We start from the raw sequence: 129,388 nt of genomic DNA, 5'->3' as shown, positions 1-129,388 counted from the left end.
AGTTATTTTCTCTCTCAGTTATCAATGCTACTCTGAACATTGCTCTCTGCTTTTTCACAAGCTATAAATATACCATGCTACAAGCTCACGTTGCTCCCCCAAATCTCTGAAAAGTGATTATCTCATTAATTATCTCAGTACTTTTGCTGAATGTAAGTCATGTGAAGACAAGCCAACGAAACACTCTCCTGCAAACAACAGATTTTCGGAAACCCAGCCATGATGTTCCCTTAACGCACTTCTTATCTTCCTGTTTTTTTTAAACTTCAGCAGTTAAAATTGAATATTTCCTGCTGCTATTGGAATACAAAAAGAATCTCTCAACTCAAACACACACAAAAATCTTTCTTGATACAAAAATATGCTTGTAGTGTATTCTGATCCATCTTGTACAGATCTTTTACAGATCCTTTCTCATCCCAGAAAAGACCTGAAAACTCATAAAAAGGTAGAAAGCAAAACCCATCACAAATAGCCTTTGCAGACGTTCAGGGGCAGAATTTTTCTGAACTTTTTGTCCCCAATGTATTAATGACTTGTACAGTTTAATTTGCAAAAGTCACTATTAGTTAATTGACTTCCAGTTTGAGAAAACCCCTTTGTTTAAACCAACTCATTTACTGGCTTTCAAAAAGCAAAAAAAAAGTTTTGTTTTTCCGAATCTCTAGATGTAAAACTATATGCAGGGGAATCCTGTTAAGCCGGACACGTCGGGGACTTTCGTTGTGTCCGATTTAAGAGGCGACCGAGGTTAACCAAAGTACCATTCCTGCCCCGAGGAGGAGCACCAGCGACGCTGTACAAAAATATGCAACAATGTTGTTTCACTTGAAGCAATGTTAACTAACCAAACAGTATTTTACCCTAGGAGTTAAAGTTAAAATCCTTTACTCTCGCAGAATTCAGTAAAATGTATTCATGTTTGTTTGGCTGCAAAATACCAATCAGACGAGGCAGCGCTTCCTCCCGCCCATTGCCATTTCCATTGGACAGGAAGGGGGCCAATTAGCAATGGCGCTGAGGTGATTGATAACATGAAGTCACTTGGTGATGGATCGGCACCTATTCACAAGCAGCTCAGATGTCAATCAATCGTGATTTGACGAGCACTGCTCTGCCCAGTTCCTCTGCCCTCACTGATTAACAGCCCAACTCCAGCTGCTTGTGAATGGCTGGAGTCCACTGTCAATCAATCTTAGACTTCTCCCACCTCTATCCCGGAGTCCCTCTTGGCTGAATGGAGCCACTCGACACACAGAAGGCCCGAGTGAGTACATTTAGCAGCAACCAGTGCAGCATTTGGCCCGGATTACCCGGAATTTTCTCCAACTCAACCGGCATATTTAAAACAGGTAAGAATGCAAAGGATTCGGGGGCGGGATGTTTTGTTTCAGCTTTCTCGGTGTCTGCCTAAAGCAGATCCCATTGTGTTTGCTACAAATTCATTCTTTCCTTCAATTTTAACAGGAAGTTTATGACTCGATATTTGAACCAATTTCAGAATACAACAATTACCAACTCTCACCAAAGAAACCTACAACAAGCGGGGATCAAGAGGCAAGTCACTTGCGCAGTCACAAAAGCAAAAGTCACATGAATATAGGAATATATTTTCATGGTTTGAGAGCTGCAAGTTTTTCAGTTTCCAAAGAACGAAACATGGAAATAGAAAGAACTATTCGGCTCACGAATACCCTTATCTTCGATCTCAAACTAAGCATTCTTTTACCAATGCAAACCCATATTTGCATTGAACAGTTTTAAACCTAGAGACTTTTTCAAAAACTTAGCACAGCCCTTCATTAAAGAAGCAACAAAGTATAACTAACAGATTCTACAGTTAACATAACACGAGGTGAATCAAATATTTATTGCAATTACTGATTTTGTTTTTGTTTCTTAAAGGAACCGATTTATCAAAATGCAGACGCTTTCTTTCCAAATTATGATTTGGTACCTACCTCCCCAGCAACTGGGAAGATGAAAAAGCGATTCTCAAGTATTTTCAGAAAACCAAAGCAGGTAAGTTACACTATCCAAATCTTATCTCTATTTGGGATCACAGTATTGGAATACGTTCGATTGACACGTAGCAATTAAACATTTTAGGACTATTGCTGTTCTCTTTGACACCAATTTCTGGGTGAACCATAAATGTCTGATGATCAACATTGATAATATGAGGCAAAACATGACAAATGTTTTGTCTCAGATTATTTTATGTGCCATGGATATTCACCCCATTAGTATCGTTTGTTTGTTGTATCTGTCATATCAGAACATGAGAATTCGGTAAAGAGAAGATTCATCAAGTCCATCCAGACATGCCACCTACTCTAATCCCAGTTCCTTATCGTCTTGCCATGTATTTTTATTTTTCTACTGCCCATGTGGCTATTCAATTCCTTCTTGAATCCTTCAATCAGTTCCATATTTATGACTTTCAGCTGCAGCACATTTCAAAATCATATTACTCTGGGAGAAGAAATTCACTCAAGCATCAATTCCAACCAGTTTAACCTTCATTTTAAGAGTATTATATTTAGCAGTTGATTGTCTGAAAATGATAAAATACCATTCTCCTCATCTCAGAATCAAAATCATTCTTGTTTTAAATTACACTTGAATAAAATTACACTTTATTCAAGAATGTAATAAAACAATATTTTCAGTCTCTAGTTGATGAGTTACTGTTCCTCAAATTATTATAGAAGTGTACAGTAGCCTTTGAACATAAGAACATAAGAATTAGGAGCAGGGGTAGGCCATTCAGCCCCTCGAGCCTGCCCGCCATTCAATAAGATCATGGCTGATCTATTCTAACTCCACTTACCCGCCTTATCCCCATATCCCTTTATCCACAAGAAATCTATCAATCTCAGTCTTAAATATGTTCAAGGACTGAGCATCTACAGCCCTATTGGGGTAGAGAATTCCATAAATTCACTACCCTCTGAGTGAAGAAGTTGATCCTCAACTTAGTGCGAAAGGGCTTACCCCTAATTTTAAGACTGTGACCCCTGGTTATAGTTTCTCCAACCAGGAGAAGAAGTCTCCCACTATCTGTTCTGTCGTGTCCCTTAATTAGATGCACATCTGTAAATGTTGAATTAATGGCTCACGAGTAAAGCCTTAATCTTAATCAATGTCAATAATATTTATATTATATATTATATAAATAATCAATTGATGTGATAAGGCACTATATCAAATGCACTTATTATTAATATTGTATTTTAATATTTTTTATCAGTAAGATTTCTTCAACATCAACACAGACCCTGATACAATCAACAAAATTGATGAAAAAGAGAAATACGAAAAGGCTTTACCCAGTTTTACTGTCCAGCTGGGATGACTGTATTCTTCGAGGTACTAACATAGAGATTCCTTATTTTCCTACAGGAATTGGTTTATGAAGCACCTGACATTTTGTCCGACTATGACAACTGGGATCTTATGCGTCAACAGGACCGTCATCCAGAGGCAAATAATGAGGAGGAAACAACAGATGTTCTTCAAAATCTAGAGGATGTGTTTGAGGTAAGATCCATATTCCACAAAGCACCAGTCACACACTGATCATTCATAACATCCAGGCTTCACTATACAAACTCCTTGTTTGTCGGCCGCCCCAACTCTTTCCTCCATAGGCTGCAAATCATCCAGACCTCTGCAGCCCATGTCTTCTGTCGCACCAGGCTCCATGACCCTATCATCCCCACCTTCGCCCGATTCCACTGGCTTCCCATCGCACTGAGGATACAGTTCAAGATCCTGGTTCTCACCGTCAAAGCCCTCCAGGGCCTTGCTCTCCCTACCTCTGCAACCTCCTAACCCCTGCCAACCTGCCCGCTCCCTCTGCTCAGTGGGCACTGGCCTGCTTCACATACCCCGCCTCGCCCGCCCCACCATTGGCAGGCAGGGCTTTAGCCACTCTGGCCCCCACCCTATGGAACTCCATCCCCCAGTCCCTCCGTCTCGCCCCTTCCCTTGCCTCCTTCAGGACCCTTCTCAAGAACCTCCTCCTCGACCGCGCCTTCAATCACCCTCCTTCCTCCCCTGCCCTCCAACCTCCCCGATCCTGACCCAGCTCTCGTCCGAAACACTGATTGTCCAGCACGTTGGGAGGTCCTCCCAATGTGAAAGTCGCTATACAAATGTAATTTTGTTTCTGTTGCTCAGAAAAGTACAGACGTTTACCCCAAACTGCTATGTTTCTTAGTTTGTGGAGTAATTTTGCACACATTTTAAACCATTCAGTCAATAATTTAAAATGTGACAAAGGGAGAAGCATTGAGGTGGGCGTGCATCAGGAGTCCTTGCTCGTACGCTTCCTGTGCCTACATACAAACCAAATACAGTGCATATTTGTGGAAGGACGATGTCAGATGAGCTAAAGACTTGACATGAGCCTCTCTTGCAAAGTTGCAGTTACTCTCTCAGAACTATCATACCCAGTAGATTTTGAGAGCATGCATATAAACATGATTGTATTTAATTTAAGGGCAGACATGGGGATTTTGTAAATGGTTCCATTCTTTAGAGTCTGTAGTTGCCAACAGATAATGCTTTAAGTTTAATTTTCTCAGTCACACTAAACACGTGTGGAAAACAGTGTGAGCTCCAGAAATCTATAAATCAATGAGATTTTAATGATCTTTCATAGGTTTAATTAGCAGCTAACATCTCTTACATTCGGTGGCTCAATTTATTCCTTTCATGTATTACCATCCTTGATCTCACTTACTCAAATCTTCACATTTTCATTGCCATGGCTAAATCCAGGAAGTTTTGATTTTGCTCTCTTCCCTTTTCATTATTGTCTTGCGCACATTTTAAACCAGTGAGTCAATAATTTGCAAATATAACAGATTTACAATTCTAACTGCAAGAAATTTAATTTAAGTCATTCTGCTAATTTACTTGTTGCTTCTGTTTTTGTAGGAATCAATTTATGAGCCAATATATGACCCTTTTTCAGAATATGATAACTTCCAGCTTTCACCAAAGAAAGTTAGGATTTCCAAAAATCGACAGGTAAGATCCATTTGGCAAGTCTCAAAAAACAAAATTGCATTATGAATACATAATTAGTGGTCCATTTTTCAATTTCAAAAGAACATAAGAGAACATGTGCTTTGCTATATTTTTTTCCTGCATTAACATTCTTAAGACTGATTATTCTTGCTCCTCTTGGTTTCATCTTGTTAGCTACAACCATGGTATGACTTAAACTCAATCCATCATTGTAATTAACAGACAATGAAACACATTCACATCAGTGGGAACATAACTCTTGATGGGATGACTATTTAATTTAGATACTAACTTTGCCTATGCCTCGGTTCTCTAAGGCATCGCCATATGAGCAAATCCAAGATTCTGCAGAAGCCCGAACTGTAGACCAGATTTTAAAAACAAGAAAACTTCCAGAACCTCCAAAGCCGAGAAATATTTTTTCAGGCACTTTCAGAAGAAAGGTAAGGTTCAGGCGACAAGTCACAAATCAGAACTGTCCCATGGTATTTTCTCAACATGAAACATCAATCATTATTATTTTATATTTTTGCATCAAAATGTAGAAATATAGTAAACGCCTGATTACTCGACCCTGGCTTAACTTGTCACTATCGCTTAAGTCGCCGTGCTGTCAAAATCCCAGCCACTCACCGTGTAAAATGTTAATAAGGGACTCCCATTTTACTTGTCACTCTGCTTAACACACAATCAATTGCATTCTAGAAATTCTTGCAAGTACCTACAATGTAAAATTAATCAGGGAACTTGTCCTATCAGAAAGCTTTGTGCCTCGCAGAGGCCTCCCGCTATATTCTGTGATTGGTGTGGGGCCCAACATGGAGGTTCGGTGCTCATGCTCAGATGTGACGCAGAGGCTTCTGGTCTGTCAGAGGGCCTCCAGCTCCAACTCCTACTCTATATTGTCACAGCTTCCAGTTTCACGATCCCTCAGGATAGGGCTGGAGGCCACGGCACAGAAGAACAATTTGTCAGAGGCCTCTGCGATGCATCTGAGCATGTGCACTCAACCTATGCCAAATGCCTGCACCAGTCACAGTGCCTACCATTGTGCCCTGGGAGGACCTATGCTTAACTCGCCACTGTGAATAACTCGTGGCTGATAAGTAATTAGAGTAATGAGTTATTCAGAAGGTGGTAAGTTATCCAGAGTTTCCTGTATACTCACAGAGGCAGAGCTACTGCACAGCTTTCAGTTTCACTTTCCCTCACGTGATGGCAGCTTGAATAAAGCCGCAAAGTTCAGAAATCACACTCCTGTTCAATGTTGATAGATTTCAGAACATGTTTCAAACACGTAACACAACCTTGCTTGCTTCCTTGTAGGATCCAATCTACGATCAAACAGAACCAATTTATGAAGCATCACACCTACCTTCAGGATCTGGAAGACAAAATGTAAGGGCAATTTGGCAAGTTACGAAAACTCATACTAATGAGAGAAATTTATCTTTTTGTGAGTGCAGACCTATTGTTCAATTCCATAAGATTATAAGAAAGCAGAGATAGAGAAAAAAACTATTTGCTTTATTTTCTTGCCTCATCTTTCATGTCTGATAATAATTACTTTAGTGACAGTCAATGGTCAAATGAATTATAAATAGCTTTATTTAATAGAAATAAACTTATTGAACCAACCAAGGTTGATTTAATCCAACACTTCCAGTCCTCAACCAAAAGCATTCCAATAAGAAACAAAGAAGAACTAAACACACAATATGATTTCTTGATCTCATTCCAAACTTCACAAAATTAACCTTCGCTTTTGTTCTTGAAGGAGCCGATTTATCAACAACCACCTGACTCTGTTCCATACGTAAAACCAAAAAAGAAATTTAGAAACCCATTCAAAAAATCAAAGGAGGTAAGATCCAACTGCTAGGTTACATTAATAAGATAGTTCTCATTAAACTATCAAATATTTTCATTTTGCATCAATGAAGAGTAAAAATATATTCACAAAAACGGAAATATTGCATAGCTTTACATTTCCTCGTGTGTTGGTTGCTTACATTTAGCCTCAGTAATATTATAAATAATGACATGTTTTAGAACACATTTCTTCAACTAATGCACCTTGGTATAATCCATCATCGTCTCAAAGCAATAAACGTTCAAAGAATTGAAATGAAAAGTACAACTTAAAGTACTTTGCCTTGACTTCTCTGTCAATATAATTACTGAATATATTTCGACTACTAAATTAGCGTTTCCTTTTCTTGTAGGAACCGATTTATGAACGTCCAATAAGCCAGTTTTATGAACAGCCTTCGGAACAACTAACAGATAGTTTCGACAGTTCCGAGTTTTCACAAATGTCCGATGTGCAAGTGGTAAGATCCATGTGGCATACAGCGAAAATAAAAGTTGCATCCTCATGAAAGATTCAAATGGACTCATTTAAGCATGTATCGACACTGTATTGGGAAGATCGTAATCACAATCAATAGTAATAATAATCCTTGCATTTGGTACAGCGCTTTATCATGGCCGAATCAAGTCTCAAACTATTTACTGTGAAACGGAGCAACTGTATTTATAAACAAACATGGCAGCACAATTGCACACAAAGTGCAGGTATTTTAGGTATTCTGGAATGATGAGATTGAATGGGCTGAAGAGTCTTCTTCTTCAGGTGAATCTGTCTTGTGATTTTGTGAATGCCTAGTATAATCTATCAAGTTGTCTTACTTAAACCAAAAACAAATTCAAGGGAGGAAGTATGACCTTGATTTCACTCTGAGCTTAGTTAACTTAGCATTTGCTTTTGACCTTCAAGGAACCAATTTATGAGAGTATCGCTCCAGAAAAGCCGAAAAGTAAATTATCTCGATTTTTCAAAAAGTCAAAGCCGGTAAGTCCAGATGACAAGTAACAAAACTGAATGCATTGCTTTTTAATTTGTTTGATTTTATATGTTGCATCAGCTAACTGACTAACTAATTTGAGAAACATTTAATGGGGAAGTGGGGAGAAGATGTTTTGTTGCCGGAAAAGGTGGTGGAAGTAGATTTGGTAATAGTTTTCAAAAGAGCTTTCAAAGGATAGGCACTTAAAAATGAAAAAATTGCAGAGATACAGGGTAAGAGCAGGGGAGTGGAACTAGTTGGTAGTTCTTTCAAAGAGCCGGCAGCATGATGGGCTGAGATTCTATGATTCTATAAGAGAATGGGTCAGAAGCATCATTCTTGATATGATGATAGATATCTGAAGTGCAAGTATTTGACTTATGTGCTTCTGGTCTTCTGTGTTTCTTTTAGGCTGAAGAGTTGTCCCACATACAAAATATGTTTCATTAGGCTTCTATCGTTTACAATTGCAAGCCAGTAACATCTTGTCAGTGATCTTAAGTGACACTGGATATATAATGTAAAGGACATCTTCAACATTAACCAAATAAAATCAGTGTCCGTTTTAAATTATGTTTATCCCAGGTGTGCAATGAAACTATCAGAGTTGCAATATTCATGGTACAGTAGGTCAATTACTATGACTCAGGTTATAGATGTGAGCTCCACATTAAGCTTTTCGTGTAGGATGAGGAGACATCTTGTGCAAAGATGTAACACATACGAATGATTTCCAATTCTAGTTCTCAATTGTATATATCAATTTTAAACCCAGGAAGTTTGTTCAACCCAAATTAGCCCTTATTACAATCCATCAACATTCGAAACCAACACAGATTTAGATCAAAAGAAAAATTATTACTAAAACTTGTTTCCCTGAACTCACAACTCAGGAATGGGAGAACTAAATTGACTTAAATTACTAATTTAACATTCACTTATTTTCCTGTAGGTAACATTTGGTGATCGCCCACCGGAACCGATTTATCAGAGCGTATCGGATCTAAATTCTGAGGGACCTATTAATTTACCAAAGAAAATGTCACGATCCAGTAAGAAATAGGTAAGGACCTGAGATCCTGTCTTCCTGCCCTTAGGTGGATATTAAAGTTGAGAGAACATGATGCAAGTAAAACTATTGCAGTGACTAATACAGCCTTTTCATCAGTTCTTGAAGGTAGCAATATATGAAAATATAGAAAATGCTACTGCAAGACATGGCAGACTCCTACATTCATCAGAAAAGAAACCACCATCAACTTCAAAGTCAAATTAGAAGAGCAGTTTCAAAAAATTAAAGGAGGTACAACAATTACAACAACAACTTACATTTGTACAGTATGTATCACTTCGCGAGGGTATCCCAAGGCAGTGGACAGTCAGGGATTTGCACCCGAGCCGGGGGTTGGGATGAGGAGGGGTGGAGGGCAAGAAAGACCGAGATAAGCTCCCCATTTGCTTTGGTATGAAGCATTATGATACCATGGGGACACTTTTTTCAATGGGTTTAAGTAGTTTTTAATCTGAGACATTTGCTTGAATCATCCCCAGTGAAACCGTCCGAAACTAAACAAAAAGAATTAAAAATAAAAATGGAAAGATGTGGCTAATAGCTTTTCCTTACTAGCATATGCAACATAAGTTATATTGGATAATTATATTTATTTCAGCTACTTATTTCAAATTTCCTTCCTTTATTGCAGAAACATTTTCATAGTCCTCTTGAAGATTACATCTTTGTTGAATATTCATTAGAAAATAAACCTCAATCACCTGTAAGGCATTAAGGAAATATTCCAGATGTTCGTAAAAGTTCATAAAAGGTCCATTACATGAAGCAAGACACAAAAATCTCCAATCTAAAAAATAACTTAAGACAGTGATACTCCTAACCCTTCTCAATTTTCCTCCTACAAACATTAAACTAAAACAATGATGTTAACTAAACAAGTCTTATTGACTCATTTCTTCTATTACTCCTTTTCAACCTAAGTGATATGCTGTCCTTCACCTTAGTTTCTCAATAAAAGAAATCTGAAAGAATGGAGTATTGCATGATATCCTGTCATTTTTGAATATAACCCAGCACTCTCAGGACCTGTACTGTTCTTTCAGGTCAAGAATTTTACATTTCCATCCCGGTAGACACAAAACTTCAATGACATTTTGGAACTTTAGCTAATAGTGTGAGATATTTTGATTTCTCTGTGCAAGTCAATAACTTTGGAGCCAATGGTTGTCATTGTAAACCTTATTTCTCAGATAATATTCCTAGTTGGTTTGTGGAGCCTGTAGTGTGTTGTTTAGAGCACCCTTCTCACAAGCGAGAGAACCTGGGTTCGATTCCCGGAGAGGGCTAAACCTAGGCGAATTTCCTTATTCCACATGCCTCTGTTTATCCAGCAGTAAGTAGGAACCTGCTTGTTAGTTGATTGGAGAATCACTTTTCCGGGAGTAATAATCCCTTAAAAAAAGAATCAATAATAATTTGGTCACTCAATCCACGATTGTTTGTGGGACCCTGCTGTGCGCAATTGGCTGCTGCATTTTGCCCATAAAATATAGTCAATTCACTTTAGAGTATATTCTGTGAAGCCCTTTGAAGCATCTCGAAGACTTATGTCATGATAAGCCACTATATCAAATGCAAGGATTGTGATTTTTATTTGATAATATTGAACCAAGGAAGTTTTTTTTTCAACCCGATTGACCGCCTAATACAACCTTTCAAAACAAAAACAAAGTATAGCTGAAAGTCCTTTCCTTGAAAAGTCATTGTGGATGGGATGAAATTTATTTCATGTATAACCTATTCTTTGTTCATGAAGGAACCAACTTTTAAGGACAAGCCTCCAGTTTATGCCGATTTGCCAATTTCACCAGAAAAGAAACATCATCAATCAGCTGTAGAGGCACGCCAGAGAAGCAGTTTCAAAAAATCAAAGGAGGTAAGACTGATGACAAAAAACAGAATACAACAATATTTCCAACAATACTCTGCTTTTCCTGATCTTACTCTGAGCGCAAGTCAGGGATGATGATAATGGATATTAATATCACCTTTCCCTCTGTTCTTGAAGGAAATAATTTCTCAACAATTACAAAATTCCACCGCAAGCTCTATCAGTTTCCCACTTTCACCGGGAAAGAAATCGCTGACGAAAGCTACCCGGCACAGGAGTTTCGTAATATCGAAGGAGGTAAGGTTCAGCTGGGAAGTAATGATACAAGGATAAATCATTTGACAAATAAATGGCATCCTTCCAAAAAACATGCAAGTCAAGTGCATACCTAAACTCAGCAGGAGCAAATTAAAAGTGATATGAATCTTTTAGGGAGAAGGGAGAACTATTATACTGAGTAAAAGACGATAGAGAAGATTAAATGAAACATTAGGGGAACCAAGAGAGAACTGGGAAAGGACATACTAACAGATACACAACAGAATTTGGCTTCAAATGGGGGCAGAATTTGTACAATCTCAGGCTTTTCTGAAGAAATGTGTAAGGATTCCTTCTGAGGCAACAAACCACGCCAGTAATGGCTTCAAACAAATAATTTTTTTACCGAGAATAATTGTAAACAAACATACGACTGAATATTCAATATTATGACAACATCATATATTATGATAACAATATTATGATAACATAATAAAGTAGCAATATTTTCTTAATGAGGAGAAATTAAGAACTGTGGAGGAGCAAAGAGATTTGGGTGTCCATGTCCACAAATCACTAAAAACTAGTTTCCAGGTGCAAAAAGTAACGAAAAAGGTGAACGGAATGTTGACACGAGGGGCCTGAAATACAAAGGGGAAGAAATTATGCTTCAGCTGTATAGAGCGTTAGTCAGACCCCACCTGGAGACTGCGTTCAGTTTTGGGCACCACACCTCAGGAAAGATATATTGGCCCTGGAGGGGGTGCAATGCAGGTTCACCAGAATGTTACCAGGCCTAAAAGGGTTAAGTTATGAGAAAAAGCTGCATGAACTTGGATTGTATTCCCTTGAGTTTAGAAGGTTGGGGGGTGATTTGATTGAGCTATTTAAGATGATAAAGGGATTTGATAGGGTAGATACAGAGAAGCTTTTTCTTTTGGTGGGAGAATCAAAAAAAAACCTTAGGATTTTGCCTTACCAGCTAAACCATAGATGAGAAGACTGTTCTGGTACTAAATTTTCTTAATTTCTTGATGTAAATCTTTTGTCTGCCTATGAAATACAGTCATTACACTTTACAGCAAATCCTGTGAAGTGCTTTGAAATTCTCCCCATGTGAAAGGAGCTTACTGAAGTGCAAGGATTACTTCAGCTATTTTTTTTAATCAGCATATAGAAAATACCATTGCCAATTTCACTAGTTTTCCACCTTCGCCAGGAACAAAATCTTCTTCATTCGTAAAAGCAATTAAGAAAAGCAGTTTCAAAAAGGACAAAGGAGAGAAAAATGCAAATGACAAATAGCTAAAAGGAACAGTCTGCAATTCTTGTCTTCACCTCACTATGCGCAGAACTGTAAATGGAATGACTATTTCAAGTACTATATTTTTCTTCTTCTAGGGTTTGACCTTAGAGCAAACAAAAGACTCTTTTCCAATCCACAAAAACTCTCCTTCGACAGCACAAGCTAACTCGCCACCACAAGTACAAAGACACTCTGCCGACCACCTTCCGCTTTCACCAACTCAAAAACCTGTAACATTCTCAAATGAAGAGAAAAAGACAGGTGTTCTACAAAACAAAACAAAGAGAGTTTCTGAGGTAAGACCCACATGACAAATCACAAAACACAGCAGTCACACATTGCTTTCTTTCTTTAAAGAATACATCATTTCTCTTGAGAGCAGACTGGTGGTTTTACCACTTGTCACACTCAATTTATTTTCTACCTTGTTTGAGGCCCCCAACCCAATTCTGCACATCTCTAAGATGAAGGAGAAAGTTTGACTGCGAAAGATAGCAATATAGCAATTGGAATTCTGTTGCTATAAATGACAATTGAAACAAATAGACACTTCAAAGCCAGGGGCAATGTTTCATTTCCTTCTAGGTACTATAAATTGTGCACTCAGGGTTTCAAAGAGATGTATTTTCAAATTGATTACTACTTTGAATGTGTGTGTGTCTCTGGGTGTATGCGTGTGTGTGTCTCTGGTTGTGTGTGTGTCTCGGTGCGTGTGTCTCTGGGTATGTGCATGTGTGTCGCTGGGTGTGTGTGCGTGTGTCTCTTGGGGGGGCGTGTGTGTGTCGGTCTGCGTGTGTGTGTCTGGGTGTGTGTGTGTGTATGTGTGTCTCTGGGGGTGTGTGTGTTTGTGTACCTTGTGGAGTCCTTCAGCTCAGTGGTTAGAGCACTCGCCTCACAAGCGAGAGACCTGGGTTCAGTTCCCGCCAGGGCGAAACCTTGGGCAAGTTTCCTTACTCCACACGCCTGATAATAACCAGAAAAAAAACACAATAATAATTTGGTCACTCAATCCACGACTGTTTGTGGGACACTGCGGTGTGCAATTGGCTGCCGCGTTTTGCCCACAAATATACAGTCAATTCACTTTATAGTATATTCTGTGAAGCGCTTTGAGACGTCTAGAAGACGTGAAAAGCGCAATATCAAATGCAAGGATTATTATTATATTTTACGGCAAATGCATAGCTATACTTTTAGAATAGCACTTTTACTGGTGCCATAAAACAAATCTGAGATCCTTATTGGAGATTCCGAATGTTGCAGTTGGGACATTGTGCTTTTAACCTTAGATTTTGGTTTGAACCTAGCCAAATTGGTGATACTTCAAAGTAAAACTAAGCTGAATGCTAGCAATGACCCATGTCTTCAGAGGAGAGAAAAGTGGAAGGAAGAGAACTAAAATAGTACAAAAAGGAAGAGGATTAGCAGCATTATTCTTGTTGTTTGTAACATCTGAACTCTGGAATATTCATGTTCGCTTACAAAATACACAGGCATTATACCTTGCAATAAAATCCTGTGAAACGCTTTGAGATGTCAAATTATCAAAAGATAGAATGCAAGGAAATAAGGACTATTACTATCATTATCATTATTATTATCACTTCCATCAACATGGACAAAAAGCATAAAACCTTTGACTGAAGTTGTGCCACTTTTCACGGTGGTTCACTATTCCCAAGCAAAATGTTTTCTTGTCAGTGGTCTTCAGCAGGCAGAACACAGACAGCAGCAGTAACCCATTAACTCAATGGTGTTCAGAATATAAAAGGAAATGCCTAACTCAAGAAAAAATCATCCTGGGTAACAAAACGTAATTGATGTGCATAATAAAACAACTGTTGACTGTAATGACTTAGGCTACAGCTAGTAACTACTCTACCTGAAGTTGTAGGTTGACCTCCACACCAGCCTTTATGTGAGGTATTATGATGACACACCTTGTACATATCTGTAACCCTCAATAAGTTAATGGGTTAACTGGTATAACCCTCAATTTCAGTCAATGTTACTATTAAACACATCTGGACCAAAGCTGATTTCCTCTTCCCAATAAGTTTGTCACCGGATGTGGGAAATTGGAAGCCTAATGTGGAAATTGTAGTCTTCTGGACACGCATCTAGGTTTGACTATCAATAAGAATGGATGGCGCATTCAACTTTATGAGGGGAAGACTCGGTTCATGGGGAAGACTTGGTGAATGGGTAAGTACTGCTAATCGGAGGAGCTTAACTTTCAACAAGCTCCAGAGCTTTGAGATAATTTTGTCTATTCACAGTATAGTATACATTATGCCATCCATTTTGATCAGCTGAGAATGGAGCAGGTGTGTCCACAGGACTTGAGCACATAGTCCTGTTAGGGATAGTAAAATGTATGGTTAAATATTCCATTTATATCAACCTGTGGAGTTGTCATCTTCCTAATGTGGCAACTAGTGGATCATCAGAATCCTATTTATGTTTCTTAAAGGAATGTGTAAGAACCACAGCCCTGGTGCAACCTCTCATTGTTAGAAAGAAAAATGTATTTGAAGAAGCTACAAGCGGGTATGAGTGAACGAATGTCGTCTGATCTCAAATATGGGCACTGTTCTAAATGGGAACTTATTGAATTTTTTTTAAAGCAACAAAATATCTTTTGCTTATGTTGTTAAAGTTAGGATATTATGAAGAGGAGTGTGAGACAGATGACGAAGAGGGAACATTTGATGAATACGGAAACACAAGAGCCTGCATTTCTTGTCTAACTCCAGAACAGGTGAAGAAAAATGATAAAAGAAACTTTGTTGTCAAGGAGATCATAACCAAAGAGCGAGAATACCTCAAAAACTTGAAGGACATTTATGAGGTAAGGATCGCTGGTCAGGTTAGGAAACACATACTTGTGCATTCCTGTTACATTTCTAATAAAATTTACTTTTGAATATCAATTACTTTTCCTTATTTTATATTTTAGACGCTTGAAATGTGATAATATTTTCACAACCAGTCACTTCACAGCTTTTTTTAAGGTCACACTCCCTTCCACAAGAATGGCATGAGCTCTACTCACACTTTCATCATCTACATTTTTGACAGGCGCTGCTGCCTTCTTGCCCTCGACTTCAAAAATCCTTATATTTACTGTTGAATCTTTCCATACCCTACCCTATTCATCTCACGTCACTTTACAGCCCTATTCCCCATCCCGTTCCACAAACATGGCCTGTAGCATATCCCTCACCCCCATCAGTGGTCCAGATTTGTCATTAACCCCACACTCCACATCCTGTCAAATTCCTCTGCCTCACCCACTTTCTGTCTGTCTTCAAAATACTTTTTTGAAAAAATCTTAACTTTTCTGGACTTCCCCTTTTTTCCACCTTGATTGGTGTTCCACAGCACCGAAGTGCTTTGAGATATTCTCCTATGATGGAAGTTGTTGTTCCATTTATTATTTTATGTGTTCAACAGCAATCAATCCATTACATTTAATATGTGCGGCTATTCTCCAGTAAACAACAACATTATAATTTACTATAGTCCGTATGTTAAGGAAACCCACTTGAACCATGTTGTAAATATTACCCTTTCTTCACCCCAGGGTTTCTACAAACCATGCCAGAAAAAGACAAACATGTTCACTCCAGACCAGATATACACAATCTTCGCAAATCTTGACGAGATTTACAGATTCCAAAAGAAATTTGTCAAAGCTCTGGAGAAGAAGTACAAATGTGAACAACCTTACCTGAGTGAGCTTGGATCTACTTTCCTTGATTTTGTGAGTAGTCAGTCACATGCCTTGTTAGGTACAGCTCAGCATTTATTTGAAGACAGTTTTATTGTTCAAAAAAAACTTCACTAATAGAAACCTGCAGCAGTTTTTGGAAGTGTAACGGAGCTTTAGATCATGGGGCTCAAGGATCTGAGAAAGATGTTCAAAGATGTTTGTGTGTTGTATGGAATGCAACTCTCTGATGACCATCAGTTTGATATCAAACTCAAAGAATCCAGTGCAGATAAGTAATGATCCTTGCATTTGATATAGCATCTTTCACATCAGGAGGACATCTTAAATTGCTTTATAGTAAAGTGCATTTTGTAGGCGAGATCCAAGATTTGACAGAAAAGCTAATCAAACATCTTGTACAAACACTGGCTGGAGTCTTGGAATGCTCTCTGGTGAATACATATAGAACATATTTCATCTTATTTAAAAGTATTCCTTCATAATTAATACAGTTTAATAATTTAATAAATAGTATGCATTAATATTAGGGGAATAGATAAGTTGGACGAGGCTGGGTGAGGGGAGAGATTAAAATTGGTGAAAGCTCCTCTGAGGCATAGACTAATTGGGCTGGAAATTCTGTTTTGGTGCTGCAGATTCTATGTAATTCTATATGTATGTAATTCTTAACTTCAATGTCACTGTGAACTTTATTCTTATTTACCTTTGTGGTTTGGATACATGAAACATGTTTTAATATTATAATGCTCATCATCTTATATTATCTTGTAGCTGAAGCTAACCACGAGCCATAACGGCTAGAGCACTGGGCTCACAAGCGAGAAACCTGGGTTCGATTCCCAGCAGGGCAAAACCTTGGGAAAGTTTCCTTACTCCACATGCCCTGATAATAATCCCTCAAGAAAAAAAAACAATAATAAAATTGGTCACTTCAATCCACGACTTTTTAATGGGACACTGCTGTGGGCAATTGGTTGCCACACATCACCTACAAATATACAGTTCACTTTACAATATATTCTGTGAAGTGCTTTGAGACATCCAGACAACATGAAAAGTGCTATATCAAATGCAAGGATTATTATTATCTTATTCTAGTACACATTTAATATCCCCTTTAAAATTTAAAACATGTTCTCAGATATCATCGTGTTTCCCCTGTAAGGTTTTCTTTTATGTTTTTTCCTTATTTATTCCCATCTTAATTGATTTATTCATATGTTTTAGAGAACGACTGTTCATTTTATTTATTATTTCTGAAATTTTTTTTATAACTAAGATTATATTAATGTATACTCAGCCACTGCTAAAGTGCTCTGAGATCTACCACGTGAAGGGCACAATATAAAGGCAAGTTATTGTTGTATGAAAACTAATCATATCGGCAGTGAAGAAGCTTTGATGTATCTCACGTCATGTTTATTTCACTTCATGTATATCAATAATAATACTTGCATTTGATATAGCGCTTTTCACATCTTCTAGACGTCTCAAAGCTCTTCACAGAATATGCTGTAAAGTGAATTGACTGTATAATTGTGGGCAAAATAAATAACAATAACAACAAATAATAATAAATAATAACAGTGAAATAAAGAAGTTTCATCTAATCAACTATTTCCTCTATCATGTCAATATTTCTTTGCCTTTGTAATTGCAGAAAAAACAGTTCTTGATCTACTCTGAATACTGCATCAATGGCAACAGTGCAACTGACGAAGTACAACGACTCCTTAAAATCGAAGAATACGCATTCTTTTTTGAGACGTGTCGACTGTACCAGAATATGATGAGTCTTCCTCTAACCGGGTTTCTAATCGTTCCAATCCAGAAGATTTGCAAATATCCATTACAGCTAGCCGAGTTGTTAAAGGCCACTTGCCCTAACCATAGGTATGCAGCAAATTGATATGGGGCTCAGAATTCGCATGCTTTTTGGCATAAGATCATTCTCTTAAAATTTGAGACCATGCAGAACTTTGGAAACTTCTCAGAAGCAGTTCTGACTCGGGAAACATTTTTGCAGTTCTTGCAAATGACACAAGAGATCAATTTGGATTTAAAAAAAAACTGAATGTTTATTTTTGATATATGGTATATTAACATTTTCTTCTTCAATCACTGAGGGACTATCGAGACGTGGAGGCTGCTCTGAAAGGCATGAAGGAAATGGCTAATGTGATTAATGAGCGCAAAAGACGGATGGACAACCTTGATAAAATCCCTCAATGGCAGCAATCAATTGCGAACTGGATGGTATGAATTAGGATAATTTAATTATGCCTTTGTCTACTCTTTCTAGTGCCTCCCACTAAAATGAATTGGCTTCTCATCTCATTATTATTTATGTGATAACCCTGCGCAAATTGCTCACTGCAAATTGGCTCGTGCGACAAGATTCATTTTCATTTCAAATCAATTATTTTGAAAAGTTTCAGATCATTTATGTTTCATGAAAATCACTGTATAAATGAAAGATACTATTATACTTTGAAGATTTCAAACATAACCTACAAAAATGAGTAATATTCTATCAGTGCAGCTATGTACAAATCAACAATTTTACTTGATGCCTTTTTCATTAAACGCATTCACTGTTTCCCATCTTGCTGTTTCTGCCTTTATAAACTGTCAAATCTTATGTTACACAAACAATGCATAGAAACAATCCAATTCACTTATGGCCTATAAAAACAAGAACATTTCTGCCATAAGCAAATCTCTCAGATTCCTAATTTATCCCAGTTCTGAGGTTGATATGATCCTATTCAGGGTGTCAGACCTAGTCATATTGTTCTATTTTCATCCACAGAACGAGAGAAATGGTCAACACTCTAGGCCATTTGGCCCAACTTTTCATGTTGGTGCTTTCATCTTCCAAGAAGCCATTTGACACTACTTTAGCTGCCATCCGTGGCAAATCATTCCATACTCAGATAATTCACTGGGAGAAGATGTTATACTTACTCTATCCTTTTTGTCTCCAAGTCACAATCTTGATTTGATGTCCTCTGGTCACAAATTTCCTACTAGCAGAAGGTTTTTCATGATTAATTGTTTAAAAGCTTTTCATTATCTCGAACAATACTATCATATCACTCAACAACCTTTTCTGCTCCCAACACAAAAAGTCCTAACCTCTCTGGACTCTCGTAGTAATATCCTTACCCCTCTGTTTCACTTTATATACTTTCATACTTCTATTTCAGAAACCACACATGTTTAATTGGTTAAAAGATACCTCTCATTCACCGCCCATTCCTTAAGTCAGATGTTGGAGAAAAATATAAGAATACATTCTTTATAAAAACCTTCCATCTTTTGTCAGGGTGAAGATCTCTTGATTCGAAGTTCGCACAAAATTATGTGTGGTGAGTTAATTGTGGTCATGAAGCCAGAGGCCAAGAGCAAGCAAATTAATCTCACCCTCTTTGATCATCAGGCCATAATATCCAAGAAGGTAAAAGCATAGCCAGAGTTGCAAGGTTTTAGTCTCGCCTCTTATTTTTGGAAAATTATTTTCTCTTAAATTGATGGGGATCTTTTTTAAGACAAATTTCACACTATTGCCAAGGCTGCAGTAATGAAAGCACCACTGGCCTAAAATTTGCATTTAATAAGATCATTTTGTCATATGAATTTCGAACATTCTTATATTTATTCTTAATTAGAAGTGGGTTTTCCAGAGTTCTTAAAAAATTCCTAATTTAAGAATTTTTCACTATTCAATGCAATCTTAGATTTGAATACAAAATGGTTTTCTTATAGGCCAAGAAGAGATGAATATTTGGTCAATGATCATTTTGTTATTTGAGGCAAACAGTTTAAATAATAATAGCTTATAGAAATTCTTGTGTCGTTTCATACATTTCACAGGACCTTCTACGTAGGGACACCTCGTACTATAAAGGCAGGATAGACATGGACAGTGTTACCGTGATAGATCTTGAGGATGGAAAGGACTGTGAATTTAACCTCAAAGTCAAGAATGGTTTCAAGCTTCAGAACAAGTTCATTGATGATGAGGTGCAGTTGTTCTGTACAAAGAAACGATCAGAGAAACAGATGTGGCTTACTGCATTTGACGATGAGAGAAACGTGGTTAAAGCTGATGAAGAGTCAGGTAAAAGATCTGTCTATTGGACAGAAAAAAAAGAATTTTACTTGTTTGTTGAATTTCCACTAGCATTCTTAATATAATCCCTACATTTGATAAAAGCACCTTTCAAGTCGAGAGCACATCTGAAAGTACTTTACAGAATATACTGTAAAGTGTCCACCTGATCAGGCAAATAGAACCTTGGTTTAACATCTCTTATCCGGAGATTGGAACCTACAACAATATTGCACACTCTTAGTACTGAGCTTAAGTGTCAACCTAGACTACATGAGTTCAAAGCCCCAATGTGGGGCATGATTCCACAACCTTCCAACTTAGAGGCAATAATGCAACCAACTGAACAGGCTGACGTACAATAATGAAACTTAGATTTGCTTTGATATTTTTACTCTGTATTAGTACTAATAAGTTTCTCATTCATTCATTTATTCATTCAATGTAGCTTCTATTTCCAGATTTAACAAGTGGAAACACAAGGCATCTTTTGGTATACACGAACCATTATTGTATTGAAAACCAAATCTGTTTAAATGATTTAGAGTTAGCTGCTAATTTACAATTATGTTTCACTAATCATGGCTTTTCTTGCTACATTTCAAGGGTTTGTCATCACAGAACGCCAAAAGAACAGGGCCAGGGAAGTGTTACACAAGCGGCAGAAAGGTGATAATTCTTGCAAAAACGATGTTAAGAAGCTCAGGGCAAACTTGAAATAAAGTAAAGGGCATTCATCAGGAATTTTAATCTCCATTGTTCCAATTTGAAAATATTGATATGAAAGGCAATATATACTTTTTAAAATTTTCCCAAATATAACAAATTCGAAGGGCAAAGGTTATGTCCTCTAATGAGATTTTATTCATCACTAAAACTAATATATACAAGAAGACAAGCTTAAAAACTGCTGTTTTCAGATTTTGCTCCCCAGAAGCTTTGGCCCCATGGTCACAAAGACTGCAATTTTTCATGGTAGCTTTTGAATACAACCTAAATGAAATGAGCAAAACCTTCGGAGTAAAGATTGTGGGCAATGGTTATTTTTTTTGCAGTTCACAGTCCAGGATTGCATTTTGTTCTAAAGTTTTATTTTAGGTCTGATTATGCATTCGGTGTATTCCTGATCTCAGATAAATTGTTATGGAGTGTGCTGAACAGCAGCAAGGCAGTTCCTCATGAGTTGAACTGGGGAGAGAGATATCACTGAGAGCCATTTTGTTCATAATAATCAATATCAATTTCTCTGAAGCTTTGTTCAATATACGAGAGCAGATGAGATAGTGATAGGGGTGGGTGTAAGTGGGGGTGAAATGTAACTAAAAGCAGAGTATACTATTTTTCAAAAAGAGTGAAATTAGGGAACCGGGAACAAATGTAATCATTTGGAAGTACCTCCATTTCAAATGTTTGCTTGACATAAGAAAGAATGCCCTAGTTATGGCAACTGTAGAGGATCTGTCTAAACTTTATTCCACCTAAGATATGGTTACAAGCCTTTTTTAAAAAAAATCCTTGACGTGAAAATTCTAAGTAATGAAATCAGAAATAATTATAGCACTGCAGCAAAGAAAATGCATTTCAGGTGTGAAGAGTATTTTAGCTCTGAGTAATAAGGATTTAAATAATTGTTACATTTAATAAGTGCTTGAAATGGTTCAAAGATATTCACACAAGTTGCTTTGAGGGAAAGTAATTGTTATAGAAACAGAATTTTTCAGTACAGAAAGTCCATTTGGTTTATCATACCACACAATACAAATGTCCCAAAGCTTTTAACATTGCTGGTTGGGTATCTGAGCTGAGAGTGGAGAATATAACTGAAAGAGGATATCATAAAATATAAGGGGATAAGAGGCCCGACAGAGAAAATGTCTCAAGGCAGATCATGTCTAACCATTTCTATATCAACTTTATAATTTGTCATTTTCCAGTTCTGTCCCCTCAACCCTAAATAGTTTTATTGTTTGGTCTTTTGAACAATTCTAGTTATCCAGCTTCAATAGCCACTTTGGTAACAATTTCCAAATTCTTGCATCCCTCTGAATGAAGACATTGCTCCTAATCTCTCCACTAATTTCTTTTAATAACCCTGAGATGATATTCCTTATATGACTGATTCCCTAATTAAAGGAAATAGATTTTCCCTATCTATCCTGAAGCGCCCTTCAAGATCTTAAATACCATTTTAATTTACTCTCTCAATATTCACTGCTCCAGTAGAAAAATAATAACAATAATAATCCTTGCATTTGATATAGCGCTTTTCACATCTTCTCGACGTCTCAAGGTGCTTCACAGAATAAACTGTAAAGTGAATTGACCGTATATTTGTGGCCGAAACGTGGCAGCCAATTGTGCACAGCAGTGTCCCACAAACAGTCGTGGATTGAAAATGACAATTTTTTATTATTGTTTTTTTTTTGAGGGATTATTATTAGGTGTGTGGAGTAAGGAAACTTGCCCAAGGTTTCGCCCTGCCTGGAATTGAACCCAGGTGTCTCGCTTCCAAGGCAAGTGCTCTAACCACTGAGCTACAGAACTCTACAAATCTCAAGTGTAGTCAATTTCTCTTCATACACATGGACAAATACATCAGATAATCTGTACCATCTTGTCCTGTGGGAAAATGAGATGAATGGCTAATTTATCATGGAGTCAATCCTGGAGGATAGTGAAGTAAAGGGCAAGGGAGAAAATAGGAAAATGAAGAATTAAGAGTGGGGTTAAAGATGGTAGACAGAGATAGACAAGTTTATGTCTTCAGTGTCTCTTGGAAAGGGTGGAGCCACGCTTTCATACTTGAGATATGCCAACTCCTTTTAGCAGGATCTTGTAGAGTCTTCGCCTGGTAGCTTATATCAATATTTCCCAATACAACAACAACAACAACAAGATTCCATTTATAAAGCGCCTTTCACGTCAGGAGGACGTCCCAAGGCGCTGCACAGTTGGGTCAGAACCCGAGCATTGGGGAAATGGTCAGGGTGAGGGGAGGGGGGAAATGGTGAGGGGAGGGAAGGGAGGGAGCGAGGAGGGGGGAAATGGTCAGGGTGAGGGGAGGGAAAGGAGGGGGAAGAGAGTCGAGAGGGGAGCTGAAGGCTCGGTCAAAGAGAAAGGTTTTGAGACCGGCCTTGAAAGAGGAGAGGAAGAGGCGAAGGCACTGGGGGATGGAGTTCCAGAGCCTCGGGGCTGAGAGGCTGAAGGCCCGACCACCGATGGTAGGGCGATTGGGGCGGGGGACGTGGAGCAGACCGGAGCCGGAGGAACGGAGGGTACGGGCAGGTAGGTAGGGGGATAGTAGGTCAGAGAGGTAGGAGGGAGCAAGGCCGTGGATGGCCTTATAGGTGAGGATGAGGATCTTGAAATCAATCCTCTGGGGGATGGGGAGCCAGTGGAGGCGAGCGAGGGTGGGAGTGATGTGGTCCGAAGCCTGGTGCGGGACAGTACACGAGCTGCAGAGTTCTGAATGACCTGCAGCTTGTGGAGGGAGGTGGCGGGAAGGCCGGCGAGGAGAGAGTTCCCATAGTCCAGCCTTGAGGTGACGAAGGCGTGGACCAGGGTTTCAGCAGCGTGAGGGGTGAGGTAGTGCCGTAGTCTGGCGATGTTCCGGAGGTGATGGAAGGCGGTGCCAGTTGTGGCGCGGATGTGGGGAAGAAAGGACAGCTCAGGGTCGAACAGAACCCCGAGGTTCCTGACTGGCTTTGAGAGGTGGAGAGTGCAGCCTTGGATGCTGATGCTGTCAGCGCCTGAGGTGTGGAGGCGCTGACGTGAGCCAATCAGGAGGGCCTCGGTTTTTCGCACGTTGAGCTGAAGAAAGTTGTCTCTCGTCCAAGACTCGATGTCGGACAGGCAGGATGTCAGGACATCGGTGGTCGTGGAGTTGAGAGTAGAGGAGGAAAGGTAGAGTTGGGTGTCATCCGCATACATGTGGAAGTTAACTCCATGTCTGCGGATGATGTCACCAAGGGGGAGCATATAGAGGGTGAAGAGGAGGGGACCGAGGACAGAGCCCTGAGGGACACCACATGAGACAGTGCGGGGGGTAGAGGAGAAGCCATTTGTTGAGACAAAGTGAAGACGGTGAGAAAGGTACGACCTAAACCACTCAATGACAGTGCCTTGAAGGTTGAGGTGGGAGGACAAGCGGTGGAGTAGGAGAGCATGGTCGACCGTATCGAATGCTGCCGATAGGTCGAGGAGGACGAGGAGGCAGAGGGAGCCCTGGTCACAGATGGTCAGGATATCGTTGGTGACCTTGACCAGGGCAGTTTCTGTGCTATGGGCAGCACGGAAACCTGACTGAAGGGGTTCGAAAAGTGAATGGGTGGAAAGGAAAGAGCGCAGTTGGGAGGCGACAACTCTTTCCAGGACCTTGGAGAGAAAGGGGAGGTTGGAGATGGGCCGGTAGCTTGATAGCTGCGACGCATCAAGGGAGGGTTTTTTCAGGGTGGGCGTGATGGTGGCAGTTTTTAAGGGAATGGGGACAGAGCCAGAGGAGAGGGACAGGTTGACGATGTCGGTGATATGTGGGGCAAGAAAGTGGAGCTGGGATATAAGGAGTGGAGTGGGGATGGGGTCAAGGGAGCAGGTGGTTGGTTTCAGGGATAGGATGAGTATTGTCAACAGTCCATCTCCTTCCGCATCACAATCAATATCACAGCCCTTTTAATAACAGCAATCATTTCGATCTTCTTGAGGTTCTTTGATAGCAATACTCGCCCGCACTTTCTCATCTCACGAGTGTAAAGTGCAGCAGTGAGGAGGCAAGAAGTAAACTCTATGGTGAATGTTAATATGAAAAGTCCAGCATCACAGCACTGAAAGCCACCTCTTCAAGAGTCACCATTAAAGTATCTGCTGGTTTACATTTGTCCTTTGTCAGATAGAAACTAAGTTTTCTGTAAATATACTAAAGAAGACTGTACATCATACTTATATACCATATTTTACAATGGGAGCAGACACAACCAAACAGACTGCAACTCATTTAAGTTAAAGCTACTTGCTTAATATCAAATTCTCCTTGTGCTTGATGTCAAATGGGGAAAAACATAAGTAGGGAAAAAAACAGAACCAGTCTGAGTAACATCACAAACAGGAAGGGCGAGAAAAGCAATGGAGAAAGATGACCAGTAGCTGAGGAAATGGGGACTTACAGGAAATGGTGGAAGAGTGAGAAGATAAGCAAAAAGAACTGGAACAGAAACCAGCAGCAACAATGAGAAACAAATAAGTAATCTAAATTCAAAACCTAGTAACCTTGCACCAGAGTATTTATACGTCGTCAATTTCTCTTCACTGAAGCTCCAATTAAATGGCCCACTGTCTTACTCATCAAAATTCCTCCTTTCTTGCTTAACATGCTGTGCTGAACAAAAATATTCTTAAAACACAAGCAGATTTTTCACTTGGTGTGAAACTTGTGTTGCTAACACTCCTGAGAACAGAGAAAACGACTGAAAAATGCCAGACCGCTCTTCCCAGCACAGCAATTTGTTCTGTAGGTATTTAATGGTTCGAGGGTTGTGAATAGTAATGCACAACGATTCCAAGTAGATGGGCACTCTCATGTCTCACGAGGGTAACTGTGCAAAACTCCAGTTTATAATTGAAACACTATTCACCACATCTAATATATTACCATTTCTTTGATGACATTTCAAAATGAGCACTTCCAAACTCATTCTTCCCTACCTGCTCAATCAGCTCCCTTTTAATTGTATACATATAATTTTCAATTAGCTTTTGGAGCATGCACATCAAGTTATTCTACATTTTGCTCACAGGATAACTGCAGGGAAACAACTGATCTGTTGAATTTGTTAAATCTTGTTGCAGAGACACCGTCCATTTACATAAATGTAAGTTGTTGTTGATGACTTAGTTGTCACTATACATTGAGCAGACCAGTACATTTTCTGTGGTCTTGGGAAAGCGTGTGAAAGTTGTGATATTATGTCTTTCCAAATTCACTTACAGATAGCATTATTGTTAGCAAGGTTGGGATCAGGTTTCCAGGCGAAGTTGTGTTATTGTGTTGAGATGAAGATGGTTCAGATTGCCTAGTAGTTTTCAAATATTTGCTAGTTCCCAGAGAAATCATTTGCTTTTAACAAATAATGGACCAAAGCTGGGGTAAGATGGCATCTTCTTTCTGTCAATAGCAGGAATTCTGTATGTTTGGGAGGCCTGGACTAAATAGTGAAGATGGAAGAATGGAAGAATATCGATAGGCTTTCAAGAATAACTTTAGGGTGTTTCTGCAGAAATCTGCCTAAGATGAAATGAGCAGAACATAGCCTGTTTTTGGATAAATTGCTCATTGTGTGTAGGAAAAGCAGGTGTCATAAATCAAGTGGTCTTTTTTGTTGGGTTGGATGCTTAGATAGTCAGAGAGTGCTTAGATAAATTAGGATAAAACAGATCCCAAAGTAAAAGAGGCACAAGAGACCCCCAAGGAAAATTGCCAAAGTTCTATATTCCAAATTTGAGCCTTAGGATCATTAATTCACAACTCATAGGATACTTTTCTCAACCCAATGTACAGGGCCAGAAAGACCATTTCAATCCAACTGCACCAAAGTAAGAAAAAATCCTGCACTGTCTTCAATACAAGTCAATTTTTTTGCCAAATATCTAATTTCTTCTTGAATTTTCTGACACAATCTGCATTTACCACCTTCCTGTTTAGGGATACAGTGAACTCCCAATAACTCGACCCTGGCTTAACTTGTCACGACCACTTAAGTGGCCGTGCTGTCACTTTTCCCTGCAAAATGTTAAGGGATTCTGCTTTACTTGTCATTCTACTTAGCATGCAACTAGTCGCATTCCAGAAATTCTTGTAAGTACTTGCAATGTAAAATTGATTGGATACCTAGTGCTATAAGATGGTAACTGGCATTGCAAATGTCTTCCACCCTATCCTGTGACTGGTGCAGGCGCTCAGTGGAGATTGGTTGCACAGATGCTCACAGAGGCTTCTGCTCTATTTGGAGGCCACACCATGGCCTCCAGCCCCACCTCCCACCCTATCCTGTGGCTCAGGAGGACCTATGTCTAATAGAAACTCCTGGTAAACAGTCCCTGAGACCTTTTTCCTTGGAGTGACAAGTTATCAGTTTACTGTACCACGTACAGTGGAATACTCATCCTAACGTCCTTTTTTACAGCACAGATTCAATTATAGCATGATCGGGGTGTGGATCCTGACATTTACTTACCCCAACAAAATCTAAAATGCACACACCAGGTCTTCACCACTTCCATAAAACAACCGCGAAACCAAACTGTCTGACTTGGGTGTCATTTGGTTACCACTTCTGCAGTGTTCTGGTGGAGCCGGCCATCTTTTTGTGTGCATGCCTAGTGAACACAGCATGGATGACAGGCAAACCCACCCCAATACCCGGCTGATTGGGATTTTATGGTCCCCAAAAATAACACATCGAAATGGGTCTTTACTCTATTCAATGCTCTCTGAAGTTGAATTGTTAATAAACCTTAATTTTTTCCAATTTGAGTCCATTTCCTCTTGTTGCAGATTTTTGGCCACGTTAAATATTCTTAGTAGTTATCGTACATTTGAGAATTTTGATTAGTTGAATAAAATTTCCCAACACCTTTCCACGAGAAAGCATTATTACACTCTAAAATATTGTTTGAAAGCAGTAGGGGAGGTGTAATGGAAAAAAGCAACATATTTTCTTTGGAATTTTATGATTCTTAATAAATTGTATGTTCTGCCCCCATTTTTCTTTTCATCTCACCATATCTTTGCACAAGTCTCTATTTCCGCAATCTCCCACCCCCGCCCCTGAAGCCCCATTTTTGCTGCCCCACTCTTTGAAACTCATTCTTATTCTTTTGCCACAGAAATAAGGGGTATATGTTTCAGAATGTTTTATGTCAGTCTATCTCTTGCATGTCCACTTTAAACTGAGACTGGCTTCCGAATTAATAGATATTTACCTTTAGACTGTGTCAAAAGCTTTGCTAAGCAAGTAAACCTTCACAACTTGACCATTCAAACATTTATCGTAAGCATTTGTCAAAGATGAATTCGGTAAAGAGGAACTTGTAGTGCTATTTAAATCTAGTAATGGTACATTTTAATTGCTTACTTGCCAAATTGTCTGTCCAGTCGTCTTCACTGCAGTTTTACTTGTATTGAAAAGTTCAATGACTGAAATAATCAGACTCCACATCAGGTGATCTGCGTTGCGGAATTACAATCTCTGATAGCCACCAGGCTGCCACAGGTGCAATGATTTTACAAGATTGGATTGAATGAAAAAGGCTTGTTGCTAATAATCCTTGCATTCAATGCAGCATCCTTGAAGTCAGGAGGATGTCCCAAAACACGGTGTGGTGACTGTACTTTGTAGATGAACACAGCAGCCATTTTTGCACACAGCAATATCCCATAAACAGCCACAAAGTGAATGATCAATTTTATTTGGGGGACTGTTGGCCGAGGACATATGGAGAAACTCGAATTGATCTCATCATTCCAGAACATCAAGCGTTCTTTAAAGAAATGAGTCCAGTGTCCTGGCTTCAATCACCCTTCCTGTCAACCTCTTCAAGTTGTTAATTAACCTTTAGGTAAATACATCCTGATATCTGTCCTCAAATTGCTCTTTGCAACTCTAAACTTATACGCTTTTATTCGACTGACTTGGTGGATCTGAAAATATTGATCTGGGGTTGCTTGTTTAAACCCATTTAAAATATTATGCACTGCAGGTTGAATAAAATGCACTTCGGAAACTGTGACATCTTCAGTGTTCTGACTGCTACAAGCAAATAATGAACTGAGTTACAAAGATATCAAATCTTAATTTCCTCACAGCTATGGTTCTTACACTACTGTCAGATCACTGAGATGCCCAAGTAATCTTAATTTTTTTGATCATTCCTCATCCTTCTTATTCTCCCTCCATGTGGTCTCTAAACCTGCCTATATTCCAGTTACAGAATACATTTGTCACAAATTCTTCAGTCATTTTTATGTCATCCCATGGAGGCTTCCATCATTCATTTTTAGAGAACAATTTGCTATCAGGATTTTATTTTTAAACCGGGAAGCCTGTTCATATCACCCCTCAGGGAATAGGGCTGTTAAAACATCTGCTGCTTTGGATGTAACAAAAAAATTCCAATGGCACAAATTAGGTATACTGCAACTGTATCAGTGTGCTGTGATTCGATAAGTGACCTGTGAAAATTGATGAATGTGTGGAAAAAAAACAATTAAATAAAATGGCCTCCTTCTGAATTAAGCACTCACTTAATTTTACCTGGAAGTATCATACTTGTAATGTGTAACTCATCATGTCCTCTATATCCCAGACCTGAAAAAAAATTTAACCATTGCTGTAATAAACAATGTTAAAAAAAATTACGCAAGTTTAACCAGCTAAACTGCGACAAATTCAATCGTGGGTTAAAGGATTTTTTTCCTCAGAAATAGAAATCAATAAAATCGCCCCATTAAGCAGCATTAATTTTTGCACACTTTGTACTTTCTATGTAAAATTCATTCAGATAATTTCTCACAATGAATCTATCCCAGGCATTAAGCATGAAGGGAGAAAATCTGCAACTAAAGTAATTAATGAGGGGGAAAATAGACTAAATTATGCCAGTGATGATTTTACTTCAATTTTATCAGCATTAAATATGTGGAATTAACGATCATTTGAAATAGCATTTAATATCGTCTCTTTGTAAAATAAATGTTTGCTTGTATTTATAGGATAAGGCACATGGCTTATCTTCTCACTAAGCTCTTATGAACCCTGCAACCTAAAGGTAGTCTTAGCTGAACAAGCAGTGGGAGGCTTACCAGGTAGTGCTTTCAATGGCAAGCTATGCATTTTAACTGGTTAAATATCCAAGCGTACCCCAATTCACATTCTGGGATCCCCAAACCTTGGCTCTTACCAACCTGCAGCTAAAAACTCTGTGGAATTAGGTTAGCAGGGTACATGCTGGTGCATTCCATTCCAGACATGATCATTTCCATGTGGAGGTAACAAGCATGGAACTGTTTCTGGTTTGAATACTCTTAAGCACGATGATGGGCTTCCGCATGCGTTTGACTCCTAGCTGACCAACGAATGAAAAATATCTCAAAACAGATGTGTGTGTGCGTGTGTGCGCGTGAGTGTCTTTGTGTGTGTCATTAACTCTTCCTTTTGTGACTTTCAGGCAAATACAAAAAGATACCATTGTGCCAGGATACTGAATGTGAGAAACTCCCATATAAACCAAGTCGAATGACCAAAATTCTGAGGAGAATCCAAACGGCAAAATCTGCTTCCAGTTCCTCCAGCTCGACTTCATCCTCCAGTTCAGAATCAACATCATGTTCAGGAGAGACTTCAGGGACCGATTATTAGGTCGGGCATCGCCTCACACTGCATCGTAACGTGGTGAACTGAATCTTTGCCTCTCAGATGCAGATAAAAGTGGACATTGAACATTGTAAATGTGATGTGGCATGATCTGTAATGGGTATTATTTTAGGATTTATTTTTGCATTTGTATCATATTTAAATAATGAATAACACCAATCATGTGTAATATATATATATAAAAAAATTACCGTAATCAGAGAGTCGAGTGGGTATGCTCTCCTCCTTGCTCATCAGGTGGAGTGATGTGGCCACTGCACTTTCTGCTGCCGGATGGAGCTTTTGACTGATACAACTCCACCTTTGAGATTCTCACAAACATTTATTTTTGATCACTTTCACGCTTCCCAACCCTTTCAGCTTTCTGCACCCAATAGGTAATATGGGATTGATTACGCCCATCCGGATTAAACAAATCATGCAGCAACTGTGATAGGAAATCCCATTAGCAGCTCTTTTTCTCCCTGCCCTCCACCCTCCCTTACCCCAATCCCCCTTCCCTGCTCGGGTCCAAACCCGTGACTGTCCAGCTCCTTGAGATGTCCTCCCAACTTAAAAGGTGCTTTACAAATGTAATTTTGTATTGCATTATCACCAACGACAATGTATGTAACCCTGTACTGAATTTTTACCCAATAATTTCCACAAATTATTTTTTAAAAATCACAGCGGTAAATCTAGAGTGTTATCCTGTATTCCTTACATTAGCAGACATGTTCAGTTATGTCTTGTTGCCGTCGCATTTTAAGTTTTAGAGTATACTGATGTACTGATTAGGGAACAAACATCTTGCGTTGAACGCTCCTGAATGAGACATTTTGGATGTTCCACTCCCAGCAGAGCAGAGTGACCTTTCTGTTTTAACGATTCAAAGAATTTGTGAATTAGCAAATTAATCGTTTGTATTTTCTGACTTCATCAGGAATAGGGAGTGGCCCACAACTAATTGTACTCGAGTAACAAGGAATAGCAAAGCCCTGTACTGTGGACAGGCATTTCCTTTGGCACCATTTTGAGGTCTCAATCCTCAGAAACGAGGCATATGCCTTAGTGGGTTTTCAGATTATACTGTTACTTTGGCGAGATGCTACCAACAGAATTTGTGGCATCTGATTTGGTGCTGATAGTCATGTGACACTCACTGTTTAAGCTCACACGTACAAAACAGTCAACTGAGCCATCAGAGCCCGCTTTCCATGTTCATCTGTGCCTTCGGTCACCTTCTCTGCCCTCCACTCGTCCTGATCCCAACTCAGGTGCAAATCCTTGACTGCCCAGCTCCTTGGGACGTCCTCTCGACATGAAAAGAATTACAAATGTAATTTGTTGTTGTCGTTGCCCCAGCAAAGATTCAACACTTCAGAAGGGGAGAATATTGACAAAAGAGAAAATAAAGACTTTTGCAAAGTTTGTTTTAGAAGACAAATGGCGCCCAAATAAAACCAAATACTGGCTTACCTTTTATCCAGATCTTACAATGGGATAGTGTTAATGCTAAAGAAACTGTTCGTTTAATCAATAAATTATCCTCGTGTCCATCCTTGAAATGTCCAGACGCAAAGCTGAAAGGCATCCCAGTCTGCAATGGGCAGAACAGCTAATGTTCATCATCTATGACTAAGAATGGTAACCGAGGCTCTTTTCATGATGCCTATATGTGATGTCACCAAAGCTTGTCTCTCGAGTATGAGATGCCACACCACAAAATAGGCACAGCTCAAGGGTCAAGGGGCAAGGCATGGGGGAGAGAGGGTGTCATCATGAGGACATTTCCTGTGCTTTGTGGTGAGGTTCATATTCAGCTTTTACTGCTAAAGTCAGTAAATTAACATTTTCAAAGAATTTTCTCATTTCATCTGTTCTGGCAATAAGCTGTAAAAGCCCTGCAATATTGTGGTAAGAATGGTCAAACTATTTTAATAACAGTGCATAACGGCCATTATGATCCTAATGTGTTCCCATTGTGAAAGGAGCTCTACATAAAAGTGAACTGTATTACTGTATATTCAGCTAATTCAGCACCGAATGAAACCAACTGGTTTTATGGCCTGTTGCTGTCAATGGCAGAGCCTTAACACACTTGTAATGCCAGTGGTTGAAATTTACACAATAACAGTTTCTAAAGCATGGTGATAGTTTCCCATATGTGTCGGACACCCGGCTGACCCCAAAAAATCTAAAACAGTGATTTCGACTACGGAACATTGTGCATTCGACATTAATTACATGAAACTACATGCTGCACAGCAAACAGTTTGTAGTTGTTTGCTGACACCTGCAGATCTTTTTGTAGCACTGCAGCTACATAACTGAACCTCTGAAACCAAGGTTCATACTCTGTGTTTAAGATGTGTAAGGTTACAGCTCAGCCAGTGATGTAGATTTATTAATTATTAAAGTTAATTTATGAATTTTATGCATCAGTTTGGCCCAGTTTACAGCAGCCACATCCCTGAGATCGTTAGATTGTCAAGGTCTTTAAGATGGTCTAGATTGAGACTACAGTGCAGTGTTGGAGAAGTGTTGTACTATGTTATGCTATGCTTTGGAGGAAATGTTCAACTGAGATCCTGTGGGCCTGTTCAGATGGATGTTGAACAACCACAAAATCATAACATGTTGAAGAATCCTTGACATCAATCGAAAAATGAGTTTCTCCAGATTTCCTGTATACACTATATAAATTAAAGTTGTTGGATCCCAGTATTGATCATGAGTAACTGTGCCCATCACTTATGTGCTGATATTTTCACGCAGGCCTTGCAATGATTGGTGACCAAAGACTTTTATTTCACATGCCTTGAATGTATTCTGGAGTGTTATACAGCAATCGAGCCACAGAGTGGAGCTATCTGATTGCGTTAGTGTTACACTAGTATTATGTTGCCATCCACTGGCCAAAGGCATGTATTTACACGGGTTATATAGTGATTTAGCCAGAGTGGCGATGTCTGGTTGAGTTAGTGTTTGTTATGCCGCAACACGGTTATAGCCACGTATTAGTGATAATGATTATTCTTCCATTTGATATAGAGCCTTATCATGTCTTTGAGATGTCTCAAAGCGCTTTGGAGTATATACTGTAAAGTGGATTTACTGTATTTTGCGGGTGAAACGTGGCAGCCATTTGCGCGCAGCAGTGTCCCACAAACAGTCGTTGATTGAGTGACCAATTTTTTTTTCTTTTGAGGGATTATTACCCCCGGAAAAAAAGATCTGCCAATGTACTAACTACTGGGTTCCTACTTACTGCTAGTTAAACAGAGACGTGGGAGTAAATAAACTTGGATATGGTTTTGCTTTGCCGGGAATCGAACCCGGGTCCACTCGCTTGCAGGCGAGCGTGCTAACCACTACACTACAGAACAGCCTGATCACTGTATTTATTGCATGTGTTATACAGTGATCAGGCTGTTACGGAGAATGAATGTTGATTTCTACACGAGAGGCCTGTGAAATTGAGGAATGCACTGCCACAGAAGACTGTGTAGGAATAGGCAAATGAATATTTAAAAGGGAAATAGATAATGGGAAATAAGAACTTTAAATGAATATGAGGAAAAGATGCGGAAATAGGATTAAAAGATCTGACATGACCTGATATATGGGCAGGTCAGGCTCGATGGGTTAAATAGCCATCTCTTGTGTTTTTGTTATCAGTATTTCTGGCCTTTCTGAATTTTATTTCCCTCCTGGAAAATATGTATTGTGTAAGGTGAGCTCCTTCACTAGGAACAAAAGCACTAAACTTGCAGGTTCAGCTCAAGATGCCCTCAAAGAAAAAGTATAGAGCATATTAGGGACTTATAAAAGGATGTAATGCTCTCCTTTGATTCCAAGAACATACCTTCAGGACAAGCCCAGATTAATATGAATGAAAGTCTCTGGCCTCTATTATCTCCTGATGTGAAAGGTGCTATATCAAATGTAAGGATTAAATTATCTCTTCTAATCTCTGCTGAATTCTAAATAATAATAATCCTTACATTTGATATAGTGCCTTTTATGTCAGATAGACATCTCAAAGCACTTACAGGATATACCGTGAAACATAATGATTGTGGGTAAACCTGGCACCCAGTTTGCGCACAGTAATGTCCTGCAAACAGCCATGAAGTAAATGTTTCTGGTCCATTATAACCCAAGCATCAGCACTGAATGGGAAAATACCGCAGACTTATAGAACTTCAAACTGTAATTGTGAGGGGACAATCATAACGTACAATGGCTAAAAGAACGAGACAATGATGAATGAGGATGAGTTAATAGAAAAACAATATCCTGCCTAATGGACTAACAAAAACTCACATGCAAGAGAAACCACTTGTAGTCAGAGATGTATGAACTCCCTTGTGGTTACCCTTTAATGCTGCAGGCGATGGATCTGGCAGGAGAAAGCTTCAGCCCCAAAAGATTCTAAGAAGCTATTCAACTCTTCAAATATACATTGTTACACCAGGCATTGGTACGCAAAGTACAGTGCAGCTCAGAATAAACTTGCAGTCCCCACCCCTCACCGACAACCTTGTACTCATTTTTCTTGGCTTCCCTATTTGGCTGGGATGCCCGATGTCACTTGAACTGGAATCTGTCACTGATTCCAATCTTTTTCTTGGTACCCAGTTCAAGAAAACTAAGGGAATGTTACCAGGAGCAGAGCAAGTGAAAGGCTTGAAAAAAACTGAAAAATGCATTGGAATTATTGGTTCAGTAGCCTGTTCCTCTGTCCACTTGGCAAATTATCAGAGAAACATGATAAAAATCAGGAACTCACCTGGAAGGGAACTAGGACTGAAGACCCACATCACTTTGTTAGAGAATTCCTGAGAGAAATTACTCCTTGTGCACTTTACCCTTTATAATATGAGTGACACTGAACTACATCAAAGAGATTGAAACTTGCATATTATGTATTTATAGGATAATTTGTGTGGCTTTGGTAATCCATTATCCTAAAGTAATTATTTTCAATTCAACTATCACATGAACAGCGACTTGGGTAGCATATTGAGGTGCTAATTGCCCCATACCCATGGTGCCAAACCCCAATAAGACTTGGTATCTTCAGAAGCGAGCAGGTGAAATAAAGAGGAAATTGGAAAATTAAACATGTGTGTTAGCCTGCAACAGAAAACTAAAAAATATACACATTTTTAAAACGTTGTGAAACATTGCTGCTGTTGTTATTGTTTTCAATCAAACCAAAATTGTTTAGTCTCATTCTCATTTGAGTTGTTTCAAAGTCTCTCTTGAAAGAGGTAATAACAGCATCAAAATACAATTCAATACTAAGGCAACTTTCTTTCTGTATTTTGCATTATTTTCAAAACAAAGTATTTTTATTCGAACATAGAAGAAGGGGGCTGATTCAGAAGAGTTACTGATGTATCTGTAAGTAACAGATAATCCACATTATATCAAATATTGTGACTTGCAATATTCAACAAGGCAGGAAAGCCTGTGATCGTTGTACAATTCCGTTCAGAATAAAGAATAATAATGAATAAAGTCACAGTTTTGCTACTAGTGGAGTCCCGAAGCTCCGTGGTTAGATCACTTGCCTTGCAAGCGAGGGACATGGGTTCAATTCCCGGCAGGGAGAAATGTTGGGCGAGTTTTCTTACTCCACACGCTTCTGTTAACCTATCAGTAACAAGGAACCGGTTGTTAGCAGATTGGTGGATCGCTTTTCCAGGGGTAATAATTCCTTCAAAAAAAAAAAATAAATTGGTCACTTCAATCCACGACTGTTTGTGGGACATTCCTGTGTGCAATTGGCTGCCACATTTCACCCATAAAATATACAGTTAATTCACTTTACCGTATATTCTGTGAAGCGCTTTGAGACACCTCAAAGATGTGATAAGACACTATATCAAATGCAAGTATTATTATTATTTTTACTTTCTGATGATTCACACCTTTGTGGAAGCTGGAAAATAAAAAGAAACAGCGAAACGAGCGGATTCACAGAAGGAAAAGGTCGATGAACAGGAAGAGTGTGATCAGCACTCGGGGGTATTGCTTGCCTCAGGGAGGCAGCAGAGCAGGATGTGCTGTCTGTAAGGCGAAGCAACTCAGATTGTTGGCTGGAGGATAGAATCAGCAAAAAAAAGGAACATGATTGACTGACATTGATCGAGAGTCAGCAGAGGAGAGACGAGATCAAAGGGAGATTCATCACTTAACTACAGCGGAGATGCAGGCAGCAGAGTCTGAAAGAAAAGGAACAGAGTCTGAGTGCCAGGGAGCAGAGATCTGAGAAAATCTAAGTTCAGTGCCTTCTGACGCGATTTAAAGAAAATTGTGCACTTGATAGCTTAAAGACTCCCCATTACGCAGAGGGCAAAATAAATCAATAAACTATTTCATTCCTTTATCCTTCCTCGGAGAAGCGTTATAATCGTTTGTTCCAACCACTGACTCAGTGAGCGGAACATCCTTGATAAAATGAGCCACTAAAGTAATCTGCTTTCCACTTCCAGTTTGCAACAAGAATATAATCTTCATATTAAATGTACTCTACTGATGGCCTTATGGATGAAGGCACCTCATGGTGTAGCACTAAACCATTTAAATCCCTGTCTGTGCTGAGTGGCTGATTTCAGGGAGTCAGTGGAGCCTGGCAAGGACTGGCATGATGGAGGATGGAGTTTAGAGCAGGTGAGTATATGGGGATGATGGGGGGCAGAGTTGTGAATAAGTTAGATATTGTGGATAGTGGAGCTAGGGAGATCAGCGAGGTGGTGAATCACATCAATGGAGCTCCATTGTGGCCAAATACGTGTTAGCTAAAGGAAATCTGTACATAAGCAAAGAAAGCACCATAAAACCTCACCTTTCTTCTCCAATGTAAAGGCCGTATAAAACTCAGAGTGGTTTATGTTTAAACAGTTGTGTTTAAAATAGAAAAGAGCTTCTTCTGCAACTGTTCATTTCAAGGAGAATATTGGCGGTGATAATCAAGGAATCCTGCTGGAAAGTATTTGTGTGTGTAAGGACGCAGCAAGCTCGGATGTGATGCTCCCTGTAGTTGTGTAGCTCACTGATGCTAAATGTCAAGGCTAACGCAAAGAATGGCCACGAGACAAAGAGTCTGAAGGTAGGTAAACCGATGTCTGTGGAACATCCTCCATTTGGAGCAGTCAGGAGGGGAGAGTTTTTTTTTAAAAAACAGACTGTGTCCGTTTGGTTAATTGTAATGTAGAAAGTTGTACTTCAATTAGATATAAATACAACCCCCCACCCCCCACCCCACCTACAATTTTTAATTAAGCTACAAATCTAAGGTGGTGCAATGACTGACAATGTAATAACTGACGGATATTACTTTATCCAGCCTGCTTAGCACAGTAATGTAATAGTAATGAGTTCAGAGCCCCAAGAGGATTCAAACAAACCACTCTACCCTTGGATGTTCAAAGCAGAACTCGTCCGCCTCAAACTCTATGTAGGAGTTAGAGGTCATCGCCACCCCCTGCAGCACACTTACTGATAGATAAACCTCTGAGCTCACACTGGATCACAATAATTAATTGAACACTGCCATTTCAACCCTGATTTCTCTCCTCAAGCCTGGATTTCAGAGCAGTTCATGCTTGTAGCCTTCAGAAGTAAGAAATGACCCTAGTACTATCAAACTTAAGACACTAACACAACAAAAATAAGCAATTGCATTTCTGGAAACATTGACATTTTTTTTTCAAAATTACACCACAATTCCTATACAGTAGCACACAATGACTGATAGAAGTGCTACATGAGGCCATATCAGACCTCATAACCTGTGATGAAATGTTTATAAGTAGCTAACTTTTTTTTTGCCAGATTTTCCCTGCTCTTACAGACTGGAGGAGGAGGTTGAGGAAATGTTGGGAGTGTGCTTCACTATCACATGATGCTTTCATAATCTGTCCCAACAGCCATCCACACTAGTTCCTACCACATTCAACTTCAGGCAGCCCAGTACCATCCGTACCCATCAGTCACATAACCTGAGCATTATCTTTTTAAAAAACATTATCAATTGCACCCAGCCGGTAACTTGTATTTACCTATCTCTGCTTACTTTAATCCTCTCGTTGTCAGGCAGGAACACTCGCCCCAGTTGGTTTACCCAATCTTGTCAATTACGACTTGGGAAAGAAATGTTGAAACAAATTTCTTCAGCTGAACAGAGTTACAGGGGAACATCGCTTATCTGTGCCCAGATTATCTGTCTTGCAATTACCCACCAATAATCTTCTAGACAGATAACATGTGGGACAGTGGCAGTGCCTGCTGACCTGGTTAGAACGCAATTTTACAGCTCTCCATCCTCAAGCCCCTATGTGGACTCACACTCACACGTATTTAGAATTATGGACGTGACATATTCAAAGCCACGTGGCTTAACTAAAGAACTGCTAAAAATCTCCAAACAAGAACCAACATGCAGCATTCAGATGGCATAACTAGAGATTAGGAAAGGCACTCCCATTGAGAGATTACTAGTGTTGAATGTGAAACATCAATTTGAAGCAATCTTATATTGAGCAGGTTTTACACGAAAATCTCAGATAACAAGTTCCCAATGGCTAAATAATAATTACAGCACGTTTCCTCCTAACCTGACTGACAGGGAGAAGCAAGTAAAATGTAACTGAACAGAAACTGCAGCTTGCCAGTTGTTAATAATACGTTGACTTCGATAAGAACATTTCCAATACATTTCAAAATTGACAGAGACTTGGAAGTGTTGCAATTCACCAAGTACCTTGATTTATAGAAATCTGCAAAACTATGGCATCTAGAAACTATTGTGGCACACAGTCCCGCTGGAACGTTGGACATAATGTCAGTATCCATCAGATTTCCCATCTTCAAGACAGAAAATCAAGACCCCTTGGTATTTGTTGTTTATCAGTTACAACAGGAGTTCTGGCGAAGAGATGCCTCATTTCAATTTCATCCAAATACTAAAAGTCACTTCAGTTATTAATGACTAGATTGCTCTGTTTAATGACACTTGCTTCCTTAGAGTTTGTGAAATAAATCAGGATTGCTTGTGAAATAATGCATTATAATGTACACTAGGATCTGAGACAACTATGGACTTACCTGCACATTAGTTAGAATCTTTATATATTATCCAGATGGACTCAGCATTTAAAAAAATCTGTATGTTCTCGCAATCTTCCTTCATTTTGAATAAAAGTGAGGAAAATCTGGTTAAATGAAAAAAAATTGTCAGCCGGGTGTCTGACACATGCGGAAACCCATCACCATGCTTAAGAGTATCCAAGCCGAGCTAAGATTTCAATGCATCCCGTCTACACATTGAAATCCCAGAGACAGATTGTTGGAATGGAATGAACACTCTCTCCCTGGAGAGACGCATCCTGCTTATCTAATTCCGGAAAGTATTAGGCGCAGGTTGCCAAGAGCCAAAGTTGGGGACCCCAGAGTGTGCGTTGGGGTACTGCTGTAGCCTAACTCGCTAAAACCACATATCTTATAATAATCCTTGGATTTGATATAGCGCCTTAGCATGACTTCGAGATGTCTCAAAGCACTTCACAGAATATACTGTGAAGTGAATTGACCACATATTTTGTGGGCAAAACACGGCAGCCAATTGATATTGCTGTCTGGCAACTGTCCTGCTGCTTGTCCAGCTGGGACCGCTTTATCCGTTCAGGCTTTGGCTTGCAGGGATAATAGGAGTTGAGTGGGATGACTCCACACCCCCCCCCCCCCACACCCTCAGTGGTCTGCCTTTCCAGGTCCTGCCGATGAGCCAGGCTGGCTGTGCTGGAATACTGTGGACCCGCTTCACTCGAGGAACCAGTCTACTGAGATCACCACAGAGGGGTCTGGCTCGATTCTAACATTTCATTCTCACCCAAACCCACCCCCACAGTCAAACAGTCTGCTGACTCTCACTCACTGTCGATCAACCACACATGAAGAATGGCCGTAAGACAATGCACAGAAGCTGAGGACATCCATGGAACTGTCTGTCCTAGGATTGAAACAGTGGCTTCAGGAGAGGGGAGAAAATTAGAGGAAAGATACAAATCTAATTGACAGCAGCTACAACTTCAACAAATTTGAAAAAATACCCAAACCACGTGTCTCAAAACTTTCTCTTTATTTTTTTTAAAAGCTTTCAAATCAAACATGTAGTAAACAAGTGATTGTGTAACTTTTTTTGTTATTTTTAAGCAACAAAAAAAACACACAAAGAGACGCGACGACACTCAAGTTCCAAACCTTTTAGTCTCGGAAATTATCGAGAGCAAGTAGTCCAATAAAAGAATTTAACATTAAAATTAACGGGAGACCACCAGTTTGACATTTAATACATTCTTTGAATTAAAAAGGCATTGTATGACTCATGAGGGGCATTTTAGCTGCAGTTCACTCCATGAGGCGAGCTGGAGAGTCAGAGCATTGACTCAATGGTGGGGTGAGAGGGTGGGGGGAGACGAGACAGGAGGAAAAAAATTGGGAAAATTGTAATCCCTGACACCCAATGTTCATGTTGAATTGGTGACCCCACAAACAATGACAATACAATACTTGAAAAACCCCACAGTCCTAGGGTTACTGATTTCAAAGAGCGTTTGACAAATTGGTTTCAATTTGCTCGCCAAGCTGAGCCACATTGCATTGCACGATCATAAGGTCACATCATCATAGAAGAAATTCTGCTGCCCTCTTTACTGTTTTTCCTCCTTTCTCTCTCTTCCTCCTCTCTCCCCACCCATTAAAGATTCCCTCAACACTTTTGGTGCCTTTGAGTACTGGGGGTCAACAAGGTACAGAGCGAGGAGAGATGTTGACAATGGAGTGAGTCGAGATGTCTGATTCAGAAGCAGGAAGAAAAGAAAGACACGTTGGTTTCCAAAGCATTTCTGACCTGGTCAAGCTTCTTACTTCAACTCCCTTCTCCCTGTTGTGAATGGGAAGAATTGGGAATGGGGCACCCCACCCCTCCCTGTTCAAAGTGAGGATAGACCAACCACAAGGACCCAGTACAGCACATATACAAGGTTAGAGCTTGGATACAGTATGTTAAAGGTCACTCCTCTCCACAGCTAAGAAATGACCCACCCCCCCAACCCCCCAAAAAAGACAGAAAACACAGTCAAAAGGCTCCAATAAGTCACATGCTGCTTTTCTCAGAACGACCAAACAGTCACATCACTGTCAATTTGCGAGAATTTCCCTCCCTCCCCCCAACGCTCTTCAACAACATTTCTCAAAACTGACCACAAACAATGGAGGCATTGAACACCTCAGGAATAATCCGCCTCCCCCTGAAAAATCTGCCTTTTGAGGCTTATTCTCAGTGTATGTTTTCTCTCTTCCCCCACCAAAAACAAAATTAGTCTCTGAACAGGAAGGGCACTGAGCGCTAACAATACATCGGGTTACAGTGATCAACTAACAGGGAAAGGTGGGTGTTGGGAGAGGAACAAATTCATCTTATTTTTCATATTTTCAGAAGTACAGATTTGCTGTTGCTATGCCACATCTGTAAAACATTTGGTGAGAAATGAATATGTCCCGGATGTCCCGACAAAATATGTCCTAATATGTCCCAGTAGTGAGTCAGTTGATCTCAGGCAATGAAAACCCTCAATTTAGTGGTGAGGGATGATGGTGTGGTGGGAGAATACAGTTAGTTTCAGTTCCTACTTCTGATCTCTATCCATTGACTCCTGCTGGAAAGTTTGTCTATTTATGTGTGTCATGTGTGGATGTAAAAGTGAGGACAGATCAAGCTCAGCTGCAATGCTCCTCTTGTGGGTCCAATAAATGAAGATTCGGCAGCTGTAAGTTTGTACCTGTCAAGTGTCAGCATTTTCAAGATACGATGCAAATAAAAATGGGTGGAGGGGAAAAAAGAAACAAAAATTCTCCCTACCCTCAGCACTCATAGCTGCTGTGACCTGGAGAGAATGAAGATGATAGACAACTCCATTTGTGGCCTAGGGCTAACTGAAGACAAAGTGAGCTGGATTCACATCAGTTGTTCCAAACTGAAGTTGAAGACTCACAAGGTACTAAAGCAGGTCTCAATTGCTTGGATAGCTCATTGGAGCTGTGATCTGTCCATTTCTGAACATGTATCCAAGGGGAAACATGTTAACTGTGGGAGATAGATAGGGGACAAAACAACTTTCTTTTCCAAACTACTTAACTGTATACAACTGATTACTTTTATTAAATGTAGATATTCTCTAAATAGATTTGGGAGAATATTCACATTCCATAAAGTTGAAACACAGGGTGAGAGAAACAGAGACACACACACCAGATACATGCACAACCGAGATAGAAGTGGGCAGTCAAGATAGAGTGAATAACTAAAATGAAGAGAAAAGTGATTTAGTCGTCAAAACAGAGTGAGTGACAGAGAGAGACAAACAGAAAAAGTGAGTGAGCGAATTTAAAGGGGGAGGGGTGAAGTGGGTAAAGATGAGGAGAGGAAAAGGGTGAGAGCAAGAATGATTCAGTTTGTATACAAAGGTAGCTCTGAAATACCGAGACTGCTTACTGCTGCTGGGGATGTCCTCATTAATACTGCAGAGCAGAATCTCGGCAACACAGAAACAAGAGCATAATTGCACATGCACATACACAAAGGATTCACACCCAAGAAATTAAGACTATTTTCGGACTCTGAATTTCCTCTACTGCGTGGGTGAAAATTGGCATTGTTGGACTGCATCGGCGGGCTGAGAGCTCAAATGAAAGCTGTCAAAGATACAGGCAGCAACAGGAACTATTCAGAGAAAATCCTTATCTGGATGTTGTACTCTCAGACACAACATCACCAATGCAACACCTCTGTTGCACTCCTGCTGAACTCCCATTCATAGAAACAGCAGACGATGAAAGCAGTGGGAATGAGTCAAGGTTAAATGAAAAGTTTTACTCTCTGCATAACAACAGCAGGACTAATGCAACCTCCAGAAAATAGGTGAAAATAAGAGAGGATCAAATAGGGTAAAGTGTGGGAGAAGGAAAAGCACCAAAAAAAAGTTACGACAACAAGGCTAGGTTTCCAGCCCTCAAATCCAGTGTGGTCCCAAATATTATTTCTGTTAGAGGTTCAGACAGTGCAAGACATATTTAACATTTCTTTAAAAAATGAAACAAAAAAGTTTTAAAACAAACAATAACCAGATGCTTCACCATTACTTTATGGCTGTACATAGTAAAATGGGAACAGTTTTAATGCATCATTTATGGTTGGGTACATCAGAAAAGGTCTGACACCTGAATAACTGTATTGAATTCTTGACTAAGTCAGGTGAATTTAAAGGGTAAATCAAACAATGCCACAGTTCGTACATTAAATATACAGAGGCCTCTCCAGAGTTTGGAAGGTAAGAGAAGCCATGACCATCAATACTTCGAAACAATTATACGTCTGTCAGAACCTTCCGAGTTGCCCTTCTACACTTTCAGTACCTTCCGCTCTTTCCAATACCGTGCCAACACATCAATAAATCATGATTTGGTTAAAAAAAACAATCTCCTTCAAAATGAGAATTGTTGAGATTAACAGTTATTTTCTTTTACTTAATGTAGAACACGATAACAGTGGGCAACTAAGGAAGTACATGTTACGGTGGTGTTTTTTTAAAAAGGTTGAGACAAAACTGAACCTCTGAGTATGTCACCTAAAGGCGATTCCTCTAAAATGAGGTAAGATGGGCACAGTGGTATTGGCGTGAAGGTTAAATTGGACTCCAAGAGCCATCAGATCTCTCTTTAGGAACTAACTGATGTCTGGCTGGGCCATTGCTACCAATTGCGATACTTTATTAGGAATGCTTGATGCCTTATGTTATGAATGGGGGAGGGGCGGGAGTAGGGGATAAGGTGTGAAAGAGAGAAATAAAACGATTGAAGAAAACTAAAATCAAATTCTTTGAGGTATTTCTTTTTCTTTAAAAAAGGCTAGTATGAAATCAGAAAGGGAATGATAGAAGAGATATGAAATGGAGGTCAGTAAGCATTTTCTGCAGCTTAATTTTACATAAAAGTGTACCTTCCCCAGCCCCCCCCACCCCCCACTTAGCAGTAAAGTCCAAACACCAAACATCATCAAGCACAGGAATTATTTCTCACGGACAACATACCCAAGCTCAGGAAGGCTGGATGGCTGCACAGTAGTTTATTAATGCTCCCAGCCACAGCTTAGCTCCCCTTCATGAAAACACCTTGTTGAGCACACCACGTCATTCAAAATATTTTTATCCTCCCCCCAAAAAATTACAGCACTAAGGCACCCCTCACCTCCACAAATTCCTCAATCACACAATAGTTTGAGTGATGCCCTTGCTATAATCCACTACCATCTTTGAATGGCAGCCATGTTTTATTATGCAATAATGCTGCTTACATTTAATTTATGGCATGGAAAACTTACAATGGTAGTATTAGAACTGTGGGGTACTTCCCTCCCTCCATCTCCCCCCTCCACAGGCATATTTTTAGCACACGCACGACAGGCAAATGGAAGATTGAGAAATTAGACAGCATGAGGGTGTTCCACTCATCAGTCTCTTGTGTAGCCAAAAGCACTCGATAGATTTTTACTGGCTGCCTTCATGTCTGTCAGGTTGCTGGAAAGTACCTTCCTTCAGGCCAGCTTTCTGCATGTCTCAAATAAGAAAACGTACCTACAAACCTTTTACCTTTTGTTAATGGTCTCTTGGAAGTGCTTCTGTCCACGGGTCACTCACAAATGTCACCACAGAGATCACGAGAAAAATCTACTCTGCACCATCCAGGATGCCAGAATTAAACTAAACAAACATTTCAATAAAACATTTTCTTTTGTTTTAAAAGAGTGAATTTTATCGTCTGGGATACTTTTTTCAGAAACCTAGGTTCAAGGACTTCCAGATGAAGTGTGGTACTGATGAATGCAGAGATACATTCACTGTTCTGCTCTAATATTGTGAATCAATTCCGCCCCCCATAACCTCAGAAGACAGAAGTGTATCTCCCACGACACCAATGGGACATTTTCCATTTCCAAACCCAGCCAACCTGTGGACTATCTAAGTCAGTCAGGCTAATTTTGGGCCCAAGTGAGGGCAGTTTTGTAATGTGAGCCAAGTAGGTACTGTCGTTTAGGGTTACCAAACAGCCAAGAAAAACTTGCAACCTATCAACCTGGGCTCGATTCAAACCAAATCCCATCAGTGAACGATTAGTATTTAATTGACTGCATCATCTGGTCAGAATTTATTTAAATCAAAATGAATCTAGGTGAGGGTTGAAAGCCACCAATTGTTTCTCTCATACACCAAAAAGTTCACCAATCTCAGTCTCTATTATATTAGCAGTGGTATGCAGCTTTCATAGATACCATGAGCTTCCAACCCTGCAGTAAGTCAGAAGTTCAAGTGTGGAAAATTTGAAGCTGTCTAGTTTTTCCTCTTAAATAAATGCCTTATAAATGAGTAGATACATCATGAGATAGTAAGATATCAAATAGATAACCGTACCATTACATCATATTCCATAGGTTAAGACCATCGGAATGTTTCGTTTGGAAAAATATGGTTAAATACCCTGGAAAAATGACAGCGGATTGGTACTCTGTGATGATCTAATTATCAATGTATCAAGAATGTGCTTAACAAATAAAATCTCAATAAAAAAAAACTTGGCATCCCCATGCCATCAATGTGCTTATAGCATGGACTTATTTAGAATACATTAGCTGTGATTTTTAAAATTAACGTAGTAGGAAACTAAATTTCTTTATAACGCTCAATCCGCAGGAACCCCTAGCCCATTGGTAGGCCGTTGTGACTACGCTGTGTGTGGAAGAACAGGTATCTGAACAATTCAAGGTGTCACAACTGGCAAAATCAGGATCGAAGAATACAGACAAGAGGCACCTTAAAACCAAAGAGGGTCCCAGTGCACAAAAGATCCAAAGTAATCACCTCCAGCACCGCCAGAATTTACAAACAGCCAAATATTTGAATTTTTTTTTCTGCAAAGATAAACAAAACATTTGTCCATTTTTTGGCAAAGATTTCAGACCCCTTGCCATAGTCTCTCTCATCACCACAACTGGTGAAGAATTACCGCCAGAAATATTGCACAGCAAGAGCCACGGACAAGAGGTGGAAGAAGGTAGAATATAAGGAGAGGCTGATAGAGTTACTGGAGTTCTTCCCGATGGGCTTTGGTTTGGGGTACAAGAGCGGCTCGCTTGTGGCGGCATTGAAGGATCGTTTCCTGCTGCAAGCATTTTCTGAACAGCCGTCGCCACTCCCAGATCCGCTGCTGTCATCACCTGTTGAAGATTGTGGATCTCTTAAGAAAACAGCAGCACCATTCATAGCATTGAACTACAGCAGTATCTGGCGCTGCTTCATTAAATAGCACTAAAGAGTCGAAGGAAACTAAATTAATTTGGATTAAATTGCGATCCTAATTCATTCTTTCCCAAATAGGTTCAAAGGAGAAAGTAGGAAAGGGCAAAAGAAGAGGGAAGCAAATTATAAGAGAAGCATTGGACAACGGAACAAGGTGGAAGATAATTGGACAGAGAACAAAACAAAAGAGACAAAGGTTCAAGACAAGAGGAGGAGAAAGAAGAGGAAAAGGGGATAAAGGAGGAGTAAAGGAAAAAAGATAATGAAGAAAATGAAGAGACAAAAATCCTCAGTAACAAATCTGACCTGTACATTGACCCAAGGGCAGCATGACTGAATGAGACCCAGTAAAAGTCTTTGATTCCTCGACGCATGAAGTATCGGACCAGGATGAGAAAACACAGGAAAGGACCTAGCAGCAATACTCACTTGTATCCTGGAAGTCAATGTCATTGCCATGGTAAGCGTTCCGCAAGCGATTGGTCATTATTCTTAGCTGCATGATTTGCTGGCGAATTGTCATGTCCGGTTTGGTAATGTCAACTTCAACCTCTGGATTATTAATCTGGTTGGCTAGACCATCTGACATCACTTCTGGGAGATACCTGTAAAGGATAATAATAAATAGTGAGATTTCTTCAGCGCACTGTATTCATCTACCCAAAATTGGGTTTATTCCCCTTCACGGGTTACGAATAAAAAGCAGTTAATAGGCACTTTAATAAGGAAACTCAAAATTGTTGATGCAATTGCAACAGATGTGGGCCATAAAGCCAGCAGTGTACGGGAAATAGAATAATAGACCCAACACCGAGGGAATCTTACAGGATGAGTAACTTGAAGTTACTCATATCCGATTATAATTTTTCATTTGGCAACCTAATCACCCCTGATAATTCATAAACCAATACAAAATCAAGGGATGCAATCCAGGACACAATCAAAGTTGTCAACCATAGAGACATATCCCCCCTCCTCCCCTTTATATACAGTCCTTTCCCTGAAATTCCTCTTCTGACAACTGTGAGAGTGCTATTTACTGCAATGGTTACACAGTCAAGTGTGGTGTGCATTACATTTCCAAATGCCAGTTGCTACAGCAAGCCATGTACTATGTATTACAGTTCACAGTTGGGAAATTCAATCTATTTAGTTGGAATAAATACTACTAGTTTTGAGATATGGATTGAACAATTGAATCCAGCATTTCATAGCTCCAAGGTCTCAATTCTATACTTAAAAGCCTACTCCATTTGCAAGTCAGTCAAAAGCAGTTTTAATTACAAAACCAAATGATAATTTTCTATTTTAACAAAAAAACACATTCTCATTACTTAAAGCTGCAGTATTCTTTTGGGGGTATCTTTTCTACCCAATGATCAAATTAAAAAAAGCTGCCTTACGTTACCTCTAGTAGCAAAAAAAGTCTATTGTTTTATTTCCTAACAAGATTAGAGTTTGAAAGAAAATCTGACAGGCCCCAGGAGTGCCGTACATTGGATTCTGTCAGGTTGAATTTTGTTAACTAGACTTCATCCTGGTAATCATGATGAAACTTGTACATCTCTTAAAAACCTTTATAGTTTGTTCAAATGCAATGGAGAAAGGAAAAACAGCAGCATCTTTTTACCACTCACTGGTTCTATATTCACCAATTTCAAGGCAAGGCTGATAACTGCCTTTAGTGATATCAGTGAACCCCACAAGACAAATTGGATTCATTCAAGCAGCATTGCGGGAGGCACCAATTATACAAGGCGCACAAATCAAGTCATTATTCAAATTGAACCTTCAATGCTTTAAAGGTTAATCTGATTCTCTTCCAATTCTTCTACATGCCTTATGATTTACTTGTAGCTGGTTTTGAATGCATGTCAGTCAGTACTGAACTGTACTAAATTTATGGCAGCCACTGAGAAATTAATAACAAAAATCATACGTTATTTCTACTTGAATTACATGACTTGGGATTCTGATGCTGGTTGCTACGTACGTGAATTTGCTGAGCCCCACAATAACTAATACAGTGAGACCTGTTTTTGTCACTTCAATTAATATCTGCCACCTGGCATCATCATTTCCAAACCACCCCATCTAAAGGCTTGAGCATTTGGCTAAACATTTAGACTGAAAGCCCAAACACCTTACACGATTCAATCGTCACAGCACCACTTAAGAGCACGAGTTATTTGAAATGTCATTGATTAGGATATTGATTCTGGATTCCATTGAACCCTAACTGGTCTCTTGGCTGTGAAACACTTCCACAATAAAGCTGTCTGGCAACACACAACATTAACCTCAGTCACTGAAGAAGTTAAGTATTCCATAGACAAACCCCATATCTGCAAGGTTTCACCAACAAAGGTGAAATCAGGAATCTCATACTGAAAGAACTGGGCAACAATAGGACATTATTTTCATCCTGTGAGCAAAGAAGGATACATTTCACACATGTTGGGAAGCATTTCATTGTAGTCTCAAAATCTAGTCCTGCCTTTTTAGATTTCAAGTGCTCTTTGGTTGAATTGAGAGGTAAAGGTTTCCCTCATCCCATTATCTTACCTCCCTCTGTTCTGTCCATTCCAACATTCATCTTCATTGGCTGAGCCTGCAGTCACTCTCTCACGACACATCTCGCCCGGGAGATTAATCCAGAATTCTTTGACATCTCGGAGCTTCATTTTCACTTCAGTAACCTAACAGGACACAAACAACTCTTTAGCACTCCATATGAACTTAGAGGAACCTAATTTGCCATAAGCAAAATACTTAACCATAAGGAAAACTGCTTTGTTCAATGCCCTTTGATCAATCAAGCGTTATTGAACAAGGCGGTTTCCTTTACAAGTGCATCTCTTCAGGACGAAATGAAATGTCCGGAACTTTGCTTCTGCAGATTAAATGACAACTCGCAATGAAGCATATCATATAGTCTGTGACAGGAATGGGCGTGATGAGAGAAAAGGGCAATTTTCATACTGGTTGTTATATTAAGTCTGATATTGGCAGTATTTTTCCAGGCCTATTGATTCATACTTTATTGGAATACTATTCATTCAAACCAATAAGTTACTTGAATCAGGTGGTCTTCTCAGAATGTTTTGTGTGTACAATTACATTCAGAGATAATATAGTCCAGTTGTTTTCACATCATTGTGCCACTGAGCAAAGGCTAGAGTGAGGGAGGAAAATTTCAGCTGAAAGACTATTTATTCTGAATGAGGCATGCAGCACTTACCAGCCTGTCCATCTGAGGGGCAATTGAGCTGCCCATTTTGTCTTCTGCGTAATGTCGCTTTGAACGCCTTTTGGAGTTATCTCCAGGAGATCGATCGGCTGTGGATTTCAGATGCCCACAGCCTTGCTGAACCTAAAAAAAAATTCCCACAAGATGCAGATTTTTAGCTTAACAAACTGAGAGAATCTGATTTTACAAGTCTGGTCTATTTTTCTTTACGGGTCAGGTGTAAAGTAAAATTGGCATGAAATTAAAGTAATTTTTCACAGAGATAAACCTGAAAGTATTTGTGATGGAATTATCAATATATTAAACACCTCAAAAGATGTGGGGGGGAAATAAAATGCTTTTAAGGTTAAGTGATAGGGTAAGATCGACTGTCTTGCACGATCATTTAAATCACTGGAACTCAATGAGACTGATTGCTGGAAATGTCCGTCATGAATTGAGTATAGGAGCAAATTTAATAATCGTGCTCTGATTGATATGGTAATGGCAATTTAAACTGACATTGTCAGCTGCTTTTTTTGAAGTGGGACATAAATTCCCTGAATTAGCAGATTGTGTGTCCTTTGAGTATTGATCCCGTCATGGAAGTGTCCGAAGTGGAGACGGCTTTAATAACAAGACTAAAGTTCTGACCTCAGGTGGTATCTTTCCCACCGGGCCATCGGGGGAGTTTTGCTTGCTAACTTGTATGCCGTTTATACAGTGCTTTCACTGCAAATTACTGAAGCCCCACCCGATAATTTTAGGTCTCAGAGGCTTACAGAACAACAACCTGTGCAGGAATCAATGCATGTAGCATGAATCAATTTAGCCTCTGCTCAAAAACACATTGTGCAAGAGCTTTTGAGAATATTTTGCTCTTATTAAACAGTTGATAGCACTCCTAGCTCTTCAAAATAACTTTAATTGACAAAACTGTGCAAGTGCTCTTATTGTTCACTTGAGCAGAGCTGTCCTCAGTTCCAAGCAATTGGGGGAAGGAGGTATAAATCCTGTTTTGTTTTTCTGCTGGGAGCAAGATTAGATCACTTCAGGCAAAAGGAACCAGGCATTAGGCTGGATGCATATCAAAGCTCAAACATATTAATGTAAAACATACATTCAATCTCATCAATTTTTTTAGTGGAATCAGCTAAGACAATAATAACTTAACTGGGTAAACCAGCTTAGTAATTCTCCAAAACAAAATGAGGAAGCTGGAAGACATTGGCTGAAGTAAGACTGCAAGTTCATCATAAAGAAAAGAATATTTCCCAATGCATGTCCTCAAATTGCTCTCTGCAATCCTAAACCGGTGTCTTTTTATTCTGTTGTCTCACTGCTTTCGAAAGTATTATTCTTGGTTCACTTTATTAATCTCATTTTAACTTTTCTTTACCTCTATAAAGTCCTCTCTGAGATGTCTCCTTTCAAGACTGAATAGCCCAAGCATGTCTAATTGTAGTCGTTCATACCTGCAACATTGGGGATCTTTCTCATTGCTCTAATGAGTCAATGGCCTGGGCAGTGTTATTATGTCTCAATGACAAGAAGTGTAAACAGTGCTCCAGGTGTATCCTGACTACAGCATTAGAGAGCTTAAGTACAATTTCTGGGGATCTCAACTCAACTGATATAGCAAATCATCCCAGCATCCTATTTACCTTGTTTACTCCTGCCTCACACCGTTTTGCAATGGTGAGCAATGAGTCAACTAACACCCTGAGATCGCTTTCAGCTTCACCCTTGGCAAAGTGATCTCCACTACTGTGATATATTTAAAACAGCATCCTTCCCCCGTTCATATATCTAGGTGCATCAGGGCCTATACCTTATCTACAAACTAACTGCAACACAGATGGTTCCAACTATGTTAATGTTTACTGCAGTTTAATCTGCAGCTGTAAATTTCTATGATTCTAATCAACTGGTATCTCCTCTATCACATCGCGATTGATGTAACCATGTAACCACAGCTGATTCCTGCCTATTAATACTTGTTCCCTCCAACCTCCTTTATGGCACCTGCAGATTTTGTTCTAGCAAAAAACAGATGCTTAGACTTATCAAACGAGTCACTTAGAAACTGGAGCCACAGATTGAATACGCTGGATTGCTAGCATTGTGATATTCACCGGTTAATGATACACTGGAGGTTCCAGGTTTCTTCCCTCGTCAGCGGTGCTTGTTTAGGCAATCTAAGCTGGGGCCCAGAGAACCTGGGTGATGGGGGGGGAAAGAGGAAGGGGATGCGAAGAAGAGGAGAAAGACTCCTGAACTTCATCCAGTGCCTCTGCAGAAATGTGGGTGAACCACAAGTGAGGGCAGGAATTGCACCAGAGAAACTGGGAACTCATTTTATATAGGAACCTCACAGCCACCAGAAAGAGGAATTCCTCATTACCATCAGTCCCAATTCTAGAATTGAAGTTAAAACATTACATCTAACTGCATCATTTTAAAGATTTTAGACCACTGAAACCCAATTTGACTCGTACAAGGTCTTACCTTCGATAAGATATGCTCAAATCTATTTTCCATGTTTACTATTGCTTCTGAGATCTTCTGGTCAATGTCATCAACAAATGATTCCATATTTGATGGTCCATCAAATCTGTCAGCAACATGAATCATAGAATCTGGAAATCAAACAGAGTAATTAGAGTCAACATTCTCTGGGCAGAAATACTCTCAGTGTTGAATAATACATGTACTGTCCAATGTCTGCAATCATAGAGTCCCACATTCAATCTCTAGCATGTGTTGAGTTAGTCAGGAAAGTGGTACGAATGCTAAAATTGGTTTCAGCACCCCTGGGGTTGGGATGAAGGAAGAAAGTCAGTCAGGGTTAATGAGTTTGATAGCTACGCAATAGACCTTGCTGAAAGTCCTTTTGTGTGGGCATCAGGCAAGGATGGAGTTTGGCTTATTTTCAAACTCAAACATGTAAAAGAATTTTGATGTTAATATTTTTAAATACATTTTTCCACATCAATTCTACTCCCTCCTCAGGATCCACAAGCACCAGACGAGGTACACTCAGTACCTTCCGCAGATACCATTTTGTGTGATCTTTGATAGTGCTTATCAGCAGGCTATTCAACTATGAAGGAAAGCAAAATGTCAAGTCCAATCCCATCCTCACCAGATATCTACAAACAAGGGCCACCAGCTAAGTCAGTATGGAAACCTTAGCTAACTTTTTCTCAACGAGCCCAGACATTGGAAGTAATTGTTGTGCTCCATTTGTGAGTTGTTGTGAGATCAACTAACTTAATTTGCATTTATATAGCAGCACCTTTCATGCAAGGTAGTGTCTCGGAGCACTGAAAATAGCCCAAGTATCAAATGTGGATCCACACTGGCTCAGTAGCACAATGGATTTTGCAGGATAGTCATAGTTTGATGTTAAGAAAGGGAACTGATGGCAAAGAGATCCTTAAAATGCTGAAGCTTCAAATGTGACAGTTTTGAAACCATTTGGATTCTCTTCTTTCACCCAGTCTTGTAACTATTTTACTTTATTGCTGGGCGCAATTTTCTGCTGCATTTCGTCCACAAAATATACAGTCAATTCACTTTACAGTATATTTTGTGAAGTGCTTTGAGACGCCTCGAAGATGTGATGAGGCGCTATATCAAATGCAATGATTATTATTATTATGACTCCTACCGATTAGGTTTCTCCATTCGCTGTCCAGGTCAGCCTGGTTTGCCAGACAGCCCTTCATGATGTTGAGGCAGTAGTTATTGCATGGCTTGATGCTGGCCATGCTGCGGCAATGCGGACAGTACATCAACCTCATCATGGCTCGCATGCACTCTGGGCTTGCGGACACCTAAAGAAAAGAAGATTAGATCAATGGAAGACTCTGAAAGGAACCACCTCCACTGAACAATCACTCCACAATCCAATGATCATTCAAAGCTACCGTGATTAATCTGACTTTGGATTTTTCGAAGGACCTCAGTAATGGTAAACTGCAAGATAAATTTACAAACTTTGTGGCTTTGATTTGTTCCTCTTTTAACAGCTCTTTTGACCGAAAGACCCAAGCTCCGATTCCAGAAGCTATTCATCAGGACGCAAGCTGCTGATGTGAGCTGGGCTGGGACAGGGTACACATTCCCCTCATTTTTCCGTTTCTTATTCCATTACCCCAAAGGTTTTAGAGTAATCCATTAAAATAAAGGATAGAATAGTTAACACAAGCTTAAAGTACCTCTCAGTTAAATATGCATTCAGCAGGTTGCACAGTGAGCTATTGACATCTTGTCCAACGAGCCTGGACTTGTACCATTTGCAGAGTTTGTTCCCAAGTCAATATCTATTCTAATTGCCCGTTGTCACTGACATGCCTATGTTATTACCAGGATAATATTTGAACACAGGCTGAAAAACAAGAATTAGTATAGATGCATTGTGTTGTGCAATGCTAATTGCAGGCTTGCCAATGAGGCAATTATTGTTTTATGATTTTTTTATGATTCACTCAGTTTCAAGGACACTGTGAGTCCTCCAGTACCCCACCCAACTTTTCTTTGTAAGCCTAGCCATGAGTGCGGGTAAATTATTCAACCGCTAAGGAAATACTGTTCAACATCCACACAGGTATATTTTACACTGGAGTCACAGGTTAATGATCAGGAAATCTGTCCAATAAGTTTCCTAGAGCTCAAGGAACCAGAGTCCAACTGCCAGGAACTTTTCTTTTCCTTCATGAACCGATACAAACTTACAGTGAATTTCCTCAGTAACCAACTTAGAAATTGACACTTCCAGTTCGGTTATTGAATAAGGCAGAGATAGATTAATCCACATATGGATTCATTTAAAATTCACTCCCTACAGCTTCCATGAACTAGGGTGACTGAGCGCTGGGAGAATACATCTGCCACAATAGCCAGTCCTTCCCTCTCTTAAGCAGTGGTTTAAATTTGTGAAAAATGGCTGGCGTGTTTGCATACAAAATACAGTCATGACACCTTTACATGCCATTATACCCTGTGCAGTGCTTTGAGCCTTCCTCCCTATGTCAAAGACACTGTATCAAATATAAACATTATTATTGTATAATATAAAACAGTAGCTATTTTGCATCATAAGTGATGTCAATGCCTGCTTGGCAGTGATGCTGGGATAAGTGCACAGGGAAAATCTTCACACTTTGTTGCTGAAAGGTTCAGGTAAAACATAGACATTATGTCGAGTGCCTCTATCACTACGATTGGCTCCGATCTTTAGAATTTCCTTTTTTTCTGAGTCACTTCCCTCCACAACCTCTCCAGAAGATCAAACTCCTCCCTTTTTGTCTTCCCGCTATTGCTGGAAAACAGCAGCGAGGATTGTATCACCTCTATCCCCCAGAGTGCTTGGGCCTGGTACCTATCTCTGGACAACATCTGCCAACACATCTCTGACTTGCCACTACACTGCACACACACATAAAAGGGAGGTTAGCTAGCCTGATCACACAACCATCAACCAGATTTCTAATTTGCTTTTCACTTATTGATGTAGCAAAGTCAAACGTGAATGAATCTTGTCAAAAAGTTAATAAACAGCTTTTGTTGCAATGCCATTACAGTGAGTGACAGCTTCACAAAAAGATGTGGTTATTAATAAGATGAGCAATGCATTCCACAGTGAGCTCTGCTATCCCACAATTCAGTCTACTGTAACTGCTGCATGCATTGTAGTGAGCTTTGCCTCTCGTTTTGGTCTTTTTCTTAAAAAGAATGTGACTGTATCTGACAGTCGTGGTTTCACCTCAGATTGGGTAGATATGAAGTGGAATATATGAATGGTTTGCTTGGTCTCAACCATTACATCCAGATTCCTGACTCTCCGTACAACCAGGCAAACAAAGGGACAACAAACCCTTTCATAGCTTTCTCTCCCAAACCCAAAGGCAGCTTGGCTGATTAGGGAAGCATTGGTTAAGTACGTCATGGTTTCTGCTCCATTACTCAACAGACATCAGCGATAGAAAAAAAGCACTCTGATAACATGAGCAGACGGTTCCTTTCCATTTTCCTTCCATATGTAGTAATTTTATTTGACAGCCCTGTCTCCTCAATAACAGAGCATCTTTTGTTAGGTGATATGAAGTCCAAATGCAATAGTTTTATCTCATTTTCCAGGAATTTTCCCGACAGGCAATCAGAGGATCGTTTCAGTGCACAACCCTTCAGGCGGCAGAATTTGCTGCTTTAACACCTCATAATTAAAATGTGCCATTACACACTTTTGACAGACAGGTGCACAGACTCGATTGCCAACAGGGTCTTATCGCTCTGCATTGTTCAGATGATGAAAACAATATTGAACAAGTGGTGTGTTATGAACAAATACCCTAGAGCTCCTCAATCGCAAATGCCAACATAGAGCTTTTGTTTCTGTTCTCGAGGCTGACCCATGTGGCCCAAAGACTTGATTGTACAAAGCCACACTGAAAGGTACAGCTGTTTCCTCTCTGGTTGTGTGGACCTACATCACTATAGCTCAGTTGATAAGTAATCTTTATTTTTGCCATTTCTTCACTTCTGGAGGCGCTGCCACATACAGGGGTGTGGTTCACAGATGCTCTCTGGTAATGCCTTCCAGTGGTCATTCTTCAGTTGACCAGAGGCAGCAACACACTGTCAGCATGCAATTCAGGGGGAGGTGATTAATAGGAAGTAGGAACACCCTCACGTGACTTGTAAAATACCACTTGTGTCACCAAAGGATAATAAAGCCCTTTACATTATACAATACACTGCATTATAGGTTAATCAATACACCATATATTAAGGTTATAGAATACTCCTGTACTTACTACACCAATCTATAAACTGGCAATTTTACAACAGGAACAACTTGTATTTCTGGAGCACCCTAGGGTAATGTCATCAAGCGCTTCAAAGGGACAGAGCAGAAACCTGAATAAAGTGGAAAATTGAGGAGGAAAAAATAAACACCCTTGTTGTTTGTTACTGGGTTTAAATACTCAGAATATTCTGATGTAAACACTACAGTTGGATCAAACAGAAATGCACAATATCTGGAGCCTGAATTTGCATGTATTAAATACTGCTGGTAACTGGATGTGTGTCATGCTGACCCTCTGCAGCTCCGCACCAATGACATCAGCTTGTAAGTTACATTTGAGTAATGTTCTTGAGGGGTAGATTGATGAATATCCAGTTACCAGCACTATACAATTGTGATTTCTGCACAAATCCAAATAGTTAATATTAGTTTCTTTATTTTTTCACATTACGAATGCAATACGGTTTACATTCTGAACCTGGCTCAGGTGGTAGCACTTGCCTAAGAGTCAGAGGGCTGTGAGTTTAAGCACTAAGTCAGGACTTTGCGCTTCGAATGTTGTGCTGGGGGAGGATTGTTGGGAGTGGCTTCCTTGGGATCAGATATTAAACTGAGGTCCAGTCTGTCTGTTCAGGTAGACATTAAGAGTAACCCTGGCTGTGAATGGGCAAAACGCAGCATCTTCCCCTAATGCTGATCCTGCAGGAAAGTGCATATTTGTGGATGTGAGTTAAGGATACAATCAGCCTTGGCTATGACGGCCTCCACAATTGCATAGTTTGCTGATGAACACAGTGTAGTTTCACAAGTGAAGAATGGATGCTCCAATCAGCCATCAAACGGCAGCTAATGTCTTTGAGGCCTAATGCCAACGTGGATTGTGGCTTTCAGTAGAGACGATTGGGAAGAAAAAAATTGCATTCAGAAAGGATGATGATACATTAAATAATGATTTAATTGGATAAGTGAGGAAGATGGCCCTTTAGTTTGATCAGTCTCACCCACTCTACAGCACATTGGTGACATGTACCAATAATGTGCGAGACACACATATACACACACACATTATCTCACACAAGCGCTGAATTAACAAAAAAAGAATTTAAACCATGCTGGTGCTCATTCAGCATATGATTAACACCATTCTAAGTGAGGCAACACCCCAAGCTGTTTTACGATCTTTTAATGAGTTGAATTATTTAATTTCCTTCTTTAATCATCAATCAAAGCTTCACAGTGGAGTAACTTTAGTATCAGCGCCTTGGGACATTCTTCTGACGTGAAAGACGCTTTTTCAATGCAATTTGTTTTTGTAATCAGAAGTGTTTTTGGAATAATGTTCCCTTCTGCATCTGGCCTTTCTTCTGCTGAGTCCCAACGCTGAAACAGTGGGCAGCTGCCTCAATCTGCAATAGTAATTATCTGAAGCCACATTTCAAAAAATGTGGGAATTCATGTAGCCAAAAAGCATACTTTAACTATAACTCATGAATAAGTAATATGCCAATAAGGAGTACAATAGAACAACAGCAGCAAAATTACATTTGTAAAGCGCCTTTCACGTCAAGAGGATGTCTCAAGGCACTGGACAGACAGATATTGTTCAGTGAATAGAAGTAGATATTGGCACTTTAAACCTACCGCACTGAATAGAAGCAGATATTGGCACTTTAAGCCTACAGGCAACATGGCAAATCCATTGCTGAACATGCCCCATTAACACTCTAGCAAACCCTGGCTGGTCCGTGAAAGGGATTAGCAAGTAAGCAACATATATCACGCACTGAACAGTCACTTAATTCAACCAGTGTTCAAAATGTCTCCCAGCAGACTGAAATGCTGGTGCTGGAACCGCAGCCAAACTCATAGAGATTTGGCCAATTCTTTTCTCGTTAATTAAAATTACTAGGCTTATTAAGATCTTCATTTAAAGAGACGATCAATAACAAAACGATTTTGATTTCTGATGTAAAGCATGCCCCTCGCTTTGGTGGTCTCCAAGTGACTTGGTTATATTGTTCTGTCAACCAGAGTTGGTAAGTGTGTCATGTTAGGAAGGGGGTGGGGGAGCGCCATCTAGTCTGAGCAGTGAAACACACTCATGCTCAAACACACAGATTCTCTTCAACTGCAGCTCTTACACTCGTTTGTACTCAACTTCAACATAATCAGGGTCAGAAAGGTTGAAGAGAAATCTAGAAAGTACAAGTGTTTTAATGAGCCAGTCCTGCAGGAAACCCTAGCAATACTTTTATCCTATTACAGAGTATGTCTGCGGACTAGCTTCCCCAGAGATGCTCCAGTCTTACTACATGCATGTCTGACGAGCAAATGCTTATTAAATAAATGTGCAGCTCCTCTGTTGGCCTTCTGGGTTATGCTGAGTCTGGCAGACGAGGTACTTTTAGGGTTAATACATACTGCCTGAAAATGTGTCCTCAGTTGATATGGAGCAAGGCCAGGATTGGACTCAGACTTTAGACTTGCATGAAATATGAAATAGCCACTTCGACAAGGTATCACAGGATGTATCGCACATATCCTAGTAGCAGCTTCTTCAGAAGAAGGAAGACATTTGGGAGGAAAAAGCACTCACGTACTCGGAAATAACTGCAAGGTCACACAACACTGAATAACTTTAAGCCACTGCTGACAGATCATCAACCATACTGACTGAATAATCTACAATAATGAAGCTGGCATATCTATTCCTGGGATTTGTTATCCCCTTTCACAATCCCATTATCGTTTACACTGACATTCCAATACAGGGCTATGGAACCACTGCATCATCAGAAATTCTGTCCTTAGACAAAACGGTCATGGCTATCTATTCAGGTGGACGTTAAAGATTACATGGCACATTCAAGAAAAGTAGAGTTTCTCCCGGTGTCCTGGCCAACACTTCTCCTGATAAAATTGGTTATTCACTTAACGGCCGTTTGTCTCACTTACCCACTGCTGTGCACAAATCGGCTGCTGTATTCACCTACACACTTCACTACACTTCACAGAAATATTATGAAGTGCTTTGAGAGATTCTTGACATTACAGGTGCTATGTCAATTGCAAGGATTATTATTAATACTGTGATGCAATCATCTCTTGGAAATCACAGGAGAGGTGAATCTGCAGCCCTAGTTCTCTGGTAAATTTTCATTTACAATTCACAGCGGAGGAAAAGTAGATCCCTAGAATTCATCAGACATCAGTCCTCTGCTCACTATAAAGTGAGCTACAAAAATGCTAACTATCAAGAGAATATCAAGCATTCCCAAGACACTGACAATTACAAGGGGATCAGGTTCAAGGGTGTGCATTTACCTCAAACAGCAAAGACAACTTCCAAATAGGCTACTATCAATTTTTACAAATGTCTGAACATGATAGAACTGGATGCTTGTTCACACCTGTGCCTCCAGGGACTCCCCATCTCAAAAGTCATTCAATTGAATCACCAATAACAATGCTAGAGTAAAGCAATGCAAAATGGTCCAAAAATGGTCTGTATGAATGTGCTATCCAAGCATGTACTGCTCCTTGCAATCAAACTGCTTGGTTTTTGATTTGTTGCACGACTGTTGCTAATGTTAGTTATCTCCTACAGGGTAATGATAGACTGAGCGTCATCTCTCACTGCAATGGAATTAAATAAGGAATAAAGAGAGCAGGAGAGAGTAACCCCATCAGTAGCTCTAGCTTTTATTACGATACTGTTGTTCAATTGGTCTTGATTTCTCTTCTCTCTCCTCCTCTATACTAATTTTGCCATGATGTGAGAAATTTTATATCAACTTGATTGCTATCAGATTTGATGGAAACACTGTCAGTTTCTACACAAAAGAATCCTCACTCAAACAACTTGACTCCAAAAAATGCACCTTTATAATCCAACCGCACTGACTCACATACAGAATACAGTATGTTGCTATGTTCGACTTAGAGCTGTGTATGAATGTAGTAAAAGGCAAATTGTCACCTCTGGATATATCCTCCCCCTCCTGCTGCTCCTGAAAGTGCTGACATGTGTTACAGCTCGTTCAAGTGACCGTTCTTCAAGGCTGAGCTCAAACACTGAGTGGCAGCAGGCCATATAACTTTGGAAAGAATCATCCTTTGCCCAATGCTGTCCTCACCTGTCAGCAAGATATTTGAACTAGGGAGGGGGGAGGAGAGGGAGGAGCAGATGTTGGAAATAGCATGCAAGCTTAATCACCAGGCATCTTCACGTGAATTTTCCAATAGGGTTATCACAATTTTGTCATCGCAGAGATAAGCTAACTCAGCACAGTACAGGGATCAAACCTGGGACATCAATTTCCATAAGGCAGATTTCCATACTGGGCAATGAATGAACCACCAGGACCATCTGCAAAGCCAATTCAACAACAACAACAACAAGATTCCATTTATAAAGCGCCTTTCACGTCAGGAGGACGTCCCAAGGCGCTGCACAGTTGGGTCATGACCCGAGCAGGGGGAAATGGTCAGGGTGAGGGGAGGGAAGGGAGGGAGCGAGGAGGGGGGAAATGGTCAGGGTGAGGGGAGGGAAGGGAGGGAGCGAGGAGGGGAAGAGAGTCGAGAGGGGAGCTGAAGGCTCGGTCAAAGAGAAAGGTTTTGAGACCGGCCTTGAAGGAGGAAAGGGAGGAAGCAAGGCGAAGGCACTGGGGGATGGAGTTCCAGAGCCTGGGGGCTGAGAGGCTGAAGGCCCGACCACCGATGGTAGGGCGGTTTGGGCGGGGGACGTGGAGCAGACCGGAGCCAGAGGAACGGAGGGTACGGGCAGGTAGGTAGGGGGATAGTAGGTTGGAGAGGTAGGAGGGAGCAAGGCCGTGAATGGCCTTGTACATCTTATGTATAAAAAATATTGTCATGTATTGGGTTTAGCACCATAACACTTTTTTTAAATAAAGCCAAGACTTTGTTTTCCAAGTGTCACAACCATACAATAACAAATATGTATGCAAGAGATAGTTCACTGGGGATGATCCTTTCTTAAAGAATACACAAACATCTAACCACAGTTAGTGCACAGCCTGCAAGCTCTTGTGCTCTCTGGAGATGTGACTTAATTAGGAGTAGGTTTTTAATTCCCCTTAATATAAAAAACTGGACGTTTTAGCACTTTCAGTATCAGTAATAAATAACCACTGTTTCCTGGTAGAAGATGATTGAAGCTAAATGTCACTGGTTTGTGGTTAACAAACAAATTCAGCAGTTGAGTTTTTACAAAAAAAAATCTATGTTCTCAAAACACTGACAGTTCCATAATTTAATGCTAAATTGGCAGTCAAGGAGCCTGGCTTCAACGAGAGCACTCCACCGAGATTACCAAGACCCGACCCACATTGATGAAGCAATGTAAAGGGAGTTGTGCTTTAGCTGGATTCGAATCACTGTATGGGGAACTGAATAAAAAGATTTATGTTGCATTTAACCCATGCTGTGCCTCACCTGAGAGTGTTTGACGTTGACAATGGATGGAAAAAAACAGGTCAGAGATACATTCCTAGCACTGACGTCCCCTCACCTCGAACACTAAAGCACACAAGAGAAAAACCTGCAAAGAATGAGCTGTGGAACATGAAACATCCAAAAGCATTACTCAAACCCTGTAATTTATAAATAGAATGGAATGAATGTGATTCACTGGAAGGTCAGGAATTAAACTGTTCCTCTCAATTAGCACATGTATGTGGCTGTGTACCAGCAAGGCTAATTAGAGATGAGGAGCAGGGAGATAAGAAAGAAAGGCATATATGGTTTAAAACTAACACAGGGATTTTAGTAAATGGTAATGATGAGACTATGATATTTTCATACCATGTCCACTTTAACTGAAAAACACTGATGATGCAGTTAGAAATTTGTGCCAAGAATGGCATTTTGAGCTAGTGCCAATAGTTGTAGATCCATGTGTGTTGGTAATGATGGAAGCAATTTGAGTAATAAACTCAAGAGTTCCACACAGAAGCCCAGTGGCACAACTTTATTTTTGTGTTCTAATGGGCTCCATCGATCAAATATTCAAAATTGGGACAAGAGAAAAGTACTGAAGGTGAAAGTATGGAACATTCTTTACCAAATTTATAAATTATAGTCCCTTTAGCTGAAGTGGGTAGTTGGTGCCGATGACAGTTCTAGAAGGTATTCGCCATTTTCTATCGTTCACACTAAGGATTCTGAACAACTCTCCTTTTAGCGTAAACAGAAATCCTCATCAGCCAGAAAGCTAATCCGTTTTCTCATCCAAACAGCAATCCCAAACCTTTGATCCAGAATGAAAGCTCATTTCCCCAAAGAACTGGGTTTAGTGATGTCGTACTGGATTTTAAAAAAATTCCTAGAATTTAAAACGTTGTTCTGTAACGTATATGACCTTACAGATTGGATTCTCCTCACACTTTCTTTAAATGTATTTAGAAACATAAAGTTTACAAGCCATTAAGATTTTGAGACTTGGAAGGCGGCAAGGCAAAATAGCTTTGGAAGCACGTTTTCAGAGGGCTGGCGCATGAACTACCGCTGCTGAGAGTGGAGCAAAGAGAGCGGGGAGCAAGCAATAATCAGAGGCAAAGGAGTAGACAGTATTGGTTGGAATGTACATCTGGAGAAAACTACATAGGAGTGAGACCGCAAAGGGATTTGTAGATAAAGCGCTGAAATTGTATCAGATAATGGAACAGGTGTTTAAAGGTTCACGGCTTGACTGCTCTATGCTAATTGTTAAAGAATTACAATTTGGAATATTGTGCCATCTGCACTCAAGTGCTAACTTTACAAGTACTGTGAAAATTACTGATGCTTTGTTTTTGTGTCTTATAGTTTAATTTCTGTGAATAAAATGGATCGTTTTTTTCATCTAAACATCTGGTCTGTGTGATTATTTCCACCAGTTGAAGAGCAATTATTCATGAGCCTCTGTAAAAATCCAGTATGCAGAACATTTGGTAATAGGTAATCCCATGGGTATGTAATTCTGCCAGGGCAGTGCTATTAAAAGGCAGAGATTCCAGGTCTCAAGAGGGCAAAGAAGCAACTGCAGAAACTGCTGCTAGATCATTACAAGAGGTGACAGCACTGAAACAGCAACAGCTGTGGAACTGCACCCCCATCTTCAAGAGAGCAATAGCACACAGCGAACAAGAAATAATCCTTGCAAATAGGAATCAGTTTCATTACATTTTTAAAAATGTTTCAACAGAGTCTGATTTCAGACACAATCCTGGAATTTTCTCATTGAAGTTACTTCAGTTACCAATGTGCCACTGAACTGGACTCCCCAACACGACTAAATCACTTACTTTTGCACACAGTGCTTTTGCTTCTCAATTTTCAGTTCATACCGGATTAGCTTAAATGGCTGAATTTTAGTGCAGAGAAAAATGAACAAAGGATATGTATTTATTTCCTGCTGTTCAATATAATTTATTGCCCTCATGCTGTAACAAAGCTACATTTTTCCTCAACAAGTCTTTGAAGACTTCCTTGCTTTCTGTCTTCAGAGCCCTGGAGCTGAAGTGTGCAGTCTCCTCATCTTTCATAATCGGGTTACAAAATCCATCAGGAGCACGTTACATAAAACTTGCCCTGAATGCAATTCACACTCCGTTTATCCTTTGAAAGCTGAGCTCCTGACACTCTGCAGGTGGGAGCAGTTCCTCCAAGCCTTTCTCACGATCAATCGAATCAGCAGCCAGAACCTGTCCCAATATTTCTTGCTTCATTACTGCAGGTGTGGGCAGCTCGCAAAAAGAAGGATCCTTTCTGTTCAATTGTCCTTACGTGAACTGTGTTTGGTTTAAATAGTTTACAGTATGTTTGGTTTATTGTACATTATCATTATATCTTTGGAAATCTTGTGTCATTTAACATTGTGCCACACAGGTGTAATGGAAACCGGTTCAATGTAACAAAACTAGACACCAGATTGTAAGTTAGTTTGTCTCAGTAGATGGCAGTGTGGGCATTGGCTTCAGTGACCTGTGTGGTGGGGGGGGGGAGGGGTTTGAGAAAGCATCCAATGTCCCCCCCCACCCCAATTGTTATCCAGTTCCACTGCTGGAGAATACAGGTGTGGATGTCGGAAAAGAATGTGATTGGGCTTGTCTAAAATCCCTTCCCATGATAGAATAACCTTCTGGCATTAACAATCTGGGGGGGCACATAGGCAGAATGGCAGCTGAAGTAAAATACAGACAAGCACTTTGCACTTGCAAGGCAGCTCCTTCAGGAGAGCTCGGGAGAACATTTTCAGGGGAGGGGTGGAAATTTAACCAGCGGCTAATTCAGTTCAAAATTGTTAACCTGCCTTGTTTTTTCCCCAGTGAAAATCTACAATCTGGTAAATCATTCACCGCACTCAGTCCAAGCCGAAAGCTGTGAAATAACTCTCAGTCTCACAGACTAATGAAAAGACGTGCTGAAGTAATTTGTAATGGCTGTTGTCACCATCATGGCTCTGGCCTGAGATGTCGTTATTCTCATTCTCAGCTGTCAACATTCTGAGTTTCTGTCTGCGACATTTGCCTGGATTAAGGGATGTGTGGAACTTGAGGCCACAGTTTGACACTCTTCCACTGTGCAATGTTAAAAAATGCACTTCGCAAATCAGACAAGGGTTTAAGGTGGTTAATATTGATAAGCTATCTGTGTGATAAACTCCAAGGTAATCACCCACAGGCTTCCCAGGTAACAGTGTGGCTTCTCCCAGGTCTGACATTTTGATACATGGGCAGATTCCACTCCAGCCAGATTCATTGTTGAGGTCAATCTACTCTTAACCGATCACCAATGGGCACAAATAGTGCCCGAATCTGAAAGAAAAATAAAATCCACATACCTGAGACACTTTCTTGACCACGTCACTGCCAATACTGAGACCCTGCACGAAGGAGCGAGCCGCAATCAATACTCGGGTTAACTTAATCTTGAAGTACCGTGGTACATCGCCAAATGGCTTCATCTGCTCTGCCTGCTTAACCATGCACTCCAGGTAGTCGTCAGTAATCTGGTGCTGCGATTTGAGCTGCCTGTGCTGTCTGAAGAGGCGTTCCATCAACCGTGTCCAGAACTCATTCAGCGCTTCCTCCAGGTTGATGTTGGCCCCCTTGTAGTAGCGACGCAAATCATTGAACAGGTCCTTGAAGGTTTTAACATTGTCAGTGTAGAGTTGCCTGTGCATCTGCTGGATCTTCTTGTGGAGATTTTTCTCAGATTGGTCCAAGAGTTCGTGGAAGTAGCCTGCAAACAAGAAAAATAAATGGTCACCGTGGACAGACACTGAAGAACACAGAGTCACTGAAGCAAATGAACTGAACGTTGATAAGAAGTAACTTTTCTTTGGTTGTAAACAATCAGAACATTTTGCAAATGGTGAACCTCTTTTCCAGACCCCATAAATAAATGTATATGAGGGAGCGTCCCATCCTAGGCAAGGGAACACTGTATGACAATAAATTGGGAAACTGTGGTCCCACTCCTATATTTACATTGAATGCCTGCCCACTTTGAAAGGTGTTTGGATCCACTCAAGATTCACAGGCTGTGAAAGCCCAGTAAAGAGGGAAGATACTCGCTATTTTTGATGGCATGTTAGTTTGTCAGATCTACTCCATTACAGACAATTACAGAGCCCTGATTTTTTAGTACATATTGGTACATCGAAGACAAATGGTCCAAATCCAATCAAAGATTCTGAACAGAAACTTGGCCTCAGCTGTTCTTCCTTGGCTACATGTGTCCAATCCTTTGAACACATGTCTAGTGGCATTTCTGTTGCTGCAGATGTCCCGCAGAGCAAACCCAAATAATTACAGAGACTCAAATGAAATGAACTCTCTGTCGTGGCCACGAAAATGCCGATTAACAGTAAATCCACAACAAACAGTATCACACAGAGATTCCATTGAAAGCACCACAGGCTCAAATATAGGAATGTTTACAGCATGTTTTGTGGAAAAAAGAGTTTAAAAAGTACTTAAGCATATTTACATGCCAATTTTTTTATTCTGGATTATCAGAGGCTAGAGTAGCGCTCTATAATGTACCCTTCCTCCTACCTAACTTCTTCCTCACACTATTATATGAGACTGAATCCATCTGGTAAATGTAGCATTCTGATATCAGCATATGCTCTTTTTTTAACCGATTGTGCTGTGTTTGCTGGTGTATTTTGTTTCTTTTCCAAACTGTTTGATATATAAACGTTACAGCAAAATGATTCTTTCAGACTGTAAAGATTTCTTTGACAATCCAGTTTGCGAATTGCAAAAACTTACTAAGAAAATTAACATTTTGGGCTCAATCCAGGACTATGCTGAGTTAGGCTGGATGTAGAACCCACAGCCAGGAATCCTCATTCCCATTGCTATCCAGTGGAGTTTGCTGAAGAATGTATGTGTATGAACGCTGGCTGAAGACAGGATCATCATCAGTCAAGATTGCGCTAAGTGGTTATGAGTCTGACATATGCGGAATCCCATCACAGTGCTTAAAAGTATTGAAACCAGACAGACTCCATATATGTATACCACCTGCACATGGACATTTCCCTGTGTCTGGATTGGAATGCGCAATTTCTCCCCTGAGAGGCGCACCCTGTTTACCTAATTCCGGAAAGTATTAAGCACAGATTGGCAAGAGCCCAGGGTAATGTATTGGGATAATGTTCATTTAACCAGCTAAAACTGCCATTGTGAATATTGTCTGGTAAGTTTCCTACTGCCTGTCCAGCTAGGACCACCCTACCCTGTATAGCATGCCACTTTATATGAGATGCCTTAAATGTCAATCAAGAACTACTCTGCTCTTTCAAGACCAGGCTCAAATCCTGCAATTGATGAGCATTACCTGGATGATATCAAACCTAAATGTACTGGACCTTGCAAAATTTTACTGAGCTCCTTACCTTTAAAAACATTCTAACAGCAGTTCAATCAAAGCAGCACAGTTATAAAAATATAAAAGTTATTACAACCTAATAAAAGTTACTGTGCTGTGTCAGAGTTTAACTCCTGTTTCTAATCCACAGCCTGGAGACCAGTGAATTCTTCCAAAGGGTCTTAAAACTTCCATTCACTGTTTATCAAGTGATGCTTGCCTGATTCGATTCCTATCTCTCTCACCGTGTCTACTTTGTTGCCTCTAACGGTTTCTCCTCCAGCCCCCGCACTGTCAAGTCTGGCGAACCCCAGGGCTCTGTCCTTGGCCCTCTCCTCTTTAATATCTACATGCTTCCCCTTGGTGACATCATCCGCAGACATGGGGTCAACTTCCACATGTATGTGGATGACACCCAACTCTATCTTTCTGCCTCCACTCTCAACTCCAGGACCACTGCTGTCCTGACAGACTGCCTGTCGGACATCAAGTCTTGGATGAGGGCAAACTGCCTACAGTTGAATGTGAACAAGACTGAGGCCCTCCTGAATGGCTCGCGCCAGCCCCTCAGCATCTCAGGCCCTGGCAATATCAACCTCCATGGTTGCACACTGCAACTCACCAAGCCAATCAGGAACTTAGATGTCATCCTACCTCTGCGACCTCCTAACCCCCTACCGACCCACTCATTCCCTCCGCTCAGCCGGCTCTGGCCTGCTCCACGTCCCCCGACCCACCCGCCCCACCATTGGTGGGAGAGCCTTCACCCACTCTGCCCCCAACCTCTGGAATTCCATCCCCAGTCACTCCACCTCACCCCCTCCTTAGCCTCCTTCAAGTCCTGCCTCAAGACCCTCCTCTTCGACCATGCCATTGGCAACCCACCTTCCCCTACCCTCCCTTCCCCCCCAACCCCAGCTCGGGTATGAAATGCTGTACTCTGTTCAGCGCCTTGGGACGTCCTCCCAACGTGAAAGGCGCTATACAAATGTAATCTTGTTGTTGCTTTCCCTCCTGTGGTACAAACTCCAATTTTTCTAAAGCAGAAGGATCGCAAGTTTGCCAGCCAGGTTCCCTAACTGGAGTATTATTCAGTGAGCCTTGCATGCATGCGTGTCGGCAGCATGTGGTGCCATCATCGGGTTTGCCCATGTTGCTCCTTTTATTTGCAATCAATACTCGGGTTAGCTTAATCTTGAAGAACCACGGCACATCGCCAACTGGCTTTACCTGCCGATACTCACCGACTAAGCTTTTGCGAAAAATGGCCAGATAGTCAAGCTGTGGAATAGATTCCCAGCATGTTTCAGCAGAGGATGGAAAAGAATTAAAACAATTACCTTTCCCCCCGCCCAAGAAAAAAAATGACTACCTTGCAATATAAAATGTACAATTACTCCAACAAAGAAGGCTCTGCAAGTGAACAATGGTAAACTGGTTATAAGCTTTCCATCAGAAATGTTGAAAATTCGCTCATCTCTATCTCTTTCAGGGAGTACAAAACAGTCACAGTAATAAATACCAGTGTCTCTTCACAAGTTCTGATATGTTTCCAACTTGTTAACAGAAGCACCCTGTTGTGCTCTTGATTTGAGTGATTAAATTAAATCTGAAAACTGCTCGAAGACAATTTGCTTGTCAATGATAACACGCATGAGAAAAGAAGCAGCCACCATACAGGTTATTAATACTTTTTTACTTACTAAAGAATCCTAGTGCAATAAGGAGGTGCTGCCATTTGCAAAGTAAAGTAATGCCTGCTTCAAGCTGTTGGTCAATTTATGATGCCAGTACCTCAGATGTTGCTGGTCAGTCTAGTTTGAGGCACCCACAGCTATCTTGACCACTGACTGTCCAGCGCCTTGGAACGTCCTCCTGATATGAAAGGCACTCTATAAATGTAATTTTGTTGTTGTTGTTGTGCTGCCTAGTGCCTCTCTGGCAAAGCCATGTGTCCAACCACCACTGGATGGCATTCAGTGGCATTAATAATAATCCTTGCATTTGATATAGCACCTTATCATGTCTTTAAGACATCTCAAAGCGCTTCACAGAATATACTGTAAAGTGAATATGTCATGGGCGAGACTCGACAGCCAATTGTGCACAGCAGTGTCCCACAAACAGACATGGATTAAGTGACCAAATAATTATTTTAAAAAAACATTTTTTTGAAGAGATCATTACCCCCGGAAAAGCAATCCGCCAATCAACTAACAACCAGGTTCTTAACTTACAGCTAGGTAAACAGAGGCGTGTGGAGTAAGGTAAATTGTTCAATGCTCAGGCATCGAACCCAGGTTCTCTTGCTTGTGTGGCGAGTGCTCTAATCACCACGCTAAAGGGCTCCACAATAATGGACTCCAAGATAATGGACTGACCATGTGTTAACACTACAATGAACAACATCCCATGTTTCATATGTGGGACTCTGTTGGAGCAAGTACCATTGGTCCTGCACCAAAATAACAACACCAAAGGCCGGAAAACAACCCAGTAGTTAAATTATCAAACACTCACCATTGTTTAAATTAAAGACCTGGTCCACTTCAGTATTAGTAAATAGCATGACAATTAGAGCAGTACCTCTGGAGTAGGTGGAAAGGTGTGTGGGGGGAAGAGGGAGATATCAATCAGTCTCCTCTCCTGCTCAAACTTCAGTGAAAAATAATCCAGATCATGACACGGAATTGGCAAATAAAAATGTAAAGAAGACCCAACCGTCTTCTCTATGTATTAAGCATTTGTGAGTTCAGGTGCTCAGCGTTTTCTTCTAAAATTAGACATAAGTAAATGCATTATTAATAAACGTGCACAAAATCTTTGACGTGCTGCTATTCTATTATTCAGCTACCCAAACTGGTTTGTACAATTGGGAGCTGGAAACTGGGTCACGGTTACGACGACATTGCTCTTTCACCTGTGATCTCTGCACTGCTGCGGTTTTCCACTGTGTACGCCCAGAATTCAGAAGCAATTCAATCACTACAAATCACCTGGTCAAGGAAAGACGTGCAAGGGGAGGAAAGAGAAATTCTACATTTGCTTCGGGACATCCAGAATGATCACAAAGCAATATTGTGCAACCCAATCCCAAAATGATTTTTTCACATTTCACATCCTCTTCTTTCCTCTCTCTCTCTCTCTCTCTCCAACTCCCACCCCCCAAACTGGCCCGCCAATAGTGGGGCGAGCAAGGCGGGGGACGTGAAGCAGGCCAGAGCGATGCTGAGTGGAGGGAGCGAGCAGGATGGTAGGTGGTTAGGAGGTTGCAGAGGTAGGAGGGAGCAAGACCATGGAGGGCTTTGAAGTTGAGGACCAGGATCTTGAACTGTAGCCTCTGTTTGATGGGAAGCCAGTGGAGTTGGGTGAGGATGGAGGTGATAAGAGTTGCGGAGCCTAGTGCGGGAGAGGACACATTACACTTTACAGTAAATGCTCCAAATGTGAAAGGCGCTATAAAGTATACAGATTTTCTTCTTTTTTTTTAAATCAGAGTATAGGAATGTTTCCATCTTTTGGAGTGTTTTCTCAAATGCCTTTGGATATCAGCGAGTATCTTTTCAGGAGATGGAGTTAATGTGATCGTTAATGGGGGTGGTTAAACGTACTGTGGCAAGCTGGATGGGTTTTATATTGCATGATTTATGTTCTTGGATGTTCACAATGTGTAGCTCCCAAAACTTCCTCCTCCATATGGCATTAATCTCCTTTCAATGGTTCACATTTAAGTAGTGAGTAAAACAGCCAACATGAGAAGGAACAGGCCTGTGAATCCTGTAGCTTAGTGATTCAAGCACTCACCTCACAAGTGAGAGGATCTGGGTTTGATTCGCGGGCAAGGCGAAACATTAGGTGAATTTCCTTACTCCACAAGCCTGTTTACCTTGCTGCTGTGAGTAGGAACCTGGTTGTTAATCGATTGGCAGATTGCTTTTCCGGGGGTAATAATCCCTTCAAAAAAAATCGGTCACTCAATCCATGACTGTTTGTGGGAAACTGTTGGGTGCAATTGGCTGCCACGTCTCATCTTCAAAACACAGTCAATTAATTCCACAGTACATTCTATGAAGCTCTTTGAGACATGACAAGGCCTTGTATTAAATGCAAGGATTATTATTATTACAAGGCACACTTGTAATCACACTTCATAGAATTCCTTATCCCAGTCTGCTCAAATCTTCCTGCTCAAAAACCCTTTGTTGACAAACCAGCCATAGGTTTGCCATGACTCAATGGTACTGAATGGATCCTGAAGCGTTACACCCAATTTTGTCTTATAAAACACAAGAAAGATACAGTAGTTGCTGTAATACATAATAACTACCATATCAAAATATAGAGTTTGTTTTCATCCAACCTTTGTACCTATAAAATGTCGAAATGATACCACTATCCTTTTCATTTGTAAGCTGCATTTATCTTTGCTTACAGACCAGAAAAGCAAGACAGGGCTCACTTGACAAATACTGTACACTGCTTGATATATTATTTAGCACTACTGGTCACAATTGCTTTAGTCTGTACCATGTTGGCTGATCTCTCTGTTGCTACAGTTGGTTAGGGCCTGCTGGCTGAGAGATAATAAATAATCCTTGCATTTGATATAACACCTTATCCTTTTTTCGAATGTACTATAAAGTGAATTGACTGTATATTTTGTGGGCAAGAAGGATTGAGGACCAGAGAAGTCCAAGCAGGGAATGCACCACCAATCCCTATTTAAGACACGGATTCTGGTGAGCACAAGGAAAGAGAGGACGAAGGAGTCTTAACCCAGCAGCAAATGTCTCACCCAAAGGGCGACACCTGTAGTAATGCTATCCCAGGACTGCTCGAGATTACAAGCCTGAATTATGAGCTCAAGTAGTATTAGTCCATACCTTCTAACTCAACACCCAAAAATCCTAAACATTGTACCAATGCTCTATTTTTAACACACAATGTGTTTAAATCTACATTTTGAGGGGAAGGGAGAGCTGTGGAAGGAAAAACCCAGTTTTGCCACAAACTTGGATACAAACTGAGCACTAATCCATCCAGCATGATCACTAATTCAGTGTAACCAAAACAGTTTCATTGTTTCTCTCTAACATTTCTCAATATGACAAAATCACTGCAACAGCTCGGTTCTCATGGGATTAAAAGAACTATGTCACAAAAAGATCAGCTCCCAGTCACGATCAACATGTAATATTCTATTCACACAAACATGAGAAGGCAGACAAGCACACCGCACTAGCTGCAGGCAGCTGTCCTGCTTTTAAAATATCCGGGGGGGGGGTGGGGAGAAGAGATCATATGACCTTGAAAGCAGAAACAAAACTTGTAGAGAGGCAGAAAGCACAAGATTTGCACATTCCTCTATTGCTGGACAATTTCATAAGCACCACAATGCATTATGCACAGATTAAATTTCTGCCTTCCCCTTTGTCTCATACCACAACACAATTGAGAGCAATGTTATGGTGTATTTATATTGCAGGCCATTTCAAAACCAGTTCAAACAGAGCTTGGCTCTATAATATCCCGAGGTTGCCGATTCATTCCCAACCGTGCGAGGGGGGGAAAGAAGGGAAGCCAGGATTCCCACTTCTAAGCACTTCTTTCTTCCCCTTGATGTTGAGTTGCGATGCCCCTTTCTTCATGGTTCTATAGCCTCACCATCAAGGCTTCCACAGTAAGAATCTTCACTTAGTATCCCAGCATGAGTCAAGTATCTTAAAGTTTAAAAAAGAAAGGGACATGGAAGAGAGCGGTGTAATATAAAATAATATGAAATATGGCTTCTTTTCTTTTATGCTATATTGTATAAAACTTATTTAGACGAAGGTTAAACTAAGGAGTGCAGATAATTAATTTTCCACGCAACATATTTCGCCTTTTATAAATCTCAAACTGCCGATACTCTTTACTGCATAATGTGTAATGAAAAGTTAATTAGGAATTTTGCATGCTCGTCAGACACCCATGGTTAATTTACGATTCAGGAAAATGTAGCTGAATGCAGAACAACGCAATGTAAAATAAGTTTTTAAAAATTCAGCAATGCTCAAGACAGCAGAATCAAATTCCTCACTCAATACAACAGCAATTAATTTTAATATTTTATGACTTTGTTGCCCCTGAATTTCACTCAAGTCAAAGCCTGAGTGAATGCTTCTACCCATACACTCTCCGCACAGCTCTAATGGTCTCATCTATAACTTCACCTAAAAACAAAAGATCTCCTGAAATGTCAAATTTACTTTGCAAGTGCAAACAGACACTTCGATTTTGCTCATAATTAAACAATACGTCACCCGTCAGCCATTAAGCCATTAGCCAGATTATTCAATCCAACAAGAAACACAACACCCCATAAGCTAATGTTTGGGCTTTGAATCTCAGTGGGTGGACTCAACCCTTCATTCTTTCAAAATGAATATTACATCCATAAATCTCTGGGTGGAGTGGAAGAGGAGAAAGAGGTAAGTGGGTCCTGGGGCTGAAGACACCTGACAAAACTGGGCAGGTCTGCAATAAACACAAGGTGCTGCTGATGGTTGACTGGCCTGTTTGGTGCACAGTTGAAGCATGCAGGTGCAGGCACATAGAGGGTGATCCCGAAAGAACAAGTCCTGTGTTACTGATCACCATGGTTACAAACAATAAACAGACACCAATGATCTATCCCTAGGAAATTGCTTCTGAACCAGCTAAATTTGTTGCATTAATTGCTACTTGCGGTTTACAAAATATGCATAAAAAAGTCACCGAATTAGAACTCGGTAAAATGTAGAAAAATGATCATGATCAAAGTGACTCGCCATTCCCCATCAGCTTTCTACAAATCACCCTTTGCTGACTCGGGATTTGAGAATTTGGAAAACTAAAAGCTACATTTAATGCAATTAATGGAACAAATCTAGTTTGGAAAATAGATTCAACAGAAGCCTGGTTGCTTTACAAAAATGGCAAATGAATTTAGTCCAAACCTATTGTCAAAGTATCTATACTTAGAAAACTGTGCTCAGAGCTGAGGCTACGAGACAGGATGGTGTAATAGTTAGGAGACAACTGGATGCAATGAGGTGGATTGCCTGAGGGTGTCAGGGGAGTTGCTTCACTCCATGAGGAAAGGAGCATCAATCTAAAATATCTTGTGTACGTAACCACAATTTGAAAGTGGTTTGGGAGCAGACCGTCTGTCAACTGTGGAAATGATGCACGAAATGTGCAGTGAGGCAAGGGATTGGGGGGAGAAGACAGAAAGAGGAGAATAAAAGGAGTCAAAATGCATCAGAAAAAAATTGTCAAATCTAAAGAAAAGTTTAACAACCAGGGGACACAGACCAGAAAAGGCACAGCTTTCATACAATAAGGGACTCCAATCCACTTGAGAACATTGGTGCAGCCAATATCTAAGGAGGGATAAATCTGTACACACAAGGCTGAAAATGTAACAGCAGTGAAAAAACATCAGCATCAAATAGGCCAAAATTACAGTGATGAGTTTAGACATCGTACAGTCCAAAATATTTACCATCTGCCGCTATCAATTTTATGTTCCATTTATTTCAACTGATGTTACACAACTGACAGCTGGTGCGGAACAAGTCTAAGTAACCCTTTCCCTGCTCAATCCATAATCACAACTTGATTTTAAGCTACAGAAAAATACCTTGCCTTTTATGGTGCGTATATGAGAAACCAAAGCGATTCTCTGACTGCTGATGTAATGGCTTATGTGAACCTACGCTTAATGTGGCACTAAATTGGCAATTTCACTCAGAGGAACCATAGAATGGTTGGTGTGGGAAACAGAAAATGTTCTCTGCCGTTAGAGGCATTCTTTTGTTGTTAGTTGAGTCACATTGTCAGAGGAGCAGCAGAACTGCATCTCAACCTGCTAAACCTGGCCCGGGAATGCTCAAAGACAACAATGAGTACCGAAATAGAAGGTTTATTTCTTGGCACTACATCTCTCACTTTGATAAGCAAAAAAAGCTCATTTAAATGTATATGTAGTCTTTTTGATCGATTCAGCAATTAATCAGTTAAAATTCTCATGAATATGCAAAAAAATTGAGATTCTAGCAAGACTCCTGTAAAGCAGTGTATCCATTAGGCAGCTGTTAAATGGGCATTTACAGTGTTGTGCACAACTCCATTTTAAAACCGAGAATCAGAGAAATGCAGACAGTGCAGCTTCAATGAGGATATTCTGAAGACATCATTGTAGTTTCACCAACATCAGGTGAGGGTGGTGGGGGGAAAGGTACAAACAAGCTCAATGTATAGCATAACACTCTATATGATTGAGAAAAACTCACACATGAAGGAAACGCTTTCAGTACCACTCCTTTTACCATAACAGGATCTCCACGCATTACTCAGAAGATGAGATACGACTGAAAAGGCGCAAGGTCAATGTTTAGGCTATGATCTGGAATGGTGGATTTCCCCCTTCTTATGCTTTTGTTCATATAACTGCAGAATAAATTCTTAAACACTCACAAGGACTCCTAGTCTTGAATGGAAATCTGTTTTAGCACAGTAATGAACCTACATCTTAATGAGGGCAACTGAAATCAGTCCTATAGGTGATTGTTAGAGAGATTAACTTCAGTCTAACCTGGGTTAGTATTGCAAAAAAACTATCCTATCACAACCTCTAGACTTCTGAGTGTGAAGGATCACCAGTTATGAACAGGGAAAAAAAACAAGAGTACAGACTGGGGAAACTCCCAGGTTTAATCCCCAGTTTGTGCTGAGTTAGCTGATTTCAGCCAAGGTGGCGATGGGTTTCAGTGGCACAAAACTGGAAGTAGCAAATCAACCAGAGTTCTCACTCTGTTACTATCCTGTGTCTTTTATTGGCCTGGTGGACATGAGGCAAGGATAATTTAGGGCTTGGATACGATGCCTCCCATGGTTGAATAACTTGACAACGTTCGTAGTCTAAAGACAATAATAAACCTTGCATTTGATATAGCGCCTTATCACGTAGTTGAGATGCCTCAAAGCGCTGCACAGAATATATTGTAAAGTGAATTGACTGTATATTTTGTGGGCGAAACACGGCAGCCAATTGTACTCATAGTATAATAAAATAATAATAATCCTTGCATTTGATAGAGCGGTTTTCACGTCTTCTAGTCAAACAAACATGTTAGTGTCCCACAAACAGTCATGGATTGAGTAACCATAATGTACGAGACTCCACTATACCTCAACACAAAAGGGGAATGGAGGGAACAAAAAAAGGAAAACCTATGGTTATCAATATTGCCTTGCTTTTCAAGTTCTCTTAAGTGCTGTTCATCTAACTGCTTTTTTTTTTAAAAAGATAATTTCAGGACAATTTTTGGGAGGGATTTTTGGGAGGGATTTTCATTCAACTGTGCCCAGAGTCACAATCCCAAGTAGGGAATGAACTTTTTGGCTTTCTCATTGTGTGTTTGTACGCCTGAGAGCAGTGAACTAATCTGCAATTGACAGAGAGGAAGATCATATGTCGCTGCTTTGTCATGCAATTGTAATCTGTTCTTACAGGTCATGTGAGGTCCAGAGTACAGTTCCCACCATTCTGATCCAAATTATGTCCTTAGCCCCAACATCAAAAGGTTTGCTACTGAACATCACTCAATTGGCATTCCTCAAACAAGTCATCTTGTGACTTCTGACTGAACTGACAAATATAATGCTAATTTGTGCAAAAAACTATGTAGAGTTTTGGGGACTTGTGCCCAAAAAGGAACGAGGCTGGAGATCCTCCAACCTTACTGTCACAGAAACATTTACAATCAGTACAATCATCTATCAGTCTGCCTGGATTCAGACCGAGCTCCCAGAGCGAAAGGTCAGTGCTCCAACACAATACTCCAGCCATTGACCAGAGCATCTCTTTTTTTCCAGTGGTTATCACTCACTGTCATAAGTTTGACAGAAGTTGGAACTAATATCCCACTCTTCCCAGGTAAAAGCATTTGTACAAGAATCAACTTATACTAGAAAGGATTGAAAGGGTTGTTATTTGTTCTTCAGTACATTGCCCAGGTGAGCATCTGCACAGTTATTCCCAACAGACGATATCCAACCATTCGCACTTTCTAGGTGGAGATACTGGATAATGACCAGAAGCAGCAGAGGTTACATCCCTGAACCCAGAAGCACTAAGGTTAATTGTAGTGTTCATCTGCTGCTCTGACTAAAATCTGCTACCTAGGAATGCAAAGTAGCAAAACGAAATACAGCTTTTTCACTACACCTGGTGTCTTTCCATCATAATTGGTGGTCAGGGAGGGAGTGAGTGAGAGGCCCCCAAGGCATTACTGTACCAGCTGCAGAGGGTAGATAACGTCAGTGACTCAAATGGAAGAACGGAACGGAATAATATATTTTTTTAAAAAAGAAAACACCATCGTACATACCCTGGAGCAGGTTCCCCCAGAAACGGCTCCACGTCTGGGATCGACAAAGGTCTCAAGTTCATACTCTACCCGGTCATTGAAACATCATGTAATACAAATACTCAAAGCCCTTTTAACACAAAGTACTTATCAGTTTGCTCAGACTTGTTGTTGGAACAAATTACCCAGATCAGGAGTCCTTTTTTTAAAAAAAAGAGGGAATGACCCTAAGCCATTTGTCTTCAGGCACTAGGGGGTTTAATTACAGTATCTGGCTTGGCTTAGTGGCCACCCAGCTGCACCGGAATTAAGACAGGTATCAGGCAGAACACTGTTGCCAGCTGTTCACTGCAGGCAGCTGAGCTCAGGCTCTGAGAGTGACGGCTGGTACTATGGGAACAGATGGAGAGGCAGCCCGACCCTCTTGTCTGCCCGGGGCGAGGAGGTGTGGGCAGCCAATGAGTCAAAACAAGATGCCATGATCTGATGGGGATTAAACTACACCACAATGCTGCAAGGGCTTTTGGTAATCCTGATATGTGATATCTAAATACAGGAAGAAGCAGCCTATAGTGTTCTATCTCAGGTCTTGAATACTTGAATATTTTGGAGGTGTATTGCCCTGAACTATCCTTGGACCTTCTCCTGGACAAATAGACTCAGGATAGTTCCCACACATGTGTCGTTGTTGTTCTCTATTTCCCCTGACGTTTCAGTTGAAAAAGCTACTCCTTCTGTGAAACACCCATACATTTCACAAAGTCCCAGGTTCAATTCTTTATCTGTTCTGCACAAGTTGGTCTCTTCTGGGGCAGCAGTAAAGTAGCTAGAATTGACCGCACACCCTTCTACTTGGGGGGTTAGAGTTGGGGAGTGGGGAGATAAGTAATTTGAAGCACACTATATGTACCCGTGTCAGATAGGGAGAGAGACTGGGTGGCATAATAGTACCTTCTCTTTTTATTACCTAAACAAAACCTAATAAGTGAGAAAGGGTTATGGATACATGGATCACAATTAACACTGCCTGCTTAACTCACTCATGGTCTGAAATTCCGGTGTCTGTTAAGCATAGCCCCTTTTACGATGCAATTTTAATGCAGAACATTGCTTAAAGCGATGCACTCAAAGAGCTCAAAGGACAGCTGCATTGGGGTATGGAGCAGTTAACTGGTGTAAGAGGGAACAAATTCACATGCACTGAAATTTAGTAATTCCTTCTTTGCTGAGGACAGGTAAGCAAGATATGCCCCTCCGAGGAGAAAGTGTATATTCCAAAAACGAGAATTTCCAATTGTAGGTGGTATGCACGGAACTCTGTCTGGCTTGGATATTTTTAAGTATGATGATGGATTTTCGCATGCATCAGACACCTGGTTCTCAAAAAACAATAAAGAAGAACAAGTGGAGGTGCAGAGGAAGGACAGGAATTGCTGGCTGCCACACAGATAATAAAGGTGCTAAGTGTAAACTCACAGCAAACAGGTTTAATGTAAAAAGGTGCAAAGTTTTACAACCATCATCAGTAAGTAATATTTCCGTTAACGTTGACACCAAGTGAACATGCAAACTAAATTCAGTACTGTGTATTATTAATATGGCTGCATATTAATAACCTATTGTAAATTTAGTTCTACGATCTCCTGTATCTTGTACCCTCTGAATTAGTTTTTAGTTGCCTCATTCCTAAAGCTACTTCCCAGTTTCTAAACAGATCAGAAAGGGTACCCATTTGATTTCTAGACTATGGTGAATTAGACATCTGATAACGACTATCCTTTCATTTACAATGTCAAAATATAGCAAATGCTTCCCACAAAGGGTTACTTTGCAATACAGGGAAAAGTTAAGTAGGCAAACCCGGCATCTAATACGTTCAAAAAGCAATGAAGAATATTCAATTAATCTGGTATTGTTTGATGAATTTGGATGAGGGAGGTATACAGGCACAGACAATAAAAGCGCCAGAAATATGGGATCCTAGAACTGATCTCAGACCGACCAGAAAGGTTCAATCTGTGCTGATTTAGCTCTCAACCTTGGTGGCAGTGGGCACAAAAATTGGTAACAGTTCTCTGAATCAGTGAAGGTGAAAAATCTACGACCGATTCCCACTCCTAATTACTACTCAGTGACTCCTGTTGGTGTCACGTGTGGACAACAGATTTGCTCTCAGCTGAGATGCCCCTACATTTGAATAGCCTGACATTCACCGTCTAGGCTTTCACATGAATAATAGACACTTGTGTGAGGCACCAGGGACAAATACATCTCTGACAGCAAAAATAGCTTCAGGAGAAGGCACAGGGAGAAAATGATTTTCCCCTCCCCCACTCTATTATACAATATTATATTGAAGGATACTTCTCACATATCTTACGTTAATACAGTGGTATGCAATCCTTGTACAGGGACTTACACAAATGGTAAGACGCCCTTTCCTTTTTACAGCATGGTAGCTGGATAGCAATAGAGTTGTCCCACAAGATACAACCTTCGTTAAAAAGCTGCCTGCTTTAATGATTTAGACTCTTAGAGGCACACTAAAAGCAGGTCATACGTCTATGTCTCTACAAACATCCTCTATAGGGGAATAACCACCACCACCCTTTTCAGGCTTCAGATGTATAATTTATTAATCTCTTAAAATGTTAGAAATCTTTGCCAGTGTATCAAGCTGAGCCCAAAAGGAGGCCAAGGTATCTTATCTATCCCTTTCGCCATATACTCAACCAGTATCTCAAGGATAACTGGCATCTGGCTTGCTCCTGAATGCCAATGGTAAGCAGTCAGTAAGTAACTGCCAGAGAACTGCTACCCTATCTGCACCAGGAATGAAAAGAATGTGCTCATTGAATTGACAGAGGGGCTCACTGATAAAGTCTATGGCTGATGTCAGCTGAGCAGGTGTTTTGGCTACAGGTCTTCAGAAAAATCCACACCGAGCCAGATTCTATCTTAATCCACCGACCACAATGAAGCAGATCCTATCCTCAGTATTTTCTTCATGTCCACTTTCTTCCTCTCCCATTTCACCAAACCGGCATCTCACCATGTGCTTGATTTAGCCGCCTAGTCGAGTGGTACTGATGAAATGCTCCACAGTAACCATACTTCATACTTGATAATATTCGTCATTAAAGATTAATATACTTTCTTTTTTTGCAGCTGTTGGAATAGAAAATATGCACATTCTGAAAGCTACAAAAGAAATGCATCATAGTCCTCACATGAACTGGTGCAAATGTGAGGATATCAATAGTGCTGAATAAAATGCCATGGTTTTATATAACCTTGTTTTTAATGGTGGTATTGCCAAGGAAACTGCAAACAGCATCAAACGTGAGGCACAGAAATATTTTGGAGTGTAAGTGATTGCCATCTTAGCCTGGCTGTACATTCTTACCGTCCTACAGATAAATCAGCAGCAAAACATACTGCTAGCGATGTGACTTTCATGGAGAGAAAAATTAAATAGCAAGCAGGAACATTTCTTTAGATAAGCGGAAAAAGCGTTTTGGGCCTACGATTGCCAAATTGATGCTAATGTCAAAAATTTAAACTCTCGCCGCTAGCCAAAACGGCAATTAATATTTGAGACAAACCCATTGTGACATACAATCTGTTCCAGCAGCATGATATGAAGAAATGCAGCACGCAGCTGGTCTCCTGACGTGAGGAACCCTGAACACTGGCCACAGCTTAGTCTCCAAAGGAGGCCAGTGATAAATTATTTATTTTTCAGTGGCCTAATTGGGTATTTTATCCCTCATTCCATGCAGGGAGTCTTAGCGCACAGTGCATGCAGCACAAAACACACTCTGGAGAATGTAGAGTACATTAAAATGCTGACTTATAAAATATGTAGAGATGAGTTCCCCATTGTATTGCTGTCAAGCAGAAGGGTAAATCCAGCAGGTCCTTTTGACAGAATTATGGGTCACATATTGCAGAACAAAAGTCAGGTACTCTCAATTATGTAGTGTAGGGTTAAGGCAGCTTAACCTTTACCAAATCAGTTTCCAAACAATTTCCAAATTGTGTTTTCTCCAGTTAGCATATTAATTTTTATTTGGGGATTAAAAAGTCTTCTCAGGCTAACAGGTTATCTACTGAATGTGATTGAACGATTAGATCCTAGGCTTTTGCTCTGCATCAAGCACTCGCATTTATAAAGTGCCCTCCACATTGGATAATGTCTTGAAGCACTTTACAAAAAACCTCAGTCGCCAAGCAGGAGGGAGACTAGAAACTCCCTATCTCACTAGTTCTCCCTTCTATAGCTTTTAAAACCCTAACATTGTACAGTTTAATCACAACTTTTTGATTCTTTCTTTTGTGGTCAACTAGGTGTCTGACATACGTAGAAACCAATCACAGAGTTCTATGCATCCTATCTTCATATGGAAATTCTTGTGTATTGAAATGGAATGCACACCCGCTTCCCCAGAGGGATGTATCCTGCTTACCTAAAATTTCCAAGAGATTTTGGTGCAATGTTGAAAAACCAAGACCTCAGAATGTGTGGTGGGATACTGCTAGGGTTTAACCAGCTAAAATCGCATAGCTTGCCATTGAATGCACTGTCTATCAAGCTTTCTCACTGCTTGACCAGAATTCATACTTTCTCCCACCATTTTCAACCCAAATATTGTCCTGCACTAGATCTTGTTTTTTTGCCCCAGGTTTCTCAGTTTCAAACATTCAAAACGATGTTTGCATATTAAGTAAATGGCTCCTCTCTTGAATTTTACTGCTGCAGTTAAGACTTATGACAAATCCTCTCAATTCCTCGGTCTCACCTTCTCTGCAGGACATGTCAAATGATTCCAGGGAAAGCATCAAAATAAATTACATCTCTGGTGAGGTGCTCCCTTCGCGGTGACATTTGAAGGAATGAAATGGTGCGCTGACAGCTTCTCAATTGCTTTACGGTACCAGGGGAACGCTGGAGATCCAAGAGTTGTCACATACAAAAAAAAATCTCTTCCTTCTTCAAGACACATGCCGACAATGCCTAGTTCTTTCAAATCTAGGATGACAGTTTTCCAGAAAAAAAAAGTGCTTTCCGCAAGAGCTCATGGAAAATCCTGGTCAGACAAACTCCATGCGTCCCAATAAAATGATTGGCCTCAGATGATGAAGCTCCCACAGACTAGTAGCCAGCCAACAATCACTACCCAGTTCACTCAGAACTCACTAGGATGATACCACTTATGAGAGGTTTTACTTATGAGAGACTGGAGTATGCTTTCCCTAGAACAGAGAAGTTAGGAAGAGGAACCTGAGAGATGGTTTAAAATTGAGAGGTTTTGATAAATTATTTCCACTGTTTCTTGGTGAATAGGTAACTAGAGGGCACAGATCTTAGTTAATCACTAAAAGAGCAAAGACAAAAATAATTTAAATTTAAGAAGGAATTAGATAAATATCTGAAAAATAGAAACAAAAAGGATACGGATAAAAGCCAGGAAAATGTAACTAAACAATGGAACTTACAGGATACCAACACAGGTAAAACAAGACAAATGACCTCCTTCTGTGTTCTATGGCCACTAAAGTGAAGTTAGAGGATGAGTAAAAAGAACTGACAATTTCGGGGGGAAAGGGGGCATTACTTTTTTCTCTCTCATTCTCCTGTAGATTACCATAGCTCCCTTTTGGTTAACTTTTTTTCTTTCAATTTCTCCAATAGATGCAGATCAAGTCAGATTTTCCCCTCCACCCCATCTTCTCCCCCCACCCCATGAAGTTTGGTGTTTTGAAAGTGATTTGAGATGACAGATCCAGCCTTCTTGCTTTTCCGACAAGAAACCAGAGATCAACAATAACAAAAAAATGCCTGTCAAGTTCAGTGAGGAATCGAAAGGAGAGTTCATTTCTTGGGTGACATATTTGAAGATTTAGGCGCACGCATTCTGACACACTAACAAGTTCAAACATGCTTCTTCCTTAAAGAAAGTGAGAGAACGAGTTTGTTGCTTTTTCAAAAATAGTTGCAATATTCAGACCCACATGAAAAATACTTTGCTGTTTACAAGAATTGTGTGTCTTCATCTCCTCACAAACTGTGACCATGTACATCTGCTGCCTATACACCGCGGCAACAAAACAGCTCAATCTGCAACCTCAGACACACGTCCTCCACTGCATCATCTGTTGTCTTTCTGAGTCAGTTTGCCAATTTGGAGCTAAGTTCAGAGCAATTTGGGGCACTGAGCACACACCCACTTGGAACTGGATGAAGATTGACCAAAACCCATTTCCTATAGGACCTTTATAGTCAGGAGACAAAAGAAGCTTCCATTCCATCAGGCTGTGATAGATTTCAACCCAAGTCCAAGAAGTAAAGACCAATCTGCGAACCCATAACACCACTTTCTCTGACAAACTGTCTGGGAGGGGAGTAAACTTAATTTTCCAGCATAGAGCCTACATTATTGCAGCTCCTTACTGAAGTGAAATTGACTGCCTAAGGAATGATGGCTAGTCTCGTCTGTCACGAATGTAACACAACGTGCAATTTCTCATGTCTTGCGCCTGAGATCTAATGAAATGTGGTGTTTCTCCATATTGCCAGTCATCTTGGGGGCACTTTGTCATGTGACATCTATTATATTCGTGTGATCGTTTTCCTGCCATTTCTTTGCGATCTGCCACGTGACCTTTCAGAAACAAAATAGCAGAATTCCATTTGTGACACCGGCTTTTTGAATCACACTGCCGGATGAACTGGATTTCAGTTAGACAGCTGCAAAACAGGCCAATAATCCTGGGCAACATGGATGAAATGAACCTAATGTTACCAAATATAAAAGAGAGTCTCTTAGTGGAAGCATGCTGTATCGTTTGTGTTAGCTCGCAGATTGAGATATCCAGCAACTGCCTTTCAGACCCACCAACCTTAGATTTGTACCATGCAACAACAAGAACAAAATTTGTTTAGCGTCTTTCACTTCAGGGTGTTGGATTACTCAATGCAAACCATAGATTCTGTTGAATTAGATGAAAGTTATATATGTTCAACTTTTATGAAATGAGAATATTAACACTTATCTGATCCATATTCCCCCCCACCCCCATGGAATTGACCTGAAATCACCAACAGCTCTAGAATGGTTACCAGCAAATAGTTGAAAGTGGAGGAGCAGTACACTTTAATTTGCAGGAAACGATAAGCAGGTGATTATATGTTTGTGCAGGAGTTTTAAGTTGTTATCAAGTCCCATGTATCTGGACAGACACAGCTCCTGACAGGAGAAACAGAACCCACTCTTGATTTGTATTTGTCGAGGTGTGGACACACTTCACAACAAGCTGAACATAATTCCTTTCTCTCCCCTTTCTCCACCACCACCAACTGCACCTGGACAAGACAGCAATGCTCTCTACCGTGGGAGATATACCAGGCTGATTCCAAAAAGAATACTACTTAAACCAACATGTAGGTCAGTGCCATCTTGTCAAAAGGTTAATTCAACTGTAATAGCCCACTTTTGGTGCAAAATAAGATATTCCCCATCAGTGGCTGCATAGAGCTGGCTAGTAGTGACAATGTAATTTATAGCTGGAATCCCAGTGCTCACCTATTACTTCTGTGTCAGACCAATCTCTCCCTAATAACAGCTACAGAACATCCAGGCTTCTCAGTAAAGCAAGCCTGCTTTGTGCAAGGCTTTATTGATGCAGTGAGACATCAATTATTCACTCACTGATCTTCTGATTGCTTTGATTACCCAAAACAACCTGACCTCCACTCTTTGTTTTGCCATAGATAATGCTATAAATGTAGGTACACACTCTGGAACTGTCAGGTGAAAGAGAGCCTGGTGCTGACAATACAGAGAAAGCTGCTTTCACTGACCCGGGCCATCTCTCCATGGGCTCTTCTGCATAATTCTCAATTTGGCTTTTTGACAAATTAGGTTTGGTTTCAACCATTAATTTCACCAACATTCAGGCTGCATCAAACTTCATCATAATCGTTTAAGGAGCTGGTAACGTTCAAAAGCAATTACAATTAAACATGAACAATCTGTATAATTTACTGACTTGCTTTTTTACATCACTGCAGCATTGTTTATTGATGAGCGTTTGTACTCAGAACTCAGTAACTTTGCTGATGTTAATATAGTTCTCCCTTCCCCACCTATCAAATTGATTCATCTCTTTAACAAAAAAGCACTTCCTTAGAGAACCCTCTGTCACACCTTCCAACAGCGTTACTCTCCTCTCAGAAAACCTTTTATCCGACTCGAATTGTATTCAACCACAGCTCTGCTTAACTGAGCAATGCACCAATTATTAACTAATCCCGAATTGAAGAGCTGCATTCCCATTTACCTTTCCATGACAAGGAAGAACTGGGGTCACTGCACAGGCAAAGGAAAAGCAAGGTTTGATATGTATCTTCCAAATTTGCCTTTAATGATCTCAACAGAAATCAATCACCCCAAGCAACTTGCTGTGCTGTGATAGGTTATCCACATAACTCTTGCCTTCTGCAACCTTGGTTTGTGTTAATATCACAAAGCCAATTTAAAAAAGGCAATATTTTGTCACCCGTTTCTGTTGAGATCATTAAAGGCCAAAGAGAATTCAGTGGTTGGGGGAAGATTTTATCCTTAAAAGAGAAGAGTTAAACAATTAGCTCCTAAAATATTCTTGAGACTACTGAATTTTTACTTAGTGGGCACAATGGTTGCAATTTTGAATTTGGTTTTATAAACATTTGAGAGGCTTCACCAAAACGTATCCACACAGACCAACGTCATCATAGTTTCGATCTACCTCTTTCCCACCCCACCCTGTCCCCCCGCCACGCCCCCCAACCCATCTCAGCATTGTGCTCCGCCAACGTTAAGCATTCAGGAATGCTATCTGGTGTGAGGGATGCTATATAAATGCAAGTTGGTGGTGGTGGTAGTGTGTAGCGCATGCTTGTAAGTCTTGACACTTCTCATATTCAAACCTACTGCCATCAGTACTCAGGCAAGCAAAACTACGTGGTTGACTATTTACCCAGCTGAAATTGAACAGTATCAAAATCTCCTCCAGAAAGCAATGCTGCTTTATTAAAATTCCAATGTCAACACTGTTCTCTTTACTCCATTGTGCCAGATACTATTGGAGACGGGGGAATAAGACAACCGCATTGGATCTCAAAGGGTTAATTAGTTTCTCTACATCAGCCTGGCAGTTAATTTGAGGAAAATTTAAATAAGACAGAACTTGAAGTGCAGACCCCATGAGAATTTATGGATTAAACGTGGCTTGTTTCATTATTGCTAATAGTTAGAAAGAAGTTAATGCAAACGTTGCCTACAACTAAATCTACTCATTTTATCCCTACTGCTTTGGATGAATGTGTTTACAATAATGTAATGTACCTGGTAAAGTTTGGTTTTATCACATTAATGAGTTTTGAGAAACAAATTTGTCTTACAAGCTTAACGCATTCAATGAAATGTCACAGTCCATTTTGTTGCAAACATCCTTAAGGTAGGTGGACAGCAGCTCAAACATTGGCTCATTATAAGCTCAGGGAGAGAGAGCCCCAATCACACTGTACCTTCAGTGGGATCATGATGCCCGTTTCCTCTTCCACCATCAAGCAATCTCCAGCTGATCCTCTACGTGATTTACTTTCAAGTGCTTCTAAAGGTTCTTCTTGTAATTTCAGACAGCTACCACTTCCCACCCCCACTTATAGCAGAATGTGAATTCAAATGAAGTAAAGAGGGCCTTGGTTTGAATCCAGGCAAAACTGATGGCATGAATTCTCTTCTGTCTGTTTATCGCATGCAATAAATTTAAGAGTCGTCTCAGACTCACAACATGAAGCCGACCACAATTTCCACTTGAAGGTGAGGTATGTAACTGCAAGGAAGCTTCTGCCCTTGTTGTGCGTGACTTGTGAGTGTTCAATACAAGACAATAAGGTCCCTGAGGTGGAGAAGTGTTCAGTTCTTAGAAACTTACTTCAAGTGCAAGATTCATCCAAAAAATAAAACCCAACAGATTTAATCTACAAGCCCGGTGCCAGTGAAGAGGATGGAAACATACCAGGTGAAAGAACACAATGAGATTCACCCAAGTTTTCTCCTCCTGCTCCACTCTCCAGGCCCATACATAGGGAAGGCTTTGAAGTACTACCCAGACACTATTCTTTGTTGTCGCCTCCTAAGCTTCCAGAGGAAACAATAATGATATGCAGGAATATTATTCAACATGCACTGTTTTTATTTCAATACGATAAGCAAACATTTTTTTTTCTTTTAAAAGCTTTCAAAGAGAGCTTTTGAAGGGATGAAAGACTTTCTTGCATAGGCAGGCTCCTTTGGAGTAAGTATTTCATCTAGAGGAACGTTTGAAGCAAATGTAAAACTTGCTTACAACATTTTATAAATAATTTGGGAAACTGTTTTGTCTCTTTAGCTGAAGGGAAGACGTGCAACTCTGCAGGTTTTCCATTGAAACTTACAATAGTCAGTATTCATTTGTTCCTTTGAAAAATGACACGCTTGAAATTATGCAGATAAAACCAATTTAACTTAATTTACTAAAACAACCCAGTCAGATTTGAATATTTAGCTTGCACATTTAATAAAGGTTACATTTGTGAACTATTGCCTACTCAGATTAGTTGATTGGCCACTAATTGATTAGTTGATTGGCATTGCATCTTTGTGTTGCCCTCCCCATTTTCTCTTTATAGATGTTGAATCATGTTGTAAATTGTTTTGCAGGAATAAAATAGTGGACAACCCAGATTTTTTCATGTAAAGGTTGTGGCTGCACAATAAGCAATGCTCAAATGTCAATGCCGCCACTCATAGTGAATTGCTCATAGTGCAGTCATTGACCCAATATAAAAGAACACCACCATCCAATTAATTGCTATTGCAAAATGATAATGCTGGCAAAAATTTATTTCTGTATTTATAATGGGAAATGCCATTTAAAAGGATGAAAATTTAAAAAGTACGTTTGCTTTCATTAATGAAGAGCTCATGTGAGCCATGTGTATAAAATCTGCGACTAATGCAGTTGAAACAGTTGAACATACTAAGACTGATATTGAGGGCAATAATCTATATTTCATATTGAAAGAATGGTAATCATGCAATTTACCCAGCTTGGAGCACAATGTCCATTCGAGCTTTAGCTTGCACGTCGAGAGTGTGGTCACAAGATATTTCTCAATGATGAGCCAAACAGACATCAACAACAACAAATTACATTTGTATAGGGTCTTTCATGTCAGGATGACGTCCCAAGGTGCTGATGATGCCTCATGCTAATACAGAACTTCCAGATATCTCCTTGGCGCTTTGGGAGATGTCAGTTTACCTTCCTCTTAACCTTCACTGAAAGATTCACCCCACTCCTATAAATCTCTATATTGCTTCAGTCTCCAATCAAACCGATCTCAGGACACTATTAAATGAATCCTGCATGACTTTGTTGGAGATAATTGTAAAGTTCATCATATCTTTGTAATTGCGAACTCCCAACACCCTGGCTTTGAAAATAAGCCACTTAAATAATTAAACATGGAAACCACTGAAGCATTCTAAAGAACTGAGCATTCATTCATCTCCCACTTGTCTGCCAAACAACTGCTGAGCCTGGAGCTGGCATGATGAACAACTGGGTCATCCAAAAAAGTGAACACAATAACACAGGGACAGGAAAGGTCAAATGGACATTTCCTGTTAAGCGCTATGCTACAATGACTTGATTGCTTGAAGTTTTTCCTCAGACCATTAAACGGAGATCCCTAAGACCCCAGACTATGTGGTAATGGGAGGTCAGTCTGGCATGGTGGCAGTTTACAGTCACCAACAGTATTGGTTTTGTTGGCATACAGGCAGCGCTCAAATGCCAATGGAGTCCTGAAGATGTCCATTGTGCATTTTCTGTGCTGTTTTACTTTCAAATCACGATGTGCCAAACTGTATATGTTCAGCTGCAGAGCTAGTCAGCGATGTCGAGTGCAAATACTGCACTGGTGACTGTACGGATAGTGACCTTACCATGAAAGGAGTCCTAAGAGATACAACAAGACGTCACCCTCAGTGAATTGACGGTTACAAGAAACTGATTGCCCAGTACATTACTAAGCACTACAGAGCGGAAAGATAGAAGGTGACAATTTTGAATACACGAGTCTCCTAACCTCAGTTGTCTAACCTCAGTAGCTAGTTGATCTCATCCAGGGCAGCAGTTAGCTTTAATGCTCTCATGCCAAGGAAAGGCAATCAGTCAGGTTCCCATTGCTGATCACTATCTAAAAACCAATGTAGATAAATATACATTGAGCGAGAACAGAATCAGGACTAGTCAGCCAAGCTTGGACATCAAGAAAAGGTGCTCGGGTGAGGCACCAGAGGGTGACCAGTGTCTGTGGAACTGTCCCTCAGCAGAAGGAAAATTAGTTATCAGCAGATGAGAAGTGGGAGTGAAAAAGAACTTACTTAGCAGTGGAAAAGTAGGTTAGCCGTTAATTAAAGGCAGGCATAAGACAGAAGTTGTGTTTGTTTATTGCTCCGGGAGGATCATCAATTTGTGAAGCATTTTACCACATTCAACACACAACATCTGCAAAATGAACAGCACGCTGTTCGGCAATGTGGAGGGTGCTGTTATCATGGAATGTTTGCTGCAGGTGCCCCTGTGCCCTGATATTCATATTAGTTCCCCAATTATCCACTTCAGTAATTGCTTTGGTTTGCGTGAAGTAGGTTCTTTACCCACTTTGCCTTATTCTTCCAGTATTTGCTTTCATTATGATGTGACAGAGGAAATGAGAGCAGCAAAATTCAGTTCCCTTAACTCAAAAAGCCTGGACCCCCGCCCCCCCCCACCCGTGACACCATTTTCATGGTCAGCTCCATGATGGAATTGAGCCCCATTTACACGAGCGCTACACACATGTCAAGGCTGTTGCTCTGCCGAAACTGAAGGCGCTCCCTCCTATGTCTCTCATGCTGTATTTGTGATACTTCACAGCCATGCAACGCAAATACAGCATGAGAGACAAGGGAGGGCACTTCAGACAACACTACTTTCTGCAGAACCCAGAGGTGTACTGATGCTGGCATCTTGCCCCAATTACTCTGTGGGGTGGAATCCAGAACAGCGGTCGGCAATGCTGAAACAGCGAGCGCAAAGTAATCTCCATGCTGGACTCCTATTTGTCTGGCTCAGGTCCTTTCCGTGAAGTCTAGACCAATAATAGGTAATAATAATCCTTACATTTTATATAGCGCCCTATTACATCAGCGAGATGTCTTCACAGGATATACTGAAAATTGGTTTGACTGTGCATCATGTGAGCAAAATGCGGCAGCCAATTATGCACAGCATTGTCCCCCAAACAAATGTGGAATAACTAACCAATTTTATTTGGTGGATTTGTTGGCCAGGACACCGGAGAATATCCAAGGGATGAGACTATCTCGCTGGCTTCATAGGAACAGAGAGAGCAATGCTTCTGAAGATGCATTTGGACACTGGGGCAGAACAAAGAGCTGCACATAACTAGCTAAAGCGGGAATCTGAGAACAGGGGTACAAAATGCAAAAGTAGCATTCCCTCCCTCCCTGACCCCTCCAACAATGACAGCCCCCACCTCCACGAGAATCAACACTCGTGGGGTGGGGGGAACCAAACAGTGATCACCAAAACTAAGAGAAATTGTGTCACTGTGATTTCATTCTGTAATCTAATCTTGAAGTTCAGGTGGCAGATAAACAGTAAAGCTCTGGTTTGGCAGCCGATGATGTGATCTGAAACGAAGATTGAAATGGCAGCCTTGTAATTATTTTGAGCCATCAATTATTCTGCACTGTCTCTATACAGCATTGGTCTCATGCCCTCTTTTTTTTTTGCTCTGCTATATAAAAAATATCCTCCTGTCTTAATCCCGCAAAATCTTTTGTTACACCAGCTGTAAACTAGGAAAGCAGCTTTCAAGTCAAACTTTACTGGAAACTGGACTGAAGCTGCTCAAACCGGCTGGAACGTACCAGGGCTCATTGATGCAAGGTAACTATTCAGCTCGTGCACAACAGCCTTATTCTGCTGACAGTTGCTCACTCACCACCGACAACAAAGGAAATCAACCCTGCCAATTTAGCTAACAAAAGAGCTGCTGGTGTGCCACAGCTGAGCTGCTCCGATCAACAGCAAGACTCATTCACCAGCATTGCCACAGCACTGTACGTAAATATCAGCTTGGGTTCCTGAATCACCCCTTCTCTCTCTCTCTCTCTCCCTCTTCTCCACACACCCACCCGAAAATGCACACATGTGGATGCTGGCTCAGAAGAGGATCTGGTTTGGCTGCGATGCCCCCATGGTTGAATAGCTTGCTGACTGGCACTCTGTTTGAGCTCACACATGCAGGACGACCGCTTGGGCAAGGATCCAGAGGGCAGCTGGTACCTGTCGAGCTGTGCGCCAGCAGGTGATTGAAGATGGGAGAAAAATCAAAGGTCAAGGGGGGGGGGTGGAATATGAAACCCAGTCAATTCTACAGCAGTACAAGTCTGAGGACACTGTTGGTTGATGCTGTGTTTCCTTAAAACAAACAATACACCTTGAAGACATGCTTGCTTTTTTAAAAATATATACCCTGATCATTATGAGTGTTGCTTTGTGCAGTGGTTGTGGTGATGAAGAGGGCGAGTGGGGGAGGAAGGATAAAGAGCAGGGAAGGAGAGAAGAGTTGTTATTTAACTCCTGGCACAGGTTGTGGTAATTCCCATTTGGCAAAGCAATTAAAATAGAGCAGCACCAGGCATACTGGGAGGCAGACACCCTGTAACAAGGCGAGCATCAGCACTGGCACAGCACGGAAAGACTTAACCCAATCTGGGCATGCAGATTTTGAGAGCCAAGGGTATTTGCCAGTGTGAAATAAAGATTGCAATAGATTACACAAACAGAAATCGCACCTGGGAAACTGTAAATTATAGATGCACACACAAACAGACAACTGCCACATGTTGTTGCGCCTTTTTTCTTCATTCAAACCTGTCTTTTGATCTTATCGCCTGCAGATTAACATTCTTGTCTTCTGCATTGTTACTGCTTGCTGTACAGAAACCACATTATTAAATAACTTCTTTTTAACAACGTCAGCCAAATAAAAGTAAAGCGATTGGGAATGAAGCGTTAAACAGTCTGATTTAGAAGCAGAAAAGGAGCATGCAAACCAATACAGTGTTTGGTTTGAGAATGATCTAAGTAGACAAGATAAATGAGGATTTATGTTCAGAGATTATGAGAGAGCATTTGAAATGAAGAAAGATGAAGTTCTACAAATGTTTGCAATTGATAAGAAAGATGTCAAATTGATTAGGCATACTTACTGTAACAAAATAGCAGATGAGTAAATAATGGGATTGAAGAATATCAGAACACAGAAACATACTGGACTGGAAAAGATCTTTCTGGTTCACCTGACCATTCCCAAGAAGATGAGACAAGAATGCATTATGTTTACCAACTAGTGACTATTCTCTGGGGAGGGAGCAGGGAAGTGGGGTCTCAGTGAAGCTGAGTGGCTCCAAGGTGACATGCTTGGCAACAGACTGTCAAAGTGAAGTTAACCTTTTGTGGCGGTCTCGGTTGCCCGGATGCTGAGTCAGGCAGATCTGAAGTACCCCAGGGCATTGCTGATGACAGGCCAGCCAGTCTGGCTCATCAGGGGGTCATGGAGGGGCAGACCAGTCACAGGGAGCAGAGATTCTTCCCATTCAGCTTCTGTTATCTCTGCAAGCCAAAGCCCTAACTGTGGTTATAGCTGGGCAAGCAGCGGGAAGTTTGCCAGACGATGCCAAGCTATTCAGTTTCAGCTGGAACTCCAACTGGTTTGGATAGACTTAAGAACTGTGATAGATTTCTGCATGTGTTAGATACATGCCTGACCAAACAAAAACAGGTTATTCCTCCCAATACAACAACAACAACTTGCACTTGTATAGCGCCCTTCACATACGGTAGGTAGTGACTTGGTGCGCTTATAACAGTGGCGGAGCCTGACTCCGAGCTGGGGGAAGGTGACTATAAGCACGGTCAAAAAGGAAAGTTTTCGGGCGGGACTTGAAAGACGGGAGAGAGGGGACAAGGCAGAGGGATTGAGGGAGAGTGTTCCAGAATTTTGGGTGAAAGCACAATCCAATCTAACATATTCTCAAGGTTAATTATTAAAGATATTTTGGATGATTCAGAAGCTAGTTATAAAATCAACGTCTAATTGCTAAACCATCTTTGGTACCTCAATGATACAGTACAAATTGCTGACAACAGTTTAAGTAAATCAGGCAAATTTGGAATAAGAATTCAAAATAAATTCTAAAATGACAAAGTCAGTGGTACCAATAAGAAAGAGCTCTTAAAAATTCACCTCAGTTAGAACAATACCAAACAGAAAGCAAATCTGATAACTGAAGAACGAAGGAAACTGAGCCACAGCAGGAGACATTTAAAAACATGATTTGTTGATCCAGCAAGACTTCCAACATTTGTACACTGAACCAACGTACACTGTTACTAACCATCTCTGCTGGTGCTAAGCCAGCTCCCTTGTACAATCAAGAATCAGTAACTCTCCCAGCCAGTGTAACTCATGTCTTTCGGCCTGAGTAACTCATTGTGTTCTCTGCTGAAGTTGATGCAGCTCCTCTACACCATAGGGCTCAGTATCCCTCCTGTCCCCAAGTCACTCATTATTGCTGTAGATGTCAATCTACTGTACTTCCTTCATACAACACCCCCAATTACACCAATATTTTAGGTTTCAGAACTTCCTTGAGATTCGGTATGAAAACCTGCACATGAAGGAAGTCTAGTCACTTGGTTGGGTATCGGATGGTTGCCGAATATCTCTGGAACTGCACCCCCAGGACGGTGTCAGCCTGGCTCATTTAGCCGCATTCTTGCTTGTGAATCAGAAGGTTGTGGGTTTGAGCCCCATGTCAGATCTCTAAACTTGCATAGTCTACCCTGGTACTCCAATGCAGTCCTGGGAGCATGCTGTAATGTTGGGAGGTGCTATCCTTCGAATGAGATGTGAAACCAAGGTCCTGTGTGTCCAGGTGGATGCTTGAGATTCAACAGCACTACTCAAAAAGAGAAGGAAGCCACAAAATAAAATTGATCATTCATTTAATGGCTGTTTGTGGAACACTGCTAAGTGCAAATAGGCTGCTGCGTTCACCTATAAATACACTCTCTACGCTTTACAGTAAATCCTATGAATTGCTTTGAGACATCCTCTTGTCATGAAAGGTGTCATATCAAATATAAAGCTTATTATTATGTCAACAGTTCAGGGAGAGGAAGGCGTGGACAGAAAAATTGGCATAATGAAAAAAAATTAGAGAGCAGGTTGATACATGTACAAATCTTGCTCATCTTTGACACCACCTTCTGAAACCTGAAGCTGTTTTTTTTCTTTAAACATGAGCTCAGATGTTCTTTTCCTCATGGGGGAGGGGCTCCCAACAGCTGATCTAAGAACCCTTTGTGTTTAACCAAATGGATAGTAGCACAATTGGCCAAACGTTGATAGCTGAGAAATACTGTGTTAGCACAAGAAAAGCAGAACACAAGGAGATCTCCTTCAACCTGAGAATTTCAACCAAAAAGAAAAGCTTAATGGCTAACTGAGAAGGGATTGCAAGCCAATTAAAGCAGCAGCCCTCTGCTGCTTTGGTGTTTCCTGCTTTAATCAGCCTATGTCCCCTCCTGCAGCCCACTCAATCACAACAGGACAACCTCATTAAATGATCGAGGCGCACACCACAAAACCTTAAAAAACATGTCATTGCTGATTCATAATGAGACGATAATGGGTTTACTATTTTCTCGGGGATGGGGGGGAAAAGAGAAAAAGGAGGAGCCTGATGATCAGCTGTCTCATTTTAATTTTTTTTCTACATTTTTGCACTTCCATTTTGAATAATAGGTTACACTGCTTAAAGGAAAGCAGGTCGAGAGGAAATTGATAAATATATCATAGCCAAGTGGCATTCCCAAGCTGCACAAAGCACCAGAATGTTGTAATAATAATAATATTCCTTGCATTCGATATAGCGCTTTTCACGTCTTCTAGACGTCTCAAAGCGCTTCACAGAATATGCTGTAAAGTGAATTGACCGTATATCTGTGGGCAAAACACTGCAGCAAATTGCACACAGGCAGAAGTGTCCCACAAACAGTCGTGGATTGAAAATGACCAATTTATTACTGTTTTGGAGGGATTATTATTAGGCGTGTGGAGTAAGGAAACTTGCCCAATTTACTTAAAAGTTGTACAATTCACTCTACAATTCTACACAACTGGCTATGAGGCCTAGAGATGGACAGAATGTGGTTTTGATTGATTTGTCCTCAGATTTCAGCCCAGAGATGGGGTGGAAAGGACAAAGGGAGAGAAAGTGACACTCACCATCCTTTTCTTCCAATTGCCCCACTGAAATCAGGAGACCAACTGGATATAAAACTGGAAGTCACCAACTCACAAATAGCATCTATTACTAGGTGTGGGGTTTAGCACAGATACACATGTTCTTGCCTTGGGATGCCATGCTAAACCCATGCAGCTAAATCCACGCAGCTGCATCCAGTCTGAATTTAGATCCAACCCTTTGTAAGCAACTTATGGGGCTGGCCCCAAGCTGTTCTGGATGTTTTGGAAAAACACTGAGCATCAAACTCGTGTTTGGACTTGCAGAGAGTATTAAAAAAAACTGGCTTGGAAACAAACCGTCTGCTGATGAAACAAAATTCAAAGCAGATACTCAAGAAAGGAAAAAAGCAATTGCACTTTTTAATTTGGGAATGGGGGGGTAGGGAAGAGAAAAAATGCTTTCTTCTTTTTCCAAAGAGCTAATTATTCCTACATCAATCTTCAGTGACTTGTGAAGTGACGGCAGTGCAGCCAACAGCCTGTGTGCATGGAGCACAGGTTTGCCATCAAAAATCTCATTGACACAAACAGAGGAGTGTCACATTGCAATCTTAATGGTGTTGTACAGGGTTTGATTTGAATCATATTAAAACATTTCGACACGCTGGAAGTCAAGATACGGCCAAAATTGGAGAAGCCTCAGTCACCAGTGAGCAAGATCAGAGACAAACTCAAGTCGGCACTTTTGTGTTCCTCTGTTCAGTGACACTGCCCGCTTGAAGGGAGATATATAAATTCAAGTCGCTGTTGTTGTTTTACATCTTTTGAGTGTAATAATAATAATCCTTGCATTTGATATAGCGCCTTTATCACGCCTTCGAGACGTCTCAACGCGCTTCACAGAATCCACTGTAAAGCGAATTGACTGTATATTTTGCGGGCGAAACACACAGGATATCAGTGCTGTAGAATGGAGTGTTTCTCCATCTATTCAACAAGTACCATCAAGGTTAATATTTTCCTTCCTCCATTTGTTTTATTTACATTAGCATGCAAGCTGAAAACTGCAAGGAGCAATGAAAATAAGGAGAGGAGACTACAGAGTAGAGCATCCTTTTGTACCATTCATCATTCTCCAGATGGGCACGGGATATGCGGTAGGCTGAGGCTGTGTGCATTACATCAGTGTATATGCAGCAGACACAATGTGATCATGTACAAATGCAATGTACAAACAGGCGCCCAGGAACAGCAGAAAGTGTAACCTCCATAGTGGACGTACATCGAGTTCACATGCAGATCTCGACACAGGGTGTGGCAACAATCACAAGTGGTTCCAAGTACATCCTCTTTGAGCTTCTGCAGTGCTGTTATCCTGCTGCTGTCAGCAGGACATTTGTCAACTAAAACCCAACACAAATCAAAGGCTGCTTTTGACAATTCGGTACATCTCATGCAAAGAAATTACTCAGTGAAATGCTGTCGCCACTGGCTGCCAGTTATACTTGAGATCAGGCTGTAGTTATGTTCTCTCAGGCTGAAAAATGCTGTGACTACAGAACAAAGAGGGACCCATCTTCTTATCAATGGAAACACAATCTCATCTACCAGAGAGGTGCTGGAACATCAGTACTTTGCTGGGGGATGTGGAAGAAAGGAGAAAGTTGTTCTCAGCATGGCATCTCCATAGGCAAGATGATCTTTCAATATTCCCTACTCCAATCTACTAATTTGCTGGTATACGGGGAAAGGCCAGGTAAATGGAACTGAATGAATTGCTCTTTCAAAGAGTCAGCGCAAACATGATGGGCCGAATGGTCCCGTGTATTTTTATGGTTCATTCCTGAACGCAGCGACTCATGCCGATGGACATTAGATATCTCTTTGGTTTGTCCACGTCCATAATCCTAAATATTGGCAGTCTGAAGAGAGTGGGAAAGGGTCTGAGTTTATACAGAATAGGACGGTTCCAGGTTGAGAGCCTGGTTTGTACTGAGCCAACTGATCTCACATAAGAGAGGTGGTTCAATAAGATCAGTGACACTGATCTCTGGGGAAGAGGAAGTATCAGGGTTGTTGTATTTTAGCTGATTAAAAAATAATTCTTGTGCTAAATTTGGATGAGGACAGGATTGGGCCCAGATAATCCTGAGGTTAAAGAACCTGATAAAACCTCACACAAAAAATTGCCGTGGAACTGTATCTCAGCACCTTCAGAGATGGCGGAAAATTGGAATACGGGAATGAATTCAATGAGGTAATAAGCCTTCAATCCATTGGAAGTAGTGAAGAATAAAGATTCAAGCTGACTTTCTGTCTGATCTAAATACCTCTGCATGCAAACAAGGCAATATATTGCACAGCATGGTAATAAAGACACACAGAGCAGGAATGATTCAGTACTCTGTAGTACACATACTTCAGACTCATATAAAGACTGACCACCTGGGTGAGGTGTGGAGGCTCGTCTATATTCATGTAACTGTAATTCGCTCCTACATATCAACTACTCAATATATGAAGCAACTAAACCTCTATAACTCACTCCATGGGACATTATTCTAGATATTAATCATTCGGACCCCTTGAATTACATCTGAGCTGAAAACTCCATGAGTACAGGTTTGTTGCCTGAATATGAAAAGAGACTTAACACCTACTGGTGCTCTGATGTGAAGCGGTCATAAGTGCCACTTGGGAGCAGTTTCAAATCATTCTAATCCAGTGTCAAACGAACGTTACAAGGACTGCAGTAAGCAAATTGCAGCACGTCAATGCTGCTGCGAGATTTTATTTCGATGGAAGATCAGAGCATTATAAACTCTGTCAAAGATGAACACCAAATAAGCAACTTTGATTCTCAAAATGCCTCTTTTAGGGTTGTGTTTCTCTCCTTTCGCTCCCCCACTCCCATTACAACAATCACCATGTTCCAAGTCCTGGTTATATGTGCATTTTCTACTCCTCACCAATGCTCTGAATGTTAACCTGTAAATCATTAAACCCCCTCTCCCCCCCCAGTCCATTACTCATTCCAGCCACCAAGTCTCATTCTCGCACTCTGTGTTGCAGAAATCCCTTTCGCGTCTAAACTTACTGTCAAAGGTGCTGTGCTGGTCCATCAGCATGTTCTGCACTGAGCGGCTCGAATCCTTGACCAGCGACTCAAATTCATTCTTGCTCTTCATAGCCAGGTTGACCTCCATGTCGCTGGTGCAACAAGTGTACCCCTGAGGGCAGATGCGAAGGTGTTCTCCTGAAAAGACATCAAGAACGAAACTGATTTTAAGTCCAAAGTTGAAACATTTTTTTGATTTCCCGAAAACTACTCCGACGCCACAAAGAACGTTGAAGCAGCAAGAGATAAATAGCATTCACTCCAGATATATTGAATATGTGAATTGTTCATAAAATCTGTAACTGGTGTTTTGCTTGCTGTGGATTCAAATCCCACCCACTCCCAGATCGTCTTAAACCCAACAGATTGAAGCCATAATTACCCTCAATCAGCTGGAATGCTCTAAAAATATTGGCATTTAATAATAATAATAATCCTTGCATTTGATATAGCGCTTTTCACGTCGGAAGGACGTCCCAAAGCACTTCACAGAACACACTGTAAAGTGAATTGACTGTAAATTTGTGGGCGAACGCGGCAGCCAATTGCGCACAGCAATGTCCCACAAACAGTCGTAGATTGAAAATGCCAATTTTATTATTGTTTTTTTTTTGGTTTTGGAGGGATTATTATTAGGCGTGTGGAGTAAGGAAACTTGCCCAAGGTTTCGCCCTGCCTGGAATTGAACTCAGGTCTCTCGCTTGCAAAGCAAGTGCTCTAACCACTGAGCTACAGGACTCCACATTTAATTAACACTCTGCAGAAAAATTGTTAAATTCAGCCCATATCATGATTTTAATCCCACTTCCTCTAAGAGGAAATTAATTGGGACCTATTCGGGGCATTTGTAATTTCCCAAACAAACACAAAAATTCCAGAATATTCAACCCTGTTCCCATCTCTTGCTACAGTACAATTATTGTATCCAGGAATCACCCCCCGTCTGCCCCTATAACTTCGTATACCAATTCCGAGAAGAGTTAGCCAGGTTTTTGTGAAGAAGTCAAGCACGGCATCAATCGCTTCTGCTGGCAGTCTGTACATCATTTTTGACCGCGCTTTTGGCAATCTTTCTCCACCACCACTCTTTTTAGCTCCCCCCCACCCACTCAATGCCCAGCCAGCTGTGTGAAGTGCCTTGACACTTCCTACTTATGCAAAAGGTGCTATATAAATGTAAATTGTATTGTGTTGTATTTCTAATGACTAACATGTAGCACTGATATGAGAAACACGTTCATCTAATGCATCCTGAGTCACCCACTGACTAGACCTTTCAAACCTGAAGGATTATTAGTTTCCATTTAAGGAAAATGGCCTTCTTTTTATTCATTCATGTCTAATTGAAGTTCAAATTGCAAAATGTGCCCCCACCTCCAATCCAATAGCCTAGACTATAGCCTAGCAACAGTCCTGAGCCTGTGCAGAGGTAGTGAATGTGACTGACTGCTATGCTTAACATGTAGATGCCTTATAATAATAATAATCCTTGCATTTGATATAGCGCTTTTCACGTCGGGAGGACGTCCCAAAGCGCTTCACAGAACACACTGTAAAGTGAATTGACTGTATATTTGTGGGCGAACGCGGCAGCCAATTGCGCACAGCAATGTCCCACAAACAGTTGTAGATTGAAAATGACCAATTTATTATTGTTTTTGGTTTTGGAGGGATTATTATTAGGCTCTGTGTGGAGTAAGGAAACTTGCCCAAGGTTTCGCCCTATGCCTGGAATTGAACTCAGGTCTCTCACTTGCAAAGCGAGTGCTCTAACCCCTGAGCTACAGGACTCCATATAAAAGAGATGTATAGAACAGCTGTGGAGCAATGACTGAATCAGCAATAAAGGACTCATAAATATAGAACCTTGTTTGAAAATACAACACCTGATGTCTTTTATGATAGACAGTGCCAGGGAAAGTAAACAAGAAGCCCTAAAGGCAGTAAATGAGAGAGGGAGAGGAATCCTTATATCCGGCTGCTGCATTTGGCATTGAACAAATCCACTTCACCCTTGTCTATGACACCTTTCATTCAGTCCAGCAACAGATCAATTGGGGCATCTCCCACTTCTTGTTGGGAAATAAATACATTCAATAAGACAACTTTTCCTACTACCCCCAAAAGAAAACTGCTCCGGCACTTTGGCTGCAGCAAGGCAAAAAGTTAGCACATTTCCACTGCTTGTTCTTCTCTGAAATACAGTTCAGCAGGAGCGCGGAGGACAATTTTGTGCAAAAGTAACTGACTTTTCTTTCTCTTCCACCCCCGACCCGCGCCACCCCCCCAAACCCCTCCGACTTTCAGAGATTACTCCAGCTGTGACAACACAATTTCATTTCGTATTCTGGGCAGATTTGACACAATTCAAGCTTCTGCCAAAGACCCTATTTACAGCTGTAAGAATCCTGCCACTCAAGTCTTTTGTCCAGAATCCCGATTGTAGTATTCAATGTAGACTTGGGGGGAGGAGGAGGGGCAGGGATGAATGGCACATACATAGGGATGGACTTTCCAACCTTAGAAGTACATGTCATTTGCATTCAGAAAGGTTAAGTATGTATGACTGAGTTAATGAATTCCATCACAGTGCTTCAGTGAGGCTCCTGAGCGGTTTTGAAAGAACACCATCACCAGAATCTACTTTCAGAAATGGAAGTGACAAAAGATACCATTAACTAACAGTCTCTAATTACCATTTTCCTTTTCTTTCATTTTTGCTTCAAACAGTGCTGACATCATGGTGGTGGTGGGTGGGGTTGGCGGGGGGCCTCAGTGATCAGGCTTGGAAGAGTCACTGTGAGGGCAATGCAATTACCATCAGTGAAGACACAGTGATTAACCTGGAGAGTGCTTCACCGATTGAGTCATTTTGACTGCATGTTAAGTGAAGTTCAGTCACGTGCTCAGGCTCAGCTCCTCTGAGCCAGTTCCCCACCCATCACACGCGAACTCCCTAGCTGGCACATTTAAAACAAATATTCAATAAACCCAAGCAAAAAATAAAGGAACAAAGGAACACCAATGTGATAATGCTATCTCACGTGGCAATTTGATTTGATCTGTTAGAAAAGGTAGCATCTGTCGATGGAGAATCAAAGCAAGGAACATTAGTGCTGGATTTTTTGAGAGCATAACCAAGGCCTCCTCAAGTGTGAAGAATGCACTCTTGGGCAAGGCCTGATTGTGATAGCACACAAGAAATCTTCATGTTCACTGTCCTTACAAACATGACGAATACAACATGTGGTGTGTGACGTGTTAAGTTTGCCATAGCTGGGGGAGGGGGGGGGTTGGTGGTGTAAAATCTGACAACACCCATGAGCCAGACACCTAGTTATAAGAATCATATGAGGTTCAGGAGGGCTTCTGACCTCTTGCACCGCTCACAAGGAGTCTTCAGGAGAGGGCTGGAAAGATTGGATGAGAAAATAAAAATAGGATCAACGATTAAATACAGTGAGTGGTATTTAAGAAGGAAAGCCACACACTCACAGATATGCACCACTGAAGCTTTGAGCATCACCTTTTGCCAATTTCACCAAATGGGACAAAATGAAATTCCCGAAATTGGCCTCTATCCCCACTGGTCATTTTTTAATGACAGAGTGATGTTTCAGATACATCTCATACAGCTGCCTGAGGTCTCTGGTGAATAGTACTCCAGTCTTATCTCCTCCCGTGATGACAAGAAGCGAGAGATGAGTCACGCAGTGAGCCAGTAATCAGTCGTCTGCTAGTCACAGCATGTCATGTTCTAATAATAATGCTCACTTTGATCTCATCCTGACAACAAACACCTGACAGTCTTTGCTTCGCCTGCCGCTTCATCAGTGAAATGTGAGCAAGAAGGGCCTGAACCCAGGGAGCTCCGAGCTGGAGCTCGTCATTCCTGTTAAGGCACCACGGGCTTTCAAGGTAGCTGGTGAGTCACTAATAGATAGAGATTAGTCATCAACCTGAGTTAATCACCAACAACTGACTGACACTGTACAATGAATCCCTACAGGTACAACAATACAACAACAATAATCCTATCATTACCAATTGCTCCATCCCAATCAACACCGTGTGTAAATATTATGAAAGAAATACTTGTTTTCCAATTCTCCCTCTTCCCCTGAAGGATTCAACTCAAACTGGGGTATAATTCTATTGGTAGCACATGCCCTGTGGCGCCTTGCCCTAAAGCCCATTCTTCACACATAACCAGAACAGTAAGTGATGAAAGGCTATGAAAGTCATTGTAATGTAGCGCAATGTCGTATGCCCTCAAATACATTTTTTCCAGTTGGAAGCTAGTCATCAGCTGCAGCAATCTTGTCGATTCCAGGGTCAACTATATCACATGATTGAGGTCAACTATATCACATTATTGATCAGTTGACTCAGCAAAGACCAGGGATTGAACCGGGTCATTCCTGCTCAGTGCAGCTCAGTAAACTATATCAGGTAATGTTTTTGCTACTGAAGGAAGCCATGAATTTTCCATTTGCCATTCTAACCAATGTTTGTTGGTTATGAAAATACCAACGAATATACTGAAAGGTACAATTACTCCACTCTTTTGAGAAGGAGAATGAAAAAAAAGACATATTTGATCACTCATTAACCCAATACAATAGTTATATGAAAACCAATTGATAGTAATTTCAACTGTGTGAATTTCAGTGTCAGTTATGAGGCTGGCAGGTCTCCTCAAAGATTTGTTTCCATGTAATAGACGTTACACTCAGAGCTGAGAAGCCGAGTGTATGTAAATAATGTTTATTCGGTCAAATAATACTGTGCTGCATTTTTATTTTAGTTATTTCTATTTTTATATGAAAAAGAACACAGTATAAAGGGCTGAATGAGTATAGAGCAAATTGTGTTGGAACCTGATACCCCAAATCCTCAAGAGCACATATTTCCAGGATGTTGCAAAACAAATCATTTCAGACTCCTCTCGGAAATGGTCTATACTAATAACATTTATAAACAGCTGTGAATGCCCAACTCTTCATCCTCACAGAAGTTTCCGAAACAAGAAGCATAAATCTTGCTCTCCATTCCAGACCACTTTGCTGCTGGAGGAGATGCTGCATAAATCATGGATAAGAAAGAAAAGGAGGGACGGTGGTGGGTAGTAAGTAAGGAGTAGGTAAGAAGAGCTTTAGGATCAGAACAATGACTCATGAAAAGAAAAGGACAGAACAAAAGGGGAAAGAGAATGTAGTTAAAATTGCCAGCGACAATGTCTCTAAGGAGTAAATTGCTGAACACTTCGCATTTAAAGTGAAACGTACAGACAAAGAAGGTCCAGGTTCAATCCCTGATATATGCTGTCACCCCATCTCAAGAAGGGCAGTAACAGGGACCATATAGTTATCTCAGGCAGCTTAGACTCCACACCCTTAACGGATATTAAGTAACCCTGTTACAATGTTCAGGTATTAGCGAGCATAGTGCTTGTCTGTTCAAGTGAACATTAAAATCCCCGTTGTATTATTTGAAAGAAGAGTTTCTTGGCCAACAATCTCTCATTCACTTCATCGCTGTTTGCAGGACATTGCTGTGTGCAAAATTGTTTCCTGTCTGTGCCCACACAACAAAATGCACAGTCAATGCACTTTGCAGCAAATCCTATGAAGCACTTTGAGATGTCTTCCCGACAGAAGGATTATTATTTTGAGTTGGCTGCAATTTCTCCTCCCCACAAGCACGATAGAATGGCCTATGTAAGCTCATTCTCCACACTCGCCAATGAAGAATGATTAGTGTTGCTATGGGATCACAACTTCTGGAGAAGGACAACATTTGGGAGGTCATGCTTAAACCTGTTTATAATTCCACATGGGTAGTCAAATCTCACTTCAATCTTGCAGCCATTAATGGTCATAACCATTCCTGCTGATTAAAGGAACATCTCTCGGGCAGCAATTACCAGCAGATCCTATAAGTTGCCTTAAGTTGGTTCCGTGTCAGCTCCTGAGTTGAGAACAAATTAAAAGGGATCCAATATACTCTAAAGGCTATGCTTTAATGTAGTGAGTTTAATGATTATCTATTGGGGGCAGACACACTGCACCACAGTGCGGATAGAAACAGCCTTCTGGTCCCGATCATAGTAATCCTTTAAATGAGTAGGTCCATTAGCGATCAATCAAACCACTCTTCTGCAGCAAGTACAAGCACTTTAGCACTCCAAACATTCAACCTCCAGAGGTAACAGAGCACAGCCTTCCAGACAGTCAATGGCTAAGCTTTTACACGTGGAGTGGGGAAAGATCTAGGTGCAGATTTTCTTGCTGACAATCCACACAGAAGAGAGATGCAATGCATTCAACAAGATTCACATCACTGTTCTGCGAGTCTCTAAACAAGTGAAGAATTTGTTTGCCAAACAAATCAAGGGAAGTTAACAGTTGGGGAAAGGAGTAGTTTAATAATAATGATAATGCTTACATTTGGAATGGCATGGGTCTTTGAAGTGGGGACATCCCAAAGAGCTTATACACAGGGTAAAGTGCAGTAACTGTGTTGTGGGCGAAAGCTTCCCATTTCAGGTACTAATGTACAGGAATTCCCACTTTGCAAAAGTGAGATATTCTTCATTTCGCACAGCCTCTCTGAAGGTGGCCACCAGAAGGCAGTTGATGAATATAGGGGCCACTTTGATATGCAACTTAACCCACAAGTTGAGGCTGCCCAAGACCATTTTAAATAGAACCCTTACGACAAACAGATAAGACAAGAATTTTAATCAGCCAGTCTGGGCAAAATTCGAGCCTAGATCCAAGAGAAGCAGAGTGGCAACCCACGACAGTAACTAATATCCTGCCAATATCTTTCCATGCTAACTGTGGCCCTTTAAAATGCTAATACACTGGGGTTGCTTAAGAGCTATATTCACTTCAAGGTCATACATATGCTTCTTCTCTCTTCCCATTCCCCCTGCCCCTCAGGCAGTAATTGTGTGAGGTACTTTTTATTTTGGCGCTGCACAGGAGACCTTATGAACTTGGCTGCTGAAGGAGCCTTTGGGGACTTCAAGCACCATGCCAATAATTGCTTAAATGCATCTTATTGTCATGGATCCCTACTGTCAATTTGTTGACCGACAAATCCCAATAGATACCAGCAGATCCTAGTGGCACTGAAATAGTCCTTTCATACACTTCTGCAAGGTTCCACCAGATATCATCCATCCCTTAACTGTAGCGTATTTGGAGAGTTTACTCTCGGGTGTCAAAATAAGATGACCCAAGTATAACTAAGTCGGGCAGAGTGGGAGGGGAATACCAAATTGCTGAAAGCTGTTGTTGCTGAATATCAGAAACACTAACACTCGGTAAAAAAATCCAAGACAACAATAGCCAGCTGTGCCATTACCAAACAATTATAAGGGTTTTTTCCACCAGATGGCAGTTGTTCAATGCTCCTATGGATTGCCAGGACATCTTTTAAGGTAGATTCCTACAAGGCAAGGCTAGGATTTTGGATGAAACACCAGCATGAAACATTTTAAACCAGGCATTAGACTTTCCATTAAAAAAGCACCTAATTTCTACTAGAAATAAACGAAACACTGATGTATTTTAACAGAGTCTGCAGTGAATGTGAATCTGAAATGGATATACCAGAGAATTCCCAAGCACACATGCATAGTGTGGAGATTTCCTGCCAAATCGCAACTGCTATTGGTCTTTGTAATGCAAAGAGATGGATGTGCCTTGGGATATCAAAGTAATCAGCCATTATTTTAGACTGGAGAATGGAACAGAAGTTGGTGGAAATGTGGCGTAGCTTCTTTCCAGAACTGGTTTTACAAAAAATAAAAGATCATTCATTCTTTCAAATTGATACAATTGATATTGGTACATAAATCATCACAGCCCAATTCTGTTGCTGTCTTCATCTGACACATGCGCTTTCCTGCATCTTAATGGTTAGAGCACTCGCCTCACAAGCGAGAGGACCTGCAAATTGACATGGAAAGATATTGGCAGGGGATTAGTTACTGTGGCAGGCGTAGCAAAATGTTGGGCAAGTTTCCTTACTTCACATGCCTCTGTTTACCTAGAAGTAGGAACCCAGTTGTTAGTCCATTGGTAGATCGCTTTTCCAGGGGTAATAATTCCTTTTAAAAAATAATATTAATAATATGATCACTCAATCCATGACTACATGTGGGACACTGCTTTGCGAAATTGGCTGCCACGTTTCGCCCATAAAATATACAGTGAATTCACTTTACAGTATATTCTGTGAAGCTCTTTGAGACGTCTAGAAAACATGATAAGGTGCTATATCAAATGCAAGTGCAAGGATTATTATTTCCCCTTCCATGCTCTTGTACACAACAGTACACAACAGTGTGAGGAGCAAGCTAAATTGTGCAAATGGACATTAATATGTTCACAAAATGTAACTGGTGAATCCAAAGGAAAATAACACTCCCAATCTTTCCAGGAAGGGATTTTGCTTTCAATGACTACCCGCTGTTACACACAATGACTTTTGACTTTTCCAAGGCAATTTAAAACTGAATAACTATCCCTGCCCATCACTTAATCTTGGAGGCCAGAAAGAACTAGATAAGAGGACTCTTTGAAGAGTTGCATGTTGAATAACAAAGAATTGTTCATTTTAATTGTTCTGTAATGTGGGCTCAAAATAAAGGTCTCGTTAAATTTTTTGCATCCTGCCTTTCAGTTGTGTGTTGAGCCTCGAGGGCCAGATTTGCTGGCAAATCACCATAAATCTTCCTTATGCTGCTTTTATATTACAAGTTTGTCTCTAGAGGCAAGGATGTCTTTGCAGGCAACTTGCGAAGAAAAACAGTTGGCTTTCACAGTGCTGAATTTGGTAGAATTCTATTCAAAGTTACAATTTCCATTGCTCCAGCATAGAGGCCATGAGATGTTGAGCTTGTAATATTGCTCATTGCTTCTCACAGCAATGAGACCGAATAACGTTCCTCACATGTGGAAATCTCTGACTGAGCAGATGGCACCAAGTGGCCCTCACACACATACGAAAAACCATTACAGATTCATTTTCGCAATCTCTATCAGTTACATAATTGAGGAACTACGAAAAGGTCACTTGATATTCTTACTTGAGGGAGGAAAAATAGGACAGCAAAAGTATCAGGCAGTTAAACCACCTAAAAAAAAATAATCTTTCTGACTCATTCCAGGTACCTTTCAAACTTTTCTTCAACTGGATCTTGCACTATCCCACTTTTTGCAGTTTCCCCAAATCAACACAATTTCTGATGATCTTATACTGAACACTGGTTTAATGTTTCATCCAAAGGAAATATTTATGGTAGTGCAGTACTCCCTCTGTACTGCACCAAACTCCCAGCTCTCATTATAACCTCAAGTCCTATGTGCAGTTTGAACCCAAAATCTTCTGACCCAGAAGTGAGAGCGGTACCAACCCTCATCGTTCAGTCAAAGCGATTCAATTCCTAAGAGGACTTGGTCCAATGAGCAGTGTACAGGTTTCATAGAGTATTTAACCATTCATTCTGTGTTTATTCCTCTAAACTTGAGTTGGTTGTTAGGCAGTTAACCATCTTATTTTTCAAATGGATCATATGTACTGCCAAAAAGCTAATTTTGTGCTCAAGCTCTTGAGCTAAGTGATCAGAGATAAATAGGATACTATTGTATACAATCCAGGGCTCTCAGCATTTTAAAAAACGGGATCATGCCATATCTAATCCCCACCCACAACATGAACAACCATGTTTAGATCAGTCACTCCTGATGGTTAAGAGGTACAAATACAGTAGCACCTTTTTTGCTTTTTCTCTTAACTCTCTACGTCAAGATTAAAGTCCTTGCTGAAGGCAAATATTTAATATTCTAAAAAATGCCTAATATCCAGAGCAACTAAAAATGTATTGTTTCTTCTCAGTAGTGGATTGGTGGGCTATGCCATGATGGGCAGGGCAGACTATGGCAGGGAAGAAATCAAATAGGAGCAGGCTGGCTTTAAAAGTGCATGTACCATTGAGAAGGTATCTGCCCAGCCTCGACAGGCAAAGGGTGGACCAAGAAAGGGTGAAAAACAGCTTTTTAACTCACCAGAAAGAAAGGAAATTAAACAAAGGCAACCCATGAAACACCCAATGGCCAAATCAAGATGTTGTGACACCAACTGGGAGGTCACCAACTGGGAGCAGCCAACACTGAAGTCATGAGAAGCAGTGACCTGCACACAGTGACAGAGTTTTCCAATCACCGCAGCAGAGAATGTCTGTTGTATGGGTGAAGATCAGTATTCTAGATGAAATGCATCCCAGCTGGGACAAGACCACAAAGAAGTAAGCCACATTAAAGGGCAAAACTGAAAAGCAGGTACTTTGTTTGGGAGATTATGTGCAAAGGGCAGACAGCTTTGGGAGCTGGCAGAGGGAAGAGAGTGATCAATGAGGCCTTATGGCCCCTGCATCCTGCCTGTTTATGATTAGTGGAGCCCTGGGAACAGATCATGCATTTACTCAGTTGGAAATGATGCAGGGAAATTGAAGACGAGGGAAAGTGATTAATTTTCTCATTTTTTTAATTGACTTTTCTCCTCCAATATTTTCCCTTCCTAAAGACGGTAAATAATTAGGGTAAGGTTTTAGGCAACGGGGGTGTCTGATCGTGACCTCACCTCACTTCTCTCATTCACTCACTCGCTCGCTCATACACACACCTCCACCCCCAGGAGGTGATGCAGTATCATCAAGTATTAGGAGCCCTGGAGCATTTCATCTTTAAATGTATTCCTTATTATTGTCCAGGCGAAGATGAGATCACTCAGCACAAGTTGGGGAAATAAAACTTGGGACATTGCCCATCTTTACAGCTTTGCTTCAAGGCTATCAATTTGAGATAACGGGTGCCCACTTTATTTTTCTTCTCCCCATCCCCACCTCAAAATGAGAATACGAAAACAAATCGAATCAACCACGTGCTGTGCTCAGCATATTACCCCATCTTCACACAGCTAAGTGTTCCAAGTTAAAATCAGGAGAAAGTTGAATCAGTAGCCAATGAAAGCAAGAAGATTAGATCAGGGGTAAACAGTCACATGCACCAGGCATTAAAATCCTCAGCAAAAATAGGCAAACACTAACTCTATTGTCACTGTACTACAAGAAACAGTTTATCAGGGAGCAATGACATCAACGAGTCAGGATGCTTGGTCTCACATGACGCCAGTGTCTGATCAATGGGGTCCGTTATAAATCAGGGCGAAGGCAGGAAGCTCGTGTTATCTACTTTATTTCAGGGATTCAGAACAACAAAACCCTGGTTCATAGCAGAACTGATTATAAAAGGCAGATCATTGTGGAAAAGAAGGGGAGAGAGGGGAAAGAGTGATAAGAGGTAAGGAGCTTTCTGGGAAGCTTAGTTCCTGGACCACTCCGTACCCCTTATTAGAAATTATTATAATATTAATGAACCTTGCATTTGATATAGCGTCTTATAACATCGTTGAGAAGTCTCAAAGCGCTTCACAGAATATACTTTAAAGTGAATTGACTGTATTTTGTAGGCCATGTACTCCAACTCAAGTGATTGCAGGGTGAATTTGACATCTCTATTCATTGTATTTTTATTCTCTAGGATCCACCAACCATTCGTTCCTCTAGGACCATTCTTTGATTGTACCAATCTGTTGACTTCCTCTAGCCCCATCTCTGGATTGGTACAGACCAATATTACTTCTTCCTGGTCCCATCAATGGTAGCTACTCATTCAAATAAGAAGCAGCGTTTTGACATTTGATTCAAATCTCATCTTATAAGTAGCTATTATTCAGACTAATTGGAGAGGAGAGCACAAAGAACAATGAGGGGATCTGGTTTCACCCTCTAGGATATGTCTAACTAATCACAGCAGAGGCCAGGAGTAAAGCAACATAGCTTCTTGTCAATAATTACACAAACACTGAACAGTCTCAGCAAGAGAGAGAGAGAGAGAGTCAAATGAAACACCCATAACCCAGAACTAATTCTGACCAGGAGCAGAGTGGGGAGGGAGCATTCAGTCAATATGAAGCAGCTGTCTGTAGTGTTTCCCAGTTTGAAAGGTTCGATGAGTTTCCCCACCTTGGCAGTCAACCTGAAAGACACACACACACACAAAGGGTGTGTTCTTTTTCTTTGGACCTTGTCACCGTGTAACGGTTGAAGGATTTGTATATAAAATAGACTGGTCAAGCTCCCTGGTGTCTCACGATTATAAAAGGCATATCCCAACCTGGAAATGAAGCATTCAGACCAGAAAGGGTCCAAGGGTTTGTGCTGGACTGAACCAAATTTTCCTGCATTTCAAAGCGCTCTGGGGTGCTACCCAGAGTGCTTGAAAAATGCAAGCTGTTGTTGTATTGAACCACCCAAAGTGAAGCCCCAACATTTAACTCTAAAAGATGTCTTCCAAATTAAATATAAATTTATGAATTTTAAACAATTTTATGTGACCTTTAATGTTTTGACACAATGATCTCAGGCGTGAAATTGCAGGTCTATGATCTCAGCTGGAGAAGCAGTAGGAGTGCTGAAATTTACCTCAATTCCTTGACACAATCCAGTGATAATCTAATAAAACCTTGTGAATGTACATAAAAGCATATAATACATTGAATGAGAACCAGACTGTACTCACACAATACCGTTCACAGTTGAATTCACTGGGACCTAAAACGCAGCAGTTGCAACAAAATTCATTGATAACAACTCAGCCACAAACTGCTGCAATGATCAACAGTAATAATAATAGTAATATAATCCTTGCATTTGATATAGCACTTTTTGCGTCTTCTAGATGTCTCAAAGCGCTTCACAGAGTATGCTGTCAAGTGAATTGACCGTATATTTATCGGCGAAACGCGGCAGCCAATTGCACACAGCAGTGTCACAAACAGTCAGGGATTCAAAATGACCAATTTATTATTGTTTTGTTTTGGAGGGATTATTATTACAGGCAGCATCTCTTTCCCAATGCAACAGCAAAAGGCTATGAGATACTGCCATTTACCAGGATTTCCCATTGAAAACTTAGACTCCACAGTGCAGTTTCCTACATTAAGAACAGTCACTTGGGTTTGTATTTCCCCCCATTCATTTTTTCTGCACCATTGGCAATCTTCAAATATTTAAAATTGATCATAATACTGTTCTTCCCCTTCTAGACAGACACTGATGATGTTGACTGCAGACACAGTTAATAGGTTACTGGTCTGCTCTGCACACTTCAGTCAGTGGTTCTTAGTCCAAGTCCCTTGCCAATGATGGGTTTGAGTTGTGAGTGTATTAGGGAGGATTTAAATGTCAGATCTCTAACTCACTTGCTAATGAACAAAGTATGAAAAAGCCTTTCTGCAAATAAGCTTTTGGAGCAAGGAGGCCAAGTGAAGCTGCCAGTTATCTGCCTCCCTTTGAACTACACCAGAGCTGACAATTGGTTGACAATCCAAAAACAGAGATACTGTACATTTTTGTACCTTGATATCCAGTAGTTCTGTAATATTTTTTAGAGGCTTCATTAAAGTGATCGTTCCTCTGAAAAAGAGTTCTGAAGCATTGGGAAACACCAGGCGATCCTCTAGAGGGGTTGGTACTGGCATCATTACAAGCCTGATAGGACTATCCCAGGTGCGCAGAAGTGTTACATTTCATAAATGGCAGACGGCAACATCATTCGAGCGCAAAAGGTCCTGCACAGCAGCAAAGATAGGCCTTTGCATTATCTTTCTGTCTCCTCCTGTCTGACCACAGGCATTCTTGTGCATTTGTGCTCTGGCAATGATAATACGTGTAAATATGTCACTCGCACAGGTAAGCTTAGGTTAATGGTTACATTAATGTAAACAAGTCCGAATTAAAGTGGAGCAGAATTCCTTTGAGGATAGTCCAAATGATTTTAACCTAACAAAAATCACAGGAGTGTTAGGGCGAGTCAACTGATGAAGCAACTCCAACAAGTTAATAAAATGTTTGCATTTTAAAGGACATGTTGCAATGAACCATCAAAACCTGCTTACATGAAAACAGGCCTCCTTATCACTAACAAGAGGTTAGCTTGTTTATTTAATCTTTATTTCTGCTGTTCCCCACAGTTTAGTTACTTTATTGTTGAGAAACCTTGGTGATAGGGTCAAGGCCCATAATGCAAAATACAACAGAGTTAACGTTAAATAAGTTAATGGTGCTTTAGGCAACAAGAAGATTGGGATTTCAAAATCTGTTGTTTGTAGGAAAATGGAAAGAGGGGGGGTGGTGGGGAAGGAGTTTCACAGACTTGAAGCCCTGTGAAGAATAGGAAATAGTGTGATGAATCGGCTAAAGACCTTTCTTTTCGTCCGCGCCTTTGGTAACCTTCTTCCCCGGGATCCGTTACCGTGAAGCGCTCTGAGACACCGTCCGGCGTGGAAGGTGCTATGTAAATCCAAGTTGTTGTTGTTGAGTCAGTATTTCAACAGTGATTAGACAAAGTCAGGCGGACAAAGAGTGATGAAAATGGTAAGTATGGAAGGAATGAAGGAGAACTTCCTGAGAAAGACACTCGTTGAAGAAGAGAAACAAGAAATGGTGTGATGTTGAGAAGACAACTTATGAGATGACAAGATTTCTGTCCTTAAGATGCAAAAAAAATGGGTGAGATGGGTGGATTAATAGTAGGTCCTTGAATCCTGTAAAATAATATCTGACACAGGGAGTAGCCTCAGCCCTTCCCCCCCGAGGAATCCCTTCCACTTTCCACATTAATGATTTTCTGACCTATTCAAATGAATCAGAAATTTAACAGTGATCCAGCAAGGGAACACAATTTTCATAGGAACCTTAAAACCAAAAGGTATAGAGGACTTTCATCTGGTCTGTTGAGGTCGGATTAAAACCCACCTTTCAAGGATGAAAAACAAATGTCCTCACAGTATTGCTCAGTCACTCCTTGTACTCTGATAAAAATGCCCTTAGATGTTCCATGATAAAACATTAGAATTGAAAATAGTCTCCATAGAATCGATGGTTAAAAAAAATCACAGTGATTGCATCTGTCATACCTTGCTGCAATATCAATACAAAATGATCAAGATCAGAGCTTATTGATGAAGTCTTCCCAAAGATATTAATCTTCACCTAGCTTTGAAGACAGGGACAGTGAGGTCCAAGAATAATACTGTACACAGACATGGGTGTGTGCTGGCCGTATTGTAATTTGAAAGCTGCTGGTTTCATGAGGATGGTGACACAGGAATAAAGGTTAAAGTGCAACACTGCAATGTACAGTACTGTTTTTGTTGGACTCATTAGAGGATAACTAGCAGCTGAGAGACCTCCAGCTCCTCCCTGGCTGGGACTGTTTTTTTCCACAGAGCAAACACCATTGGGTTTTAAAATTCAGCAGAAAGTTCAGGGTAATAGGCTGCTGGATGGAAAACAGGCAGACCTCAAACAAGGATAACCTTTCTCTTCTCCAGATCAATCTGCCAGCAAGCTCGAGGCACACCCCATCAGACTCTGGGGACAGCATAGGCTAAACAACCTGGTCTAAAGGCCAAGGATCTTGTGAAAACATTACAGATGGGCTGCATTAGCCTGCAGTTTGTTTTCAAGCACACACAGATCTTATTAGCACATCAGCATTGACTGTACACCTCCTTATGAGATCATGGACTGTATAGGGATGCTGTCATTTGCAGCGGGACCAAATTGACTGCTTAAAAGGTATTTGTATCACCTAGAAATGAACTGCTAAAACAAAACAAACTCTCCCATTTGGCAGCAAGCTAGTAGGTTTTTTTTCTCCTCTCTCCTCAAATTTTTTCTCTTCCTCTCCTGGGGTGTGACTCATACTGGGGTAACATGGATGCTCTTAAGCACCACAGCCAAGTGGCAATGGCAATTCCCCCTCTGACCAAACACACACCTTCCCTGGATTTCAGACATGTCCTCTACATTTTCAAGCACTCTGTTTGGAGGCAACAGAAGGATCTCAACCCTCAAAAAGTAGAATTACTCAGAATAAAACAGCTCAACAGCTCATCCCCGTGGAGATAGCATCAGCTTTATTGAACACATCAAGCTTTCTATCATGTTGGTATGAGCTGGAGATCCCTGTTGGTGGATTCCCCATCTAGGCTCCAACACAAAAGAAGTCACTTGAGGAGCTGCAGTCACTTGTGGAACACTCTAGCAGGAGTCACCGCCTTTAAGACAGCAGGAAGAGAAGAAATTGGTAGGGGGGTTAAAAACAATAGCTCTCACACAGACAAGTGTTTGGGGAAACCAACATACAATACAATATAGCAACAAAACGCTGTGTAATTCAAATCCTTAAAAGGGACAGGAACAACCCTGATTCAACTTCCAATGTTAACAAGTTGTTTTGGTCCAATACACAAAAAGAGTCTCAAAATAGAAAATTACTTGTTATCACAAAGTTAATATGAAGTGATAAAGAACATCTGGAAACTGAATGGACAGGCATACATTACCAGCTGTAGTCCCATGTGCTGTACGTGTCAGGAGCAGACAGTTATGAATTTGTACAAAATGCTGTCAGATTTCTCAGTACTGTACATTGCAACTCCTGAGAGGCTATTTAGATGGAATAACATACATACAAACACAAGCAGGGGATAGTGCGAGGAAAAAATATTATCTAAATAGTGCCACACTTAAACACGGAGCTTTCATTGACCTACTGCCATCCATACACTCCCAAGCTTTTTCAAAAAAAATCCTTGCAAAGAAAGCACAGGCAAGAACAGAAGTCTCTAAAGCTGAAGTGCAAGGCGTTGGCAACAACCCAAGCCTTTTATTAAAACATTAAAGCAATTATAAAGAACTCAGCCAATTCAATTCCATAAGGAATGAGAAAACCCAGTTCTCTTATATTCCTTGTAACTCTGCAGAAATAGGAGTGTGATTATTGCAGACTTTATTTTTACTCAGCACGTTGCCATTTGCATCAAGTGATTCCACCGTACTCTTCTTCAAACATTAACAGAGAAACATTCCCAATACTCGTGATCTTGGCTCGCGCATGAAGAATACTCACTTGGAACTGGATCCCAACAAGAGCAAGAAGAGAATAGAGTACGAGGAGAGGTGGAGAGTTTGGATGGGTGTAGGTGTATGTGGAACATAATCAATGGAACAGACTGGTTGGCTGAATGGCCTATTTCAGTGCTGTAGTTTCTATGTAAGTCAACGTAAGATGAAGCACCTTCAGAACAGAAGGCTTTGGATTAACACAAGTTTTACATTGTTAAAGTCACTTAATGGGAAGGGGCCTTTGGGAGAGGGAATAGAACAAGACTGCTGGTAGAATCTTTGTCCTGCAGTTAACCTCACTGTTGGGAGTACCAGTGTGCATGAACTCTTTTGGTTTCTCACTTAAAATGATTTACTGTGAGCTCAATTTCAGCATGTTCTGTAATACTGATGCAATCATATAGTTTAGCAAAGTGGACCATTATAGTGGCAATGTTTAATTGCCTCCAAATATAAAATGACCGCTTCATTCAAGGCTACAAATAGGTGTTACCATAATGGTGTGATTTGGGGAAAGACGTTCAAAGTTTCAGCAAACATATGGATTTTCAACATCAAAGCCCTGATCAATGTTTCCTCAGAAGAATTGTGAGGACAACTTGGAACGTTGAAAAAAACACTGGTTGACGAAAAACAGACCAGGCAGGCAATGGCTTAGGCTTGAATCCCTCTCAGCAGGAACTGAAAAGCAGCACTGAAAGGATCACGAATAAAAAATTGCCAAAATAAACTGGAAATGCAGTCCCACAATTCCATTGTGTTACCCATTACCGAGAGTGACAATTTGAGACACAAAAAGCAAAGCATCGCAGCAAAATTTGGTACTTGGTAAGGAGATTGCCAGTCAATAGCTGAAAGGAACTGTACTTCCAATATAAAAGGGCTTATCAGATAAATAAGGTATAAATCTGGAAACTTTGTTTTGATCTTCAAAGGTGCAAATAACTTTACCTTGTGGATAACCTCCAAGCTAAGCTAATTGTTCTGTATTTAGTATTTGCATTTCTAGCTCATTTATTGAAAATACATGTGGATGAAGTTCCTATGTTAATTAGGCTATAAGCAAAAAGTTGTTGACTTATTGAAGCTTCTGAACAGGTTCTCTTTTCCCTCTACAGCCGAAAAAATTTTCATCACATTGCCTTCAGACAAAGGAAGGGAAAGGAACTGAAGATCTTCTCAACATGCTCTCATTTTAAAGCATTGAGTCTTAGCAACATGCTTAAAGTCACCTTTTGCAGTTCAATTGTGTTCATTAGTGTCCATCTTCTGCCTACACAGCTGTTGTAATTGGCTATAAATTATAGTATTTATTTTAGTTTATAATCTGCTGATCTGTCTAGTAATATCCATTAAACTCAGTAGCACATAGAGCTTACACCTGCCAGCAGCACGAATGGGGGTTATGTCACGAGTCATCGGTGACTTAAAGAGCACCGACAGGTAAGAACTGATCAGATCATAGAGGACGATGTTCTGTAAAAGTAACAGAGGTAACTTTAGCTGTTACATGAACCAGCTTTTCAAACCTAAAAGTGATGAACGTCTGGGAACCAGGAAAGCACAATATAATGCATTTCTGAAAACTAAGCTGCTCAAATATATTTCACTGAAAACCTGACAACAACAAAATTACAATTGTATAGTGCCTTTCAAAAGATATTCTTTCACCAGAATCAAATCCAGAGGTGAGAACAACAGAATCACTGATCTCTTGCAGCCTCCCATAACCACACCAAGAAATTCAGCAGTAACAGTCAGATCTAACAGTCCCCAAGTTTCCCAGAATAGGTCAGGATGAGGGAACGTAATCAGCAATAGTACCCAATCCTGATGCCAATCCAATAAACCCTCCTAAAATTTGTGTGGTGTGTGTGTGTGAGAGAGAGAGAGAGAGAGGAAGGTGTAAATCAGATAAAGAGGGGATCAGATTCGATTGCATGAATCCATCGTTAAACAGCATGCCAAAACTCACCTCCTAACTTTACAAAAGAAATATAGCCATTGGTACAGGGTACTGGAAGTCAGCCATTGCCCATGGAACTGTGCCCAAACATGAATAAGGACCTTCATGGAGAACTCAATTACAAACACACACACACATATATATATATATATATATATAGACATAATGTGTGAAAGAGAGAGAGAAAGAATTATAACCAATTAAAAATCCTGTTTTATTTCCCAATCTGTCCAGCAGGGTGTATAATATGTTGCAGAAACTTAGTAAAAGAATACTCCCAACGGAACCAGTGGAATGCATTTGAATTTAAAATAAATTGTGATCAGGCCGAGTTGGTTTCTATGGAAACATCAGCCGTGAGGTCTAAAGTGGGGAAGAAGTTGACAAAAGAAGCTTCCGTCCATTATAGAGTTTACCAGTTCTTAAGTTTGTAATAATCCGTACACGTCCTTTACCGTGCCCGAGTATTGTATCACACTGTGCATTAGTCAGAAAGATGGTCATTGGAGAGCCTCGAGACAAAGGCACGTTTAGCAAATGCTTTCCAGCAGGCTGAATATGGGGAAAGGGTCACTCGCACATTATCTTTCCGAAGGTTAATAGCACTGTACTGGTCAATGTTCAATGGTCACTCTTCAAGCACAACGCAACAAAGGCTGAATGAGATTCGTCCTTGGTAGGTGGGGAATGTGGAAAAGAAAGGATGGGCTGGAATGATTAATGACTGCAGGTCTGGGCACAACCAGACAGGCTGACCACTGGCCCAGACAAGGCCAGACAAGTTAATAGCCTCGAATTTTCTTTCTTCTCAGTCTCTTCCCCTACTCCCACGTACAGCTAATTAAAAAGGATGCTATCTGGCTCACATGGGATTTTTATGGGTTTACGTCTCTAATTAAACACAGATCTCAGTAACCTTGTGTGAACAATTCATCAAACTACACTGAAAATAATTTGCTATACCCTCAAAACAATCTCCATGAACATATCCTGGGGGAGGAGGGTGGGGGAGGAGTGAAATGAAGTACATGAATAGCTGAAGCCTTACGCTGTTAGTGGTTAATGAATCTCTTTCTCCCTCCCAGCCCCATTTGCTGCCACCTGAGATGGAGGTACAGTGAACTGCTGCTACTGGAGTACATAAACTCTGCACCATCACCAACACAGAACTGGCCATTTGCATTCAGGGCTTTGCAGTGAATTGCAAAGGACTGGATGGAGATGGCCAGGGCTCATTGCGCTCAAGTGCTCACAGGGCAAGTATGAGCAGATCTTCAAGGTGCTTTTGTCAGAGGAAGAGGGATTCTGGACACGTCAGGGAAGCAGGTATAATGCCACATCCTCCCACCCTCCAGCCCAATGCATTGGAAACCCTGACACGAATACCAAATTCTCACCCATTCACTTTATTTTCACTTGAAGACCACCACCCAGTGGGGATTAACCCCTCCCCATAGCTCAGTTTGGGGAAAAAAAACAGCCCAGGATAAAAGTGGACTGTTGAAACATCTACATGGAATTCTCAGTTTGGTTTGCATATTCTGAAGCATGGTCATGGGTTTCTGCAAGCATCAGACACCCGGCTGACCAAAAAAAACTTTTTTGCTCTGTTACAATAGTTCACGTTTACAAAGGTTTCAAGTTAAATTGCTGATCACAATTGGGCCAGCAACAGGGGAGCTCCAATTGGCCTCAGTACCTTCGGCTAGGGAGGAGGGGAAATAATCAGCCAGAGTTTCCATCCTGATTGTTATCAATGATAGGAAGCATTATTCAATTTCACTGAATCAAAGATAAGAGGCGTTATTCAATTCCACTGGATCACAGATAAGAGGTAGAAATTGTTAAGCTTGCAACGCCCTGTCTGATTTTCTCTCTCGAGTTCAAGATTGCTTAAAGCCAATTGTAATACCATTATTTTTGGTCCAGCTGAGAACACCATGTATTAACTGAGTTCCTCATCTATATGGCTCAGGATGGCATGGTTTCAAATTGAAACTATGTTTTTTAAAGTGCTAGTAAGATCTGTCATTTTGCCGCCGACAGGTACAGCAAATAATCCTTGCTTTTGATATAGCACGTTTTTACATCAAAAGGATGTCTGAAAGCAATTCACAGGATTTACTGTAAAGTGTAGGAATTGTACATTTTGTAGGCGGACAGAATATGAAAATGGTGCATGTCCCTCTGCACATCATTTATACTTATGTGATATGCAGGGGACAGGGACAGTTGGATTGTGGTAGCCTAGAACTTCAGCAATAGAAAAATAGCTCAATTAAATCCAGCAATCGCCCAATGTTCAGTGGGAGAAATTAACACTATAGTGTGGAATTGAACACTATGGCCCAGCTAAAATCTCTCGGTGCTCAGGAAGGAAGGAGTTAAACTGGGCTGCAATAGAAATCCTTGAGACAAGCATTGGCAAACCCAGAAAAAAACAAGTGTCATGCTTATTCTCTTTGCCATTAAAATCAGGAAGATGTTGAGAGCAGATTTATTTTTAAAAATAGGGAAAGTATTGGAGAAGCAAATCAACACAAAAAACATCCACCACATTATAAAAATAAATTTGTAGCAGGATTTCACCAATCGATCATTCCTTAGTGCCAAAAATAGACATCTCCCTGGCACCCTAAAGTTTTAGTGATGAGAAGACAGTGTGATATTATGGAACTTTGCAATAAAGAAATTGCTGAATATACCTTTTCTCAAAACTCCCCCAAAAATTGGCATATCATTAAGAAAAAGCAAATGAATTTATATTTAGGGACATCGCACTAGCAAGGAGGTGCGGTCACATTTTTGCAAGACATTGACTAAATTGAAAATCATCTCTAAAACAAAAAAATTAAAGGAATTTTAAAGGATTTTTTTGACACTTTTTTTAAAAAAGTACGAAATGTTTGCTGAACGATTGTTGAAGCTGAATCCAAACAGCATTCAAAGAAGTAAAAAACCCAAATACAAACTTGAAGAAAAATATTTCAATAAAAGTACAGAGTGAAGTCAGAGGAATAGGATTAGAGTTATGGGCGGGAGGGAACTGGAACCAGCACAGACACAATAGGCTGAACGGCCTCCTTCTGTGCTGCAATTATTCTGTTTCTATAAGAACCTTTGTCAGATTCTGCACCATTATGGATGCTAGCCAAACCTGCCTGCTAACCTCTTGTCCAGAGGAATTTCTCATTTGCAAGACATAAATTTGATAACTACATTTTAAAAAAAATCAACATTTTCATTGGCCAGAATGTTTGAAGTTCCAAACACATTCAAAAAGGCTTCCGCATATTCCAGTATACATAAAGAGGAGAAACATAAAAGCCAGGAGGCTTTTATGACCATGCTCCCACTTGGTGTCTAGATCAGTACCAGCTTTGGCAGAATGCCCTGTGTTATCATTTGCCACACAAAACTAGAGACGTTGCAAAAAAAAANGAAAATCCAATTTTAAGCAGAGTTCAGTGCTCTTCAATTTATTTAGATAGAGTTTGCGCACCACATCAAATTTCATTAACTCACATTTCATAGGAGATCCAGAATGGGATAAATTGCATATTTCTGCCTTCAGAATCTGCTCTCACATCTCCACCATTGTTAACACGGGCCCCTAAGTAGCTCATCTTACTTTTTCATGCCAAATACTTATCCCTTCAACTCTTAATTCCCCATAAAGTCAAACTTGCCAAGACTTCAATACTGCTTCTGTGTCTCAGGAGGCTCTAGAAAAAGCTTCATCTGCCAGATGATCCTTCTTCCTTCAAGCTACTTAATCACCAAATTCTCTCTCGCTATTTTTTTCATCTTTTCCTCTTGTACTAAAACTCCTTACCTCCATTTCCTCCTACATTTTAAAACCCATGCTTGTCCTGTGCAATCTACCTACTTGATTTAGATGCTTTTCTCTCTGCCTTGACAGGAGTCCTGCACTATAACTTTAAACCTTTGTGAAGGTTTCTCAAAAGAAAAATCAGGGAGACTGCAGTCTGTACCAGATTGATGGCACCAATGGGAATCAGGTCACTAAATGGATGTGATTCAATCCATTGTTATTTTCACTTCTCCACCCAGGAAATGGAATTGTCACATTCTATGATGTGCTCTATCAAATTTCTTTGGTGTATCATTTCCCACACACAAGAAATCAAAATGAAGCTTTCAACCCCTGGAGTGCTACAGACATCCATTTATCTGGATGCCACTGGTGAACATATTGATTTGCAGCCTACTTCCTATGTTGGTATGGGGAAATTGGCAGTGATGTTTAGGATCTCATCTGACCCAGTTCAATCGTCAATCAAACTTTCCAAATATTCCAATAATTGAGAGTTAATCCTACAGTAATAAAGCTGAGAGTTTTATTGTAATTTGTATTTTTTAGCATCACACTGCCCAAACTGAAGATTATAAATAACCGGTGGGTCCAGGAGACAGGAATCTCCATAGTACTGTCTGGTTACATGTTCTAAATCCTTGGAAGCAAATAAAACAGTCTACACTCTAACGCCACAAGTAAAAGAGCTCAATTCAGCATCACTCCAGGTTTTATGTTCAATTTTAGCACATGTTGAGGCCTCAGCCAATTGATTCTACGATCTCCAAAATTTGAGTGAATAGAATATTCACTCCAAACTAAATCAAATATTTCTTTTAACAATTGTGGCATTGAGTGAGATTGCCAATTTAGTGTCAAATTGGGGGCCTTTTGTGCTGCAAGGTCATGCTCACTATGAATTCGATTGAAACCATGCAAATACATTTCACACTGAACTCTTACAGCTAACACCAGAGGAGGTTTTCATCCCATCGTTCTGTACTGGATTTTAATGTCAGATCCCAGAGAAGTAAAAGGCTTATCTGTAACCCACTGAATCAACTACTCTCCACTAAACATACATTTTTAAACATCTCTCTCTCTGGACCATTTTCTCCAACCTTCTCTATTCTGCCCACAATTCTAGTTACTGGGTCAGTGAGACACTAATGGTTGAAGCACCGTGTCTGGAGCAGAAACACAACAACTAAATTATCCCCTAGGGTCAATAGATGGAGTAGCATACAAATAGCCATCACCTACCCTGCAGCCATCTATTTTGATCTTATTCTTTTCTGGTGGAAAATTAACTACATGCAGATAAAATCATTAAATATAAACATTTTCTCATCAGAAGGTGTTACTGAGGTCTATAATTAAGCATGCATTGTATGCAAACAAGATCTGCAGTAGTCTGCTTCAATACCAACCCTCCACGTGCCAGCAAGAGAACAGAACATTTGTCATGCCTCCTGTAATAGATTCACAGAACAACCTCGGCAGAATGGGAACATCAGTGAAACAGGTTGCATAATATAAAGCAGCAATAATTTATTTTCCAGCTAGCAGAACAAATTATTCACAAATTAGTCTATTTAAATATTAATTTCAACCCCAAAGTATTTGGCCCCTAACATTGTTTTGAAATGACTCTTGCCTATGCTATTAAAGATCCCAAAAGCTGCATCGTCTCAAAGGTGAGCTGTCCAGCTTTGATGCTGCTCCCACATACTATGACCAGAGGTACATGTTATTGTAGTAGTACAGAACTTGTCTCTCCCAGAGATGTCTATGTATGAAGCAGTGCCTCACTATAAAACGATTGAAGCCACCCCAATAGCAAACTTGAGTCGGGGTACCAAAGCCCTGGTCAACAAAATAATTTTTTCTTGATTGAATATTTCTTGTTTTATGGCAGCTATCTGCTATTTTGTTACTTCTATGATTATTTTGTTGGCCAATCTCATTCTAGGAATGAGCCTAGGCTAAAGGTTGGCCACCCACTGTAGAATGAAACTGATGTGGGAACTCTTAACAGTCTAAAACCTGAAAGTATTATTACTCGCAAGTCACGATGACTACTCTATGCCATGCAAACGAATATTTGGGGATGTGGGAAGATAGGGAAGTCTCAAACATGTGCATTTCACCCACAAAATACATGTCAATCCATTTTACAGTATATTACGTGAAGCTCCGTAAGACGTCTCAACGACATGATAAGGCATTATCAAATGCAAGAATTGTGATGTTATTTAGAGCAACCTAAATCTAGATTATGCAGTTAAACCCTATGGATCCTCAGTAACCCAGTGGTAGACTTAGAGCCAAGAATTTATTTTAAATCTAATAGCAATGATCATTTCTCAATCGGCATATATGTTAAGATGGAGACAGAGAACTCCTGGCTCATTGGTCGCGATCTGAGTTTTTGAAGGTTTCTCCACAACTGTGAATTCCTGTTAATGTCCCTTTCATCCCTTGAAATTGACAAGAAGCACGAGGTGGTGGCAGCAGCAGGTAGTCGCAAGCCACCACCAGGCACAGGTCAACTGTCTGAGCCACAAAAAGAAGTCTAAGTCAGTCATCTTTGGAACAGTAGCTATTCCCTTTGTGCAGAGATTCCCTTTGCATGGGGAGGGAGGGAGAGGGAGGAGGAGAGGAGGGAATATAACTGCTGCCATTGAATTCTGGTGTGAAAACATATATGATGAGACTATATCAAGGGATAATCATTCTCAACTAACTGGCACCAGAGGAAGGTATAACGACCTCACCAAATTGTCAGCCAACCACACCGACCTCTGACAAGTCCTTCCTAAAAACACACAAGGTTAACCCAATTGGCTCCAGGAGATGCTGCTGCTTCCCTTTCTTTTGACTCTTAAATAAAAGGCTTTTTTTAAAAAAAACAGATTTACTTCGTTTCGTTTCCTCTGGCAGCTTAATTAAATAAACGAGAACCCTGTGTTAATTCAGGACACTTTCTCTTTGGGGTTTTTTTTTGGTGGGGAGGGGGTTATTTTTTTAAATTTTTTTGGAAAAAAAAGAAGAAAAAGAAAATGTAAATGAGTTTTTAAGAGAGACAAGTAGAAAGCATAAATCTTTTGGGTACCTCTTCTCCTCTCTATCTCTCTCTCTCTCTCTCTCTCTCATTTCATCTATTTCTCATTAGCCATCTCTCCTCTATTCTCCCACTCTGTCTATTCTCCCCATCCTTCCTCCCTGTCTGTCTGTCTGTCTGTCTGTCTCTCTCTCTCTCTATCTATCTTTCTCTCTGCTCTCCCCTCATTTAAACCACTCTGGAGACCAGACCCATTTGGCAGTGTGTGTTTTGTGTATATGCTTTTTTTTAAAAAAAAAATGCATTTTATTCCAGATTCGATCCCTCACCTCACACCCCAATGAATAAATAATCAGGGACACGCGGTTAGATTCGGACCCCACGATTAATAACCCTTCTCCTCTCCCTCAATTTCAACCCAAACCCATCCAAACCCCCTACCCCCCCCCACACAGACCCCCTCTCGCAAAATGATTTTTTTCAACAACTGGTCCCTTTTTTGTTGTTGTTGTTGTTGTTGTTTAAATTGGTGATTAAAACCCTCCACTCCCCACTCTTTAACTTTCCTGTCCCAATCCCACTACATAATGTCCTTTTGTGTCTGTCTGGTCTCTGATGGCGTTACTTAGTTGCGGGAACCCCCCATTTAAACCAACAACAAAAAAAAACAAATAAATAAAGGATTACACATCAGAGAGGAGGAGAGGAGGAGAGGGCAAAACTGTTGTCGTTTTTTTTTTGTGGTGGGGGGGGTGGGGGGGGGGGGGGCATAAATACATTAATAAAGGGGGAGGGAAATAAACACGCAATGCAAACTGCAAAGCAAAAATGCAAACAAAAATTACAACCTCTCCCCCCCCTCCTCTCTCCCACTCTCCCCACTCTCCCACTCTCATTCTCTCATTCTCTCTCTCTCTCTCTCTCTCTCGTGATCTTTGCTGTCGATTAAACCCAATCCCAAATAATCCCATTTCCTGCTCCAATGCATTTCTCAGCTTCGTCCACTTTCCTCCATCCTCTCTGCAAAACCATCTCTGCGTATCGATTCTTGCAAACCCTCCCATAAATATATCTATATATATACATACACACACACACACACATATTGCACACACACACACTGTACATCAGCAACACCTGGGGGTTAAAAAAACACCCCCCGATCTCTTTGTATTCAGAGAGAAGAACCTGAGTTATTTAATGGGACTTTGTTCTCTTACCGGAGATTTCGGTGGCAGGGACCCCGGTCACAGAGAAGCCCTTATTGCTGTAGAGGTTCTTCACATCCAGACAGGTCTTGGGCTTGTGTTCCCCCAAAGCCGGAGGGGCAAAGAGCAGTCCCACGAACCCCAGAGCCACCGACCACCACAGCATCTTCACCACCAGCCGATCCCGACACACAAAGCAATGCAACACCGAATAAAACACGTTACAATCCTTACGAGAACGAGTGGGGAGTGATACTGAGTCAGACTGAGGTTCTCCTGAACACAGATCGAGACACTTTGCACAGGGAATTAATTGGTGGGGGTTGAGGTTGAGGGGTTGAGGTGGGGGGGGATCCAAGTAAAGTTTTGCAATCAGATCTTCGGAATTAAATCCTCCCGCTTTTCCACAACGAGATCCCAACAACAAAATGTTTTTAATTGGCAGTTGAATCTGCAAACCCCGAGGAGACGAGAAGCTTCAGTTCAATTGATCCAAACGGTGTTGCGTTGCGAGTCACAGTAAATCCACAGCACCAGTCACTTTCTGTGTGGAGGGGTGGGGGGGGGGTTGTTTTTTTTAAAAAATGAGCAAAAACCCCTTTTTCCAACACAAAAGTTTAATTCCAGTTTTTTTTTGTTGGGGGGGGAGGGGGGGATGTGGTTGCTGCTGATTTCTGATGGAGCCTCTAGAGTCGTGCAGTGAAGAGCAGGAGGAGCTGATGCGATGTGGAACTACTGACTGCACACAGAAATAGATGGATGGAGAGAGAGAGAGTGAGTGAGTGAGTGACTGTCTTTTTCCTCTTTGCTGTGCTGAGTGGAGTTCCAGCCACACAGGATGTTACGAAGAGCCAATGCTGGAACCAATGAGGGAGAATGAATCTCTCAATCACCTCCCCTTATTGTCACTAATACGCAAAGCCAGATCTGTCTACAAAGACCATGTGTATTTCTGTGTGTGTGTGTGTGTGAGAGAGAGAGAGAGAGAGAGAGTGACCCTTTTACATATTTTCCTCTCTCTCCCCCCACCCCTTCCTTCAGTCCCCCCCTTCCCTCATTGCCCATCTTCTCAGTTAGCATCTCAGTTCATTTCTGCTTCCACTGGTCCCTGCCTTCCTCTCCTCTCTCGCAGGTTGTTAGAGATCAGATAGACTGCTTGACAAGGGTGGGTGGGGGGGGGGGTGAGGATGGGGGAAAGATTGCCCTGATAAGGAGCTCGAGTAGTAATAGAGGGTCACTACCATCAGCCAAATGTCAGGGCATTGAGAGGTTTCCGGAGAAATCTTTTGATTTCTTGGGGAAGTCTCCAGCTGTTTCGACAGGAATGATTTCCTCTGCCCCCACAGACAATTTTGAGACGAGTGTGCATCAGTCTGAGCAATTGCAATCTGGATTTTGGGAATCCTTTCACTTGATCGCAGACGCGATCGGTTTTGCAAAACACATTTGCAGTTTTTTTTTCTTGTTCCCCCAAAAAACTTATTAATTCCGATAATAAAAACAATCGTTGCGTATCTCTATAAGCAAAATGTATTGGGAATCCAGAGCAAGTCATTCCGCATCTGAGAGAGAAAACCACAGGTTAATGCTTCCAGTAGAGCTCTTCAATGGAGCTAATTCTGTGCTATTACCGGCTGTGGATTTCCAGCATGTGCTCTTTCTAAAAACATATTAATTTGGTTTTGCTTGATAGTAATTTAAGACACAAATTTTAAGAGAGAATGAAATCCTCCTGCAATCAATGATGGAAGAATGCATTATTTATCTTAAATATTTGACATCTTAAAATTTATGAATTTAAGGATCCCAAAACATTTCTGTGGTTAAGTGCACCTCTCCCTGTGTGGTATCGAATTATACAGACAAAGAGGGTTGCAGGTTTGGTCTCTGATCTGTGCTGAGGCAATGAGTGCATCGGTAGAAGCACTTAAGTTAATCTCAGTATTTTAGGGAAGGAGAGAAAAAACCATCAGCCAGGCTTTCCACTCTCAATTCCCATCCAATGATTAACAATAATAATCCTTGCATTTGATATAGCGCTTTATCACTTCTTCAAGACATCTCAAAGCGCTTCACAGAATATACGGTAAACCAAATTGGCTGTATGTTTTGTGGGCGATTCTCCTGGTTGTAAAGCGAAGATGGATTGAGCTCAGCTGAAGCTGTCCACGGTTGAATAGTCTGACCATACTAATTGTTCAATCTCACTTGGTTAAGGCACCAGTGCGTTGCCACAGCACCATTAGAACACAACAGCGTGAGTCATCTCCTGTGGGAAGGATGGGAGGAATTGAAGAAGAAATCATTGAATCATCATTCCCAAGAGGGGAAAATAAATCAGGTCAGAGGTATCAATCAATAACCACCAGATCGGTTTGAAAGGGTACAAT

General features: G+C 40.7%; 1 protein-coding gene across 1 annotated transcript; it reads right to left on the bottom strand.

The window, feature by feature from the left end:
• Positions 1-43,442: 43,442 nt before the first annotated feature.
• Positions 43,443-127,316, bottom strand: gpc1b (glypican 1b). Its single transcript, XM_007909335.2, has 9 exons — positions 127,011-127,316; positions 99,873-100,031; positions 65,919-66,319; positions 53,936-54,101; positions 52,771-52,901; positions 50,275-50,406; positions 49,599-49,732; positions 47,463-47,638; positions 43,443-46,951 (listed from the first exon to the last, which is right to left on the bottom strand). Exons 1-9 carry the CDS (start codon positions 127,162-127,164, stop codon positions 46,737-46,739), a joined length of 1,668 nt encoding a protein of 555 aa, XP_007907526.1. The 5' UTR covers positions 127,165-127,316; the 3' UTR covers positions 43,443-46,736.
• Positions 127,317-129,388: the final 2,072 nt, after the last annotated feature.

Source organism: Callorhinchus milii, unplaced genomic scaffold (genome assembly GCF_018977255.1).
Source record: "Callorhinchus milii isolate IMCB2004 unplaced genomic scaffold, IMCB_Cmil_1.0 Scaffold11, whole genome shotgun sequence".
NCBI classification, from domain to species: domain Eukaryota; kingdom Metazoa; phylum Chordata; class Chondrichthyes; order Chimaeriformes; family Callorhinchidae; genus Callorhinchus; species Callorhinchus milii.
The sequence above is the reverse complement of the archived record's forward strand: the minus strand, read 5'-3'. Positions and strand labels throughout refer to the sequence as shown.

Coding starts and splice junctions, on each gene's coding strand:
- gpc1b (XM_007909335.2), bottom strand. CDS start 127,164: ATGCTGTGGTGGTCGGTGGCTCTGGGGTTCGTGGGACTGCTCTTTGCC. Junction 66,320..99,872: donor CCAGCACAGCACCTTTGACA/GTAAGTTTAGAC, acceptor TCTTGTTTGCAG/GCTACTTCCACGAACTCTTG. Junction 46,952..47,462: donor CATTGACTTCCAGGATACAA/GTGAGTATTGCT, acceptor AATCTTCAACAG/GTGATGACAGCAGCGGATCT.